The 144,179-nt window shown below is 38.2% G+C and overlaps 7 protein-coding genes and 1 long non-coding RNA gene across 8 annotated transcripts in view; 6 read left to right on the forward strand and 2 right to left on the reverse strand.

Annotated features, from left to right (window-relative positions):
- The window catches only part of LOC122847051 (NLR family CARD domain-containing protein 3-like), a 52,111-nt gene extending 26,314 nt beyond the window's left edge, over positions 1 to 25,797 (forward strand). The window contains exons 5-13 of the mRNA XM_044144411.1: positions 169 to 282; positions 1,406 to 1,484; positions 1,643 to 1,868; positions 2,010 to 3,801; positions 4,219 to 4,392; positions 14,889 to 15,062; positions 22,200 to 22,373; positions 24,663 to 24,718; positions 24,868 to 25,797. Coding sequence (XP_044000346.1) covers positions 169 to 282; positions 1,406 to 1,484; positions 1,643 to 1,868; positions 2,010 to 3,801; positions 4,219 to 4,392; positions 14,889 to 15,062; positions 22,200 to 22,373; positions 24,663 to 24,718; positions 24,868 to 25,391 — 3,313 coding nt within the window. The 3' untranslated portion in view covers positions 25,392 to 25,797. The remainder of the gene's footprint in view (positions 1 to 168; positions 283 to 1,405; positions 1,485 to 1,642; positions 1,869 to 2,009; positions 3,802 to 4,218; positions 4,393 to 14,888; positions 15,063 to 22,199; positions 22,374 to 24,662; positions 24,719 to 24,867) is intronic.
- A 24,596-nt stretch (positions 25,798 to 50,393) lies between these two features.
- LOC122819519 (NLR family CARD domain-containing protein 3-like) lies at positions 50,394 to 52,199 on the forward strand. The gene is made up of 3 exons (XM_044096299.1): positions 50,394 to 50,430; positions 51,146 to 51,365; positions 51,441 to 52,199. The coding sequence occupies exons 1-3, from the start codon at positions 50,394 to 50,396 to the stop codon at positions 52,174 to 52,176; spliced, it is 993 nt and encodes a 330-aa protein (XP_043952234.1). The 3' UTR covers positions 52,177 to 52,199.
- Positions 52,200 to 57,304: 5,105 nt separating this feature from the next.
- Positions 57,305 to 61,180, forward strand: LOC122819520 (stonustoxin subunit beta-like). The gene is made up of 4 exons (XM_044096300.1): positions 57,305 to 57,309; positions 57,556 to 57,723; positions 59,374 to 59,429; positions 59,634 to 61,180. The coding sequence occupies exons 1-4, from the start codon at positions 57,305 to 57,307 to the stop codon at positions 60,152 to 60,154; spliced, it is 750 nt and encodes a 249-aa protein (XP_043952235.1). The 3' UTR covers positions 60,155 to 61,180.
- Positions 61,181 to 61,679: 499 nt separating this feature from the next.
- On the forward strand, positions 61,680 to 63,087 carry LOC122847063. Its single transcript, XR_006373312.1, has 2 exons — positions 61,680 to 61,812; positions 62,183 to 63,087. It is a non-coding gene; the product is annotated as an uncharacterized LOC122847063 (long non-coding RNA).
- A 2,382-nt stretch (positions 63,088 to 65,469) lies between these two features.
- On the forward strand, positions 65,470 to 96,730 carry LOC122847053 (NLR family CARD domain-containing protein 3-like). The gene is made up of 10 exons (XM_044144412.1): positions 65,470 to 65,871; positions 66,006 to 66,137; positions 74,751 to 74,829; positions 74,988 to 75,216; positions 75,375 to 77,166; positions 77,629 to 77,802; positions 85,882 to 86,055; positions 87,405 to 87,578; positions 87,964 to 88,010; positions 95,585 to 96,730. The coding sequence occupies exons 1-10, from the start codon at positions 65,783 to 65,785 to the stop codon at positions 96,115 to 96,117; spliced, it is 3,423 nt and encodes a 1,140-aa protein (XP_044000347.1). The 5' UTR covers positions 65,470 to 65,782; the 3' UTR covers positions 96,118 to 96,730.
- A 20,911-nt stretch (positions 96,731 to 117,641) lies between these two features.
- On the forward strand, positions 117,642 to 123,116 carry spp1 (secreted phosphoprotein 1). Its single transcript, XM_044144369.1, has 8 exons — positions 117,642 to 117,719; positions 120,311 to 120,374; positions 120,459 to 120,506; positions 120,587 to 120,661; positions 121,131 to 121,193; positions 121,277 to 121,405; positions 121,514 to 121,834; positions 121,963 to 123,116. The coding sequence occupies exons 2-8, from the start codon at positions 120,321 to 120,323 to the stop codon at positions 122,365 to 122,367; spliced, it is 1,095 nt and encodes a 364-aa protein (XP_044000304.1). The 5' UTR covers positions 117,642 to 117,719; positions 120,311 to 120,320; the 3' UTR covers positions 122,368 to 123,116.
- Positions 123,117 to 127,722: 4,606 nt separating this feature from the next.
- On the reverse strand, positions 127,723 to 132,384 carry LOC122847037 (splicing factor, arginine/serine-rich 19-like). Its single transcript, XM_044144390.1, has 4 exons — positions 132,274 to 132,384; positions 130,513 to 130,691; positions 129,987 to 130,066; positions 127,723 to 129,101 (listed from the first exon to the last, which is right to left on the reverse strand). Exons 1-4 carry the CDS (start codon positions 132,339 to 132,341, stop codon positions 128,721 to 128,723), a joined length of 708 nt encoding a protein of 235 aa, XP_044000325.1. The 5' UTR covers positions 132,342 to 132,384; the 3' UTR covers positions 127,723 to 128,720.
- A 6,150-nt stretch (positions 132,385 to 138,534) lies between these two features.
- Positions 138,535 to 144,179, reverse strand: part of LOC122847028 (integumentary mucin C.1-like) — a 5,771-nt gene continuing 126 nt past the window's right edge. Inside the window, exons 1-4 of the mRNA XM_044144378.1 lie at positions 144,177 to 144,179; positions 142,459 to 143,127; positions 140,012 to 140,090; positions 138,535 to 139,920 (exon numbers count right to left, since the gene is read on the reverse strand). The exon at positions 144,177 to 144,179 is cut by the window's right edge and continues 126 nt beyond it. Of these exons, the coding sequence (XP_044000313.1) occupies positions 139,839 to 139,920; positions 140,012 to 140,090; positions 142,459 to 143,127; positions 144,177 to 144,179 (833 nt within the window). The 3' untranslated portion in view covers positions 138,535 to 139,838. The remainder of the gene's footprint in view (positions 139,921 to 140,011; positions 140,091 to 142,458; positions 143,128 to 144,176) is intronic.

Raw genomic sequence — 144,179 nt, forward strand, 5'->3', positions numbered from 1 at the left:
AACATGTTGGAGGATTGGACCGGTCCTGATGGGAATCATTTAGAACATCAGGCTGCTGATATTTCTGGTTCTGTTCTTGTTTTACAGCTCTTTATTTTACAGTCACATAAAAAAATATTCTGAAAGCAAAACACGACAGAAAGTTTCTAATGAGAATTTTTCTATCAGGATCCATCAGAGACTCACACCAGAACCAGAACCCAGCTGTGTGTCCTTCAGGAGCAACAGGTCAAAGGATGATCCCATCGACTTTAAATCTCCTGGATCTCCACCATCATGGAGGTGAGCTGTTTCTAACTGTTGTTACTGTTCTGTTTATATCTGTCATTGTGACCATGTGATGATACCAAGTTCTATTGGGTTCTGTTGTCATTCGAACATTAGACTGAATTTTATGTCATCTTCTTTTCATATGTCTTACATAATTGACATTTAAGTCTCCATGGTAACATGTTCCAATAAGGAACATGCTAACATGGACTTCATTGGACTACAATGACTGCAATGAAGTTGGGCTTCTTTGGAGACCAACTGGATTGTTGGTACCACAAAAATTAATGAAAGATCTTCCCTGAATAATATATGCCAGGTTAGAATCACAGTCTCTAACCAGAGCTTCTCCACATCCTTCTTATCAGAAGTCTGAAAAACTAATCTCATTTTTGCCTGAGATCCATTTAACCATCATTTATGTTGTGATACTGCCCCCTACTGGTCGGTTATTCACACCATAAGTAACAAATGGCTGCTAATGTATAACAGGAAACTAAATATTTAACCAGAATCAACTCACTTTTCTGCTGTCACCTCTAATATTTAAAACATAAAGAACAAAGAAAATCAACAATCAGGACTCCTAAATTATTTTGTTGACATGACCTTTGAACCACAAACATTTAACTGCAAGTCGTGATTTGCATTAACTTAGGTTTTCCAAATGAAAACCTATGTTTTATGAAAATATTATGAAAATGTTATAAATCAAACTCGATGTTTGGTTCTGCTTCTCCAGGATCAAACATGGAGAATCATCATTCAGCTTTTATGCATCACTAATCTGGAACAAACTTCCTTATAACTGCAAAACAGCTGAAACACTGAGCTTCTTTAAATCTATACTAAAAACCCACCTGTTTAGAATTGATTTTGAAACCTTATCTCAAAACTTTAATCAATAATCTGATGTGCCAAATGTAATGTTGACTGTGTGTTCTATGACTTTATAATTTTGTGTTTTTATGATGTAAATCACTTTGAAATGCCTTGTAGATGAAAGGTGCTATACAAATAAAATTTGTTTTGATTTGATTTAACGATTTAAACGTAGAACTCCTGGTGATTCCATTTGTGTTTACTGCTGGATGAATATTTCCTGACTTCCTAATGGTTCCTGGTTCCTCCACAGAGTGGACAAGCAGAGTTCAGAGGTTCATAGAGATCTGTCTACCCAGCAGCATCAAACACAGCTGGACTCCATATTTATGGTCTGTATATGAACCACTAGTTTTCTATGGGTTTTGTTCACAGTCATCTTCATGTTGCACTTTGTAGACCAGAGGACTGTCAGTCTGTCCAACATCCATCTGGTGTTTGGCTCCATGATTTCAGTCTGATGTTTCCTTCATTTATTATTCTGTTCCAGCTGCTGGAGGACAACATTGTCAGTTTTGTGAAGAACGAGCTGAAGAAGATCCAGAAGGTTCTGAGTCCAGATTACACAGAATGCTCAGAGAGTCAGAAAGATGATGAGGTGTTGGAAGGTGAGGAAGAAGAACAGAGGAGGAGCAGCAGAGAGGCAGTGATGAAGATCACACTGAACTTCCTGAGGAGGATGAAGCATGAAAAGCTGGCTGACCGACTGACGAACAGTAAGAGGATTTGTACAAATATTTGAGCTAATGGAAATCACACATTTATTGATGTCTGAAGAGATGGAATCATATTTATTCAAGTCATCCTTAAAAGATGATTTTGTTTATTTCCTGATTTTACTTTTTGTTTTAATTTAGAACATCTTGCTACAGTTTGTCAACATCAACTTAAATCTGGTCTGAAGAAGAAGTTCCAGTCTGTGTTTGAGGGGATTGCTAAAGCAGGAAGTCCAACCCTTCTGAACCAGATCTACACAGAGCTCTACATCACAGAGGGAGGGACTGGAGAGGTCAATGATGAACATGAAGTCAGACAGATTGAAACAGCATCCAGGAAATCAAACAGACCAGAAACAACAATCAGACAAGAAGACATATTTAAAGTCCCACCTGGAAGAGATCAACCAATCAGAACAGTGATGACAAAGGGAGTGGCTGGCATTGGGAAAACAGTCTTAACACAGAAGTTCACTCTGGACTGGGCTGAAGACAAAGCCCACCAGAACATCCAGTTCATATTTCCATTCACCTTCAGAGAGCTGAATGTGCTGAAAGAGAAAAAGTTCAGTTTGGTGGAACTTGTTCATCACTTCTTTAGTGAAACCAAAGAAATCTGCAGCTTTGAACACTTCCAGGTTCTGTTCATCTTTGATGGCTTGGATGAGAGTCGACTTCCTCTGGACTTCCACAACAAGGAGATCCTGACTGATGCTACAGAGTCCACCTCAGTGGATGTTCTGCTGACAAACCTCATCAGGGGGAAACTGCTTCCCTCTGCTCTCCTCTGGATAACCACACGACCTGCAGCAGCCAATCAGATCCCTCCTCAGTGTGTTGGCATGGTAACAGAGGTCAGAGGGTTCAATGACCCACAGAAGGAGGAGTACTTCAGGAAGAGATTCAGAGATGAGGAGCAGGCCAGCAGGATCATCTCCCACATGAAGACATCACGAAGCCTCCACATCATGTGCCACATCCCAGTCTTCTGTTGGATCACTGCTACAGTTCTGGAGGATGTGTTGGAGACCAGAGAGGGAGGAGAGCTGCCCAGAACCCTGACTGAGATGTACATCCACTTCCTGGTGGTTCAGACCAAAGTGAAGAAGGTCAAGTATGATGGAGGAGCTGAAACAGATCCACACTGGAGTCCAGAGAGCAGGAAGATGATCAAGTCTCTGGGAAAACTGGCTTTTGATCAGCTGCAGAAAGGAAACCTGATCTTCTATGAATCAGACCTGACAGAGTGTGGCATCGATATCAGAGCAGCCTCAGTGTACTCAGGAGTGTTCACACAGATCTTTAAAGAGGAGAGAGGTCTGTACCAGGACAAGGTGTTCTGCTTCGTCCATCTGAGTGTTCAGGAGTTTCTGGCTGCTCTTCATGTTCATCGGACCTTCATTAACTGTAGGGTCAACCTGATGAATAAAACACAAACGTCTAAGAAATTTTTATCAATTAATAAACCTAAAGTAAAAGTTCTCCATCAGAGAGCTGTTGACCAGGCCTTACAGAGTCCAAATGGACACCTGGACTTGTTCCTCCGCTTCCTCCTGGGACTTTCACTGCAGACCAATCAGAGACTCCTACAAGGTCTGCTGACACAGACAGAAAGTAGCTCACAGACCAATCAGGAAACAGTTCAGTACATCAAGAAGAAGATCAGTGAGAATGTGTCTGCAGAGAAAAGCATCAATCTGTTCCACTGTCTGAATGAACTGAATGATCGTTCTCTAGTGGAGGAGATCCAACAGTCTCTGAGTTCAGGAAGTCTCTCCACAGATAAACTGTCTCCTGCTCAGTGGTCAGCTCTGGGTTTCATCTTAGTGTCATCAGGAAAAGATCTGGATGTGTTTGACCTGAAGAAATACTCTGCTTCAGAGGAGGTTCTTCTGAGGCTTCTGCCAGTGGTTAAAGCCTCCAACAAAGCTCTGTAAGGACACAGATTGTTACTGCATTTATTTTATCAGTTTGTTTACTCATGCATTGTCTCTTCAATGTTGGCCGCTAGCAGATGATGAGCAAAAGAGAGACCAGCTCTCAAAGGTCACTATTCATAATGTTACATGTTTAAGCAGAAATTATTTTTTCTGTTGAATCTGACACTGGATTAATGGAGTTCATTGTAGAAATTAATGTTTCTCTTGCCAGCCTCCTTACTGGCTGATGTATTGTAGTTTTTTAAGGCTGCAGACCCATCTACAGAATAAACTAGTTCACAATACATGTAGCAAAGATGTGGAAAATATATATTTTTTAAATTTTTCAAAAAGACTATCGCTTAATGGGAGAAAAAAGAATACATTTTGAAGAATTGTTTAATAACAGATTTTTCTCTCTGTCTCCTCAGACTGAGTGGCTGTAACCTCTCAGAGAGAAGCTGTGAAGTTCTGTCCTCAGTTCTCAGCTCCCAGTCCTCCAGTCTCAGAGAACTGGACCTGAGTAACAACAACCTGCAGGATTCAGGAGTGAAGCTTCTCTCTGCTGGACTGAAGAGTCCAAACTGCAACCTGGAAACTCTCAGGTAAAATGTTCTCAATCCTGGGGAAACCAAATTTATGTCCATTACATTCTATCTGTTAGTACTATTGATCTTTATGTATTATTGATGAATCGGAACCATGTGATCAAAAGTGCAGAAAATCAGCCGACACAAATAATCAGACTTTACTTATTTTATTCTTTTTAGCGCTAAAAAGAAAGAGACGCTTACCCTCACAGGCTAATTTGTTGTGACGTGAATTCACCGGGATTAAACAGCATCTGATCAAAAATGGAAGATCCATTCTTTATATCTGACACGCCTTACTGTTCTTCTGATGAACTACGTCACCTAAGGAATGTCTGCCTAGAAGTCACCTGATATTATGGCATCAGTGTAAGTTTCAATATTACAGAAAGCCTTTTGTTTGAAAGTGAAACATGCAAGGTCATGTTTCATTCCTCCAAAAGCTCTCTGTGCATAAATGAAACATACTATGTGTGAAATACAGCTGTATGTGCATGAGTACACGTGCGACCCTGGATAAGCGTCTCAACAACTCCCCCTTTTGGTCTCTAAGAGACCACAAATAGAACATCAAACAGCTTGGGGAGCATCACACATCCTGAGGAAACACTGCCCACTGTTCGGAAAACTCCCCGGGCCCATTACGATGTTTGTTGTTGTCATTTCATTTCATTCTTATGGGGTAAAAATCTAACAGAGCGCCCCCTGGCCCTGGGCGGCGGGAAGAAACCACAGTGTTCCTCTTACAGGCTAACAAAGAACATTCAACAAAAAAAATAAAAAAAATAAAAAATAAATAAATATTATTAAAAAATGTATGGATAAATGGTAACTGAAATGTAAAATGAATAAAATGTTATTTAATACCTGAAAAGAAATGCAAAATGAAGAAAAGAATAAAACATTAGATTTATTAAACCAAAAGTCAAGAAAATAAACCTTACAGTGAATAATTGTTAGATGATTCTTAAAATTTTAAACGTAAACAAGGAAATTTTCAGATCCCTTTTTTTTAGATGAAAACCATGTGTAATCAACAGAATAAGAAACAAGCACCCTCAAAAATATGCAAATCAGTGTTATTGGCAAAAATTCAGTAGAAGTACAATGTAATTATTCTAGAAGATTCATTAGAATTCAGTAGTATTGAGTTGTAATGCGATCTACAAAGTTTAATCAAGGCAATGTCTTCTAGCAAACCCTATCAATGTTGAACCGGTTTAAATTGCACAATAAAGTGAAATTAATGAGTTAATGAGTAAATTCAAAAATAAACTTGAACAAACAATAAAATGTAAATAGAATACAATGTGAGGTTAACCCTATGAATGCCGGTAAACTATAAATTGAATAATGCAAGATGAATGAAATGTTAGTCAATATGAAAGCTTGGATGAGCCAAAATTTAATGAGAATAAAATAAATGATTAAATGTTAGATATAATTCTGACAAGTAAAATCCTAAATAAAGTATTGTTAAGATCCCTTTTTGTACTTGAGAGGTGAAATCTTTAAGTCCAAAATATGAAAGTAGTTAGTGGTCATAAAGGGATGCAAACTTACCAACTGAAAAATATGTTTAGTGAGCAAAATGAAAACACATTTTAAACTTGGCAATCAGTGTTTTAGATAAAAATTCAGTCTTAACACAATGTAATGATACTGGCCAAATCTTAAGAAGTCAACAGGATTAATTTGTTTTAATGAGATCTGCAAACTTAACTCAAAATTGTGTCGTCTAGTATCTGTTGATGTCAACCAGTTTCTACGTGTGTCCAGATGCCTCATTTTCATCCAGGCACACCCAGAAAGGATTGGACTTTTTACATTTAAAATCTGGAAAGTTGCAGCTCCACAGTTGCGCTGCTCTTGACCTGTGAAAAAATGCTATGATTCAGAGGTTGTTGTTCACCTACCATGATGACAGGGGCTCTAAGTCTCACCATAGCACAGACACCTGTCACACCTGTCTATATTCTCTCAATTAGTTTATTACCCCTGCATAGATAAAATATCCCATCTCTAGCCTATTAAGTGATGTGGGAATTAGATGTTACACCAACTGTCAGGGATCCGGCCCACACTGCGGTTACCTGTTGTAAAATTGAAACAGACATAGTTATCTTTGACTGGAATAGCGGCCCCATCCGGGCTCTGCTGTTGATTACTGGAAATAAAGCTGTTAAAGTGTCACATCCAGAGGGCTGTTTAATCTTAGTCATATTAAGCATGCAGTTAAAACCCCAAATGTCAGATGGAATCAAAGAAGCAGGTTCAGTATAGATTCTGGGTCGTCCAGCTGTGCAGGCCACACAGTTAGACATTTGATATTATCGTGCTGTTGCAGTTAATCAGTCTAACCACAAGTTGGTTTCTGTGTAATGTATTGACCCAATTTAATTTTGTTTGTGCACAAACCTTAGCCAATTTTATTTTAAATTTTGATTCATTCATTCTGCTGTGCCTTGGGAGGTAATGATTGCTTAGACATTTTATGATGATTTTACTATCTTCTGTCGTTGCTGGCCAGGCTTCAGGCCATCCTGTGGAAGCATCAACACAAATCAGCAGATATCTTTTGTCTTGCAACATGTTTATTATGTCAGTAGAATTTAACACAATCTCTTTTCCTGGACATGGGATTGGAGGAAACTGTCCCTGATGTGGATTCAAAGTTTTATTAGGATTAAACTGTCCACACACCGAACAATTTTTCATAAAATGTTTCACCCTGTGGATCATTTGAGGTGCCACCACTCTTTAAGATTGTGCATCATCTGTTTCGTCCCAACATGTCCAACCCCGTGAGCTTCTTGAAGCAGCTCTTGCATTTTCCCAGGAGGCAGAATTAACCTGCCATCTGGGCCCCTCCAGCACCCATTTGTTTCATGTTTTTCTCTTCAGGCGACGCCCCCTTTTGGCATCTCACCACCTCTTCCAGGCTCTTAACCCTTGTGTGTCGTTTCTGAAACAACAACCATCTGTAAAGAATTGTCTCACCTCTGGTCCCAGCAGAGGAGCTGCTGAAGATCTGGTGTTACCTTGTCTGTCTTTGCCACCAGGTCTGCACACACGTGTGGTTCTCCTTCTGAAAAACAGTCTGCCATATTTATGTCTTAGTGTGTATATGAAATGTTTGGAGCTTTCAAGACTTTGGAAAGTGTTTGTTGTCTCGACGCTGTCATGGTGAAACTCAATGATTGTCCCATGACTATGTGTGCAGTTTTTGTACCAGGTATCCCCGCTGCCTGTTGCGTACAAGGGTGATGCCTTCTCCTTTTTCTGAAACAAAACACCTTTAACAGCCAGTTTTGTTACAGAAACATCCAAAAAGAACTGTAGTGTAGTCAGCCGAAGCCATGTGTTGTTTGAGACAAAAGCTTGTTCCAGGGGGACATGCCAGTCGTTCCTGCTGAAATTATTCTACCCAGAAACATGTTTCTGTTTTCGAGCAATCTGCAATTAGTTTTTACTGACCTTAAAACCTGTTTGACGCAGGCGCTGCAAAACCAGAGAGGTGGCTTTAACGCAGGTCTCCGTAGTTGGTGCAGCAAGCAAAAGGTCTAGTGGGCAGTCCTGCAAAATATCTTGCAAAACCAGATTAAACTAAACTCGATTCTATTATGAGGGAACAGTCAATTTTAAAAATATTTATATGGATTGCATATTAGATGTGAATTTATTTTAACTAAAGTCTTTATGTCTAGTAATGATAATAATTTTATGCTCACAGTTAATGGAAATATGACAGATTAAATTGGAATATCTTACCAAACAATAGAAAGAAACTATTTAATTAAGAAATCACGAATTTATGGAAATTTGCAGTACATTTTACTTTAAGATTGATTATGTGATGAGATCCTGAATGACTGATCTTATATTTTTCAAGAGAGCGGGAGAAAAACAAACCTAGTGCTGATGTGGCAATCGAATCTGTGGCTGCCAGGGAACGTTTCATCATCACGCCCAATTCTTTCACTTGGTGCTCAGGGTGCAAACAGAGAGAAATGTGAGACATTTAATACCATTCTGATTGTTTTTGCGAAAGAGACAACAGCAGCTACACCAACAGGAGCTACATAAATGTCCGAGACTTTTACCTGCCAGGTTGTTTCCTCCAAAGTGGAAAGGAAAGGTTCCTGGTACCATTCAGATACGTCTCTGTCGCAGAACAGGGCCGCGCATGGTGGACCCGGAGGAAGGACACAGAAGCGCAGACACAGGAGCCAGGGCTTCCAGGCCATGAACGTTGACATTAGGCTGCTGTAGGGTAAATTTGTTAAAAGTCCCCAATAGATGTCAGCAAACTCAGACACCACTGGCTGGATCAGATACTGTCCTTCTGTTTGGAAATTTCCACAAAGAAGGGAGGTGCCATCAGGAAAAGCAACAATTATTCCATCAGCCGAGCACATGATTGTTGCTCCCATCTTTATGAGCAAGTGTCGCCCAAGAAAATTCATGGGAGTCGTAGGAGAACTTACAAAAGAATGTTTCATATTCTGATTAACCAAGATGAAGGTCAGAGGCATCGTGAACAGCAGACTCTGTTCAGTCCCTGAGAACCCTGTTAAAGACACAGTTCTTGATGTCGGAGAAAAAGGAGGAGCAGAGTTCAGAGTGGAATGTGTGGCTCCGGTGTCAACCAGGAAGTCTGTGTGTTTTCCTTCCACTGTTGCAGACAACATGTGGTCTGCTGTACCCACATTGTCTCCGGGGTCCTCAGCAGTGTTTCAGTAGATGTTCTGTGTGGCCTCAGTATTCCCCTGAAAGCAATGTCCAGGAATCACATAAGGATTGTTGGGGATCATACCTGGCAGTCTTTGGTATGTTCACACAGTGTTTGGCCCAGTGTCCAACATGTCCGCACTGGTGGCACGTCAAGTTCCTTTGGTCCTTGGCCTCGTGCTCCGTGACCTTGCCCCATGGCTCCCCATCCACGTCCAGCCAAACGCCATCCCCGTCCACGAGGAAACGCTCTGTATCTGTTTGAGGATATAAAAAAGAAAAAGCAGGAGGAGGAACCAGTCCCCCCCCCCCCCCCCCCAGTATGATTAGAGTTTTGCCAGTAATTTGGAATTTTACCTTGTATAGATTTATTTTGAGAAGATGCTGCTTCAACCATCACATGTTCTTGTTTTTTTTAATTTTTTTTATTTAATTAATTAATGTAATTTTGTTTTGCGTCCTGCAATTTGAGTTTCAGCGTCGGAGTGTCTAAGCCCTCAAGACTGTTTTTTATTTTTATTCGTCCTGCGCCTTTAAGAGGTGATGAAGCAGGTGTCTTTCCCATCTCACATGTTCACACCCTGCGAGATCTTGATTGTGTTTTATAGACTACATAACATATTCAGGGACGCCTTTTAAAACTGCTTCTTTAAACATTTCAATTAAGTTTGTGTATGGACCTTTAAGATTAACTGTAGTTTTTCTGAGCCAGGTTTCTAGATATAATGTCATTTAGCTGGGACCAAACATGGGATTTGGGGAGGATGGGGTTTGATCTAATACAGTCCAAGTCGGGGTTCTATTCCCAGTGTGGACTCCTGAAGTTTTGTGGGGTAGCAGTTCCCCCTTGACTGTCAAAGTTCCTTCTGTGATATTAATTACGGGATATATCCCCTTAGAGCACGTGTCAAACTGAAGGCCCGTGGGCCAAATCCAGCCCGCGGTGGGTTTGTGCGGCCCTCCAGATTCTAAACTAAACACTAAGTGTGCTTAAATATTATGTTATCAATCAAATTAATGCAGTTCTATCCGTTTACTGCCAAATTATATCAATCAGTCGCTCCAGTTTCTTTTAGAATTATCAGGGAAATTCACCAAAATCAACAAATCTCTGCACTTTTTTGAGCAAATAATTGGGAGTTTTTGCAGATTTTAATCAAAACCTGTAAAACTTTCTTACTTGAACTAAACAGCTGCCTCAAACCTAATTGATGTCACATTATATGACCTGTACAGCGAGTAATAAAAGTCAAATTTACCGTCATAAATAAGTGCAAATATTTCCAAATTACTACCACAAACACTTTCTCTTGCAAAAAATCACGGAAATTCAATGATATTTAAGAAATGCTTGATATTTTAACACAGGGGTGTCAAAGTCAAATGGACGGAGGGCCAAATAAAAAATTTAGCTACAAGCCGAGGGCCGGACTGATCGAATGTTCATTGAGATTTTTTTAAATGACGCATTTGGTCTAGTGCAGCGGACCGCCCAAGCCTTAAATTTCTGCGGACCGGGGGTGCAGCAGAGGATCGGACGGAGGGGGGGGCGCTGCCAGAGGATCGAACGGTGGGGGGGTGGATCTCGATTTTTTCAGACGGGGTGCCGGCTTGCTGCGGGCCGGTTCTAATAATAAATCAAGATCATCCCAGGGGCCGTAGAAAATCTTCTCGCGGGCCGGATGTGGCCCGCGGGCCTTGACTCTGACATATGTGTTTTAACAGTTTGTGAATGGCTTTTATCAATACATTCTGGTACAACTGGCCCTTTAAGAGCATTCATGTTCTTGATTTGGCCCAAAACGAAAATAGTCAAGTCTGTATTTTTATGCTAGTGTGTTCAGAGCTGGTGGCAATGACCCTTTTTTTAATTTTCTTTTTATGTTATTGTCCCTGTCAGGAACCCAATAGTTTTCATTTTGCCTGAGTTCTGTCTCTGCAGTCTGCCTGTTTTGTCTTCAGCCTCTTTTAGTAAAAAGTCCTGCCTCTTTCTGTTTTTATTTGTTAATTGAAAAATGTTATTATCATTCCGTGTTGCCCCTTTAATTATTCTCATTTGTGATCTTGCTATTGGAGCATTTGCCTGCATGTCAGCTAGAACAATTTTATCTATTGTTTGCTCTTTTTTTTTTATCTTAATTTAAGAGGATTCCAGTTCTATGTTGTCTTGTTGCTGCTTTTGTTATTTAACATTTGATCAGCTGACCTATGTCCCTTATAGAGCCTCATCCTGTCCTGTGGTGTGCACGGCACGCTTACAAATTATTAGTTTTACCTGGCAGTTATATTGTTTGTAGGAGACTTGTTAGCAAAAAAGCAATTAATTAGAAATCTTACATGCAGACGTTGTCAAATTCATCAAGGTGGAACACTTCTGTCTTATTCTTGACAGATGACACAACCTAGAATTGGCTCTTCTGTTTTTTCTTTGTTTTATTTGTTTTTACACTTTTAAACAAAAATTACCTTCCTAAAATTAAACCAAATCTAAAATCCTCTAATTCAATATTTCTTTATGAATTTACTAATCATCAATCAATCAAACCTAGTTTAAACTTTAGTCTAGAAAATGTTATTCTTATTCACAATTTTCAGTTTGAGGTAACTGGTTACTTAAATCAAAGTTTCCTTTAATCTTGCATTTGAAAGCAGTAGACATTTATTAATATTATTTATTAATTATTAATAAATTACTTCATCAGTTACTCAGTGCTTGAGTACAGTTTGTTTGTTCTCATAATCACACTTATTTTCATCAACCAAAAGCGGCACAAACAGAAACATAAATATTTATCTGATTTTCAGTTAGTCACAAATTTTCAGTCTGCTTTTCTTGTTTTTCTGTGCTCAAATTATTATTAAATTTATTGAAGCTTCTAGAACTTTCCAATGTTTGTTAACATTTTAATATGTTAATATTTATTTTTTAGTTGTCAGGATCCTGTTTTTGGTAACATGCACATTTATTTATTTTGAACTATTTATTTATGTATTTGTTTATTTTTATTAAAACTATCTCAGACATATGTTAGAATCCAGCAGTAACTGAACTACCTGCTGCTAGAGCACTTCACCCATTGTAATAAAATGTAAATTCATTTATAGAATTAAATTCTAAATTAACTGTTCAATTTAAATGCAACAATTACTTTATGGTATATGAATACTTCAGTATCAAGTATTTTCAGCCCTTAAAGCTGTTCGACTTAATTTCAAACAAGCATAATTTCAAACTACCAGGATTTTTTTGCTTAGACTCTGATAATTTTAAGTTGGTGAAATTTAGTAGCATAAGTTTTGTTAGATCTTTTGCTGAACTTGTAGTGTTTGCAGATTTTCTTCTAGTTATGCTAGTTATTCCGTCTATTTGCTCACCAAGCATAGACAAAGGTCCTATACCCCATTTTAAATCAAATTTCTCCCTGTCGACCTCGTCTGCCATGCCTGGAGCCAGAATCACCTCTTCTCTCCTCCCTGCCTTTTTTTTTATTTATTTCTTTTTCTTTTCAAGTGTGCACGGCGGCACTTGCTCGTACGGCGAAGAGACGACACACCGCAGACAAAGTTAAACCCTTTTTACTGTCCGCACGGCGGCGGGACGGCACATCGCTGATAAAATTAGAACCTTTTTCCCCAAATTAAAGTTCACAAACGCCAACCATGGTTTCAAAACATATTACAACATTAAACAAGCAAAGAAGCAACACATGAGAGCAAAAACGTCTGCAGCTCCCACAGCTGACACACACACTCCGCTCGGCGGCAGAGCTAACAAACAAACAGAAGAGCACATAAAAGGATCCCCGCTTTTCAGCTCCTATTTTAGCCCTGGACGTTCTCTTTTATTCTAACTCTTTTAGGTTCTTTCCACACAAAAGAACTCTTATCGTCTTCCCACACAGAAGAAATCTCTTATTCTCTTTTCATTTATTCTCTTATTCTCTTTTCACTTATATTTCGTCCCAGGAACAGATCGCGATCAACTTTAAACCTTTATTTTCTTACTCTTTTTCTTTTCCTATGATGGCCAGATATCACCACTTTTTGTGTTTCTTTAACGGGCACAGATTGGCTACGCGTTCTTTTTTAGAGCTTAGTCACTTCTCAGGGATTTAAAAACCGACAAAAACCCAGCCAAACCCTTGGTCGCGTCCGACGCACCCGCACACCTGCCAAGTGTGTGTGAGTGTCACAAGGGGGAGACGGCCACCTCTCACTAATAAGCCAATCACCAAACTTTTTTTGTTATATTTTATTATTTTTATATTTTTATTTGATTTTGTTTTTAATTAACTTCCTATGAATATGAGAGACTTTGACTAACAAACGGAAGCACAACAAACGCCAGTACGAACGCACACACACACCGACAAATCAGCTTACTCCGTTAACCCCACAGAAACTACTAAGTCTGATATTTAAGTTTAGGCAGCCCCACAACAGACAATGCAAATGCGTTCAAGGGAAAAGTTTCCTTACTAGATTTTTTGGGCCCAACGCTGTTACACTGTCCGGCCGGGCCGCAGCAGCCCAAACGGCTGACCAAATCTGCACAACTCTGCACGTGTGTCAACATGCAACCATCCTCTGCTACCAAGTTGTTGATCTAAATATACTATCGATGAATCGGAACCATGTGATCACACGTGCAGAAAATCAGCCGACACAAATAATCAGACTTTACTTATTTTATTCTTTTTAGCGCTAAAAAGAAAGAGACGCTTACCCTCACAGGCTAATTTGTTGTGACGTGAATTCACCGGGATTAAACAGCATCTGATTAAAAACGGACGATCCATTCTTTATATCTAAGACACGCCTTACTGGTCTTCTGATGAACTACGTCACCTAAGGAATGTCTGCCTAGAAGTCACCTGATATTATGGCGTCAGTGTAAGTTTAAATTTTACAGAAAGCCTTTTGTTTGAAAGTGAAACATGCAAGGTCATGTTTCATTCCTCCAAAAGCTCTCTGTGCATAAATGAAACCTACTATGTGTGAAATACAGCTGTATGTGCATGAATATATGTGCAACCTTGGATAAGCATCTCAACAGTACGCAAATGTTTTTTCAATAATAGAGTAAAATAATAATAGATGTGTTACTGTGAGATGGTAACTATGCTAAGTCTCCTCATACAATTTTTTATATGGAGAGAAATCTGGTAATGTTTGATCCAGGTTGTTTCAATTTATTCAGTGTTGATTTGTCTTCCCAATACTACCCAATAGCTGTCCACAAGTAGGAAAGAGACCAGCTTCTTTCAGTAGATATCCATGATGTCACATATTCAAGTAGCAGATCTTAAAAACTGAAACTAGGTTATGTCATTTTATGGTGCATTACAAAATTTGTTGTGACAGTCTTCTTATTGCCTGTAGATCAGTCCTTTAAGCTTGGAAAACCTACTACAGCTGGTGTCAAACTCCAGTCCTCAAGGACCACTGTCCTGAAGTTTTGAGATTTGCCACAGGTACTGAAATGGCTTAAAACCTCCTTCTTGTGTAGTCAATTCCGCAAAGCCTTGCTAATGACCTATTTATTCTATTGAGGTATGGTGCAGCAGAAGCACATCTAAAGGTTGCAGGGGAATGGCCCTCCAGGACTGGAGTTGGACATCTGTGAACTATAGAATAAACCAGTTCACAATAAAGAGGAACATAAACACATTTACATTTAGAGAGGCCCTTCAATCTGTCCTCAAAGAGCATTGACTGGAAAGAAAAACGTGAATTTGTATACATTTTTTAATAACAGATTTTCCTCCCTACTTCCTCAGACTGAGTGACTGTAACATCTCAGAGAGAAGCTGTGAAGTTCTGTCCTCAGTTCTCAGCTCCCAGTCCTCCAGTCTCAGAGAACTGGACCTGAGTAACAACAACCTGCAGGATTCAGGAGTGAAGCTTCTCTCTGCTGGACTGAAGAGTCCAAACTGCAACCTGGAAACTCTCAGGTAAAATGTTCTCAATCCTGGTGAAACCAGATTTCTGTCCATTACATTCCATCTGTTAGTACGCAAATGTTTTTTCAATAATAGAGTAAAATAATAATAGATGTGTTACTGTGAGATGGGTAACCATGTTAAGTCTCCTCATACAAACATGGCTGGTTTTCCTTTACTGCAGCCTGAATGAACCAATAAGAGATATTTAGAAAAGTGGAGATCAGGCTAATTCAATCTGGATTGACTCACACAGAGAAAATTAGCAGTTAGAAGGTTTAATGATACAATTCTTTGGCGCTCAAACCCGGCAGAAGACTAGTGAGCTGAGGATCACCAAGGGCAGGTGATCGGTTCCGGCGAAGCTCAGGATAGTCTTCCCCCCAAATGAGGTTGCTGTTAGGCGTTTGTTTGTTTTCAGGTGCGTTTCATATGTAACTTTGAAAGAATCCCCTCTACTGGTCATGAAAAGCTTAAAGAAAATGGTGCTGCGATTAAGAGACCAGCAGCAGCTGGGGCTGAAGAGCTGAATGTGCTGAGATACAAACTGGGACTTGTGACAGAATTTGAAGCGATCTAAGCAACAGAGGGAAGAGATGGCTACGGTGGCCTGAGCAGGGAAATAACAGAATGAGTTTGACAAAGAGCGTCCTCCATTAGAAAGGAGGTCCAGTGAGACTGAGATATGTTTTAAAACCCTGCTCTGCTAACTAATTGAGCTAATCGAGACCCTGAAGATGCCAACTGACCGGAGGCGAGAAAAACTCGAGTTAAAGGTACTGGTGCACTGACACTGACATGATGCGTATGAAAATGAACAAGTCGGGAGCGGGTACGTCTTACCTAGACAATGCCCAATGGGCACAAACGAAGTTCCCGGTTGATGAGGCTGAAGAGCCGGCTGCAAGCCGAGATACTCAGAGGTGAGCGTAGCGGACTGATGGCGGAGTTCTCCTGGAGGTGGACTGGGAAATACAATCAAGCAACGGATCGAGTCCATGATTGGAATAGCAGGAAGAGCCGACGTGCAATGATGGAGTCACAGCGGATCGTGGAGACAACCAGCGCTTGGCTGCAGCGGACAGCGCCAGTGAGTCGTAGCAGCTAGTGAGCCGGAGCGGGGAACCAGGCGGATGGCAGAGGACACCTGCATTATCAGTGAGGGAAAGACAAAAAAAATTCCAGCTTTCCGCCACCGATGGAGGCCGAAGGAAGGCGTGATGGGGTGATTAGATTGGTGAGGAATAAGTGGGAGTCAACAGGAGTGCAGCCGGCAGGTGAGGGACACTCCCTGGATCTGGTTCTGAAAGAGGGGGAAGCTGATTGGAAGGTGCTTCTGTGAACTAGATTAGGGACGGAAGGACCGGGATTGCTGGTGGATGGGAGGAAGCTGAAACTAGCTGGCTGAATTTGGGAGAGGTTGGAGAAGCGCATACGTACCGGTAGACTCAAAGCGTGGCTGAAGAGCAGGAAGATCTTCTTCTTCTTCTTTGTGGTTTTTATTGGCAGGTGACATCTAACATTAAGATGTATTATCGCCATCTACTGTGCTGGAGTGTGGACCAGAGCATCTCCCCCCAATCTAAATTCTTACATATAATCCTGTTACCTTCAAAAATGCTATAACTGCTTTATTTATTTTATGTTTAATTAAAATCTTATTAAGCTTTAATGTTTCTATATCATATTTCCTAATTTCTTGTTTTAGCTTCTCTCTACTTACTGTATATTTTTCACAATGAATAATTACATGTTCTACTGTTTCCATATCCATACCACACTCACAACTACCTGTTGGATGTTTACCTATCAAATATAAAGTTTTATTTAATCCAGTATGTCCAAGGCGCAATCTTGTCATTACTACTTGCTCTCTTCGATTTTCTCCTATTATTTCCATATTTCCTACTTTCTTTTGTATATGAAATAAATGACGACCTTTAGTACCTTCTTCCCACAATTGTTGCCATTCAGATTTAATTTTGGTCTTAATAATTGATTTTATTTCAGATTTACAATACGTTATTTCCATAATTCTACTTTGTTTCAAAGACACCTTAGCTAAATAATCTGCCATTTCATTCCCTTCTATATTTTTATGGGCTGGAATCCACATAAACCTAATCTCTACTTGAGTTTGTGTCATTCTAAATATAACTTCATAAATTTCATATACTAACTCCATACGACTTTTAGATGAAATATTTAAAATAAACATTAGTGCTGATAATGAATCTGAACATAAAAGAACTTTTCTTATTTTATTTTGCTCTACCCACTGTAAGGCCATCAGTATCGCTAACATTTCCACTGTATAAACAGCTAAATGGTCAGATGTTCTTTGATTCATAAATATATCTAGTTCAGGAATAGCATAAGCAAATCCTGTTTTATTTGAAATTAAATCTTTTGAACCATCTGTATATATGATTATGAAGGATTTATACATATTCTTAATTCTGTCATTTACTAAACTTACCCAGTTATTATCTTTATTAACCTGCATTTTGTTATAAACTTCTAAATCAACATTCACATATGGAAACAACCAAAAAGGAGTAGTTGGATAAGGCACCGCAGCACAATATCTCTTTCCCTGTATCCCCATTTCTCTAGCGGATTTATCTGCTGCCCATGCAAAACAATCTATTTTAGCTTTTCCACTCTCCCAGCAAGGTCTCAAGATTCTTACTGCTGGATTATTCTCCTCCTTATGTCCCTGCAAACTCACCCAATAATTTAGCATAATTTGCTTATATCTTAAATATAAAGGAATCTCTCCCATTTCCACCTGCACTGCCAAAGATGGAGATGTCTTCAAAGCTCCACAGCATAATCTCAATGCTTGATTTTGAATTACTTCTAATTTACTAATGACTGATTTCGCAGCCTGCCTGTAAACTACACATCCATAATCCAACACTGATCTAATCAAAGCAATATATATATTTTTTTTAAATTAATTTTATTTGCGCCCCAATCTAACCCTGTTAAACACCTCATTATATTCATAACTTTTTTACATTTCCCTTCAATGTACTTTACATGATCACCCCATAAAAGCTTGGAATCAAACATGATTCCTAAAAAACGAAATTTATTTACTTTTTCTATTTTCCCTCCATACATTTTTAAATCAATTTCTTCAATTTTCTTTCTACTGAATACAACAGTCTTTGTTTTACTTACTGAGAATTTAACTCCCCAGTTATAACCCCAATTTTCAACAGATTTAATAGCATTCTGTATTTTCTCATACACTATTCTTACATTTTTCCCTTTTCTCCACAAAGCTCCGTCGTCAGCAAATAATGATTGCATGACATCCTGATCTACTTCTGTAAAAACATCATTAATCATGATTGAAAACAATAAAGGACTGATAATACTTCCCTGTGGAGTTCCATTATCAATTTTATATTTATTAGATCTTGTTACTCCCATCTGTACCTGTATAACTCTATTCAACAAAAAATCCTTAATCCAATTATAAGCCCTTCCTGTAATCCCCATTTTATATAATTTTATAAGCAGCCCATCCTTCCATACCATGTCATATGCTTTCTCAATATCAAAAAATACTGCTACTACTACTTCCCTATTAATTTGAGCTTTTCTAATATCTGACTCCAAACACACAACTGGATCCATTGTACTTCTTCCTCTTCTGAATCCACTTTGACATGAAGACAAAAGTCCTTTACTTTCTACATAATACGTAATCATTTCCGTTATCATTCTTTCCATAATCTTTCCTAAACATGAGGTAAGTGCAATTGGTCTATAACTAGAAGGGTTTGTTGGATCCTTTCCTGGTTTAATAATTGGTACAATAATTGCTTCCTTCCAATTAGAATGTAATCTTCCTTCTTTCCAGATCTTATTATATAAATCTAAAAGTTTTCCTTCAGCTTGATTTCCTAAGTGTTTTAACATAATATAGCATATCTGATCTTTTCCTGGTGCTGTTAATCCTGTTCTAGATATTGCTCTCTTCATTTCTTGCATAGAAAAAGAAACATCCATGACATTTCCTGGAGTTGTTCCACCTTCTAAAATAAAATCATTTGCCTCTTCTGTTAAATTATCTGAACTATGGATCTTTGAAAATGTTTTTGCCATTACTTCAACTTTCTCTTCATTTGTTACTGCTGTTTCTTCTTCATGTTTCAGAATTGGTTTTGTTCTCTCCTGTATATTTCCCCTCATTTTCTTAATCATTCCCCAAACATTAGCTATAGGAGTTGTTCTGCCTATTGAATCACAAAATTCTCTCCATTTTGTCTTCTTTGCTTTCTTAATAACTTTCTTTGCTTCTGCTTGATCTTTTTTATATTCAATTAAATTTTTTAAATTATGTGTTCTTTTCAATATTCTAAAAGCTCGATTTCTTTTCCTTATTGCTTCACTGCACTCTTGTGTCCACCAAGGGACCTCTTTCTTTCTGCTCTTACCTTTACTTACAGGGATTGTTATTTTTGCTGCTTTCAATATAACTTCCCTAATCTTTCCCTCTATACTTTCTATATCTAAATTTAAATTTACTTCATCCATGAATTTCTCACATATATATTTAAATATATTCCATTTTGCCTTTTTAAATATCCATCTTTCCTGTCTTCCTACCACCCTTTTCTCTTTAGAAATAAGAATTTTACAAAAAATTGGAAAATGATCGCTACCCATTGTTGTTTCTTCCTCTATTTCCCACTCACATAATCCAGCTATATCTCTTGACACCAGAGTTAAATCTATAGATGAACACTTTCCTGTATGCACATCTATTCTTGTTCCCCTCCCATCATTCATACACACTAATTGATTATCTTCCAACAGCTGTTCTACAATCTCTCCATTTATATCAGTTCCCTGCCCTCCCCATAAATTGCTATGGGCATTAAAATCTGCACACCAAATAACTTTATTTCTGTTTTGTCCCTGAATTTCTTTTAATTTATCTAACTCTAATCTTTTACATGGATTGTAATAATTTATTATAATAAATGAATCTGTATTTATCCAAATCTCTACAATTGCAAACTCATCTTCTTTCCCTTTCTTAACCACTCTATACGAAATCCCCTCCCTAATAAAAATGGCACATCCCCCACCATTACCTTCAATCTGATCAAATCTAATGACAGAATAATTTAAGATTTTAAATTCTAATTGGGGTTTTAACCATGTTTCTTGAATACAAATAACCTCTGGAGCTTCTTCTAATTTATTAATAATATGCTTTAATTCCTGTCCATTTGCAATTAAACTTCTTGCATTCCATTGAAGAATCAAGACCATAGTGTTACTATCCTATCCATGCTGCCTCCTGACTGGCCTGAGCACTAAGATCATCCCTCACTTCCTCCCATGTTAATTCATTAATATTAAGATGATTTGCTGCTGCTTTCACAATTACTTGAATTCTTTCGGTTTTTGATTTAATTTCCATAGTTGCATTTATTACCCCTGCAATAAATATCACTAGCTTTTTTAAATCCACATACACTTTATTTTCTTTTGTTTGATTTACCTCTGTATTCATCCTGTTTTCCACCCCAACATCTGTTCTTTGCTTTACCGTTTTAACAGCCTCTGCATAGGATATCTTGTTGCGTACTCTAATTTGTTGAACCTGCACTTCCCTCTTCATCACCTCACAGCCCCCATATGCCACACTGTGGTTGCCACCACAATTACAACATTTTGGCTGCCTGCTCTTATTGCACTGTTCATATTCATGATCCTCCCCACATCGTGCACATCTTCTTTTTCCTTTACACGTATGTGCTGTATGGCCAAATTTTTGACATTTAAAGCATCTAATTGGTCGTGGAATATACTCTCTTACATTGTAGGTCAAATATCCTAAATAGACTCTCTCTGGAAGTCTTTCTTCATCAAATTCTATCAGAACACTTTCACTATTCATTTTCTCTCCGTTTTTAAAGGTCTGAAGCCTTCTTACATCTTTGACTCTTCCTCCTCTGAGATTTGATTTTATTTCGTCACTTGAAACCTCAATCGGGATCCCCCAAATCACTCCCTTCCTCCATTTACTTCCTTCTTGTATCACACTCACGCTTGTCACTTTGTATTTTCCTACTTCTTTCATCCTACATGCTCTGTCTTTTTGTTCTTCCGTACTACAAATTATCATTAAGTTTCCATCTCTTAGCACTTTCGCATTTGTAATATCCCCCACTTGATTCTTCAGAATCGTAGTTAGTTTGACTGGACTGATCCTTTGCAATCCCTTCTCCTCGTTAACTCTAACAATTACTTTAAACTCCCTTATTTCTCCCTCCATTTCTTCTTCAGACTCATCCCAGTTTTTCACCACTCTTCCCCTCTTTCCCATACCTGCCTTCACTGAAGAACTTCCTCTTTTTGGACTCATCCTTTCACTACTCGATGTTTCACTGCCCCTGTCACTCTCGTTATCTACACTATTTTCCCACTCTGATCCATTCACAACACAGCTGTGTCTACCCGCCGTAGTCTTTGTCCAAAGTTCTTTTACCAATCCACGGCTTTTCCCAACTGCATCTTGAACATTTCCTCGTCGCCGATTTCCTTTAGTCCGAGATCATCTTATTTCTTTATCCTCATCCTCCTCTCTTTCAGTTCTTAATTTTAATTTTTTAACCATCAATCTTTCCGCTGCTCTCTCCGAGAGCCCCTGTTGTGGGCGAGCAGGAAGATCCAAGGTAGCTTGTCCTTTTGAAGGGATGCGTGGATGACGATTGGCTAGAGCAGTGCGGCGCACCCATCCTGATTGGCTGTGGTGGGGGCGTGGTGATTGGATGATGTGGATCAGCTGTGTGTTGTCTCCCAGACTAAATTTTCGCCGAAGCTCCATTACTGATAGTGTAGCTCTGGATATTTGACAGATTGCTGCATCCTGGTGCACACAAGGAGCATTATTCCAGATCCTTCCTCCCAGCAGTTGTAAGTTTTTCTCAACCATCGTGTGTGAAATGTTGATTTTTATACCTACAAAAGGAAATACAATTTTATTAATATTTTATATTACTAGATTAAGCACCAGTTTCTTGTGTGTTTTCCTCTCGTGAAAATGATCAGTTCAGACTTTGGTTTCTACCTCAATGTTCTCATTTTCTCATCATGTGATGAATTGTGTGTCTGCAGCTTATCAGGCTGTTTGGTCTCAGAGGAAGGCTGTGCTTCTCTGGCCTCAGCTCTGACCTCCAACCCCTCCCATCTGAAAGAGTTGGACCTGAGCTACAATCATCCAGGAGACTCAGGAGTGAAGCTGCTGTGGGCTGGACTGAAGGATCCACACTGGAGACTGGAAGCTCTCAGGTATGGAGGAACCTGCTGCAGGAGCAGAGAAGGTCTGATAGAGGAGGAAGAGGGAGAAATGTCTTTAGTCAGTCTGCTGGGAAACATTTAGTTTGAAGATAAATATTTAGTTTGATAATTAAATATCTAGTTTACAAATATTGCATTTATAAATTAATGGATAAAATTCTGAATCGTATTTTGTCTCTTATGACGGTTTAATAACTCAAGTTATTTCTGTTAATTTTGGTTGTGTAAGTTTTCAAACAGCAGCCCATTTAAACTGTCAGAGTCTTTCACATGGTACTGAATGAACCTGGGAAACCGACCCATCTACTGGAACCACAATGACATGGTAGTCAGAGCAGCAGGGGGCCAAATATAGCTCCATGTGGAACCAAGAGGTTGGAGAGAGAAAATCAGTTTGAAACTGTTTCCTATCAGAGTTCAGTTTGTCTCTCTGTCTTCACAAACCAGGAGCATCATGGGCTGGGCGGGGCTTCCACTGATGGATCTACTGAGAAAATACAAGAAGCTGATTGGCTGATGGACAGGAAGTTAAAAATATGAAGATAAATGACATCATAAAGCAGATATTATTGGTACTGAAGCAAATGTAGATTTTAGAATAAGTAGAAATGTTTCAGTGAGAGGAAGATGAGCAACATCTAGAAAAGATTATCTATGTTCAGAGAAACAAGTAGAGGAACTGATCTAGAATATGTAGCAATAGAGACAATAATAAATTAGATGAAATTAACAATTATGAAAGTTAGATTAGAATCAGTTAATCCAGATTAAAGATGTAGATAATCAGTAATATGTGGTGATTATAATCCACATGGAATATTATGGGATGGAAACCAAACAGTAAATGGAGAAACAGCAAAAGAATATTTAGAGGGTAAGAACTGATTGGAATATTCTCCTGACTAAGAACGGCTCACAAGGAAAATTAAAGAGTGGAGGATCTTTAATGGAGATAAATAGGAACTCTGAATATATTATTGAAAATATTCAGATTCATCTTCAAACTGTCACATCACTCATCAGAGTCAGAGGAATTCAGCAGTTAGATTTCCATGATGATCTACGGAGGATAGAAAGAACTTTAAAACAATGTTGGATGGAGCTCCTGACCAATCAGCCCCAAGAAGCAAAGATGAGAAGAAAAGGATCTTCATAATGGTCAGATGGATGTTTAAAAGTTCACAGATAGAGAAATAAATAACTTTGGATTTTAGAGCAAAACTCAAATTTGATAAAGTTGAGTTAAAATATTTTACACATGAAGCAACATCTAGAAAAAAACATTCATAAGGAAAAAATAGAAATTTAATAGTTTAGTAGTTTTATCTATTTGTTATTTTGATCTCCACCAGGAGGCGACATCTGGAAAATAATCAAACATATAAATGGAATCAGGAAAGAAAGTAAATCTCTTGTTTTCCAGAAGGAGGGAAGAAATCCAGTGAATGATGAGGAAAAAGTAGAAATGAGAGCAGAAACTTGTTCAGATCCAAAGTTCTGATAAATTTACTGAGAAAGATAAAAAAGACAAGATCAGCTGATCCAGAACTTCTGCAGTGGAGGGAGGATTAATTTTACAAGCCATTACTGCAGCTGCTGGATTCAGGAAGCTGCTTCTTCTTCTTGGTCTCATTGTAAATGTGTGCAGCGCCACCTGGTGGTGTTGGTTGGTAGAGGAAGTGCTGAAAGGTTGGAGGTGTTTGTCAGAGGTGTGTGATGATGGAAGCCTCTCCCTGGTTTGTGAGTCTGAGCTCAGAGATCAAATCTTTGATTCTTGTTGAACTCTTTGTTGAATGTGATGCAGCTTCTCCTTTTTAATGTTTGTATTTCTGGATATTCCAGTGAGGCCACAGCAGGTTTTCAGCAGCAGGGCTGTTTAGTGTTTCATTCCTTCATCTGTGTGTGGGAGTGTGGATGGAACAGGTATCCAGGTGTTGTGTCAGAGTTTAGATTGATTGTATTTTAATGCTGATTATTAAATCAGGTTGAGCTTCCAGAAATGTTTCCTTAGTTTCCTGATGTCCTTTTAGGCTTCAGTGAGTTTCTTCAGGTTGTTACTGAGGGATTTCCTTTCTCCTCTCTGTTGGAGCTTTTCCTGTGTTTGGAGAAATGAGTTGTGCTGCAGCAGCACCAACTGTCCTTCCTACATCCACTGCAGTTTGCAATCCAAATGTTGGACTGTTCCTGTCTCAGTGGAGGACAATGTGTGTCTGAGAGACATGTAATGTCCATGTTTGCTGCTGAAAGAGACTGATGGTCTGACCCCCCTCCTCCTTTCAGGGTGGAGCCTGCTGGAGTCCGATTCCTGACACCAGGTCCATGGAGACTGAAGAGATGTAAGTGTGTTTTTCATCTGATTCATGACAACAAAGCAGCTCACATTCAACCATCTTCAAACTGTCACATCACTCATTCAGGAGTCATCATCAAAGTGTCAATAAATGATCAATAACTGCAGCTGGATTGTGTTTGTTCTCTCCATCAGATTCCTGTCAACTCACCATCGACACAAACACAGTGAACAGAAAACTCAAACTGTCTGAAGACAACAGGAAGGTGACATGTGTGAAGGAGCTTCAGTCATATCCTGATCATCCAGACAGATTTGATAACTGGAATCAGCTGCTGTGTAGAACTGGTCTGACTGGTCGCTGTTACTGGGAGGTCGAGTGGAGAGGAGATGTTGATATATCAGTGAGTTACAGAAGAATCAGGAGGAAAGGAAACAGTAGAGACTGTTTGTTTGGATATAATGATCATTCCTGGAGTCTGATCTGCTCTAATGATGGTTTCTCTGTCTGTCACAATAACAGAGAAACTCGTCTCTCCTCCTCCTCTGTCTCTAACAGAGTATCAGTGTATGTGGACTGTCCTGCTGGCATTCTGTCCTTCTACAGAGTTTCCTCTGACTCACTGATCCTCCTCCACACCTTCAACACCAAATTCACTGAACCTCTGATTCCTGGATTTGGGTTCTGTTTTTATGGTTCCTCAGTGTTTCTGTGCTGATTTGAGTCTAAAGAGTCTAAATATTTTCTTCCTGTCAGAGAAACTCTCTCACTGTTGAACAGATAGTTCAGTCTCTAAATGTGTTTTTATGAATCCAAACTGTTTCTTGGTGAAACTCTGACACATGATTCCTTAGAAATTGATTCTTCTTCCAGTCATGTAAAGATGGAAGCTTGGATTATTTCAGGATTATAACAGGATCCATATGGCATTTTTTCTGTTTCCAGTCAAAGATTATTTAAATTTACTGACGTTTTTGTCAATCACTGGACATTTTCTGTTTCTTTCAGCTCCTATTTTCTTAAATCCATCTTGGATTCAAATGTTAAATGATTCTTTTGTTTATTTGCTGCAGTTATTCTTCATGTATTTAGTGAACAATAAACACATTTTCTTCTGTATTTGATTCATTTGCTGTTCATTCTGTTCCTGTTTAAATGATAAAGAGATTTTTTTAAATCTGAACTCTGACTTTCATAAATACCTTATTTACAGGAAAACAGTAAAAGGTCTGATCGCTGCATCTCTGCTATATTTTACATTTAAATCTGATAACAAAACTGAATCTAATTTTATCTGCTGCTGACTGCAGGCTGCAGCTGAGCAGCTAATGCAGGTTCTACTATTAATTAAGTCTCTGGTCAAAACGGAGTCCAGTTTGGGATGAGAGACTTTTTGTGGTTCTGGTTCAACATATAAAAACTGGATAAGATGGTTGATGGAGCAGCATCAACGTCTGAACCAGAAATGGCAGATAAAAAAGGTGAGGATGTGACGATGACAGAAGAATGGAGGCAAAACAGAAAAATAAGAACCATTTATTTTGAATGCTGCCGACGTTTAATAACATGAAAAAACTACAAGTTTTATATATTTTTATTTTTTTTAATTAATATTTTTATTAGAAGGGAAAGAGACATTACAGGCAATATCTTTACTCTTAACAAAGTATGCCGTGATACACACCTTCTTTATGGCATCGATAGAAACGAACAGGTTACAGAAATAGAAGAGGTAGAAAGTACCTAACTGACAAAAGGCATACAATTTACCTCCTATGAGTATTTTTCTTTTTCATAAGTGAACAAGACACAAGAACAAACCTAGTAAAAAAATAAATAAATAATAAAAATAAATAAATAAAAAATAAATAAAACAAAATAAAAATATTAAAAAAAGAAAAAAAGAAAAAAGGAAAAGGGGTGGGATGGGGTGTAGCACTCAATCCGGGGGAAGAGACTGAAGAGAGTGAAAGAATGTCATGAAAGGGCGCCATAAGTTATAAAATTTGGCTGAGTTGCCTTTCACTGAATATCTAATTCTCTCCAGTTTTAGAAAAGACATGGTGTCTTTTAGCCACTGATTGCTAGAGGGTGGTTTAGTTAATTTCCAGTGGAAAAGAAGACGGCGTCTTGCCAATAAGGAAGTAAATGCTAAGACGTCCAATTGATTGGAAGTGAACTGTTTGTAGTTAACTGGAAGCCCAAATATGGCAACATGGGGAGAAGGTTTAATATCCACTGAAAGTATCTTTGACATAGTAACAAAGTAGGTCTGCCAAAAACTATGAAGTGATGAACAGGAATAAAACATGTGAGTTAGATTACAGGTAGGCGCACAACATTTCTCACAAATGTCAGAAACTGAGAAAAATTGTGACAATCGATTTTTAGAGAGATGAACCCTGAAGAGAACTTTAAACTGAATAAGAGAAAGTCGAGCACAGATTGAGCTTGAATGAATTTTTTTAAGAGCATTATTCCACCAATCCTCTCCCAAATTTAGACCTAGTTCGAGTTCCCAAGCAGCCTTAATCTTAGTAATGGGTGAAGAATTAAAAGACAGAATTTTATTATAAACTTTAGAGATATATGACCTTTGAAGAGGATCCCAACTCAGGAACAACTCCCAGTACAGGTTTGGTGGCCTAGAGGGAAAACCGGGAAACAGAGCCCTGGCGCAGTGTCTGATTTGAAAGTACCGGAATAGATGGGAAGGGGGGAGATTAAATTCTGATGCAAGGTCTGTAAAGCTGCGAAAAATACCTTCTTTGTAAAAATCCTTGAAACACGACAGCCCTTTATTATCCCATGACAAAAAGGCGGGATCTGTGAGTGCTGGTTGAAACAAGTGGTTCCTCATTAAAGGAGCAAGTGTAGATGCTGAGTTAAGTTTGAAATGCCTCCTAAACTGGCACCAAATTTTTAAGACAGAGCGAACTACTGGATTGTTCGTAAAGCCAGAGGGGTTGGATGTAATGGGAGAAGTGAGAAGGGCAATTAGTGAGGATTGAGAGCATGATTGTGCTTCCAACTTGCACCATGGGAAGTTCAGGGATCCAAACCAAAATGAAATTTTGTGGATATGGGCCGCCCAATAATACAGCAGGAAGTTTGGAAGTGACAAACCACCGTTGAATTTGCATCTATGAAGAGTGGATTTGCGGATTCTGGGTGATTTACCACACCATAGGAAGCCAGATATAATTTGATCCAACATTTTAAAGAAATGTTTCGGCAGAAACAGTGGAAGATTATTGAACAAAAATAAAAATTTAGGTAAAACATTCATTTTAATTGCATTGATTCTACCTATAAGTGAAAGAGGTAAACTATTCCATCTTCGGAGGTCCAATTTAATTTTAGCAATTAAAGGCAAAAAGTTAGCAGCAAAAAGAGAGCTTAATGACCTGGTTATACTGACGCCCAGGTACTTAAAACCAGAGCAGCTCAACTTGAACGGAATGTCGGAGTGTAAAAGCTTTAATGCAGCCGCGTTGATAGGGTAGCATTCACTTTTAGCGATATTTACTCTGTAACCAGAAAAAGATCCAAACCTTTGAAAAGTAGATAAAATTGACGGGATGGAAAGACTAGGGTTTGAGACGTACAGCAATAAATCGTCAGCATAAAGAGATAGTTTGAATTCTGTACCTAATCGGGAAATTCCGGTGAAAGTGTTAGAGGACCTTAAAAAGATTGAGAGAGGCTCTATAGCCAAAGCAAACAACAAAGGGGATAACGGGCATCCCTGTCTAGTGCCGCGGAAAAGTCTGAAAAAACTGGATTGAACACCATTGGAGGAGACACTAGCATGAGGGGAAACATAAAAGAGACGTATACAAGAAATGAATGCATCACCAGTCCAAATCTCTTTAAAACTGCAAATAAGTAATCCCATTCAACTCTGTCGAACGCTTTCTCAGCGTCGACCGAGATCACAACTTCAGGTATTTCAGTGGAGGATTTAGAGTAAATAATGTTCAGGAGTGTACGGACATTAAAGAAGAGTTGCCTCCCCTTAACAAATCCAGTTTGCTCATGTGAGACTATAGTTGGAACTATACTTTCCAGACGACAAGCCAAAGCCTTGGCAAGGATCTTAGCGTCTACATTTATTAAAGAGAGAGGTCTGTATGAGCTACAAATATTGGGATCTTTATCCTTTTTTAAGAGGAGACAAATAGAGGCTTGTGTTAAAGTATGAGGGAGACTGCCCTTTTGTAGTGACTCTTTGTATACCGCGTGGAGTATTGGGGATAGCTTGTCTTGGAACCTTTTAAAAAATTCAACAGGGAATCCATCCAGACCGGGAGCTTTGTTACTTTGCATGCTTTTCATGGCAGCAACAATCTCCTCTATGGTTAAAGGCAAGTCAAGTTCCTTAGCAACATTTGGGTTTATCACAGGGAAGTTAAGGCTGTCAAGGAATTGATTCATTTCAGTAGGATTAGCTGGAAATTCAGATTCAAATAACACAGAATAAAATGACTGAAAAACCGAATTAATAGTAGTGGGATCCTGATGCAAAGTACCTGACGAGTCCATTATCTGGGGAATCATATGCGAAGCTGCCCGACGACGAAGCTGATGAGCGAGAAGTCGACTAGACTTATCACCATGTTCATAATAAATGGAGCGAGATCGTAGAAGAAGTCGCTCTGCATCGTTGGTGGTGATAAGATCAAATTCAGTCTGTAAATCTACCCGCTGTTTAAGTAAGCCTGGAGAGGGGGAAATAGCAATTTGTTGATCCAGATTAGTAATATCAGTACTAAGTTCTAGCAATTTCGCTTTGCGCACCTTATTCAAATGGGCAGAGTATGAGATAATTTGTCCTCGTAAGAATGCTTTTAATGATTCCCAAAGTAGAGAATATGAAATTGGATCGCTGTCATTCTGATTTATTGCAACAAAATCATCAATTTGGGCTGCGATAAATGTGTTAAACTTTTCATCTGAAAGAAGTAGAGGATTAAATCTCCAAGGTGTGATATAGCGATGTTGACGAGCAAACTTAATATCTAATGTAAGAGGGGCATGATCAGAAATGACAATAGGGTGATAATTAACAGATAGAACATTTGGAATTAGCTTGGTGTCGAGAAAAAAGTAGTCTATACGAGAGAAAGATTGATGCAAGTGGGAAAAGAAGGAAAATTTCTTGTCTTGGGGATTGTAAAATCTCCAGGGATCAGTGCAACCATTTTTTGACATGAAGTCAGAGAGTGATCTAGACATTAATGAGGGGACCAAACTGCGCGGGTCAGAGCGATCCAACTTGGGATCGATGACACAATTCATATCTCCGCCTACTATAAGGAGATTATTATCTAAAGAGGGAAGACATTCAAATAGCTTATTCATAAAATTTGGATCATCAAAGTTAGGGGCATAAATATTCACTAGGAGAATTGGGACATGAAATAATTTACCAATAACAATCAAGTATCTACCATTTTTATCCGAAATAATTTTAGAGGCTGAAAACTGAATTGATTTGCTAACTAAAATAGCAACCCCCCTGGCTTTAGAGTTAAAATTTGAATGAAATACATCAGAAGCCCAGGGACATTTTAGTCTGACCTGATCTCTGATGCGCATATGGGTTTCCTGTAAAAACACTAGATCAGCTTTAAGATGTTTCAAATGGGCAAAAATCCTTGATCTCTTAAGTGGGCTCCCCATACCTTTGATGTTCCAGCTCAAAAATCTCACAGAAGACCCCGTTTGTGGGATGTTCACATTGTTATCTTTAGTAGACATGTTTCAAGACGATTGTAAATGTAGAGACAGGAAAATTGAGTATGGTGTACCGACCCCCGAAACCACAAAAAAAAAAAAAAAAAGAAGAAGAAGAAAATGGAACCCTAACAAATAGAACAACAAAAACTTCCCCCCCACACCACCCCCGCAGCACTTACAACGACCCCATCCCCAAACAATGGGGAACCCAGTGCAGACCCCAAAAGGAGTCAGATCCCTAAAATGGATGCTCACGGTTTTTAGCAACGTAGTAGCAGAAAAGCTGCAGTCTTAGCTCCCGCAAGCTCAACAACATTCGACGTTATGGCACATCCAGTTGAGACCAAAATATAACAAATTACAAAATGTTAATTACAAAAAGAGAACATAAGCTCTGTAAGGCAAAGAGAATAATAATAATAATAGCCAGAAAATGTGACACGAAGCTGCTTAATCAAAGCCGTGTACCTTTGCAAAGTCTCTTATACTTTGAGGGACTTGATGAAGACGCTGGCCTCATCTGGTGAATTAAACTCCTTCTCCATACCATTGTGTGTGACCCGGAGTCGCGCCGGATAAAGCAGACCGAAACGGATCCCGGGGATCTCGCGGAGCTGACGGCGTACATCATTAAAAGCAGCACGGGCTCGGGCGGTCCTCTGCATGTGGTCAGGGAAAACAGAGATGCGCGTGCCTCCAACCGTGATCCGCTGCTGGGTCCTAGCTCGACGCAAAATGTCCACACAGTCTGAATGATAGTGCATACAAACAACTATAGGACGAGGTCGCTCTCCAGGTTTCGGCCTCGGTTGGAGAGTACGATGGGCACGGTCGACCAAGGGCTCTTTCTCCAGCTGAAAAGCCTCCTTAAGCAAAGTGGAAATGGCTGTAGATGTGGTGGAAAAATCCTCTGAGATGCCTATCAGTCGCAAATTGTTGCGACGAGATCTGGCCTCCAGGTCATCATTTATTGTCCAATTTTTTCAAATCCGTGGACATCTGCTGCACCTTAGCCTGTAGAGTAGTGATATCGTCAGCGCACGTAGAGCATGATGTCTCCAACTCGCCCACGGTGTCCTTCAGGGCACGCACATCCAGCTGAACAGTTGTAATGTTGCTAGTCAATTCCGACTTCACTGCTAGGAGCTCAGCCTTTATACTCGACAAATTTTCAGTGAGAGCTGCTTGGAGTTCAGTCTTGAAGATAAGTGCCATTTCAACCCGAAGAGCCGATAGCAGCTCAGACTTAAAGGCCGAGGAAGGAGAAATGTCAGCGAGTTCATCCGTGTAGGTAGGAGAGTCACCACGAGGCGAGGATGTAGCATGAGAAGCAGGCCTCTGTTGCTGTGCGGACGGTTTGACTTTTGGAGGCATTTTAATTAAGAGAAAAAAGCCAAGACTTGAGACGAGTGAACAAAAAAAACAAAAAACACACCGAGAAGGAGTTAATAGCTAGCAAAAATGTGCCTAAAATAACAATTATATCTAATAGTTGCGGGAGCTCAGCTACACGCGTCCTACCCCGCCATTCGCTCCACCGGAAGTCCTACAAGTTTTATATTAATTCAAACTGTATTTAATACATTTTACACAAAATAAATGTAAAAATTTAATGTTTTTTTTCTAAATTCAACATATGAAATATTTAGCCCTTCATTTTATGAAAAGATGTGTCAAGAAAATCCGAGATCATCCCACTTCCCCATGCTGGAGATTTTAGTTTAACAGTAACAATAAATAAAGTTATCTTTAAAATTAATCACTCAAGTGAAATCTAGACCCAACATTAGACTTAAATGTCAATAAAATCAATTTGGTTGTGTGTGTTGTTTCTGTCTCCTGCAAACTTTGCTTTAATTCTACTTTTTTCTATCTAATCATAAGAAATCATAGTCAAGACAGAGAGAGTCATGAAACAGGAAAAGCAGTTTCCTGGAAAAAGAGGAAGTAAGTTTCCAGCCTGCAGATTTATAAAAATAGTTCAGACTATTACTTAGCATGAAAGTTTTAAAGAAAGAAATCTAAATATTGTGAGTAATTGGATAAGATTCAAAGTAAAATACTTATATTAATATTGGTTTACTTGTAATAATACTTACACTTACACTTACATTAGTGGGAACTCTTACAAGTAAAACAAGTAACTGTAACTTTGATATCAAATAATAAGAATCATGGATTATTCTTGGTTTCTTTACAGAAAACATTTGTAAAAACTCACATTAAGATTATAATAAGAGTAACTGATAAATTATGGTTATCATAACATTATAAAAGAATGATAAATCAGAGAAGTAAAAGAAGTTATAAATGTGATTTTTACTCTGAACTTGAAATGTTATAAATGTGATTTTTACTCTGAACTTGAAATGGTGTCAAAGGTGTAACTGCAATTAAAGATCACTGATGTGTTGGAGGTAGATTGTAAGTGAAAGGTTAAGGGAGAAAGAGGAACTAACAGGAGAGCAGAGATGGCCAACGCCTTATTTGGAAACAGGTTGTTGAGCAAAAGTGGGGTGTGGGGGCGACTTTAGCAACTCTCGGTGCGAAGATGTGAGTTTGGAGGATGCAGTTGCTCCTTTTCTCGGAAAAGGAGTCGTGTCCCTACGTGCCTGGGTCAAAGTGACCCAGGTCACAAGTGTCACAGGCATTATTTCGCAACCTTCAACAGTAACCAGGGCGAAGGCCTGAGCTAAGAGTTGGGGCCTGGTTGCGCAGTCATGAGGATGTGCTTACAGATGTTCTTTTTCTATAAAAATGCCTAGGAGACTGCTACAGCTTTGTGTGTTGATTAATAGTGATTGCTTAATGTGTAATCTCTGTATTTTAGTATGTTTTCTGTAACGATGAACCAAAATCAAATAATCTAATATAATGAATTGATGTTTTATATAAAACAAACTTTATTGATTAAAGTTAATTATATGGATAAGAGTATAGAATCAAAGAAAGAGAAGGAAGGCTGAGGTGGGTGCAAACTGCAAATGTCAGAACATGAGAGTGGGTTTAGTTGTGCAACTGCCAGGTCACAAGTATGCCTGCCACTTGAGAAAGTTTCCAATAGTCGCAGGTGTCAAAAGCACGTTATCTCGCAACAGGGTCAATATGACCCAAGTCACGAATGTCACCAGAGTGGTGTGCAATCTCCCACAACGGTTGGGGCCTGAGTGTAGAGGCGGGCAAGCATAAGCAGCACCCTGCTCTCTCTCTCTATCTGGGGTACATGCCCACAAGTGCAGAAAAGTATAAAAACATGAGACCGAGGTGATACGTTGTTCTTCGTCGCCGGCGCTGAGACTCTACACAAGTGTGGTAAGAAGACCAGCAGAGGACTACGCCCTGGAACCAAGAAAAGCGCCTCACAAGGAGGACAACGGAGCTCCTCACGCCGGACCAAAGGGCGAGATCCACCGACCCACTGCCTTGGTTCCTCATTGGATTTCCACACTCTGCACTCAACTCCACGATCTCAAACTACATCGCAACGGACTTGGGGAACTGAACAAAAGTCACAGGATCGACTAAGGGCTGTTCGGCTGGATGAAGCAGACAGTTCATTTTGTTTCGGTTCCAAAGAGGATTTATGATTCAAAGTCAAAGACTCTGACCAAGGACTACAAGGACTCCTGTTGCCAAGATCCGATACCATCGATGGGTATGAGTTGTGCCACACCCCAAAGCCTTATTTGATAGATAGATGACAGTGTAGGGAGGTTGTTAGGTAAAGGTTGAATTGATCTAAACTATATTGATTTTCTTTGTATGGTAATCACAAGTAAATTCTGTATGCCTGTCATTTTCCCTGCTAAAGCTTGCTTAATAAATACATATATCTTAAAAATTCTGATTAGGTTGTGGACATTAAAATTAATTGAGTCATTTGAATTAAAGTGCTTCTATTTATAGTAAAATCAGTATTCATGATTCTAGTAATGTGGTGGCTTCAGACTTTCCTTTGGTGAGAGAAAAATAATGACCCTGTGATTATCTTAGTCTTAGTCACTAAAAATTATCTAGGTTACCAAGTGCACGTTACAATTTTAGAAAGGGAACTACCGTTAACAGAAGTGGTTATTGGAACTATGCGGCTGTGAGGGCTACTCGGTTGATTGTTCCTTAACTGGGAAGGGTCATAACTTCTGGATAAGGAGGTAGTCAGAGCTAGACGAATCCCTTTCGCCACCAGTTTAAATAGATTATCTCTTATAGATCTTGTTCAGGGTAAGACCCAGGTCTTAGAGATTCTCGGACCTGTTAGACAGAGAACTGGTTCAGTAGTCAGCCCGAGGAGTTGTGAGGAGAGGCGGGGCTGGCTATTGCGCAGTAACAAACATGGCGTCCCTGGGTGGGCCCAAGTCCAACGGAGTAGGAGGGCCCCAGGTACTAAGTCAGTAAAAACAGATGTGTGATTCTGAATAGCTCACTTAGTGGCTAGCTCTTAGGGAGAGGAGCTAGTGGTGACTGGCAGGGCCGTCAGTCACAACCCTTGCAGTAACTGTATAGCATACAGGTGAGGGAAAGCTTCTACTGAGGATACCTGACCAGATCCAGACAGTGAAGCCAGTAGCCAACCCGGTCTAGACCCATCCCTGCTCGATAACGTTAAGAGAGGCTTTGGGGGATAGACAACTCGAAGACAAAGAACAAGAATGGATACTAAAAAAGAAGATGGATACGCGAGAGCTGAATCGAAGCAAGGAATTCCACAAGAAAGTGGCTCCGGCCACGAAGAAGAGGAACAAAGTGGAGGAGGGGAGCAGTCTAAGCTCTCCAGGTCCCAACTACAGAGAACTCCAATGAAGTTGCTGCTGCTCGGTGATGGATTCGGCACCAGGACAGAGCCAAATCAGCGCATGTTCTTCAATCATCACTACTTCTACAAGAAGGAGAAGAAGGAGCGGGAACCAGCATCAGCCCCAGCTGCGAGAGAGGAGGATTCTGACGTCGCTGAGGCTCCATCCCGTTTCCCGAGCAGGACAGGGACCCCCGGCGGAGAGCTGGGATCGGCGGACATGGACCTCATCGACTTGACTGCGGATGAGGACGAACGACCATCTCGACCGGATCCGTCATCGGCCCAAGGAAGTCCTCGACCGACACGTCTGGAGGAAGCGGGTGCAGCACTCCAGCAGATGGTTGAGGAGGGAGAGCTGGAAAAGGCTGCGATCGACTGGTCGTTGCGGAGAGCCCAGCGGTCCGAGTTTCGCCCGACGCTTCACAGCACAGAGAGGAAACCATCAGCGCCGACACGACATCAGGATGAGAGCAGCTCAGACGACGCAGGGGACAACACGGACGAGGAGCATCAACGAGCGCACACGCATGAGGGAGCTCATTGGCGTGGGAATGAAGAAGTGGGACAGAACTCCCAAAGGTCGGGAGGTCCCAGAAGAGTGGACTGTTATGTCCACCAGCGGAAGATTGTCTTTGTCGATACCGAGAAGTGGGACAGTACTCCCAAAGGTTGGGAGGTCCCAGAAGAGTACGTGGACGAGGTTGTGCGCAGTGTGCATGAGGCCCTAGGACATGCAGGCGTGCGATCTACCCGTAGGGAGCTGGAGGAGCAAGAGCTTTGGATCCCAGAGAAAAAGGTCCAACGCGTGCTGAGGGATCATGCGTGTGGTCAATACAACGCAGGTCGCCGAGGGCAGCGGTTGGAGGGATTGACCATCAAGAGCACAGTCCCCTGGGGCTCAGTCTGCATGGATGTTGCGGGCCCCATGGGGAAAACAGGAAAAAGAGGTGAGAAATACCTCTTGGTTCTGATGGACTCAGTAACAGTGACAGCTGCTAGAAGAGCAGGTCTTCCCCTGCAGAGGAACTCCGTTCACGCCACAGAAAGCAGGAGGCGAAGACACTTCTCCTTTTGCCCAGAGAAGGAAAAGGGAAGTTGCAGCTCAAAGTGTCATTGGAAACAGGGCAGAGAGTCAAGATCGGCCTACAGCCACGGTGATGAAGCTGAGGTTCAACGCCCAAGATTTTGTAAAGTAAGTACTGAACTGCAACACAGTACTACAGATGAAGAAAGGGATCCAAGGAGTCGAGCAGCTCACTCCAGTTCCTAACTAAAGAGAAACAGAAGCCGGTGAAATGGCCAGTGAATCATGTAATACTCCACCCTATCTCGGACTGGCCACCGTGGGGGGGGTGGTTGTAATTAGAAGAACAACTTCAAGGCTTTGGACTGGGAGGGCCGTGAAGAAATTGGACTATGCTAAAGAAGAACTCCTGTCACAAACTGATGGATTAAACTGGAAAAGGGGCTGAAGTCGTGAGGAAGAAGTGGCGTCATAGAAAATCACTAAGATCAACCCTGTAACAAAGCATTGAAGTCAGACCCAACACCTGGAAGGATCTGGCAACTGTTTCATCCTGATAGCCAGAGCACCTGTCCTGGATATTCAGCACTGTAAGTTTTGCAGTTTTGTTTTTGTTTTGTTTTTTTTAATTGGAAAATTCCTGATGCCTCCGACAACTCCAGTACCCCTTAAAGACCACAGCTACGGAAAAGGATCACGATTACGAGGAAAGCGTCATGCTGCTTATTTTTTTTGCTTTGCTCTGCTGAATGTTCGAGATTTTTTTTTTTTTTTGAGGCCTTCTTCCTTCCCACATCCTGAAGAAACGACAGTTCATCCAGCGAAGGTTCCTGTGGAAGAATCAGAGCGATCAAAGTTCTCTTCGACATTCATCACCTAATGGGGGAAATTAAAACTCCAAGGAGGGGGTGTCAAAAGAGGTGGAGTTTTGATGACTACACTGAGCCCTTTGTGACAACCGAGGATGAAGAATCTGCAACTTCACATCCCAGAAGAACCTCTTCTCTTTCCAGACGATGACGACGCAGAACTGCAGGAGGGTGATGGATTCCCAGCATGGGAAAGGTCTGACCTCGTGGAGGGGGTGTCAAGAAAATCCGAGATCATCCCACTTCCCCATGCTGGAGATTTTAGTTTAACAGTAACAATAAATAAAGTTATCTTTAAAATTAATCACTCAAGTGAAATCTAGACCCAACATTAGACTTAAATGTCAATAAAATCAATTTGGTTGTGTGTGTTGTTTCTGTCTCCTGCAAACTTTGCTTTAATTCTACTTTTTTCTATCTAATCATAAGAAATCATAGTCAAGACAGAGAGAGTCATGAAACAGGAAAAGCAGTTTCCTGGAAAAGAGGAAGTAAGTTTCAGCCTGCAGATTTATAAAAATAGTTCAGACTATTACTTAGCATGAAAGTTTTAAAGAAAGAAATCTAAATATTGTGAGTAATTGGATAAGATTCAAAGTAAAATACTTATATTAATATTGGTTTACTTGTAATAATACTTACACTTACACTTACATTAGTGGGAACTCTTACAAGTAAAACAAGTAACTGTAACTTTGATATCAAATAATAAGAATCATGGATTATTCTTGGTTTCTTTACAGAAAACATTTGTAAAAACTCACATTAAGATTATAATAAGAGTAACTGATAAATTATGGTTATCATAACATTATAAAAGAATGATAAATCAGAGAAGTAAAAGAAGTTATAAATGTGATTTTTACTCTGAACTTGAAATGTTATAAATGTGATTTTTACTCTGAACTTGAAATGGTGTCAAAGGTGTAACTGCAATTAAAGATCACTGATGTGTTGGAGGTAGATTGTAAGTGAAAGGTTAAGGGAGAAAGAGGAACTAACAGGAGAGCAGAGATGGCCAACGCCTTATTTGGAAACAGGTTGTTGAGCAAAAGTGGGGTGTGGGGGCGACTTTAGCAACTCTCGGTGCGAAGATGTGAGTTTGGAGGATGCAGTTGCTCCTTTTCTCGGAAAAGGAGTCGTGTCCTACGTGCCTGGGTCAAAGTGACCCAGGTCACAAGTGTCACAGGTGCATTATTTCGCAACCTTCAACAGTAACCAGGGCGAAGGCCTGAGCTAAGAGTTGGGGCCTGGTTGCGCAGTCATGAGGATGTGCTTACAGATGTTCTTTTTCTATAAAAATGCCTAGGAGACTGCTACAGCTTTGTGTGTTGATTAATAGTGATTGCTTAATGTGTAATCTCTGTATTTTAGTATGTTTTCTGTAACGATGAACCAAAATCAAATAATCTAATATAATGAATTGATGTTTTATATAAAACAAACTTTATTGATTAAAGTTAATTATATGGATAAGAGTATAGAATCAAAGAAAGAGAAGGAAGGCTGAGGTGGGTGCAAACTGCAAATGTCAGAACATGAGAGTGGGTTTAGTTGTGCAACTGCCAGGTCACAAGTATGCCTGCCACTTGAGAAAGTTTCCAATAGTCGCAGGTGTCAAAAGCACGTTATCTCGCAACAGGGTCAATATGACCCAAGTCACGAATGTCACCAGAGTGGTGTGCAATCTCCCACAACGGTTGGGGCCTGAGTGTAGAGGCGGGCAAACGCAAGCAGCACCCTGCTCTCTCTCTCTCTATCTGGGGTACATGCCCACAAGTGCAGAAAAGTATAAAACATGAGACCGAGGTGATACGTTGTTCTTCTGCGCTGAGACTCTACACAAGTGTGGTAAGAAGACCAGCAGAGGACTACGCCCTGGAACCAAGAAAAGCGCCTCACAAGGAGGACAACGGAGCTCCTCACGCCGGACCAAAGGGCGAGATCCACCGACCCACTGCCTTGGTTCCTCATTGGATTTCCACACTCTGCACTCAACTCCACGATCTCAAACTACATAGCGGACTTGGGGAACTGAACAAAAGTCACAGGATCGACTAAGGGCTGTTCGGCTGGATGAAGCAGACAGTTCATTTTGTTTCGGTTCCAAAGAGGATTTATGATTTAAAGTCAAAGACTCTGACCAAGGACTACAAGGACTCCTGTTGCCAAGATCCGATACCATCGATGGGTATGAGTTGTGCCACACCCCAAAGCCTTATTTGATAGATAGATGACAGTGTAGGGAGGTTGTTAGGTAAAGGTTGAATTGATCTAAACTATATTGATTTTCTTTGTATGGTAATCACAAGTAAATTCTGTATGCCTGTCATTTTCCCTGCTAAAGCTTGCTTAATAAATACATATATCTTAAAAATTCTGATTAGGTTGTGGACATTGAAATTAATTGAGTCATTTGAATTAAAGTGCTTCTATTTATAGTAAAATCAGTATTCATGATTCTAGTAATGTGGTGGCTTCAGACTTTCCTTTGGTGAGAGAAAAATAATGACCCTGTGATTATCTTAGTCTTAGTCACTAAAAATTATCTAGCCGTTACCAAGTGCACGTTACAATTTTAGAAAGGGAACTACCGTTAACAGAAGTGGTTATTGGAACTATGCGGCTGTGAGGGCTACTCGGTTGATTGTTCCTTAACTGGGAAGGGTCATAACTTCTGGATAAGGAGGTAGTCAGAGCTAGACGAATCCCTTTCGCCACCAGTTTAAATAGATTATCTCTTATAGATCTTGTTCAGGGTAAGACCCAGGTCTTAGAGATTCTCCGGACCTGTTAGACAGAGAACTGGTTCAGTAGTCAGCCCGAGGAGTTGTGAGGAGAGGGCGGGGCTGGCTATTGCGCAGTAACAAACAGATGTTTAGCTCTCTTTATACAAGAGAAAACTATTTTTAATAAAGTTGCTGCTTATCAGTTAAAAGTTATTGATTCCTAAAACTAATCATCTTTAGATTAATTTAAACTTGTGTCCCAGTTTTATGTACTATAAAAATGTTAAATAAATTAATGGTTTTCACTAGCTAATAATCATCCTAATAAATATAACAAATTCTAAAAATATCAGACTCTTATTGTGTAATTCCTCTAAAAATAAGAGTTTTGTGTGTTAAATTAGCAAATTAAATTCAGTTTTTTGGTAGATTTTATAAGGATATTCTGTAAAAATGGAACAGTTTCAAATTTCACAATTAAATGATCAAATGAATCCTACATTATTAATTTTCCATTTCCATTAAACAATTAATTATTTCATCTCCAAAAATCTAATGTTTAGTTTATTCCTTTACATTTTTTATCGTCCCCCAATAATTGCATAAAACTTATTGACAAAGATGCAAAAGTTACAAACCAGAATCTACTTTTACTAGTAATCAGAAATAAAAGGGATAATAATAAATCTAATTTAATTAATCTATAAGATGATAGATGTTACCATGGGTTAGCCTTTTTGAAAAAAAAAGATCCAAGATTGTGGCCATTTTTCAAGAGTATCAACAAAAAATATTTAATTTTGTACCAAATTTGTCAATATTTATTACATATAATTCTTTTGGTGTAAAATCATAGATAATTGGACTTATAGAAATTGTATTTACTGATAGTTATAATTTATTTGTGCGCTAAAATCGCTAAAAGATGAAAATGTTTGGTGTCAAATTCCTGCCAACAGAACTTGAAACATAAAAATCATAAATATTTCCTTGATCTTGTGTTTTCTTTTTCTGGTGTACGTTTTTCAAAATGGCCGTCATGATTGTAATGGAGAATTTATGTTTGTAATAAAATTGTCAGTAGGTATTACCAATGGTAGCGACAGCTAAACAAAATGTTGGGTTCACTAACCGCTAATTTGAAAACAAGAACCTTAGTTGATCTAATGCCAAACTGTTAAACACATAAAGTGCTAAAGTGATAAAATATTGACGGACATTATCGCTAAGCCACAAAACACATAAAAATATTGTGGAAGGAAATGATAAATGGCTAAACATGAAGAAAATAAGAGGAGGATGATGCTAAACCACCAAATACTTTAAATACGTATTTTCATTTTTTTTTTAAATGTAAGCATTTTGATGGACGCGACCAAACACAGAAAATATTTTTATCCTTTGTTTTGAAATGATGACTGTAGCAAATTAATTCAGTTTAATTATTAATCAACAAGCTGAACTTCATGTAATCACATATAGAGCAGATGAATAAATGTAACTGACTCTTTACTTATGAACATGAATTGTTCACCAGATCTTATCTAAGCTTTTCTTCCATTTCCATCAAACTTTTCTAATGTGATATTTAAAAACTGAGCTTAACAAACCTTGATTGAAACAAGGCTACTGAAAACTAAAACAATCATTAATTTTTCTGTTTTTCCTGAAGGGAGCACAGATCCTTTCTGCTGCTAAAGAACTGGGACACCTTTCCAAACTGAAGGTATCAGGTTGCCTTTGAGTTTCTCTTCTCCTGTGAATTGGTCTAGTCAAAGTCTTGGTCTGGGTTGTTTAGGATCACATGGCAGGAGACGCTAAAAGCCTGACGCCCAGGCAGTGTGCCGTCATGGACGTGGCTCTGGATACCATCAAGGTGAGACCAAAACGTTGACCTCTGCTCCATAAGGACGACGGTCAAAGACCTTTATAATCAGCTCAGATGAATATTCATGTGCAGCAACGTAGAAAGTTAGAAAGTGAAGTAATAACCAGACTAAAGTCTCATTATGTAACAATGATTTTACCTGTACTTGGGTTGCTAGGTGACGGCTGGTACTCTGCTGGGAAACAGGCAGATTATTTCACTAGCAATAAACTCCTATGTCTTGTCAAAACTTTACTTTTAAGTTATTTTTTTTTCTTATTTTACAAACCAGGAAAAATCCTTGGTGGGATTTTGTTCAGTTTATCGATTCTGATCAAACAGAAAAGTACAATTCCTTCACATTTTAAGATCAATTTCACTTGTTTTTATTGAGTCTTTTAGTTGATTTATCTCCACTTTAAGTCTGTTTAATCATTCAGGTTCTAGAATGCTGATTCCTCTGCTCGTCTGGTTTTGTTTTCTACGCAGCAATACTTTCATGCAGGTGGGAACGGCTTGAAGAAGACTTTCCTGGAGAAGAGCGCTGAGCTTGACGCCTGTCTCTCTCTACACCCAGACCACCGACACGCTCATCAAAACCTTTGTGACCACGCAGCATTCACAAGGTAGATCCAAAACGCCTTGAAGGAGCTTAAATACGGGAGAGTTTCAGATTCCTCGCTGCTTTTATCTCCTGGATTTGGTTGTTTAAGTTGCTGTCCTGTTTTTATCTCCTGCTGCCTCTGTGCCAGTGCACAATGGGAAGGGTATTAGGTTAACTCCTAATGAGAAAATCCAGCCCAGCAGGGGTAGGTCTCCATGAAATCATCATCAGCCCACCTTCCCTTCATCGTTTTCTCTCTTTTGTTTTGTGAAACCTGTTTCTGCTGCTTGACTCTATAAAAAGTGTTTTTATTTGCCTACATTGGACCAAATGTTGTTGTTTCTGTTAAACCAGGTTCAGGTGTGGACAAACCCATCGGAGAGGTTTCCCTGCAGATTGAGCTGTACACTCATCCGAAGAGCGGAGAGCGGAAAGTTACACTCAAAGGTCCGTTTGGGATCATTTTTAACCAATAAAATCAAATTTAGAGCATTTTAGTGTAAATTTAGTTTAAATATTTGTGTCCACACATTAATGCAGTGATTGGAGCCAGTGACTTGAAGTGGCAGACGTCTGGGATGTTCAGACCCTTCGTGGAAGTCACTCTGATCGGGCCGCACCTCAGCGACAAAAAGCGCAGATTTCAGACCAAATCCAAGAACAACAGCTGGTCTCCCAAATACAACGAGACCTTTCACTTGTAAGTTAGTATTAAGAAAGAGATATTTTAAGTTAGCTTAATATGGAAATGTTTGGCTCTCTCTCTCTTCCTTCCCGGGTCCCTGAGCGAATGACTTCACGGCTGGAAGGTAACAGTGAGGCGTGCTGACGTCACAGTGTTACAGAGTTTAATCCAATAGGAAAACACCGTATGAATTAACAAGGAAACTGCAGAGTTACAGAGATATACATTCTTTACCTGAGTCAGAGAAAAGATAGAGAAAGAAAAGACAGAAAGAAGGACAAAGACGCGTCTTTGGAGAGAGCTGATGCAGGAAAAGCAGAATAGGGCAGCTATCTGAATTCTTATTATTGAGCATTCACTTTTCTAGTGAAGGCATTTCTTTTTGTTAATATATGCGAATAGGGCGTTCCCTGTTTTGACCAACCAAAAGCTACCTTGGAAAGACTTAGACCTTCCAGTAAGTTTATGGCAGAAATCAAAAGTTGTTTACTACTTGTTAAAATTATAAGTTATTTTCATCAAACTTAGTTTTTTGCTTTTCTGTTTTCAGCATCTCCAAACAACTTAAATCTTTGTCTTGTTACAAAACGAAATGAGGTAGAATTCCTTTTCTAATTCAAACAATTTTCCTTTGATTCTGAAATTGTCACTGATACTACATTTTCAAATACATTCATCATCTACTAGATTAATACTTCTTACTTGGGTAATATACTTTAATCGAACACACGCTATTAATATTTAAGAATGTATTAAAAAATCAGAAGTTCCTAAAATTCCAGGCTGTGATCAACTCCAGATGCAGCTCTCCTCTCAGAGAAAGATTGACCTCTGAGCCAGAGAAATATGGTTTGGCCTACCTGATTTAAAGCCTTCAAGAGAATAGTGTTTTTGTAATCCAAGAGAATATTTATCTCCTGTCTCCTGGCTTACATCTGTTTAGCATTTGTCCAAATAAGAATGTTCATTCTACCTAAATGTACATGGCTTGAGATTAACTATATTAAGCACTCAAAAATAGTCATATTTCCTTAACATTAGAAAAGAAACATTGTGACACATTTAGGAATTAATTTTAACCTCTTTTAATTCTGACTTTATGAACTGTTGGTTATATAAAACAAAGTCCTTGTAAAATTACTGGACAGTGTCAGCTAATGCGCTAGTAGCGGAGCTAATTTTTCATTTAGTGTTTCTGCTAAACCTTTAGTGGACTTAGTTTCCTCACATTTAATTATTCAGAATAAAATCCAGAGTTATTCTAAGAAATTAATTCAGGGAACACTAATTGTGTCAATAGTTTTAAAAGTTGTCAAAAAAGCTAAAATGGCAGACAAAACATTAGCTCCACTATTAGCACATTAGCATCTTAACAGACTTGTGCCTTCTACTGCAGATGTCAAACTTTATTGAACTGAAAGTCTATAAAACAGCAAAAGTACATCAGTGCTTTAGAATTTAACTTGAAAACTAATTCAGGGGAATCTAAGTGCACTGCACAAAAAATTAGCTTTGCTATTAGCACATTAGCGGATTAGCACTGCAGATGTGGACCTCGAATCAAATGAAAATTTATGACTTCCAAAGTAAAATGGCGCTTTTGATTTAAAATGGAAAATTAGATCAGCAAAAGCTAGGTGTGCTAATGTTTTTAAAGTTTCAACAAAAGCACAAAATCAGGAATTAGCTCTGCAGTTAGCGCATTAGCACATGTGCTCCCACCTCTTGTTCTGCTGTCGCTCTGCAGCGTTCTGGGTGTCCAGGACGGGTTCGAGTGCTACGAGGTTCAAGCCTGCGTCAAGGACTACTGCTTCGGCCGCGCCGACCGGGTGGTGGGCCTGGCCGTGGTGCAGCTGAGGGACATCATGGAGAGGGGCAACTGCGCCTGCTGGTGCCCCCTGGGGCAGCGCATCTCCATGGACGACACGGGCCTGACCGCCATGCGGATCCTCTCCCAGCGCTCCAACGACGACGTCGCCAAGGAGTTCGTCCGGCTCAAGTCCGAGACCCGATCAGCGGAGGAGGGAAGATGAGGGTCTGCTTATTCCAGTGGGACTGCTTTGACCTCTGACCTCTCTTGGCTGCTGTGGAAAACCTCACCAGCTTCCAGTGTTCTTCAACTTCACATTTTTAACCTTTTTAACTCTCGTCCGCCTCCACTGAGGAGACAGAACCCATCCAGAACCTGTCAAAGGGCCGAATAAGAACCCACCCACCCCAAGTGTTCTTGTGCAATAAATCCAACCCACCCCTCCCAAACTGTGGCCAAGTGGTTCAAGCCTTACACTCTGCAAGCTGTGAATGTGTGTTCATGTAAAAGGAAAGAAATCCCTGTTTTTAATGACCAGAATCAAATATTTCACTTCACTTAGCAAAGAAAAACTACAAATCACAATTTATGTTCTGTTTTCTAACAGTTTGAGCAGATTAATGCAGAAATGATTTTAATCCTCATTTCCAAATGAAAAATGTTTGAATTTAACTCATAGATTCATTTCATCCTCTATTTGGTGGACATTTTATTTCTCTCTGTGTTTCCTGTACGCTGTGGCCATTTTATTTATTTTTATGTTTATTTATTTCCCTTTTAAAGACGGGATTTGATGCGTTTTCTGCTCCATTTATTGACATTTTTGTTGAGTTTTTTGGGGTTTTGTTACAAACTGAGTTGCACAGCAGGACTTGAGTTGGATAATTACAAGTTTACATTTCTCTCCTTTTTTGTCTTTTATTCTGCTCTTCATATGAGTGGCCTTAATTATAAAACTGATTTTTTATTTTTTGTTGTTTATTTTTAATCTCTTTACCTTGTAATTGTTATGATTTGCATCTTATTTCCCCAGATTGATGTCAAACTGGTGAATTTCCTCAACATTTTCTATTTTTCATTTCAGTAATTTTATGTAATCTGGATTTTTGTGGGCATCTTTCATGCTGAGTATCAAATCCAATGTTTTTTTATTTGTTTCCATTTCTTTATATTTTCTGTAGACAGTGATTTATTTTGAACTCTTTTTGTTTCTGCAGCTTTTTAATGGATAAAATCTCTTAGACTCTACAGATTCAGCCTCTTTCTGACCTTCCCTGAATAATTCAATGTTTTTGTTGATGGGAGAAAATATTTCTTTGTGCAACACACTTTCCTCGTGCCAAGTTAAGTTTTCACTTTAGGTTTTTTTAATTATTGTATTTTTGTACCTTTCAAACCATAAAATCTCTGCATTTATCTGGAGTTTTCATTGGACTGTCACTTCTCTTTAAATCTGTCTCACTGTGTTTGTTTTCCACTTAAAGTTTTCTATAAAGTATTTAAGACTTAAATGTAAATGTCTGTTTCTTTCTTCCACCTCAGATTAAAAAAGTCATTTTCACAGTGAATTCAGTGTATTTAAAATTTACAATAGATATTATCTTATTGCACTTTATGAGGAAAAATATGAACAATTAATGTTCAGATGAAATCAGCCCAGATTTTTCCATTGTGAACGAACCATAAAAGTGCATCTTAATATGTTAGAATATCATTGTTTCAGAAATGTGAATTTCATATGTGCATCATTTTTTTCACCAGTTTTTCTTTCCACCACTTTTTATTAAAAAGTAAAACTGTCCTCTGGGAGCAGCCATCTTGTTTAAGAATGACTTTTTGTGGCAGATATTCACCATGATTGGTTACTCCATAATGTGGCAATAATTAACTTTTTATTGGTTTTGTGTAAACATGCAAACAATTTATTGTCTTACAGAATAAAATTAGTTCAATTAACTAACTGTAAAGTCAGTTTAGACCTTCTTTTATTGCTGTAGTTTGGCTGCCATCCAGCAGAGTTTTCCTCTGGTCATTCTGAGTTGTAACCTTTGATACAAGATTGTGTTGGTATCTCAGAAGAGGAATGAGGAACAGTCAAAACCATAAATATGGCCCAGTTTGGGGTCTCCATTTGTGGATTGTTTGGAAAATTGAGTTGATCAATTTACTGGATTGAACTGGAGATTAATAAAACCAGGAGTGGAGTTTTCTAATTTGCATTTTTGTGCCATAAAGGGATTTGAAACCAAATCTACAAAGAGTTTGACTGGAAAGTAAAAACCAGATTTAATAGATCTCCATTAAAAACTTTCATTTCCAGGATTCCAACCACAGATTGATGTTGGAGGAATTTGTGGAATGGTCGGTCATCACACACGTCTGTGACTGACAACAAATAAAACCTTCTGGGAGGAAATGAAGGAGATTGAGGACATTCTGAGGACAGATCTCCATGGAGCCTCTTCTATTTCTGCTGGAACTAAACACCAAGGATTTTCTCAATAAAGATCAATGTTATATTGTTGCACATTCTGCTACTAGTAGAGAGAAAGACACACTAAACTGGATTAAACTCTGTTCACCAACTGAATGGAGAAAAAACTGAAACATGACAACATGATGGAGCGTCTGACTGAACAACTAGACATGAAAATACATAATTAAATATGAAGTTTAGAAAATATATAATGGGTTTGAAAATTAAATGTTTAGTTTGGAAAATAAATTTTTTGTTTTTCAAAATAAATACTTAGTTTGAAGCTAAATATTTAGCTAAATTATTTCCAAAAATTTTCTTTTCAAAATAAGTATTCAGCTTGTGAATTAAATATTTAGTTTTGAATGAACGTATGAATAACATGGTGAAAATATTACTTTGAAAAATGCATTTTCACATTTTTTTCTCTATGACATGATGAATAAACTAAAATAAGTTCTTTAATTTGTTACTATCAATCAGACAGTCATGATCAAAAGTAAGTACATCATTTTTTCAGATTTCTTTCCTCATGAAGATTTTATCAATGTCTGATTTCATCAGAGTTCAACTTCCTGGTTCTGTTGCTCTGAACTACAAACCAGGTGAGCTGTGACTCATCAGTTTTCAATGTCATTTACTATTTGAATTTACCTGTTCATGTGGCTCCAGAGTGTTTCTCAGTCTGTTGTTTAATTTTTTTTTCTTAACTTATGATCGTTGAACAAACTGTAAGTTTGTTTATTTATTTCTTGAACTTTTTCATCACTAACTTTTTCTGATTGTTTCTAATTTGATGTTTGTAAAAGTATTCTGATTTCAGCTCAAAATAATATCTGTTGAAGTAATCACAGGTTATTAGATTACTGATGAACTGGAATCAAACAACATGATGAACAGCTGAAGTTTCACTGTTTTCTTCTCTGAACTGATTCATGTTTTTTATTTTCTGGTACCGAACTCTAGTCTCCACCATTAATGTCAGGAACAGTTTCCTGTTGCTTCCTTTCAAAATAAGATATTACTAAAATGGGTTTGATTCAGTCAGATGATTAAATAGTTAACGTAAGATGATTTATTTTTTCTTTGGAATTAATGTGGTAACATACAACATCAGTTACTTACTACTGTTGATCCATAGCTAAATTATCTTCCTTTAAAAGTTGTTTCTTCCTTTTTCAGACTTTTCTTGTTAAAATTATTAAAGTCTGGATAGCTAGCTATTTCTTGTTCTGTTTTTAAGATTTATTTTATGGTTACACCGATTTAACTCGCATTGTAGTGTTATATTAATCTTTAATGGAGCAAATAATCCAATTTATATTTGTGAACTATAAGACTTGTTCAGGTTGAATCAGTGAATGTAAATGTTGCTCCATGTCTCCATCTAGTGGACTGATAGTAGAAGTGCAGCAGCTGATGGCAGCTTCCTCTGCCTCTCTGCTGTCTGACTGCATTCACCTGACACTGATATGCCAATCAGAGGAGGAGCAGCTGATCTTTTTCCAGCTCTAATGATGTAAAGGATGATCAGAGTTGATGTGCAGATGAATGATGTGTGTTTCCTCTGCAGGTGAAGGTAGAAAGTGTGTGTGAGCTGATGTGAATTCAGCAGCATGGATCAGTGTGAGGACAGAGAGGAGGGAGTCCCTCCCTCTAAAACCACTCTGTGTGGGGAAGATGAGAGCCAGAGCAAAGGTCAGAGGTGAGGTCACCATCTCTAACTGTCCACAGCCCTTTTCACACAGCGTTCACTATATCAGGCCAGAACAGACGTGGTGATGAAGCTGCTGCTGCTCCTCTTTGCTGATTAAGTTTTAATCATCATGTTTCTGTCAGGATCCATCAGAGACTCAAACCAGAACCAGAACCCAGCTGTGTGTCCTTTAAGAGTGACAGGTCAAAGGAAGATTTCATTGACTTTAAATCTCCTGGAGCTCCACCATCAGAGAGGTGAGCGTTTCTAACTGCTGTAAGTGTGGAAACTGAACCAGTATCAATTCAGATGTTCCCAGTTTTATCTATCTATCTATCTATCTATCTATCTATCTATCTATCTATCTATCTATCTATCTATCTATCTATCTATCTATCTATCTATCTATCTATCTATCTATCTATCTATCTATCTATCTATCTATCTATCTATCTAAGTTAGACCCAAAATAGGGCGTTCCCTAGTATGTCATTTTCTTTAACCTTAGCTTTGCATGTGTGTACTCTGTGTGTGCATTTATGTATATACAAGCATGCAAATAGCTTTCCATCAATCAATTTTATTTATAAAACATCTATTGCTGCTCAAATCGTCATCCTCATTTTACATATCTCAGATCTAGAATGATGGATGTCACATGTCCAAACACTATCCCCTCTCCCAAGCTCCACAGACACAATCTATATCAGATCTGCTGACATGGACTTTTACATCTTCATATTACATCTCAATGATTCTTGTTGTCTCAAGGAGTGAATGTCAATTACCTCCTTGTGTAAATCAATCTCTGAGCCTTCTAATGGCCTAATTATTCTGTGTTGAGCAACATCAATTTACAGGACATCTACTGAATGATTCTGGTGTTACTGTAGTTCATCTTCCTCTTTCTAACTCCTTTGTATTGTGTTTATGTGATGCTCTGTTTTTCTGCTTCAAGTATTTTTAGTGTGAAACTTGATGATTTCCTCTGTTAATACTCCTGGATGAATATTTCCTGTCTTTCTAATTGTTCCTGGTTCCTCCACAGAGTGGACCAGCAGAGCTCAGAGGTTCCCAGTGGTCCATCTGTCCAGCAGCATCAAACACAGCTGGACTCCATATTTATGGTCTGTAAATGAACAACTACTTTTCTATGGGTTCTGTTCACATTATGGTGGACTTTGGAATGTCAATCAGTTTCCATCTGGTGTTTTCCCATGATTTCAGTCTTCATCTTCTATTCTGTTTCAGGTGCTGGAGGACAACATTGTCACTTTTGTGAAGAAAGAGCTAAAGAAGATCCAGAAATTCTGATTCTGATGAAGAATGAGAAAGTCAAAGAGTAAGAGGTGTTGGAAGGTGAGGATGAAGAGCAGAGGAAGAGCAAGAGGCAGTGACGATCACCCTGAACTTCCTGAGGATGATGAAGCAGGAGCAGCTGGCTGAACGTCTGCAGAGCAGTAAGAGGATTTCTACAAAGATTTGAGCTAATGGAAATCAAACATTACTCAATCATCATAAAGATGATTTTTTATTTCCTGATTTTACTTTTGTTTATTTAGAACATCTTGCTGCAGTTTGTCAACATAAACTTAAATCTGGTCTGAAGAAGTTCCAGTCTGTGTTTGAGGATTGCTAAAGCAGGAAGTCCAACGAACCAGATCTACACAGAGCTCTACATCACAGAGGGAGGGACTGGAGAGGTCAATGATGAACATGAGGTCAGACAGATTGAAACAGCATCCAGGAAACCAGACCAGAAACAACAATCAGACAAGAAGACATCTTTAAAGTCCCACCTGGAAGAGATCAACCAATCAGAACAGTGATGACAAAGGGAGTGGCTGGCATTGGGGAAAGTTCACTCTGGACTGGGCTGGAACAGATATTTCCATTCACTTCCTTCCTGAAACCATCAGCTTTGAACATTTCCAGGTTTTGTTCATCTTTGATGGCTTGGATGAGAGTCGACTTCCTCTGGACTTCCACAACAAGGAGATCCTGACTGATGCTACAGAGTCCACCTCAGTGGATGTTCTGCTGACAAACCTCATCAGGGGGAAACTGCTTCCCTCTGCTCTCCTCTGGATCACCACACGACCTGCAGCAGCCAATCAGATCCCTCCTCAGTGTGTTGGCATGGTAACAGAGGTCAGAGGGTTCAATGACCCACAGAAGAGTACTTCAGGAAGAGATTCAGAGATGAGGAGCAGGCCAGCAGGATCATCTCCCACATGAAACAAGCCTCCACATCATGTGCCACATCCCAGTCTTCTGCTGGATCACTGCTACAGTTCTGGAGGATGGAGACCAGAGAGGGGGGAGAGCTGCCCAGAACCCTGACTGAGATGTACATCCACTTCCTGGGGATCCAGACCAAAGTGATGAAAATCAAGTATGATGAAGGAGCTGAAACAGATCCACATTGGAGTCCAGAGAGCAGGAAGATGATTGAGTCTCTGGAAAAAAATCAGCTGCAGAAAGGAAACCTGATCTTCTATGAATCAGACCTGACAGAGTGTGGCATCGATATCAGAGCAGCCTCAGTGTACTCAGGAGTGTTCACACAGATCTTTAAAGAGGAGAGAGGTCTGTACCAGGACAAGGTGTTCTGCTTTGTCCATCTGAGTGTTCAGGAGTTTCTGGCTGCTCTTCATGTTCATCTGACCTTCATCAACTCTGGAGTCAACTTGATCGAACAAGATACACCATCATTTTCCTCATTTTTTAACAGGTCAAATATAAATGATCTCCATCAGAGAGCTGTTGACCAGGCCTTACAGAGTCCAAATGGACACCTGGACTTGTTCCTCCGCTTCCTCCTGGGACTTTCACTGCAGACCAATCAGAGACTCCTACAAGGTCTGCTGACACAGACAGGAAGTAGCTCACAGACCAATCAGGAAACAGTTCAGTACATCAAGGAGATGATCAGTGAAAATGTGTCTGCAGAGAAAAGCATCAACCTGTTCCACTGTCTGAATGAACTGAATGATCGTTCTCTAGTGGAGGAGATCCAACAGTCTCTGAGTTCAGGAAGTCTCTCCACAGATAAACTGTCTCCTGCTCAGTGGTCAGCTCTGGGTTTCATCTTAGTGTCATCAGGAAAAGATCTGGATGTGTTTGACCTGAAGAAATACTCTGCTTCAGAGGAGGTTCTTCTGAGGCTGCTGCCAGTGGTTAAAGCCTCCAACAAAGCTCTGTAAGGACACAGATTGTTAATGCATTTATTTTTAATTTAAAAAAAACTTTTGATGAGTTAAATATTGAGTCATGCTTTATCAGTTTGTTTACTCCTGTATTGACTCCTCAATGTTGGCCACTAGCAGATGATGAGTAAAACAGAGACCGGCTCTCATTGGTGACTATTCATAATGCTAGATGTTCAAGCAGCAGAAATATTTTTTTTTTCTGTTAAAGCTGACACTGGATTAGTTCATTATAGAAATTGTTTTTCTTTACTGTCTGCTTTATTGCAGTCTTTTAAGTTTGGAGGACCAACTATAGAATAAATCAGTTCACAATATATGTATCATAAAGATGTGGAAAATATATTTTTTCAGTCTGTGCAAAAAGAATATAATTGATTAGAACACATAGCATACATTTTGAAGAATTATTTAATATTTTTCTCTCTGTCTCCTCAGACTGAGAGTCTGTAACCTCTCAGAGAGAAGCTGGGAAGCTCTGTCCTCAGTTCTCAGCTCCCAGTCCTCCAGTCACAGAGAACTGGACCTGAGTAACAACAACCTGGAGGATTCAGGAGTGAAGCTTCTCTCTGCTGGACTGAAGAGTCCAAACTGCAACCTGGAAACTCTCAGGTAAAATGTTCTCAATCCTGGTGAAACCAGATTTCTGTCCTTTACCTGCTGCTATAGATGATATAAATGTTAATTCATATTGTATAAAATAAAACTGTGTTTTTGATGTGGTAATCAGGCTATCTTGATATAACTCAGCTGGTTTTATTTACTCCAGGCTGAAGAACCAAGATTCTATGATCATTTTACATATTTGATACAGATTGCTGCATCCTGTTAAAAAGAAACATTATTGCATTTTCCTCCAGTTGTTAGACTGTCTTTTTCTACAAATGATAAATGTTGATTTTAATACAGAATGAAGTAAATTTATTACCATTTTATTACTATCATAATTAATATCATTTCAGTGTTTCTCTGTGAAAAACAGTTCAGACTTTGGTTTCTCAATGTTCTCATTTTCTGTCATTAAATTTTGTGTCTCTGCAGCTTATCAGGCTGTTTGGTCTCAGAGGAAGGCTGTGCTTCTCTGGCCTCAGCTGACCTCCAATCCATCTGAAAGAGTTGGACCTGAGTCAATCATCCAGGAGACTCAGGAGTGAAGCTGCTAGCTGACTGAGATCACTGGAACTGGAAGCTCTCAGGTAAATGCTGCATCTCTTTACAAAAAAATCAGATATTTAGATCTTCTACTGAAGAATAAATATTTTTTTACATTTTCATTACAGTTGAATAAAACTGTCCTTTCTCAAAATGTTCATACTGAATGACTGCTCTAGATGATTCAACCTGAATATTTTACAGACATTCTTGGTCTGTAACATTGATGAAATAACCAAAAAGTCAAACACTCTGCAAATTGAACATTGACATCTCAATGTAATTGAATCTTTAAATCTATAATTTTTCAGTATTTTATCATGTGTAAAATTTCTATAATTCAGACTGCAGTTTTCAATTGAAATAATCAACATAAAACCAATTTTTTTTCACTAACATCCAAAATAAAATTTATTAATGTTGTGGAAAAAATACTATTTCAAGCACTGACTGGTAAAATCTTCAGTCAGGTTTATTCATATTGCACAATAGAAAAAGACTCAGTAATGAAGCATGATGAAAAACTTCAATCTCACAGAGACAACACATGAGTTTTATACCAACATAAAATTAAAACAAAGGAACATTTGGTTCTGATGCAATATAAACAACTTAATTCCATGAAAAAATTGTTCTGTAATTCATAAACTTTTCATGTAATTGAGATTGTAATTTTCCATGACATTTGATAATATGAAAATCAATATTAATCAACACATTTTCCTCAGTCATAACACACACTATCCAAGATAACAAAGGAACATAAAAGATCTGAAAAATCAAATAACTTATATCCAACAATATGAGACTGTGTTTAGAAAAACTTATCTTCTGAACATATGTTCTAAAAGTGAATTGCAATGATTGAAGACATAAAAATCCAAGAAACAACAAAATACTAAAACTGTGAGATGATCATTTATAAAAACAAACAAAAACATATTAAATTATGTAACAATGAATTGAATCCTTGTTTTTCTTCTTTCTCTCTGAACTTTTCTAAATATTTTTCAGTTTCACTACTTCAGTTTCAGTGGACCCTAGTTCTGTGGTTTGACCTTTCTAGCAATAATATTGATTTCTTTCCATCTTTTCCATATTCAAAGTTTCTTTCTCTTGAATTTGTGTCATTACTGTTCTTCAATCTGTTGTTATTTCAAATTTAGAGTTTATGTAATCATTTAACATTTATTATTCTCACTGGTTGATGAAGTGCAAAGACTGATTTTTCAAAATTTATAAATAAATTTTATTAAGTTAACTTTAAAATTTCATAAATGATCTTTAATGTGACTGATTTTCATGTAATCTGTTATGAATAATAGTTTTTAATTTCTCACTGGATGTTAAAATGAAATTTTTCATGGTCCAATTTTTCATTTTCACCTTTGCAGACCATCATCATCTTCCTGTGCCTTTCTCAGCTAGTGAACTCATTTTATGTCATCCAGTACATCTCAATCTATTTCTGGTTGACATCTCAAACTGATGTTGTCAAATTCTCATACCTGTTCCAGAACTCTGAGAGATCTGTACTTTTCATCTTTCTGGTGATCTTCTTGACAAACTTTCCTATAAATGTTGTTTCATAGTAAACAAGTGATTTCTCAATTCAGCACCTTTGATCAGTCAGGTGTCTATGTCAGAAACTTCTATGGACTGTTTGAGAAAAAAGTTCAAGATCATGTCTCTTAGTGAGCTAAGACAGAACTCATCAGTTTGTGAAAAGTCTGAAAACATATAATATATGGCTGGCTTAGAACATTCATAAAGAAATCACATTTTTCTTAGATAGGTGAATCCTTTTCCTTGTCAAGTTCCATTAGATTTTGTATTTGTCAATGAAATTTGCTGTCAGAAATTTGTCTGGATCTATTGATAAACATCTTAATGCATTTGAAATGCATCTTCAGTCTAACATCTCTGATTTGAATGGCTCAGAGCTTAGGCATGTAACAACAGTCCATATCTCTGGACTCCTTTCTACCTTGTTTATTGAAAAACCGTCAATGCCTGTATTGAGAAAGGAGGAATACAATGATCAACAGGCAGGTCAGCATAAACATTCTTCAACAGTTTACATTGAACTCCTGATGTGTTGACAATTTATGCAATAATCCAGTAGCCTTCTGAATCTTCAGTTTCCCTGGCCTTGGTGCTGTGTTCAGGCAAGATCAGTATCAGTGCTTATGATGCCTTCAGAGATTCATGTTTGAATACACTGATGAACTTCTTAACATAACTCCAAATATATAAAAAATCAGTTCATTTTGTGAGTTCTCCTGGGTTTTTGATTGAGCAATGCTCTTCTCCATTTCCTGTGCAACTTGATCAGATCCTGTTCTGACTTTCCATAAAAATTCAATTCTTCTAAAGATATCAGAAAGCACTGTTCAGGTTTTACAGTCAGTTTATTCATATATTGTGCACAATACAGAGAGATTGTAGGACAATCAGTATGAGTCTGATGACAAATAAAGATGAGTTACCATAAAATTAATAACAAAGGAGAGATAGTCTGTTCTATTTCTGAAACAAAATTCTCCAAGCAAATTGTTCTTTTGGTGAGAAAAACATATTAGCAGATGATCTTATTTAATTTTGGACATTCTGTCTCTGATCAGGTTTATTGATTCAAGATCAAATGAGACTCTGTGACTTCAAATTGTTTTTTGTATGTTATAAATGATACAAAAGATGTGGAAAATTTAACAACAGTTCAATTTGCTCAAAACAATCCTAAATTACTGAATCCAAACTTCCTGAGATTGTCTATCTGATTAATGCTGGTTCTGATTGGCAGGTTGATTAATGCTGGTTCTTTTTTAGTTATTCAGAACTTAAAGAAGATCATTCTTATTAATTTTTTCATAAATTATCATATTTGGGCATAGCAAAGTTTCAAAGACATTTTGTTCTTGTTTATCATGAAAAACCTGCTGCAGCTTTAATCAGTGAGATTCATTGAAGGAAGAGCAAATTTTCTTCCAGTAGTGAATAATGGTTCAACAAGAGAACCAACGCTTTCATCAGCTGGAAGACTTGAATTATTTTTCTGGTTATTTGTTTAGTTTTCTAACCGTGATGCTAATCTGGGTGAGTGTTGGTAGTTGAGCTGCTTCACCTGATTTACCTGCCGTTCTGGATGTCATTTTGTTCCTGCATTGAGCCTCAATGTCAAACTATAACTGCATTTTTTTCAGACATTTATTTCAAGTGTATTGATAGAGCTGTTGCCTTCATCAAGAATCCTGTTTGATTCTATTTTCTGCTGTTTATGTTCTCCTGTGCAGTGTTCTCTGGGTTCTCAAACTTTACAGTTGTCTTTAATTGGCTCTCTAAATTCTCTTTTTGTGTGTGAATTTGTGTGTGTTGAATGGTTCTGTATTCTCTCTGTAGCTCTGTGACAGACTGGTGACCTTCCATGACATCACCCAGAATGCTGGAGAGGAACCAACTTTCTGCAAAAAAAGTGAACAGAAAATGAATGAATTTTCCTGTTTGCTCAGCTGAGTAAAAGAACCAGCTCTCCTCATTGATGTTGATTTTATTTCTCTAGTTATCATATTCTTAAATTTTTCTTTTGAAACTGTCCTTTAATTTGTTCATTGTAAATTTTTTTCCATTTGTTGCTGTATTCAGTTCTTCAATGCTCAGTCCCAGAATAAACCAGTTCAAATATGTATAAAGTTTTGAAAATATGATTCTTAATCAGTCAAAATGGAAATACATGAAGATTATAACAGATTTTTTTCTCTCCTCAGACTGAGTGGTAACCTCTCAGAAGCTGTGAAGCTCTGTCCTCAGTTCTCAGCTCCCAGTCCTCCAGTCTCAGAGAACTGGACCTGAGTAACACCTGCAGGATTCAGGAGTGAAGCTTCTCTGGACTGAAGAGTCCAAACTGCAACCTGGAAACTCTCAGGTAAAATGTTCTCAATCCTGGTGAAACCAAATTTCTGTTTACCTTTCAAAGATGATGTAATAATTATTTGTTATAATAATAGATGTCTGACTGTGACATAGTTAACATGCTAAATCTACACATAATAATTAATCTTATTTACTGAAGAACCAAAGAGTTATTAATAAAATAATCAGGCTATTATTGTTTCTGTTGTATTAAAATTAAATTTGTGTTTTCTGTAAAAATTAACAGTTCTTTGGTTTCTACCTCAATGTTCTCATTTTCTCATCATGTGATGAATTGTGTGTCTGCAGCTTATCAGGCTGTTTGGTCTCAGAGGAAGGCTGTGCTTCTCTGGCCTCAGCTCTGACCTCCAACCCCTCCCATCTGAAAGAGTTGGACCTGAGCTACAATCATCCAGGAGACTCAGGAGTGAAGCTGCTGTGGGCTGGACTGAAGGATCCACACTGGAGACTGGAAGCTCTCAGGTATGGAGGAACCTGCTGCAGGAGCAGAGAAGGTCTGATAGAGGAGGAAGAGGGAGAAATGTCTTTAGTCAGTCTGCTGGGAAACATTTAGTATGAAGATAAATATTTAGTTTGATAATTAAATATCTAGTTCACAACCATGACATTTATAAATTAATGGATAACATTTTTTACAGTAAATGGAGAAAAAGGAGAAGAATATTTAGAGGGTAAGAACTGATGATGTTTAGATGGTTTAAGAGAGACAAGAACAGATGTTGATCCAGGAAATGGATCAGTCCTTGAGAGTGTCAGATTTCAGCTGATTGTAGAATTATTAGACAAATTATCTGGAGAGATCATTCGTTTTCAGAATATTCTCACAGAGAAAATTAACAATAAGGATCTTTAATGGAGATAAATAGGAACTGAATATATTAATGAAAATATTCAGATTCATCTTCAAACATCACTCATCAGAGAGTCAGAAGTTCAGCAGTTAGATTTCCATGATGATCTACAGGATAGAAAGAACTTTAAAACAATGTTGGATGGAGCTCTGACCAATCAGCCCCAAGAAGCAAAGATGAGAAGAAAATGATCTTCATAATGGTCAGATGGATGTTTAAAAGTTCACAGAAATAAATAACTTTGATTTGAAGCAAAATTAAAGTTGATAAATTTTAATATATTCACATCAACATCATAAGGAAAAATAAATTTAGTAGTTTATCTATTTGTTATTTGATCTCCACCAGGAGGCGACATCTGGAAAAAAATCAAACATATAAATGGAATCAGAAAGTAAATCTCTTTTTTCCAGAAGGAGGAAGAAATCCAGTGAATGATGAGGAAGTAGAAATGAGAAACTTGTTCAGATCCAAAGTTCTGATAAATTTACTGAGAAAGATAAAAAAGACAAGATCAGCTGATCCAGAACTTCTGCAGTGGAGGGAGGATTAATTTTACAATCCATTACTGCAGCTGCTGGATTCAGGAAGCTGCTTCTTCTTCTTGGTCTCATTGTAAATGTGTGCAGCGCCACCTGGTGGTGTTGGTTGGTAGAGGAAGTGCTGAAAGGTTGGAGGTGTTTGTCAGAGGTGTGTGATGATGGAAGCCTCTCCCTGGTTTGTGAGTCTGAGCTCAGAGATCAAATCTTTGATTCTTGTTGAACTCTTTGTTGAATGTGATGCAGCTTCTCCTTTTTAATGTTTGTATTTCTGGATATTCCAGTGAGGCCACAGCAGGTTTTCAGCAGCAGGGCTGTTTAGTGTTTCATTCCTTCATCTGTGTGTGGGAGTGTGGATGGAACAGGTATCCAGGTGTTGTGTCAGAGTTTAGATTGATTGTATTTTAATGCTGATTATTAAATCAGGTTGAGCTTCCAGAAATGTTTCCTTAGTTTCCTGATGTCCTTTTAGGCTTCAGTGAGTTTCTTCAGGTTGTTACTGAGGGATTTCCTTTCTCCTCTCTGTTGGAGCTTTTCCTGTGTTTGGAGAAATGAGTTGTGCTGCAGCAGCACCAACTGTCCTTCCTACATCCACTGCAGTTTGCAATCCAAATGTTGGACTGTTCCTGTCTCAGTGGAGGACAATGTGTGTCTGAGAGACATGTAATGTCCATGTTTGCTGCTGAAAGAGACTGATGGTCTGACCCCCCTCCTCCTTTCAGGGTGGAGCCTGCTGGAGTCCGATTCCTGACACCAGGTCCATGGAGACTGAAGAGATGTAAGTGTGTTTTTCATCTGATTCATGACAACAAAGCATGAATCATATGCTTTGTTGTCGGAGACATCACATTCTGATGTCAAGTTCTGATGTCTCCACATTCAACCATCTTCAAACTGTCACATCACTCATTCAGGAGTCATCATCAAAGTGTCAATAAATGATCAATAACTGCAGCTGGATTGTGTTTGTTCTCTCCATCAGATTCCTGTCAACTCACCATCGACACAAACACAGTGAACAGAAAACTGAATCTGTCTGAAGACAACAGGAAGGTGACATTTGAGGAGTTTCAGTCATATCCTGATCATCCAGACAGATTTGATAAATGGTATCAGCTGCTGTGTAGAACTGGTCTGACTGGTCGCTGTTACTGGGAGGTCGAGTGGAGTGGATATGTTGATATATCAGTGAGTAACAGAAGAATCAAGAGGAAAGGATACAGTACAGACTGTTTGTTTGGATATAATGATCATTCCTGGAGTCTGATCTGCTCTGATGTTGAAGGTTACTATGTCAGTCACAATAACAGACAAACTCGTCTCTCCTCCTCCTCTGTCTCTAACAGAGTATCAGTGTATGTGGACTGTCCTGCTGGCATTCTGTCCTTCTACAGAGTTTCCTCTGACTCACTGATCCTCCTCCACACCTTCAACACCAAATTCACTGAACCTCTGATTCCTGGATTTTGGCTCAGTTCTGGTTCCTCAGTGTTTCTGTGCTGATTTGAGTCTAAAGAGTCTAAATATTTTCTTCCTGTCAGAGAAACTCTCTCACTGTTGAACAGATAGTTCAGTCTCTAAATGTGTTTTCATGAATCCAAACTGTTTCTTGGTGAAACTCTGACACATGATTCCTTAGAAATTGCTTCTTCTTCCAGTCCTTTAAAGGTGGAAGCTAGGATTATTCCAGGATCCACATGTTGTTTTTCTGTTTCCAGTCAAAGATTATTTTAATTTACTGCAGTTTTTCTCAATCACTGGACATTTTCTGTTTCTTTCAGCTCCTATTTTCTTAAATCCATCTTGGATTCAAATGTTAAATGATCCTTTTGTTTATTTGCTGCAGTTATTCTTCATGTATTTAGTGAACAATAAACATATTTTCTTCTGCATTTGATTCATTTGCTGTTCATTCTGTTCCTGTTTAAATGTCAATAAGAGATTTTTTTAAATCTCAACTCTGACTTTCATAAATACCTTATTTACAGTAAAACATTCCCATCTTGAAACCAGTTGATGAAAGTCTAATGATGATGCTTTGAATAATAAAATGGATAAAATCTTAATATTTTCTGTTTCATTCAGAACTTCTACCTGAAACTCAGAACCTGCAGAACATTTTTCTCTTTGGATAAAAATCCCAGGAACTGGAAGATCAGAGCAGAATGAAAACTGGAGATCAGTGTTGGACAGAAAAGGTCTGATCGCTGCATCTCTGCTATATTTTACATTTAAATCTGATAACAAAACTGAATCTAATTTTATCTGCTGCTGACTGCAGGCTGCAGCTGAGCAGCTAATGCAGGTTCTACTATTAATTAAGTCTCTGGTCAAAACGGAGTCCAGTTTGGGATGAGAGACTTTTTGTGGTTCTGGTTCAACATATAAAAACTGGATAAGATGGTTGATGGAGCAGCATCAACGTCTGAACCAGAAATGGCTGATAAAAAAGGTGAGGATGTGACGATGACAGAAGAATGGAGGCATAACAGAAAAATAAGAACCGTTGATTTTGAATGCTGCCGACGTTTAATAACGTGAAAAAACTACAAGTTTTATATTAATTCAAAATGTATTTAATACTTTTTACACAAAATGAAAGTACAAATTTAATGTGTTTCTTTTTCTAAATTCAACATATGAAATATTTAGCCCTTCATTTTATGAAAAGATGTTTAGCTCTCTTTATACAAGAGAAAACTATTTTTAATAAAGTTGCTGCTTATCAGTTAAAAGTTATTGATTCCTAAAACCAATCATCTTTAGATTAATTTAAACTTGTGTCCCAGTTTTATATTTATAAAAATGTTAAATAAATTAATGATATTCACTAGTTATACCCAATAAGCATCCTAATAAATATAACAAATACCTTAGTGTAATTCCTCTAAAATAAGAATTTTGTTTCTTAAATTATAAAATTAAATTCAGTTTTTTGTTGATTTTCTGAGGAGAAAAAACAGCAGCTTTACAAAATATCTAAAACTCAGTCAGACTGAATGGAAATCATCTATAAATATTTATTTTCAAGTCTGGAAACAGAACAACTGCTGAACAGAAACATGAACTTCGACATCCCAGTCTACCTGAAAACCACAGAAGAAAACCACAACATCGACATCACCCGCCACGGCGCCAACGTGGGCCACACCTACCCAGCGGTGAGTCGACCAAACCTGAAAACTCCTGTAGATTCAATAGTTCCTCATTTCCTCCTCCAGGTATATTTTACTTAATTAAATAATAATAAAAAACTTGTTTTCTGCTTTCAAACCCCCTTGTATGAATCTTCATATATATATATATATATATTTTTTTTTTCTAACAAACAAAAGTTATCTGAATATTTTTTCAACCTAATGTGCTCTTTAAAATTTCTTACCTGATGCAACAAATTGTAATTTTAGTAAGACTAAAATTGTGTAAATCTCTGAAATCATAAATTTTAAAAAGTCAATATTTTGAGGTGAATGAAAATGCTGCCATTTCTTCTTGCAAAGTGTTAAATAAAATCTCTTTTCTTTTCCACAGATTTCAATAGTGAGCACAGACGATGATTTATCCTGATCGTTCAGGATTTAGTTTGTTCTTTGTGGAAACCTCCTCCATGTTGCCATGCCAACGGTTCGCCGTAACGGCGGCTCTTACAGTTCAACCACATGCCTTCAGAAGTGCATTAAGTCCTGATCTGTGGTGAAGAGGAAATGTTATTTATTATGTGAATACTTCCATGAGTTTTCCATGTTCACTCCAAAGTGTTAATGAATTTTTCTTTTTGCTTTTCCAACATTGTCTTTGCCCGTCTGTTCAGAGAACAGTTTTCTCTTTGAGTCTCTTTCTGTGTTCAGCCTGGACTGAACATCTGAAGAACTGGGCGTCTTCATCAAACTGTTTCCTGGTTCTGATTTAAACCGGGTCAAAGTTCTCAGGTCTTAACGGGGAACAAGTCTGGAGACTAAAAGACTAGTATTTAATTATGAAACAGGATGTTAATATTTCTGATCATGCTTTGCTGGATAATATTAGGGTTTCTTCTGTTTATTGCATTAATATTATTGCTGCTGAGATCACCATGGTTACAGCGTTTGTAAACAGTGTAAATATATTTCCTCCCTCAGAGATGTGACTGTAAATCAGGACTCTCCTCAATGCACTTTGATCAATGTTCTCTGTAAATAAGATTGTATACACTGACTTGAATCTTTTTTTTGTTTTTTTTTTTGCTATGGCTGGTTTCCTCACCAGAGTTCAGATGTATTTAAGGAGAGCAGAGGAGGAAAAACAAATGAATTTGGTAAAAATGACTATTTTGTATGTTTGTGCTGTTGCTGTGAACTTTTTATATCCTTGTACAGTGAAGGAGAATGAAATGATCTGTATCTGAAGGAACTGATTCACAAAGAAATTTTGAATTAAAACATCAGTGTTCAAAAATCCCTTTGAATCTTTTTTGTTTTTTTATTTCTGAGTGTGCCCTGCGACAGACTGGCGACCTGTCCAGGGTGAACCCCGCCTCTCGCCCGGGACGCTGCTGGAGATAGGCACCAGCAACCCTCCCGACCCCATTAGGGAAGAGGGTGTACAGATAATGGATGGATGGATTTCTGAGTGAAATGGGTCAAATATCAAAGTAGCCATCACAAGAAAAGCAAAAGGACTTTCTAGTTTACTTCTTTACCAAATGTAATTATGGTTCTTAAAATACTAAAAAGATGCAGAACTTAGATTTCCAGGTCTACAATAGTGGTGGAAAACTATGCATAAAATAAAATTATTTTAACGTTTTCTCTGCTCCATGTTTTGAAAGAAAATTCCTGTCCCATACAGCCCCCAGTTGGAGTTTATTTCTAATCTGCAAAGCAATTCATACCATTTCTAATAGTACAAATTGTTTTTTTTTCTGCATTTGTTCTCTTGGCCACTTGTACCATCCTGTCAATGAAATCTATGCATTAAAGGTTATCACATAATTCAGGTTTCTTACTGTGGAAAGATTAAATCTAATATCACTTTGCAGTTCTAAAATATTTAGAATTTAATGGAAGATCTGTGAGGACTAAAGGATGCCAAGCAAGCAGAGGTGATATCTGTCATCACTGCTTCATGTGGACAATAAGCCATATTTCTTGTGTTTGCAGGAAAATTGGAAGGAGTTGCTGGAGCAGCAGTAACCAGTTACCTTCTTCACCCAGAATCTCCCACTTTAACATTGTATCAGTGCAGAACAACCCTGAATGCTCATGAGTCAAACACACAATTTTTCCCACAGTGTGTTACTTTCTGTCACAGCTAAAACAAACTGAACTGACTGAACTGTTCAGTCCCATCTTGATGTGCCAGTGGAAGCTTTATGGAACTCAGGCAAGTTTAACAAATGACTGGATAAAGAAACACCTCATTCACAGAAACCTCAGGATTGTCAGATTTATTTTTCCTGAAGTCCTGCCAATAAAGTTCACTGAGAGATGTCACTCTTTGGACAGCAATATAAGAAGCTAATATTTAGCATGATGTTTATTCTTCTAGCCTCAGTGTTCTGTTCTTCATGTGACTCCACTGAATCCAACTCTGATGTCGTTCACTTCAGAAGTGATGAAGATCCATTTTTCTTCCTGCTGATTTCTTTCCAAAGCTCCCACTTTTTCCAGGAGGATCTTCAATGTTCTCCAGCTCTCTGGATGATGAAGGAACTCAGACTGACTCCACCCGGCTGGTGCTCCAGGTGAGCAGAAACAAACAAACCATAAAGTCATTCATGTCCTGACAAATGAAACCTAAGAACTGGTTCTGGTTCTGGTTCTGATCACGTTTTACTGTTGCGGTCATGCAGCTCTGGAAAAAAAGTGAAGAAATCACTGAGAACCTCATTGAAAACCTGATGGTTATTCCCCCAAATAATTTCTGAACTTCTGAATTAAAATATCAGTAATGTTGTTTCTATATGAACTTGATTTCCTTTAATTATTTGTGGTCTAAAAGCACTGCAACTTTTTCATTAATTTCACCATTACTCATTTTCTGCAAATACTCAATGTTTGCTTGGAATTTCAGAGCCATGTGTCAGTAGTTCATAGAAGAAAATGTTCATTTTACTCAAATATATAACTATAAATAAATAAAATCACAAAAACTGATCATTTTAAGTGGTCTCTCAATTTTTCCCAGAGCTGTATCTGGATCATTTAAAAGGCACTAAATGTGTTTTTAATAACCAGACGTCATGTAGGTAAGAGTTTCACCACCAGAGGGCGACAAATCCCCACTAATGAAGAGTTCAGTTGGTTCCAAGTTAAAAAAGGTTCTGGTTCAAGTCGTGTTGTACAGAACCTGGATCAACAGAATAACAGCGGATCCAGATTTATGAGAAGTGATTCTGTCTTCAGATGTAAACAGAACATTTTATTCTGACTCCCACAAACTGACCAGTCAGACCAGTCTGTCCTCTTTTCTCCTCGTGACACTTTCAGTTTCAACTCACCTGCACAGGTGTGGCACCAGTCTGGATCTACCGTGGTTCTGTTGGGTCTCAGTTTGTTGTTCAGATATTCTTCATCAACTCTTTGGATACTTTGAACAAACTGTAAGTTTGTTTTTTTTCCAACTTGAACTTTATCATCAGGAACGTTTTTGCTTGTTTCTGCTCTCTGATGTTTGGAGAAAATGTTCACTTCTGATTTCTGGTTTCCACCATTAATGTCAGAAAAAAGAATTTCCTGCTCCATTGGAAATAAAATGATGTTGTTTGATATGTTTAATAACGTAAGATTATGAAATAGTTAATCTTTGAAGGAGCAGATAATCCACTTTTAGAGATTAGTTATTCACTAAAATACTTCCTGTTGTTCAGGTTGAATCAGTGAATGTAAATGTTGCTCCATGTCTCCATCTAGTGGACTGATAGTAGAAGTGCAGCAGCTGATGGCAGCTTCCTCTGCCTCTCTGCTGTCTGACTGCATTCACCTGACACTGATATGAAGCAGAGAAGAAGAGCCAATCAGAGGAGGAGCAGCTGATCTTTTTCCAGCTCTAATGATGTAAAGGATGATCAGAGTTGATGTGCAGATGAATGATGTGTGTTTCCTCTGCAGGTGAAGGTAGAAAGTGTGTGTGAGCTGATGTGAATTCAGCAGCATGGATCAGTGTGAGGACAGAGAGGAGGGAGTCCCTCCCTCTAAAACCACTCTGTGTGGGGAAGATGAGAGCCAGAGCAAAGGTCAGAGGTGAGGTCACCATCTCTAACTGTCCACAGCCCTTTTCACACAGCGTTCACTATATCAGGCCAGAACAGACGTGGTGATGAAGCTGCTGCTGCTCCTCTTTGCTGATTAAGTTTTAATCATCATGTTTCTGTCAGGATCCATCAGAGACTCAAACCAGAACCAGAACCAGAACCAGAACCAGAACCCAGCTGTGTGTCCTTTAAGAGTGACAGGTCAAAGGGTTTTCTCATTGACTTTAAATCTCCTGGATCTCCACCATCAGAGAGGTGAGATGTTTCTAACTGCTGTAACTGTTCTGTTTATATCTGTCATTGTGACCATGTGACAATAATAATTTAACACTCAACTCACAAAATTTTCTAGATTGATATTTGGATTGTTCTCTAAATCTAAATTTAATTTATTTTCCAGAGTAATGCTGAAAGAAAAAGGTTTTTATGAATTAATTTTATGATTCCAATTTCATCTCTGTGGTTCAAACATAGTGAATTATTAACCATTTCTACAGTTAAACTAGAAAAATATCTCATGTGGATATCTTTCGAACCAGACGGTCTTTAGGTGACCATCTGGTTCTGATCAGATCCTCCTTGGATGGTCAGAGTGGAAATTATCCCTGGTTCTTCTCCATGTCTGAATTCAACACTAACATCATCAAACTTTTCTAAGTCTTTTCAAATCAACATGTTTGTCTCAGAAACAGATTTTACTTCTCTTTAAAAAGGCTGGAGGGGGCGTGCTGTGGGACAGCGCGACCCACATTTGGAGGCTTTGAGTCCTCGACGCGGCCATCACGGGTTCAATTCCCGGACCAGGCCGATATTTGCCGCATGTCTTCAACATGTCATGTACTATTTTTACTTGTCAAATTATAATCATGTTAACATCCGTTATTCAGCCACATGGTTTAGTTAATATTCACCTAGTTTAACCATAAATCCAGATCCCATCACACATAAAGGAGATGAACTTCTAATTTTTTCTCTGCAGTGAGAAAAACCACTGACTGTGGCCTCAATATCTTATAATAAATTAAATCAAACAACTCCACTGAAAATATCAGCACTTCAGCTGCTGGGGTCTGAAAGTACAGCTTCACAATTTGCAGAGAAATCTGCACAAGTTCATCAGTCATTTGGATCTGTCTGCAGGGGCGCTGCCAGGAATCTTGGGCCCCATGACAAAAATTTTTATTGGGCCCCCCCACACAGCTGCTGTTAACATTTTTTGAGTCTATTTGATCCATAAAAAGCATCACAATATTAAATATTACTGCCTTGCTTTCTTTGGTTCAATACTGATACTAGCACAATAATTACTGCTCATAAATTTTACATGCAACAGTCTGCATATAGTATGCAAGTAGGTTGCTTAAATTGTTTATATTAGTGTTACGTTACTGAAATGTCTCTAACCACCAGCAACAGTCACAGACAACATGCAAAATATACATAAAACAATCCAGAATTCTTAAAAACTGTTGTGTAGTTGCATAGCTGCAGTATATAATTTTGATAAAAAATATGTTTTCTCCATATTTGTTAAAGCTGTCATCATGTTGTGACAGTTTGTTATGAAACAGATAATCTGTGAAAACAATCAATCGCCTCCACCTCCTCCCTGAACTACTATTGCTAGCTAAAGTAATGCACCATTCTGACCAAAAACAACCAATCAGAACCAGGAGGAGGGTCTTAGCGCTGTCAATCATCCTCATTCGTTCATTGCCAAATGTGCTAATGGTGGAGAAACAACTTATCATTACAGGAAAAATGTTTATCTGCTGTCCTTGGTAGCTATGCTAACTAGACTGAGCATTCACAACAGGCTTTGCTAGCTGCAGCATAGCACAGAGCCAGAGGAGGGAGGATGAGCAGCACCATGTGAGATTGTGATTGACAGCGATAAAACTCATCTGCCACAGATTGGTTGTTTCTAGATAGCACTGGGAAAAGACAGAGGAAATTTATTTTTCTCAGATTATCTCTCATACCATAATAGTCATAACAAAATGACAGTTTTGACAAATATGTAAAAAATACAATTAGCAGCTTTAATTTCACTTAGAAGAGGGCAGGTCAGGAGGAACGTGGGTTAGAGCTGCTGCTGCTGACTGACTCATCTGTTAAGTGTGATAAAAGGTAATAGTACCAGTTAAATATAGAAATATTTTTGAAATTTTTTTCCTTAATTCATTAAATGCTAGTGAAATGGAAGCAAACAGTCTGTAGGTAAGCCAACTATGCTAAATTGTTGATAGTCTCTCAGTCTACCCACCTCTGGGAGAAAAACTGGGTTACAAATTGACACACTTACCTTTTTCCCTCTCCCTCTCTGAATTTTTGAAAACCTGATTTTATTATTTTTATTGGCAGCACATTAACCACCACAGTCGTTCAGGGGGATTCAGGGCAAATATGGATGTGTGTTTTTATGTCTGGGAGTGGTAACAGGTAATTTTTCTGCTAAAAACAATGTTAGAAAACACAATATGATTAATTTTGTAGTTGACAGGGCCCAATTTTTTAAATTTCTATGAACGACAACAAAAGAAAAAAATTGTTGGGGGGGGCCCCCCATTGGTTAGGGGCCCTTGGAATTGTCTTCCCTTTCCCCCCCGGTTTATGTAAAAATAATCTTTGTTTTAGCCACAAAATGATTTTGCTCAGCAGCAAACAACATATCCCCAACTACAGCATAGAGCAGCTCATCGTTGTAGCAGCTATGAAGTCTGACTTAAAAACATTTTGCTAGACTGTCAAACATTGAGAAGCTTTAATTATCGTTATCATTTGTTATCAAACACAGCGTTTTGAAGCCAAAAATGCCTCAGAAATATCCAGAGCCAACCATGAGAATCAACTCATTTAAAGTTTGAAATCTGTTTCACACAGAAACAAAGACCCTAGCATAAATGTTTGGCTGTTGAACTGGACCGTTTAAGCTAATTTTCTATTAGCAGTTTTACAATCTTTTACATTACATTACATTACCAAGGCTCATTAAAACAAAAGTTGTATAAATATATAATTAAATCCCTTCTCACCCACCGCGGGTGGTCTTCTCTCTTTCTTCCTCTGAGCTCGGGTCCTCTACCAGAGGCCTGGAACTTGAGGGTTCTGTACAGTATCTTGGCTGATGCATATTTCTGGACTGAGATGTCTGATATTGTTCCTAGGATCTGTTGTAGCCACTCCCCCAGTTTGGGGGTGACTGCCCCGAGGGCCCCGATGACCACAGGCACCACTATAGTCTTAACCTTCCAGGCCCTCTCCAGTTCCTCCCTTATTTGTCCAGTTTCTCATGCTCCTTTTTCCTGATGTTCCAGTCATTTGGTATTGCTACATCCACCACAATGGCTTTCCTTTGTTGTTTATCCACTACAACAATGTCCAGTTGGTTCGCCCTCACCATTTTGTCTGTCTGGATTTGGAAGTCCCACAGGATCTTAGCTCAGGCATTCTCCACCGCCTTTGGGGGTGTTTCCCACTTTGACCTCAGGGGTTCCAGTTCATATTCTGCAGATATATATGTATATAAATACCAACATGGTGGATTATCAACCATTTCTACAGTCAATCTAAATAATATTTCATGTGGATCTCATTCAGAGCCAGATGGTTTATAATTTACCATCTGTTTCTGAATGAAGCTCCATCAGATCCTCCTCTCTCAGTCATTTCTAACCATCATGTTTGTTTCAGAAACAGATCTTTCTGCTCTTTAAACGAGGCTGGACATTATTCAGGGGGATCAATGATCAGGAACATGTTGGAGGATTGGACCAGTTCTGATGGGAATCATTTAAAACATCTGGTTGATGATCTGTTTGTGGAATAGATTAAAAAATAATGGTTACTAGATTAAAAAATAATCTACTCCACAGAAGATTCTTAATAAGGGTTTTTCTATCAGGATCCATCAGAGACTCAAACCAGAACCAGAGCCCAGCTGTGTGTCTTTTAATAGCAACAAGTCAAAGGACGAGATTATTACCTTTAAATCTGCTGAACCTCCATCATCAGAGAGATGAGCTGGTTCTAACTGCTGTAACTGAATGAACTGTTCAGTCTAAAAGGTTTTTATTTCAAATGTGTTTGTTGTGAGCTCAGCTCATTTCCCAGCATTTCTACATTCATATGTGAAATCAGGGATGCAACAACATACTTTCTGAGGTGTTGGGGTGGAAAAAGAAAGAAAATCGGGCCTATGTCCATTTACGGTCTGGACCAAATGTTCACCCATACTTTTCCCAGAGCAGATCATTTTTGCTCAGGTCGAAAAAATAATTGCATTCATTTTTTTTCCTCTTTGTTTTTCAAAAGCCAATCAGCCATCAGTAGTTATAAATATTGATGGCTACTGATGGCTTCTGTACACACTGTGTGTACCTTGAGATTTTCCTTTAAGTAAAACAGAAAAGAATAATTTTTGATTTTTTTATTATCTAACCCTCTTTTCTTTTAACATTTAGGAGAAAAAAAAGATCGATTGTGTCAAAAAATCTCGTACGTAGTGAGCAGTGATGTCAGTAACGCGTTAATTTGTAACGCGTTACTGACGTCGGACCACTTTTTTCAGTAACGAGTAATCTAACGCGTTGCTATTTCAAATCCAGTAGTCAGACTACAGTTACTTATCAAAATCACTGTGCGTTATCTTCTTTTTGTAATTTAATCAGATTTTCTACTGCCTTGTCGAGTGACTGACGTCTCTGTGCGACAGAAATGTAAACAATGGAGGAAGATGCGCATTTTGTTGGTGGAAAAACTGGAACTATTTTCAGTTTCTGTCGACAAGTCCGATTATTATAAACGGCTTTGGGCTTCTTTTTTTTTAAGTCGCTTGCAAATTTAATGAGCGGCGGGTTGCGCCTTTTTGGGCTCGTTTTTGAACGTGAAGTTGCTCATTTGGGCTTGGAAATAAGCAGAGACTCACAATAAATCCCAGAATTTGTCCGTCATTAAGGTAGTTTTAGTCAGTCTCTCCCTGTCCATCATTTCCCCGATGATCCGTCCCGCTGTGTCTTTGTTAATGTCAAGTTAATGTATTACCTCTGAATGACGTTGAGCTTCGCGTTGCGCCCCAGAAAACGTCAAACAACGAGACCAATATGAACAGCGCAAAAAACGTGAAAACAGCCACGAATAAACGTGTCCGTAGTTGGCAATAATTATAATGGCAACTTAACGCCATTATAATTATTAATATTAAGATAAGTGTCACAAATCTGTGCAGCCATCTGAGCTGTGGAGCAGCAGGAGGAGATCTGGGCGCTGAGCTTTGAGACCAAACGCAGGGCCGTAACGCAGAATCTGGAGGCTGGGGGATTTAGGGGGGGGGCTTTAAAATCCTTCTTAGAGTTTTCCAGACAACAGTGGACCACACAAATAACCTTATCAGTGGAGACACATTGTTGATGTTACCATTATAAAATAGCTTACAATTAAGAATTGGCAAACCTCAATGTGATTTTCACAGGAGGCAGAGCGTTGTTGTTAGCAGCTGCTGAAAGTAACTAAAAAGTTACTTTTAATGTAACTTAGTTACTTTCCAAATCAAGTAGTCAGTAATCTAACTAAGTTACTTTTTCAAGGAGTAATCAGTAGTCCGATTAAAGTTACTTTTTCAAAGTAACTATGCCAACACTGGTAGTGAGTCTGTGTGAGTCCATGGAGGTCTGCACAAAGCCTAAATGTTATTGTTCAGTTTAGTTTTGTAAATTTGGCGGATTGGCCCTTTTTTGTAAGCTAACAATGAATGGGTGGAGTTTGAATCCTCCCGTAGTTCTAATAGTGGTCGTTTGTATCCTTGCAGAGCTTTTTACTGTGTGCTCAGTTCTGGCGGTTTGCTTGTTTATAAACTTTTCGTCTGCGTGTACGTGCGTGTGTGTGTGTGGTTTGGCAAACTGAACAGCTGACGGGTCACCCAGTTAGACAACTGTTTCACCTGCTGCTGGTGCGTTCACACCAATGATGTAATGATGCCAAAACCTTCATACAAATTCTGTGTTTTAATACAGTTGATCTCTGTGTTCAGCTGTTCTTAGGTCGGCTGCAGGCATTTATCCTCTTTTACATTTTTCCAGACTCCAGTTTGGAAAATGGAGTAAAGTCCATTCCGCCATCTAAATGCTCTGTGTAAAGCTGCCTTCAGCTTGTTCCCCACAGACAACTTAAAAAATTTTTCTGATTACTTTCCACCAATTCACTATGACCGTAGCACATTTAATAGCAAACAATCATCAAATCTAGATTTTGTCTTCCAGTTTAGTGAATATTCAAACAACAATGAAAAGAATGTGCATTTCTGTCATTGGAGTAAAGAGCTGGAACAAACTCACTAAAGAGCTGAAGCAAAGACCAAGCATGAGGTATTTTAAGACAAGACTCTAAATGGTTACTATTCAAAAGTATAAGGATGAACTAGGGTGATGAATTTGGCTGGGAATTAAAGCACGGTGGATGACTTGGGCAATTGGGTGCAGGATTGTGTATGTGTGTGTAAATATATGTTGGTGTGTAAATAGGTAAATATTATGTATATCTGAAGGATGGAAAGGATGCTAGAAACAGGAACTATGTTATGAATTAATGAATGGAAAAGGGGTATGATTATATAAGTTAAACATCATCATACTCCTTTTCAGACTTACAGTCCCAGAATAAGTGGTGTATTTACATGTATTTGAGTATGTGAATTTGGCAGTAAGGTATTGCATTTACACTTAGAAACATGAAAGTCTTTATTATTACTATGTTTTGTTGGTGAAATGTCTGTCTGAAATAAATTATTATCATCATCACCTTGGTTATTTGTGGGGGTCACAGGGCCCAGTAGCCCTGGCGCATGGCAGCCTTGCTTCTTTCAGACTGCCTCCAGGGCAGCAGTGGCTACTATCCAGTAGCTATTTCACATGGAACCAGTTTGATATTCTTTCATTGTTTCTAAGTTGTTCTGTCGTCTTATCTGAAAGTCTTCCTCAGTTCTAGTGATGAAGAGTTTCAGTTATCCTCAGCTCTAGTTGAAACAATAACATGTACTTAACCAGTGACTTGGGGTTATTTCAATACATGAATTTAAAGGTGTGACATTTCCTTCTTAAATATATCATTGGATTCAAAACAACTCATTTGAGCTTCAGACAACATTGCAGAACTGAACAAACTGATGACAAGTTTAGAAACTCTGACATGAATGCTTCACTTCCCCTACACTTTGTGCACAATTATTAGGCAAGTTTTAGTTTTGATCATGTCATTTTTATGTACATTTTTCAACTCCTATCAGTATACATAAAATGATTATTGAATATCAGTTGATGTGTATTTGTTTAATGAGGAAGGATGGGGCATAAGGAGATCAACACCCTGCATCGGTGTTTCTCAATTCTGGTCCTAAGGCCCCCCTGCCTTGCATGTTTTGTCGTTTTCCCTTCTGCCATACACCTGGATTGAATCTGTGGGTGATAAACAAACTTCTGTGGTATTTGTTGGCTGCAGAAGAGCCCATGCAATCATCTGAATCAGCTGTTCTGAAGTAGAACTGCTGATTCAGATTATACCAAAACATGAAGAGCAGGTGGGGCTGAGGACTGGAATTGAGAAGCACTGCCCTATATCAAGGTGTGCATAACTGTAGTGATGGCCAAATGAAGCCTCATGAAGCAATGAAGCTTCCCGGCCCTTTGCTTTGCCCAAAAGTTCATCACTCGATGCTTCATTCATTTCTCACTAGTGCTCATCATTGGCTCATCACACTTTTATTTTGAAAACAGATACACAAAATGAAGCAGTCAAGTGATCCATGCAATGCGAGGTCTCGTTTGTTGCCAGTCACGTGGTTTTCAACAAGACGACACAAGCCTCGAAGCGGGGCTTCATCGGACACGCCCCCTTATTACTCGGTACAAGCCTCAAAGCCTGGCTTCAGATAGCCCATCACTAAACATGTTGAGAAAAAGATATGTAAATTAAATGCCAAAAAAATTGAGAAGAATCAAATGTGAAGCTACCAGGAAGCCATTGTCTTCCAGTGCTATCATATTCCAGAACTCCAACCTTGAGCACCCAGAAGTACAAGATTTTCAGAACTGAGACATAGCCAAGGTTGAAACCCAACCACTACTGAACTTAACACATAAGTTGAAACATCAAGACGGGGCCACAACATATTTGAAGTCAGATTTTTCAAAGGTTATATGAACTGATGAGATGAGAGTGACTTTTGACGGTCCAGATGGATAGATGGGCCTGTTGATGGATCAGAAATGACCACAGAGCTCCACTTCACATCAGACCAGCAAGGTACTAGTCTGGGCTGGTATTATTAAACATGAGCTAGTTGGACAAATTTAGGTTGAAGATAGACTCAAAATCAACTCCCAAAACTACTGCCAGTTTTTAGAAGACATTTTCTTCTTGCAGCAGTGTAGGAAAAAAATTGCATCCAGGAGAGGATCCTACATGGACACACGCCCACATATCTCAGACCTCCTTCATGTCCACGTCACATCATATTTAGTCATCAGAACTTGATGGATGTGCTACACTATCCTGAAAATGTGTATGGACACAGCCTTCACTTCTACTGTCCTCAAGCTCTGGGACACTGTCTCCACCAGCATCAGATCTGCTGACGGTGTGGAATGAAGTCAAAGTTCAGCACCAACTTTTTACAATGTCTACTGGGTGATTCTGGAATGACTGGTCTTCTTCCTTGTAGTTCATCTTCCTCTTTCTAACTTCTTTGTAATGTGTTCATGTGATGCTCTGTTTTTATGCTGTAAGTACTCTTATTGTGAAACTCTGTTATTTCCTCTGTAAATACTGCTGGATGAATACTTCCTGACTTCCTAATTGTTCCTGGTTCCTCCACAGAGTGGACCAGCAGAGCTCAGAGGATCCCAGTGGTCAGTCTGTCCAGCAGGATCAAACACAGCTGGACTCCATATTTATGGTCTGTACATGTATAACAACTACTTTTCCATGGGTCTTGTTCACAGTCATCTCCATGCTGCACTTTGTAGAACAAATGACTGTCACTCTCTCCAACATCCCTTTGGTGTTTGGCCCCTTGATTTCAGTCTATTTCCTTCATCTATTATTCTGTTCCAGCTGTTGGAGGACAACATTGTCACTTTTGTGAAGAAAGAACTGAAGAAGATCCAGAAGGTTCTGAATCCAGATAACCCAGAATACTCAGAGAGTCAGACAGATGATGATGAGGTGCTGCCAGGTGAAAATGAAGAACAGAGGAGGAGCAGCAGAGAGGCAGTAATGAAGATCACACTGAACTTCCTGAGGAGAATGAAGCAGGAGGAGCTGGCTGACCGTCTGCAGAGAAGTAAGAGGATTTCTAAAAAGATTTAACCTAATTGATAAATCAAATCAAGTAAATTGATAAATTTACTGATGTCTCAAGAGATGGAATCACATTTATTCATATCACCTTCAGAAGATGATTTTATTTAGTTCCTAATTTTACTTTTTGCTTTAATTTAGAACATTTTGCTGCATTTTGTCAACATCAACTTAAATCTGGCCTGGAGAAGAAGTTCCATTCTGTGTTTGAGGGGATTGCTAAAGCAGGAAGTCCAACACTTCTGAACCAGATCTACACAGAGCTCTACATCACAGAGAGAGGGACTGGAGAGGTCAATGATGAACATGAGGTCAGACAGATTGAAACAGCATCCAGGAAAACAAACAGACCAGAAACAACAATCAGACAAGAAGACATCTTTAAAGTCCCACCTGGAAAAGATCAACCAATCAAAACAGTGATGACAAAGGGAGTGGCTGGTATTGGAAAAACAGTCTTAACACAGAAGTTCACTCTGGACTGGGCTGAAGACAAAGCCCACAAGAACATCCAGTTCATATTTCCATTCACTTTCAGAGAGTTGAATGTGCTGAAAGAGAAAAAGTTCAGCTTGGTGGAATTTGTTCATCACTTCTTTCCTGAAACCAAAGAAATCTGCAGCTTTGAACACTTCCAGGTTCTGTTCATCTTTGATGGCTTGGATGAGAGTCGACTTCCTCTGGACTTCCACAACAAGGAGATCCTGACTGATGCTACAGAGTCCACCTCAGTGGATGTTCTGCTGACAAACCTCATCAGGGGGAAACTGCTTCCCTCTGCTCTCCTCTGGATAACCACACGACCTGCAGCAGCCAGTCAGATCCCTCCTCATTGTGTTGGCATGGTAACAGAGGTCAGAGGGTTCAGTGACCCACAGAAAGAGGAGTACTTCAGGAAGAGATTCAGAGATGAGGAGAAGGCCAGCAGGATCATCTCCTACATGAAGACATCACGAAGCCTCCACATCATGTGCCACATTCCAGTCTTCTGCTGGATCACTGCTACAGTTCTGGAGGATGTGTTGGAGACCAGAGAGGGAGGAGAGCTGCCCAGAACCCTGACTGAGATGTACATCTACTTCCTGGTGGTTCAGACCAAAGTGAAGAAAGTCAAGTATGATGGAGGAGCTGAAACAGATCCACACTGGAGTCCAGAGAGCAGGAAGACAATTGAGTCTCTGGGAAAACTGGCTTTTGATCAGCTGCAGAAAGGAAACCTGATCTTCTATGAATCAGACCTGACAGAGTGTGGCATCGATATCAGAGCAGCCTCAGTGTACTCAGGAGTGTTCACACAGATCTTTAAAGAGGAGAGAAGTCTGTACCAGGACAAGGTGTTCTGCTTTGTCCATCTGAGTGTTCAGGAGTTTCTGGCTGCTCTTCATGTTCATCTGACCTTCATCAACTCTGGAATCAACCTGATGGAAGAAACACAAACATCTAGGAATACTGCATTATTTAATAAACCTAAAATAATTTCTCTCCATCAGAGAGCTGTCAATCAGGCCTTACAGAGTCCAAATGGACACCTGGACTTGTTCCTCCGCTTCCTCCTGGGACTTTCACTGCAGACCAATCAGAGACTCCTACAAGGTCTGCTGACACAGACAGGAAGTAGCTCACAGACCAATCAGGAAACAGTTCAATACATCAAGAAGAAGATCAGTGAGAATGTGTCTGCAGAGAAAAGCATCAATCTGTTCCACTGTCTGAATGAACTGAATGATCGTTCTCTAGTGGAGGAGATCCAACAGTCTCTGAGTTCAGGAAGTCTCTCCACAGATAAACTGTCTCCTGCTCAGTGGTCAGCTCTGGGTTTCATCTTAGTGTCATCAGGAAAAGATCTGGATGTGTTTGACCTGAAGAAATACTCTGCTTCAGAGGAGGTTCTTCTGAGGCTGCTGCCAGTGGTTAAAGCCTCCAACAAAGCTCTGTAAGGACACAGATTGTTACTGCATTTATTTTTGATAAAAATCTGTTAATGATGAGATAAATATTGAGTCATGCTTTATCAGTTTGTTTACTCGTGCATTGACTCCTCAATGTTGGCTGCTAGCAGATGATGAGTAAAAGAGAGACCGGCTCTCATTGGTGACTATTCATAATGTTACATGTTCAAGCAGAAGAAATTATTTTTTTCTATTGAAGCTGACACTGGATTAATGCAGTTCATTAAAGGAATTGTTTCTCTTGACAGCCTGCTTGCTGGCTGCTGTATTGCAGTCTTTTAATGCTGGAGGCCCAACTATAGAATAAATCAGTTCACAATACATGTCTGATAAAGATGTGGAAAATATAATATTTTTTTCAATCCGTGCGAAAAGAATATAGTTGACTGGAACACAAACCATACATTTTGAAGAATTATTTAATATTTTCCTCTCTGTCTCCTCAGACTGAGTGACTGTAACCTCTCAGAGAGAAGCTGTGAAGCTCTGTCCTCAGTTCTCAGCTCCCAGTCCTCCAGTCTCAGAGAACTGGACCTGAGTAACAACAACCTGCAGGATTCAGGAGTGAAGCTTCTCTCTGCTGGACTGAAGAGTCCAAACTGCAACCTGGAAACTCTCAGGTAAAATGTTCTCAATCCTGGATTATTTCTATTATAATAATAGATGTCTGACTGTGACATGGTTAACATGCTAAATCTCAACACATAATAATGCACTGTAAAATGTAATAAGTTCACTTTACTTAAAAAAAGTTAGGAAACCGATTGCCTCAAAATCTTCAAGTAAAGTAGCTAATTCATTTTAAGGTGTTATTGCTAAAAATAACTATGTTTAGACCACTCAGATAAAGGCAATAAACCTGAGTGCCGTTAACTCAAAATCATTAATTGGGTTAACTGTAAAATATTCATTCAGACAACTCATGCAATGGCAGTAAACTTGAGTGCCGTTAACTCAAAATCATTAGTAAAGTTGACTATAAAATGTCAATTATGACTACTTCAAATTGTGAGTTATGCCAATTAAGCAGTACTCATAAAAATAAGTTATGCTTACACGTTTAAGAGTTCACATTACTTGCAAAATATCAGGAAACCAATTACCTTGATATGTTCAAGTAAGATGAACCAAAAGTGTTAAGTTATTGGAACGAAGAGCCAACAGACAACAGTTTGAATGGAAAAAAATGTTTAATAATTAAACAAGTTTACCTTAAATACAAGTTTCTTAAGTGTGGTTACATACACACTAACCTGGAAACAAAGTTTTCCAAAGACTTTTTTAGGGGGAAAAAAGTGACAACTTTTTTTCTAGGGTAGCCTTCAATCTAATATTGAATCCTTCAAATGGCCCTCAGTCTTTAAAACTTTGAGAATCCCTGCTTAAATGTCTTAGTTGACTGGTGTGAAACAAAAACTCAATTCTCAATACTAGAGCCCAACATTTATCATAACATTGATAAAGTAAATAGTGAAGTAGTGAAGTGAAGTAATGTTTCTCCTCATTAACATAAAACCATTTAGTAGTCTGCAAATGCAATGATGCTCTCTCCAACAAAAAAAGAATCAAACAAGAAATAAAAATCACTTTTCCAATAAGAGTAAAGGTATCAACGTTGATCCATAATGTCACATCACATTCACTCATTGCATCAGAAGATTTTTGAGTGATTGTATTTTTGGTTTTAGGGATTTATGTCCAAGTGACAGAAGCACCCTTTGGATGAAGTCAAAGGTGTACTTCAGTTGTTGAGGGTACTCCAAATTCAGAGAATAAATAAGTCCAAAGAGCAAACACATGGCATGTGGAAGATTCCCAAGATCATTCATGACAAGACTTCCTTCCAAAATGATGGCAGTACTTGAAGACTGGAAGTGCAGTGAGTCAGTGGAGGCCTGCCTGTCCTCAGGAATGATGGTCAGGATCCCAATGGGGGTGTGAGACACGTCTGGGTCTTCACAGTCCTAACAACAATAGAAGCAACACCACAATTACATATCACCTACTTCTTTAGGGTGACCAGACGTCCTCTTTTTCCCGGACATGTCCTAGTTTTCAGACCTAAATAAATGTCCGGGGGGAATTTAAAAATCGTTAGGGATTTCAGTCAACTGCCTCAAAACACATTACATAGCTTACAGTGCATTGTGATTACATTGCCACTCCGTTCCACTACTCCATTCCAGGTTTCTTTGTATGTCAAAGAAATCACACACATGTGCTACCGATTTCTTGTGCTACCTATCTGGTTCTACCCCCCCACCCCCCTGTCTCCTCCATCTCCACCCCCCGTTGGCGCATGTGCGTCCGCCGATTCTACCCCCCCGCCAACAAAAAAAGAAGTGTCCTCCTTTTCAGAAACCCAAATCTGGTGACCCTACACTTCTTCATCACGGCTGCTTCTCCTACAGTTTACAGCTGTCCCACCTATGGCAGTCTACTCATCATAAGCCTTCTATAACAGTATAGCGGCTTTTTTAACCCGTCAACATCTTTATCCTTATCCCTTTTCCTTTTTTTTGTTTTGCGCCGGACAGCTTTTTTTGCACTGCCGCTCCATCTTGTTGCCACTAAATAAACATGATATTTTCGACTAACGTTAGTCCCAGGCATCGCTAAATCATTACACATAAAGTTAACCTCAAAACCTGGACTTACGGATGAATTATACGGCCGAGATAACGAATATAAGTTTGCTAAAAAACAGTGGGACTTACCGTGACAAAACTTAGCTGCAGCAACCGCCGTATTGTTGACAGTTTGGCGCTTCTTTCAAACACGTCGTCACTCGTCAGTGTCCAATGCGCATGTGCGTTCAACGAGAGCTGCCGAATGATGCCGAGTTTTTTGCTGGTTATGCAGATGCGTTTTGCTCACTCATAACTCCAAGTTCGGGTTACTTGCTGCTGATGAGTTTGATTACTTGCCTCAGTAGAAAGTTGTCTTTGCTAAGTTTAAGTTAGTATAGTCAACAGAGTAAACTGGAATGAGTTCAGGTCACTTTTCTTTAAGAGTACACTTTACTTTTACATTTTACAGTGTGGCTAATTTTTATTTACTCCAGGCTGAAAGAACCAAAAAGAGAGTTATTAAGAAAAGTGGAGGTCAGGCTTTGACTGATAGTGTAACTCTACATATTTGACAGATTGCTGCATCCTAGTTGAACAAAGGATCATTATTGCAGATCTTTCCAACCAGCAGTTGTCAAACTTTCTCAACCATCATGTGGGAAATGTTGATTTTCTTTACCTGTGAAAGGAAATACAGTTTTATTAATATTTCATATTATTAACAGGTTAAGCACCAGTTTCTTGTGTGTTTTCCTCTTGTGAAAATGATCAGTTCAGACTTTGGTTTCTACCTCAATGTTCTCATTTTCTCATCATGTGATGAATTGTGTGTCTGCAGCTTATCAGGCTGTTTGGTCTCAGAGGAAGGCTGTGCTTCTCTGGCCTCAGCTCTGACCTCCAACCCCTCCCATCTGAAAGAGTTGGACCTGAGCTACAATCATCCAGGAGACTCAGGAGTGAAGCTGCTGTGGGCTGGACTGAAGGATCCACACTGGAGACTGGAAGCTCTCAGGTATGGAGGAACCTGCTGCAGGAGCAGAGAAGGTCTGATAGAGGAGGAAGAGGGAGAAATGTCTTTAGTCAGTCTGCTGGGAAACATTTAGTATGAAGATAAATATTTAGTTTCCAATTGAAATATTTGGTCTGAAACTGTATTATTGATAAATGAATGAATAACATGGTGAAAATTTAACTTGACATTCTGAAACCGCTTCTTTCTTTTATGACAGTTAAATAAATCAAATTATTTCTGTGGTTTAATCCCACCGGCAAAAAATGTTGCCAGACATTTTTTTGAACTTCGAGAAGCTTTAAATAAATTGTTTTGACTTTTGGCAGCTGCTTAAAGTTTAAAATAAAATAATAATGTGTCTGCTGTAAGAGATATCAATTTCTTGTTTCCAGTGTGAAAGCTCAAACACATTTATTAATTCTAACATTTTCACCTGACCTTGCCCCATTGATGAAATGACCAAATTAGGTCAAAGGTCACTTGGCAAATTGAGTGAATGACATCTGCAGGATGTTGCATTGTATCTGTAGTTGCAACAGTTCGCCAAACCAAACCTCCAATAAGTCCCGTCAAGCCACTACTAAGGCACTGGGATCAAGTTTCTGTATGCAGGCAAAAGAAGGTTCAATGTCCAAACTTGTTGATTGTTCTGGATGATTTATTTTCCCATTTCAGCCAGCAACTACAGAGTTCAAACTTTTCTTTGTTCTTTCTGCTACCTCTTTTACTCTGGTAAAACCCATAGGCCCCAAACCCAAATGCCTGTTGGTACCAGGCCCCTACGCTTATAGAAAGTGGACTGACCCATATTACTTCCTGTCTTACTGAGAAAAAAATCAAGAAAAATAATAAAATAAAGAATAAACAGAATCAACAATTATTAACTGCAAATAATAAAATCTATAAATTTAAGAATAAACTATCAAAATTAAAATGGATAAAGAAATAAAGAATAAATAGTGCCAACAGAATCTTTATGTATCTAAAATATTTCTGAACACTCTTCTAACCATTGTTTGTGATAATAGGTTGTGAATGTCATAATTTTTCATACTTTTTATATGTATAAAAAGGCCATATTTGTATAATTCAGATAATGCAATTTTCCATTGGCAATAATTGTTGCTCAGCATAAAACCAACATTTTCACTAACATAACCAAAATAAAATTTATTAATTCTACGGATTCTCCGATCAGGTTTATTGCTGCAGATTCTGATACCGATTACCCATGAGGTCGATCTCTGCCGATCACCGGAATTGGTTGTTTATTTTTTGCATTAGTTATAAATGATACTATGTGATGTGGCAAAATTAAAAAATTATCTGGTTATAAATTCACCTAATTAACGTAAACATGCAACATACTTGCAGGCCCAATACAGCAGCTACTCTGTCAAAAGAACAAGAGAAAAACCTGCAACCAGTTAAACAACATTTAACAGTAAATTTCTCTGTACCATAAATTATACATGAGTCAAATAAATCTAACACTTATTATATCAAATAATGTCTGGTTGCATCAAAATAAACAATCCTATGTTACTGAATCAATACTTCCTGAGAGTGGCTAGCTGGTTAATGCTGGTTCTGATTGAGGAGATCAATAATTACTTATTTATTCATAAATTATCTCTCATGTTTGGGCATAGCGAAAGTTTTAATATGTGAATCATTTGTTGTTGTTGTCATTGTTGTTTCCGTTACCTGCTGCAGCTTTAATCAGTGTGAGATTCACTGCAGGTGAAGGTTGAGCGGCGCTACGTCTGTGAAATATTACTACCAGTAGTGAATAGCGGCGGTTCAACAGGGAGAGCAGAACCAACGTCTTTCACATTCAGCTCAAAGACTTGAATTATTTTTCTGGTTATTTGTTTAGCAAATAAAGCTGGAGCATTGTTAATGTTTTTGTTTATGACATCTGCAAAGAAAGCCTGTCTTGCATGTTTGAGTGTTAGATGAAAATAAGGTAGTTTTCTTTATAGATGTCATAATGAAGGTGAAGTTGAGTTTTACACCATTTTCATTCTGCCCTACGGCAGAGTTGTCTTGCAGATCTAACTGTTTGTGCATTTCTCCATGGAGATTTCTTCTTACCAGACACAACCTTCATTTTAATTGTTGCAATGGAATCAATGATATCTGAAACTTTAGTCTGAAAATCATTTATCAACTTATCTACGTCATTACAGCTTAAGGGTGAGGAAGAAGAGTAGATTGGATTAAATGTTTCTGCTGTGCTTTCAGTGAGAGAACGTTTTGTGATAGTAGCCGTTTGTCCAAGTGGGTTAAAACAGTGGTCTCCAACCACCGGGCAGCGGAACGGTACTGGTCTGTGGACCAATTGGTACCGGGCCACGCAAGAAATAATTAAATATGTCTGTTTGATGTATTAAGTCTGGAGGGACTTTTATTTTGAAAATACTAAACCGGAAGCTGTCGGTTACATTTTGCGCGCCAACATGCAGCAGAATGAGTAATAAACAACGGCATCGATCTCGATCCTTACGCCGCATGCACCTTCTCCCCCTCCCAGTCTGCAGAAAATTAACGCAGGGTTGACCGGTCTGCTATATTTAAAAGGTTGGGGACCACTGGGTTAAAGGATAAAGAGCTTTCAAAGATAACAGGAAGTGATCCGACAGGGCGACATCAGTTACAGAGACATTGGAAATATTCACACCCTTACTGATAACCAGGTCCAGTGTGTGTCCTTGAGTGTGTGTTGCTTGTTTGACATGTTGTGTTAGACCAAAAGTCTCTAAGATATTAGAGAGCTTTTTAGCCCCTCTCTCTTGGGGTTTGTCAACATGAACGTTGAAATCACCAACAATTATTAAACAATCATAATTAATACATAAGAGAGATAGAAGTTCATTCAACTCAGTAAAGAGATTTTCCACATATGTTGGAGTTTTGTATAAAGTTAGTGTCAAAGTTATTTGTGGCCTTTAACCTCAATTCTAAGATACTCAAAAGACGTGAAGTGACCCAAAAAGATTTTACTACTATTTACGGTATTCTTAAATATTGAAGCCACGCCTCCTCCTTTTTTATGTTTTCTATTCTCACTTAAGAAATTGTAGTTAGGAGGCGCAGATTCAATTAGTGTCATGTCGGACGCTAACCGTCTAACCCACATGCAGAACACAAACAGGAAGTGGAGAAATCAGATCAATAAAGTTTATTGATGAACAGATCAACAGTAGAGAATTGTGAGCTGCTTCTAGACCCACTGGATCCGGTACGCCAGCGATCTGAGGGCTGGGGAGATGACAGGTAAGCAGGTTATAAGATTTATGGAGAGGGAGTAACGGAACGGGCTTACTGAGAGAGATGAGGCAAGTCTGCCACACTGTAAAATGTAATAAGTTCACTTTACTTAAAAAAAGTTAGGAAACCGATTGCCTCAAAATCTCCAAGTAAAGTAGCTAATTCATTTTAAGGTGTTATTGCTAAAAATAACTATGTTTAGACCACTCAGATAAAGGCAGTAAACTTGAGTGCCGTTTGTCCTTTGGATGTGTTGGTCTTGCCTCATTGTTGATGTTTGATGGTGAGGTTTCACTCAGAGGTTCAGGCTGGAGTGCAGAAAATCTGTTTTTCAGTGGGATTCCCACAGGGCCAGAATGTTTTTCGGTGGAGCTGTTTTGGTTGCAGCTGCTTGTTTGTTTTTCTTCGGTGGAGCAGGTGTTGAAGTAGAGGGTGGGTTTCGGCTCAGAGCCAGCCACGCCGATTTGTCCAGGTGAGGGGTTCTCCCTGTCAGTCGTCTCATCGGATCCGCAGTGTGAGACTTTTGCTTCGGCTTGGCGCCCAGAGCATTCCAGGGTGGGCTGCTTGATGCGAGGCGTACGACCTCTCCGTCGTTTTGAGGAAGAGTTGTCTCGTTTCCACAGTTAGCGTTGATTTCAAAGTTCACCTCCAGCAGTTTGATCTTCATTTCTATAGACTGAAGTCGTTGTATAATACTGCTGAGGTCTCTGGGGTCGGCCGGAGGCATTTTGTCCTGGTTCAACTTGGAGATGAAGAAAAGTAAGGTAAAAATAAAACCAAGAAAATCCCCCATTCCCTAGGTTTGTAGTAATCCTGTTATGATCACCGATCATACACTTTTTCACAGAAATCATCCGATTATGATCAGTGGCCGATCAATCGGCACATCTTTAATTAATTCTTAAATATCAGTGTTGGGTAGATTTAAGGAGGGAAATGCATGTACTATTTGGCAGAAAAAAACTCTGGGATTAAATGGACTGTACAAGTTTGTAAACAGCAGCCCATTAAAACAGTACGATTCTTTCACATGGTGCTTAATGTACCTTGGAAACCGATCCATCTACTGGTATTTACTAATTATTTATCAGTATATTGTTTCCTAGTCTGCTGCCAGCGGGTGATGAGTAAAAGAGAGACCAGCTCTCCTCAGTGATTATTCATGATGTTACATGTTGAAGCCTTTAGAAATTCTCTTCTTTCTATTGAAACTGTCACTGAATTAATGCAGTTCATGTCATGAGGTGGTGTGGTGGTGGCGGTGAGGTAAAACGCAGCAGACCCAGGTGTGCGGTGATGAGGAGTTTTAATTATAAATATGCAGAAAACAGTCCACAAACCTGGCAGCACTGCTGAGCGGAAGGCTAATGCTCACAACAGGTAGCAACAGGTGAATACGGACGAACACAGACGTACATTGACGTAGATTGACGTAACCAGACGTGACAAGACGTAGGACCCGACGAAGACAGACACACACAGGTGACACTAAATACACAAGAGGAAATCAGGGAACGAGATACACCTGGGGACTAATCACGGGGAGACAGGACAACACAGAGACTCAGACACACAGGAAACTAGAAATAAACATACAGAAAAACACAGAACACAACAGTTCATTGTAGATTTTAATAGTTCTCTTGCCAGCCTCCTTGTTGCCTGTAGTTCAGTTCTTCAATGCTCGAGTCCCAACTATAGAATAAACCAGTTCAAAATAAAGATGTTATAAAGTTTTGAAAAATATGAGCTATTCTTCAATCAGTCCAAGAATATTGTTGACTGGAAAGTAACAGAGAAACATTTGATGGATTAATAACAGATTTTTCTCTCTGTCTCCTCAGACTGAGTGGCTGTAACCTCTCAGAGAGAAGCTGTGAAGCTCTGTCCTCAGTTCTCAGCTCCCAGTCCTCCAGTCTCAGAGAACTGGACCTGAGTAACAACAACCTGCAGGATTCAGGAGTGAAGCTTCTCTCTGCTGGACTGAAGAGTCCAAACTGCAACCTGGAAACTCTCAGGTAAAATGTTCTCAATCCTGGTGAAACCAGATTTCTGTTGTTTACCTGCTTTCAAAGATGATGTAATAATTATTTGTTATAATAATAGATGTCTGACTGTGACATGGTTAACATGCTAAATCTAAACACATAATAATGGCTAATTTTCATTTACTCCAGGCTGAAAGAACCAAAAAGAGAGTTATTAAGAAAAGTGGAGGTCAGGCTTCGACTGATAGTGTAACTCTACATATTTGACAGATTTCTGCATCCTAGTTGAATCAAAAATCAAATCAAATTTTATTAGTATAACACATTTCAGCATCAAGGCATTTCAAAGTGCTTTACATCAAATCAAACACAAAAAATACAGAGCAACATAGAATCAACAATAAAAACAATAAATTTGCAATTGATTACATTTCGAATACAACTCTAATCAAGTGGGTTTTTATTTGAGATTTAAAGGAAGTCAGTGTTTCAGCTGTTTTACAGTTTTCTGGAAGTTTCTTCCAGATTTGAGGTGCATAGATGCTGAATGCTGCTTCTCCTCATTTGGTTCTGGTTCTGGGGATGCAGAGCAGAACCAGAACCAGAAGACCTGAGAGTTCTGGAAGGTTTATACAACAGCAGCAGATCTTTAATGTATTGTGGTGCTAAACCATTCAGTGATTTATAAACTAACAACAGTATTTTAAAGTCTATTCTTTGAGCTACAGGGAGCCAGTGGAGAGACTTTAAAACTGGTGTTATGTGCTCTATCTTCCTGGTTTTAGTGAGAACGCGAGCAGCAGCATTCTGGATCAGCTGCAGCTGTTTGATTGATTTGTTGGACAGACCTGTGAAGAGGCTGTTGCAATAATCAATACAACTGAAGATAAACGCCTGGATGAGTTTCTCTAGATTTGGCTGAGACATTAGTCCTTTAATCCTGGAAATGTTCTTCAGGTTATAGAAGGCCGTCTTTGTGACTGTCTTTACGTGGCTCAGAATTTTCAGGTCAGAGTCCATCACTACTCCCAGGTTTCTGGCCTGATCGCTGGTTTTTAGTTGTAATAACTGAAGCTGTGCACTGACTCTAGATCTATAACTCTAGATCTATAGCTCTAGATCCTTCCTCTTTAGGTCCAAAAATAATAACTTCAGTTTGAACAAAGGATCATTATTGCAAATCTTTCCAACCATCATGTGGGAAATGTTGATTTTCTTTACATACAAAAGGAAATACAGTTGTATTAATATTTCAAATTATTAACAGGTTAAGCACCAGTTTTTGTGTGTTTTCCTCTTGTGAAAATGTCCAGTTCAGACTTTGGTTTCTACCTCAATGTTCTCATTTTCTCATCATGTGATGAATTGTGTGTCTGCAGCTTATCAGGCTGTTTGGTCTCAGAGGAAGGCTGTGCTTCTCTGGCCTCAGCTCTGACCTCCAACCCCTCCCATCTGAAAGAGTTGGACCTGAGCTACAATCATCCAGGAGACTCAGGAGTGAAGCTGCTGTGGGCTGGACTGAAGGATCCACACTGGAGACTGGAAGCTCTCAGGTATGGAGGAACCTGCTGCAGGAGCAGAGAAGGTCTGATAGAGGAGGAAGAGGGAGAAATGTCTTTAGTCAGTCTGCTGGGAAACATTTAGTTTGAAGATAAATATTTAGTCTGATAATTAAATATCTAGTTTACAACCATAACATTTATAAATGAATGAATAAAATTCTGAATCTGATTTTGTCTCTTATGACGGTTTAATAACTCTAATTATCTCTAGTAATATTGACTGTGTAACTTTTTAAGCAGCAGCCCATTACTGCAGCTGCTGGATTCAGGATGCTGCTTCTTCTGCCTGGTCTCATTGTAAATGTGTGCAGCGCCACCTGGTGGTGTTGGTTGGTAGAGGAAGAGACTGATGGTCTGACCCCCCTCCTCCTTTCAGGGTGGAGCCTGCTGGAGTCCGATTCCTGACACCAGGTCTGAGGAAGTGTAAGTGTGTTTTTCATGTGATTCATGACAACAAAGCAGCTCACATTCAACCATCTTCAAACTGTCACATCACTCATTCAGGAGTATAGGCGACTATCAAATAAAATGTCTGAATAAATCTTGTGAGCTGATCAACACTCAAGGCAGGATGCAGTTAAAATTTTTATTTTATCACATCCAAAAACAGAAAAAGTGTCCAAGGCTAAAATAAACGGATCCGACAGTAATCAGGACAAAACACCATAATAGCTTAAGGAACATCAGCAAAAGTAAAATTCAATCATTTACAGGTCAGGTGATCTATAATTTCTAATAACAGATCCCAGTGTGTCCACAACATTGGTAATTATTACATCATTCAGTAATAATTACATGTATAACACCATAACACAAGATATACACACATTAAACACACATTGAGACAACACATTCAAAAGTCCATGAAAGTGTTTTCAAATAGTCAAACAGTCATTTCTCCTTTTCCTCAAAATTGTCAAATCCAATAGTCAGTCAGTTTAGGCCAGAGGTTACCAGCACTTCCTAAACATAGTCAGTCTACATGTACATCTAGTTGTAGTAAAGTCAAGTCAAAAGGTTAAGTCAAAAGTTGATTTAAGTCAAATGTGTTGTTTTCATTTTTTTCTCTTGAAGAAGGCATATCTTTGTAATTCTACATAATCTGGTTTCTTAATCTTGAATTCAACATGTCCATTTTTGTCTGGCACAGTTTCTGTGATTCTGATGATCCAGGAACCATGCAGAGTCATCCATTATAAGGACCACATCTCCAGGAACGAGTTAGGCTAATCTTCATCCACTTTTGGCTGTTGAAGTTGAGGCAGATATTCTTTAATCCATCTCTTCAGAACAGATCAGATATATATTGGACCTGTTTCCATCGTTTCCTGTAAACATCATCCTTCTGAAATAAGCCTGGTGGTAAGCTTGGGTTGACTTGAATAGGAGAAGATGGTTTGGTGTTAGAGCTTCCAGATCATTTGGATCTGGATTCCAATGTAATAGGTCTGCTGTTGAGGATTGACTCCACTTCACAACAGTTTGAAATCCTTCCTCATCCAAATGCTGTGTCTGCATGAAAACCTTTCTGATGGAACGAATCAATCTCTCCCATGCTCCACCATGGTGCGACCCAGCTGGAGGATTGAAGATCCACTTCACTCTTTGTCGCTCAGAGATCTTTCCTGATTCCAATCTTGATAGCCCGTCTCAGTTCGCTCTGCACAAAGTTTACCATTATCAGACCGCAGCTCTAGTAACCTCTCCTGAATGAAACGCCGTGCGTTGATGAAAGTCTGTATCAAGAGATGAGGCAACCTGATTGTACTGCTCTGATGCCAAACATGTGAAGATAACTCCGTTTCTTCACAAGACTTCTGTTTCAAATGGACCAAAATAGTCCACTCAAAAAACTAAAAGATTTTGTTACTCTGCTTTCAGGCAGGTCAGCCATTTGTTGCTGGCCTGCAGCTCCATCAAGTCTGCAGATAACACACCTTGATGAGTTTTTCTAATCAATGTACCAGCACCAGGAATCAGTATTTCTGATGCTTTGAAAGTATGTGATTCCTTCCACCATGACCCACCTCCTTATGGATATATTGAAGAATGAGAAAAGCTGTGAAGATCTTTAACAATGATAGGGTGTTTAGAATTTTGACATCACAGTGACGTCCTCAACAAGTCACATCATCCACCAGAACAGGATTTAACCTGTATATGTGACTGCTTGTTTAATGTTCTCTTTTGGAGACAAGATTTTCAGAATATCTTTTCATTCTGACAGAACTTGATTATCTGCATCTCAGCTTTAATCTCTAATGACAGAAACCAGTGTAGCTCAATCCTATGAGCACCTTCAGACTGAGTTGCTTCAGATGCAGACTGAAAATGTGTTTTATTTCTTTTGTAATACAAGAGCAATGTTTTGAATCTCAAAATCCAACCCATCACTCTGAAGACAGTCAAGATGAAAACGATGAATCAAAACGTCAAAGGATGATCATCATCTTGTGCAGGAAAACACCAATAAAAGCAGACACTTTGACTTCAGGGTCTTCATGTGAATTTCCTGTATGTTTTCTGGGTTTACAGGCCAATCTGTCTCTGCCTGTGTAAAAATGACCAGATAACCATTTAGTATTATGAAGAAATTTCCTTCATACCCTGGAGGCAATGTCTGCATTTTGTTGTATTCAAATCACTGGAGACAGCCCTGACAATCTCTGACACTGATGTCACAAAAACACGGAACCTGGAAGTCTTGTTATTGAGGTATTTCAATACAGAAGTGCTGTCTGTCCAAAACACTGAATCTAGGAGGGGTAGCCTTAGTTCTCTTCTCCACAGTATGTCCATGCGAACTGCGTCAACTCCATACGGGGAATTGTGACTGGTTTTAAAGGTGCCACCCTGGACTTCCCCATTATGAAGGAACTGTGCATTTGGGAAAAACTGTTCTGCAGCAGGAGGTAGGTAACAACACCATACCCCTTCTCACTCGCATCCGCAAAATGGTGTAACTGAGCGGTGATTGCTTTCCCAAAATCAGTAGATTTCAAACATCTTTTGATGCTGAGTTTGTCCAACAGCTGCAATTCTTCCAGCCAACTTTTCCACTCTTGAGCAACTGCTTCTGGAATAGCATCATCCCATCCTATTCCCTTCTGACACAGGTCTTGAAGGATTCTTTTAGCTATGAAAATGACAGGAGCTAAGAAACCCAAGGGGTCATAGAAGGTGCTAACAGTGGCAAGGATCCCTCTTCGGGTCAAGGGTCTGTTTGGGATGGATATGCAGAACTTGAACGCATCTGACTGTAGACACCACCATACTCCCAATACTCGTTCAACAGGCAAGATGTCACTATCAAGATCTAGGCTTTTAACCTCTTTGGCTCTTTCTTCCTCAGATATTGCTGCTGAGTTTGTCCAACAGCTGCAATTCTTCCAGCCAACTTTTCCACTCTTGAGCAACTGCTTCTGGAATAGCATCATCCCATCCTATTCCCTTCTGACACAGGTCTTGAAGGATTCTTTTAGCTATGAAAATGACAGGAGCTAAGAAACCCAAGGGGTCATAGAAGGTGCTAACAGTGGCAAGGATCCCTCTTCGGGTCAAGGGTCTGTTTGGGATGGATATGCAGAACTTGAACGCATCTGACTGTAGACACCACCATACTCCCAATACTCGTTCAACAGGCAAGATGTCACTATCAAGATCTAGGCTTTTAACCTCTTTGGCTCTTTCTTCCTCAGATATTGCTGCCAAGACGCTGCGACTATTACTTATCCACTTTGTTAAGTGGAAGCCACCTTTGGCGCAAATGAGTCTGAGGTCTGAGTAAAGAGATATAGCTTCCTCTTCAGTGTCTATTGAGACAAGACAGTCATCCACATAGAAACTATACAAAATGGTATCAATCACCTGCTGGCTGAAATCTGCTTTGTTGTCTTCTGCACATTTCCGCAGAGCGTAGTTAGCACAACTTGGAGATGATGTTGCTCCAAATAAATGAACACCCATGCGGTACTCCTGCATGCTCTGATTGAAGTCACCACCAGGCCACCACAGAAACCTCAATAGGTCCGCATCTTCCTTTGGCACATGCACCTGATGGAACATGGCTTCAATGTCAGACATCAAAACAACAGGCTCTTTTCTGAACCTAGTCAGCACGCCAACCAGGCTATTTGTTAAATCGGGGCCACTCAGGAGCTGTGCATTGAGAGAAATGCCTTGGAATGACGCAGCACAATCAAAGACGAATCTTTCCCTTGGTAGGATGGTACACCCCATGGTGAGGGATATACCAAACCTTTCCATCACTGCGCTCCAAGTCTGTGATTGGCACTCTTTTTGCATAACCTTTGGATAGAAGATCTTCCATGAAGGCAATGTAGTCTTTGTGGAAGTCTTTATCTCTGATTAACCTTTTCTTTAAGCTTAAAGCACGTTGTTCAGCAATTATGCGGTTATCAGGCATTCTAAAGTCTCGGTCTCTCAAAGGCAATGCAATGTTGTAATGTCCGTCAAGTAAGGTTACTGTCTTACTTGTCAACTCCAAAAACTTGGAGTCTTCCTTCGACAGCCCCATCTGCTCCTCATGGCTGTTCTCAGGAAAATCCATCTTGAATTGTTGTTTCCATAGGTTATCCAGTGTAACAGCAGAAATTCTGTTCATGGTGACAGTTGACAGACCATCCGTTCTTTCCCAAAATTCTCGGTCAATCGGCCCATTCACTGTCCAGCCGAGCACAGTTTTAGTGGCAAAAGGTCCATCACCTTCGCTCCTAATGACCTCCAAAGGTTCTAGAGCTCTGGGCATGTTCATGCCAATCAAAAGCTCCACCTGTGCTTTGATCTCTGGCAAATGAACATGCTTCATGTGTGGCCAGATATCCAGATCTTGTTGCTTTGGGATGTTACTCAGGTCTACAGGCATTTTGTGCTGAGTAAAGAGGTCAGGCATGTCATAATACATGTCGCTGTCCAATCCAGCGATTTCAAGTTCAGATACAATGAAGCTGTCCACAACTTTCTCTTGTCCCATGGTGCGCAAGAGAATCTTTGTTTTTCTCCCAATGAGATTCAGCTTATCCAAAAGACCCACTGTACAGAAGGATGCTGAACTTCCTTGATCTAAAAAGGCATATGTTTCCAATATTCGTTGACCTTTCTTTGATTTCACCTTGACTGGCACGATGGCAAGCTTGCAGTCCTGTTCACCGGCCCCAGTAAGACCACTAGTCTGAACTGTTTCAAGAGATTTGACTGCTTCAGCATCAAATTGAACTTCATTCTTCTTCTTGTTATAAATATGGAGAATGCTTGCATGTCTGAAACCACAGATTTTACATGAAAGGCGTTGTCTGCATTCTTTGCTGATGTGCCCTGTACACAGGCAACCAAAACAGACGCCATTTCTCCTAAGAAATGAAATCTTCTCATTATGAGGTTTCTTTTCAAGCAGAGAGCATAATTCCAGTTTGTGTTCACCTCTGCAAAACAAACAAATCTTCACATCAGTCTGATGGTCTTGAGACTCTGACGGATTATTTCTCTCAACAGCAGAGGTAGTGATGCCAAAGCTATTTCCTGTAATTCTTGGACGAGAAAAACGTTTCCTCCATCTATGCTCTTGGCTGATGAATTTATTGATGGAGCATCACTTAAGTTTCCAAAGACAGGATCTGTAATAATTTTGACTTGACGCTCAATAAAGAAAACAATGTCAATAAATGTTGCTCTTCGATGCTGCTTCTCGAGGATGTCACATGCTACTGTTCGCCATTTATCTCTTAATTTATATGGCAATCTTTTAATCACAGCAAGCATATTAGCAGGTGTGTTTAATTCAGAAAGATCATGAATGTCCTCCATTGCATTACAACACCCACGTAAGAACAAATAGTATGCCTGAAGAGCTTTTCCGTCTTCTGATTTAATCAATGGCCACGAATGAACTTTATTCAAATAAGCAGATGCAATAACATGTCCATTTCCAAAATGCTCATACAGCATAGTCTTTGCTTTTACATATCCACCACCATCTGACATATGTTGACAGCTTTTGACAAGTTCATTAGGCTGCCCCCTGGTGTACTGTGCGAGGTAATGCAGGCAATCGTCAGGATCACCAGTCTTTGATTCAATGACCTGTTCAAATGAGCGCATAAAAGCCTGAAAATAAAGGGGATTGCCATCAAAAGGTTGAATATCTCTTTTGGGTAGTAAAGAGAGACTTTGTTGATGAACCAACATGCAAGTTAATTCATTTTGTTTCTCCATAATGGATAACAGATTTTCATTGGTTGCTGACTGAGCAGCTTGCTGCAGAGGCATATTTGATATTGTTCTGTTTACAGGATGAGAAGATCCAAGAAGAGGTGCAAACCTTTTCTTTGTCACATTTTGTTGCACTGGTTTTATTTGAAGCTCTGCATTTTCATTAATTGCATTTCTCTTTGTCTGTGGAACAAAGGTATTAGCATTAAGAGTTTTAACAGTATTGTCCTTTGTTTTAAAATAGGATTCCATACCATTGGATTTTCTTGAAGTTGAGCTTTGCACTGCAGATCCAGTTTTCAGCACATTTACTTTTGCAGCGGTTGCAGCTATTTCCGCTTCAAGTTGAAGCTGTTCTTTCCTTTTCCTAAGTTGCTCCTCTTGCTCTTCAATAGCATGTTTTTCTTTGAGCATATTTTGACGTGTGAGCAAGGCAGCCATTTCAGCTTCTGCCCTGAGACGTGCAGATGATGATGATGATATTTTAGAGCTTGACTTGCTTCCTTGATTTGAAACGCTGTCAGATGGCAACACATCATCTTGAACGTCAGGCTGGAGATTAGCAGGTAACTGAGGCTCCATTTGTTCTTGAACCTCCACTTCTTCTCCTGATGGAGTTTCCTGTGTCCTTAACATGTCAGAGGATGATCTGCTTGAGCATTTATTTGTTTCAGAAAGCCATATTTCAACATCCTCAATAAATTCTTTGTTGTATTTAGTGATACTTGAAAACCATGTATTTTGTTTATCTTGCTCATCAAGCGGAATTAAAGGCAGCAAAGATTCATGCAATATAATGGCCTCTTTAAACAGGTTTGTTAACTCATCCAGTAATGATTTTACTTGTGAATAATTTTTATCATCTTTCATTAGCTCTTTAAGAGATGATATTACACCTTTCGTTTTCTTTACACACTTTTTCCGCTCTGTTTGGATCGTTTCAATTTTATTTGCGAGAGCTTTTTCAGTGAGAACGATCGCTCTTTTATCCCTTTCAGGTTTCTCAACAGCTGATACAGCAGACGATCTACTCATTTTAATCCAAAAGAAAAGAAGCTTGTAGGCAACAGCGACTCCTTAAACTTTATTGAACATACGCAGAGCCACAGCACACACTCGCACACCAAAATGTCGCAGCCTCAGAGCAAAACATAGCGGGGGGCGTGTCACAACAACAGCTTCTCGTGGCAGAACCAAACTGCGTTAAAAGAGCAATACGCAGCACCAAACATTCAGGTTACATACCACTGTCGTCTTCTACTTCTCTGTCAACGATCCTCTTTCGTAGTTATAGTGGCGGTGGTGTGTGGGCTCGCTTTAACGTCCAGCTGTGCGACTCCATTGTCGTTAGTTTCTTTTTGCTGACAATATAGGCGACTATCAAATAAAGTCGCTGAGCGGCTGAATGGGGAAATCTTGTTGACGCGCCAGCTGATCAACACGCCAAGGCAGGATGCAGTTAAAAAGGGTTTTATTTTATCAACATCCAAAAACAGAAAAGTGTCCAAAAGGCTAAAAATAAACGGATCCGACAGTAATCAAGGACAAAAACACCATAATAGCTTAAGGTGGCGGCGCGGCGGCGGTCAGCAAAAGTAAAACCTCCCCCATCACCCACTCATTTCCCACCAGGTGCACAACAGGTGATCTATAATTTCTAATAACCCCACGTGATCCCACGCTCCGCCTGTCCACAACAAGGAGTCATCATCAAAGTGTCAATAAATGATCAATAACTGCAGCTGGATTGTGTTTGTTCTCTCCATCAGATTCCTGTCAACTCACCATCGACACAAACACAGTGAACAGAAACTTCAAACTGTCTGAAGACAACAGGAAGGTGACACTTGTGAAGGAGTTTCAGTCATATCCTGATCATCCAGACAGATTTGATAAATGGTATCAGCTGCTGTGTAGAACTGGTCTGACTGGTCGCTGTTACTGGGAGGTCGAGTGGAGAGGAGAAGTTTATATATCAGTGAGTTACAGAAGAATCAGGAGGAAAGGAAACAGTAGAGACTGTTTGTTTGGATGGAATGATCATTCCTGGAGTCTGAGATGCTCTGATGATGTTGGTTACTCTGTCTGGCACAATAACATAGAAACTCGTCTCTCCTCCTCCTCTGTCTCTAACAGAGTATCAGTGTATGTGGACTGTCCTGCTGGCATTCTGTCCTTCTACAGAGTTTCCTCTGACTCACTGATCCTCCTCCACACCTTCAACACCAAATTCACTGAACCTCTGATTCCTGGATTTGGGGTCTGGTGGTCCAGTTCTGGTTCCTCAGTGTTTCTGTGCTGATTTGAGTCTAAAGAGTCTAAATATTTTCTTCCTGTCAGAGAAACTCTCTCACTGTTGAACAGATAGTTCAGTCTCTAAATGTGTTTTCATGAATCCAAACTGTTTCTTGGTGAAACTCTGACACATGATTCCTTAGAAATTGCTTCTCCCAGTCCTTAAAGATGGAAGCTGGGATTATTCCAGGATTATTCCAGGATCCATATGTTGTTTTCTGTTTCCAGTCAAATATTCTGTTAATTTACTGCAGTTTTTCTCACTCACTGGACATTTTCTGTTACTTTCAGACTGAAATAAAGGACTAAAATGTTTCAGTTCTAGTTTTAGAAAATGCTTCCTGTTTATCAAAGTTTAATAAATGAATCAAAAGCATTTTGATTCAGAAAATTTATTTTGAGTAAAAATCACAGGTTGGATCTGAAGTTGCTTTTTTCTTTTGTAAGATTATAAATTGTCTGATCATTTTGCTTTATCTGCATCAACTGTGTGAAGGGAGACATTACAAATATAAAGCATTTTGTTATCATCTAACAATCATTATTCCCTTCAGCTTTTATTGCAAAACTGCAGAAATATTATCTGAGAAACATCAAATCATCCGGGACTTTTTGGCACAAAAATAATATTTTTCTTCTGAGAATTGAATAATAAAACAATTAAATCAAGCTACAGCCTCAGTTTCCGTGTTAAAATGCTTCATCTCCTCGTGTTTTAAATCTCTCTGTTATTTTTCCACATTTTTTCCTGCTATCTGGTTTTTATGACTTTTACAAAACGTTTCAGGAAGCGGAACCGAGCAGAAAGCTGATTGAAGTAGAAGCATCGTGGAGCCGGCGCGGTGGCGAATAAAAAGAAAAACCCAATAAAAGCCACCAAGAAAAGCGCGTTTCCTCTAATGAAACTTTAACGGTTTATTTACAGCCTGGCTTCTGTCTGAAGTCAGAGGCAGCGCAGCGAAACAGCAGATTAACTGTTAAATCCACAAACATTTTCGTTTTATTTCATTCTGTCCTCTGCAAAGTAGAAATATTTCCATGTAAATGGAAATTTATATGTTTGTTTTCTGATGTAATAAACCAGGCTGGCTTTATTTCCTTCAGTTTGTTTCACCACTGCCATGTACTTAACGCTGCTACTATCGAGAAAGAAATAACGTAATGTGACGTCATCATGTAGAAATCCTTTTACTCCAACAAAATAATTTTCATGTTTGAGAAACTCTACTCTCATATTTTTAACAGAATACATATTTATTACGGTTTCTTGTAACAAAAAAGTTCATCCTGTGTTTAGTGGACAACAGCGCAAGGTATTCTGGGTAAATTAAACCAAAACAAACACCAAACTCTACCGCTAGCAGGAGGATTGTACGGCAGCCTATTAGAGCCGAAAACAACTCAGATATTCTGACAAAGACATTTCTGAGCTTGGAAAGTCAAAAATTTGCTTGAAAAAACAAAAAATATTGGGATGAATTACAGAAATTTTCTAGAAAAACCTATTTTTTGTGTGTCAAAAGTCCAAAAGTTTTTTTCTAAAAACATTTTACTGAAACTGAGCTCAATATTCCTGAATTTATTCAATCAAATTGTCAACTTTTGAAAATCAGATGTGTTTTTGTTTTTTAAAGGAGGAGTGAATTGGTAGAAACCTATTCCTTTTTATTCTTGTTTTGTTTTTGGTTTTGTTTTGTTTTTGTTTTGTTTTTTCTTGCCAAAGACTAAAGAGAAATCACACAACCAAAGAAAATCTAACACCTCTCCATGTTGTTTAGATTTATGCTCAGTGTCTTCGTCTGAGGTTTCCATATCGTTTCCTTCAGTGGTACTTGCTGCAGCGCCCCCACAGGCGGGGAGGGGAACATGTTGCTCAAACGGTTTGATTGGTTTGACTCAGAGCAGAGAGAAAATGTAACAAATGTTCCAGTTTTGGTGAGAAGCAGCGAATTTATTTGTTAATGTGCTAAAGTGGAGATGAAAACGACATTTGCTGAATAATATAATTAGCCTGCTCTACTTCCTGTTTACTTCAGCGACTCATAGCATCAACATCCAGTTAAATCACAATTCACATAATATGGTTGATTCACTCCAAATGACTGAAACACATCTACTACACTTGATCTTTTTTTGATATATTTAAAGTTTAGCAAAAATTGAAATGAAAATTTCAATTTTGAATCATGTTTCAATAAACCTTTTTTCTCATTTTGAATTATGGCATTAGAAATGATTGATGGAAATATAAAAATCTGAAATAACGTTTTCAACTTTCTCAAGTTTTTTATGGTTACTAGAAGCAGTTTTGGCTTTTCTGAAAAAAGAGCTAATGCACATAAATTAACAAATAAAGATTAACACATAACCAGAAGAAGTAAATACATAGAAATACATTTTCTTTGTTTGTGGCTCCTGGATGAAAACATCATGTTGCACCAGAAACATAAAGGGGTAAAAAAAAATGTCTGTTTTTGATCAATTAGCAATATTGTTACCAAAGTTTCACAAGACAAGAGTTAAAAAAGTTTTTGAAAAGGAATAAACTGATCAAGCTGACAAGTTTAGAGTTTAAATTTGACTCAGTTTTGGATAAAAATGCACATTCCAGTGGATGTTTTGCATTTTTCCTCTAAAGAATCACACAAACGCCTCAGTCTGGACTGAAAGCTACAGACTGAACTTGGACTTGGTTTTAAGGTTTGGAGCAATGAAAGGAGTTGCAGCAACTTGTTGCAGGTCTGCATTAGAGGGCGGATGATCAGCATCATTGCCACATTAACAAGATTTCTTCAGTTCCAGATGACTTGGCAGCGCTTCCCTCTTCCTCCTGTCAGCTGCCGTGTTTTTCTGTCCCACAGGCAGAAAAACACGGAGCCGCCTCACAGCGGGGTTACTACAGGTCAGGCCCATATAAGGTCACTTCCTGCCGGTCCTGCATCGTTTGGGTCGTCTTCTCTGTAATTACTGCAGCTGGCCTGAAGAAGTTCTGCTTCTGGTCCAGAACAGAAACACGGTCAAAATTAGAGCAAAACACACATATTTCAGAGTGTAATGACACGTTACCACGGCGACCAGAGGACCATGTTTAGACTGCGGGATCCAGTCCAGGACAGATGTTCACTAAACGGACCAACGATGGATGGATGGATGGATGGATGGATGGATGGATGGATGGATGGATGGATGGATGGATGGATGGATGAGAAGATGGATGGATGGATGTTTGGTTTCTTTGGTTGTGTCCTCAGCAGCTGGTTGATGATGTCATCAGGAAGTGGGCGGAGCCTCCCAGTGGTTCCTATCGGACCAGAGTCGGTCCAGAACCAGCAGGCCTGGCGCTGACTTGGCGTCTCTGTGGTTCTGCTGGACTTTCCCCAGAGGCTCAGTTTACACGGCAACATGCAGCAAGTTTACACGGCAACAGAAGTTGCATTGCTGTTGTCTTTGGCAACCTCTACTTCCTGTTGCTCACAGCCAATCAAAACGTTTCGTATAACCTCGTTCAAAAAACGATGAAAACACAAATAATTCACTTTTTCTTTTATTCATGGCATTTTATTTATAAGGAAAAGACAAGACAAAATTACACATTTCTTCATGAAAATGTTGGGAAAAGAAAAACAAAATATGTAAATTTTATTTTTAATTACGTCAGCTTTGGTCCTCCATAGAAAAGCTCCCCAGTTGTTTTGTTTTGCAGTCGGTAGGTCAGTGTCAAAAGCTGCAAAAAGCAGAAGTTTGTCCAAACTAAAATAGTCGGGCATCTGGGTGTTGAGGTCAATAAATGTCTGAAAGTTTCTCTGAACTGTTGACTTGTAAAGGCAGCAGCACAAACAGACGCTCACACGGCCTGACGTGTGAAGACGGGTGAAAAAGCAGATTTAAAAACAAGTTGGATGATCGTTTTAATACGTCTGACTGAGAGTTTGAGCTTTAATATGCCGTACATTCGTGAACTTTTCTGCATTTATCTTCCTCTGGTTGTTGCATAAGCGTCGCCCCCGACGACGCCGTCCTTCTGCCGCCATGTTTTACTGTCTTTATTTATACATCACAACGTTTTTTATGACTAATTTGACATTTATGTTACTTTATGTTTTTCAAAACAGCAACATGAATCCAACAGTGATGAAAATATATTTCAGTCTGAAATGTATTTTTGTCTTTTAGGAAAAATATGTTACTTATGTTAAAAGTTCTTCTCTTTTTGCAAAATCATATAGTTTGTTCATGACATCACTTTTCATTTCACTTTTATAAAAGCTTATATTTAAATTAAAGGATGTTTTATGTAATACTCTGTTATTCCTCCATTGGTTTTGGGGTTTTAGACTGAAAAACATTGAAAACCTTCAGATTAGATGCGTAAAAACTGTAATTAGTTTAAAAATGACTAGTCCATATAATAATAAATCAATTATATAACAAAGATTTTCTAATTTGAGTCAATCATGGTTGATTGTAGTTCTATAAAACATTTGGAAAAGTCTTTTTTCTGGTCATTCATACGGTGAATGTAGCTCAATGAAGTTGAAGTTTTACTCATATAAATACTTTAAATGTTACTCAATAGTCCAGATTTATTAAAAAAGAGTGGCCTAGCCCTTTAATTCATGACTCACATCTGAAGTTGAGTCATATGTTCTTATCCTGCTCACATTGAACACAATAAAACTCTGTTAGCTGACAAGATGCAACAAGATATTTTGTTTTGTTTGTTTTTTTAATGATGAAATTATCCCAACTGTTAGAGCTGCAGATTAAATATTTATGCCACTTTTTTCCATTTTGTAACTTTTACATGTCACATGCAGTCATGTAGTTTCTCCCTCTGCAAAAATCTTTATAAAACAGTCATGGACTGTCAGGCAGCTCATTTCCGATTTTGGTTTTTGTGAACATCGGCACAAAGTTCAAGTTTCTGGATTTTATTTTCTGACACTTTAACCTCCCAGAAGTCAAAATGTTGCTGATTTTATACAGAATTGTAACCAAACCGACAGTTAATTTGTCTGTAACACTAGAAAATATGTCAATCAAAACAAAACAAACTCAAAACAACAAACAGGAATACAGTTATTAATCTGATTTACAAACATTTAATACAATTCAAAAGGGAATGGACAATCCACTCTCAGATTATCTATATTTATTGTTTTGATGATTTGAAACATTTGAATGAGGCAAAAAAGCAGAAGTCTTTTTTCTCAGCTGCAGTCTCAGACCTCTAAAGGAAACGCTGCAGCATTACAAACTGAGCAACATGCAAAAACAAAAGCATCTTCACAACAACGTGATAATTGTTGTTTCCATGCCATGAGTTGTTCCAGAGGAATCAGAGCAAGAAATAAACTCTTCATAAAGAAACCCAAAGAAAAACAAATCAAATGTGTCTGTTATTATTATACAGCAATGTTATTAAAGCTCTTTAACGGGCTGTTGCATAAAAATATACAGGCTCAAAATTAAAACTGAGCCCAAACTGTAAAGTTGTGGGTTGGAAAACAGAGAGCCGATGGTGCAGTCGATGCTCTGACACCCCATGCGGCGCGTTTCTCTCCAGGCGTAAACAGGCGGCTGAGTCTTCTGACACGACGCCAAACAGAAAGATGGAAAATGTGGAAACAGCTGCAGGCCGACCCTCAGAACCCAGAGCGTCTCCACGTTACGTCTCCAACAGGAAGATGACGGCTGCTTCTTCAGGAAATGCTTTGTGTTCAGGTGCAGGAGGTGATGAGGATGAAGAAGGTGATGAGGATGCATCAAATACAAAACATGTTCAAATACAAAATCATTCTTAGGTAATGAGATTTTAACTGTTTTAGTTTTTCTGTGACTTTATATCCAACTCAAGGTTTACACCTGTTCATGAAAGTAGCTGCAATCATAGGCGCAGTTATACAACTGTACAGCTTTGAAAAGCAGAAGTGGAGCCTACTGTACGACTAGAAAGAACAGCAAGTGGTTTCTGGGTGAGACTCAATCAAGTTTATTTTCACAGAACATTCCAGCAGCTAAAGCTTCACATAACAAAAACACAAACTAATAAAGAAGACTCCACACAGTCAACAACTGGAGAAACATTATATTTCATCACTGCCATCACCAGAATCATACACATCGAATATGTTGGTCAAATTTTAATTTAATATTATTTTATTGATCCCAAAGGGAAGTTAAGTAATGTTTCATTTACTATGACTCAAAATCAATTCTAAATGGTTTTTAGCCTTGATTTAAAAACCGGCTGACCAAACATGCTGGAGCTCAGGTTAGGTTGCTAGGTAACGGTCTGGGCTTCACTGTGGTTGCCAGGTGATGGGCAGTGCCTGCTGATTTGTAACATTACATATTTGATTTTAGTGCCGTGAACCAGCTGGGTGTTTTTTAAACACTTTTTGGTTTTGGAAGCCGTAGAAATCTAAGCAGAAGAACAAAGATGACAATAGATCCTCTTTAAACAACTTTTTGGACAAACAAAATAAGTTTCTCCAACCACATCTAGACCTGATTACTCCCAGTCCAAAAGACTCAATAATTAGGAACAAAATGTTCCTAATTATTATGCAAATTGGATTTCAGTGTCATAAAGATTAAATTCTTTGTTGTGCTATTAAATTTCTAGATGGTATTGTGTCTCAGGGCTCTTTAAATCACTGCAACTAATTTCAGAGAGCTGGTTGATTAGTTTGTCTGGTGAGTTCAATTGTACAGATAAAAACATAATGAGGAAAATTTCTGTTAGACAAATTCATGGGGTTTAGAGAGCAGCTGTTAAAATGTCCTAACAAATCAGCAAACAGTTATTAGAAGCTGCTGGAGCCTCAAGATGGAGGATCATCCAGAGGATTGTGGAGCATGAAGCTCCTATTGGGCCACCACTAACCAGAGCTCAAAGCAGAACCGGTCCCAGTGGGTCCAGTTGGACATGAAGATTCATTTTCAAACAGACTTATTCACTGATGACTGGATGGTCCAGATGGATCCAGTAGTGGATCGGTGGTGGACGGCCACCATGTCCGAACACAGCTGTGACATCAGCAAGGAGGTGGGGGAGTCATGCTGTGGGCGGACATCATGGAGAGAGAGAGAGAGAGAGAGAGAGAGAGAGAGAGAGAGAGAGAGAGAGAGGTCGGCCCCTTCAGAGTCCCTGAAGGGGTGAAAATGACCTCAGCAAGTATTTGGACTTTCTGACTGATCATTTTCTGTCATGGTTCAGAAAGAGCCGAACCTTCAGCAGTAAAATCATCTTCATCATGACGATGAACCACCTGATGCTGCTAGGAAAACCTAGCAGCAGCCAATTCTTCAATAAATGAACAATTGGCTGCTGTGGGCAGAAAAGGGCAGAAACTCATGCTGAGGTCACATCCTCCTCTGACCTCTGACCCCAACCCTATCGAGAACCTCTGGAGTTTCCTCCAGCAGTTCAGATCAACCAGCAGCTCTGGAAGGTTTTCTGACGTCCTGCAGAGAAATTCAACAGAAACTTTCAGAAAATCACAAGTTCAATAAATGAAGAATTGTTCTGTGATACCAGAGGAGGTTCTGTTAACATGGACCTGGTTCTGTTCAGATGTTTCTGATTGAAATACCTTCTGATTTTAATACATGTGATGCTGCACATTGACAGAATGACAGTTTGCAGTTCTTTATAATCCATAAAATGTTTAGAAAATCTGCTGTGTGTAATAATTTGAAACATTTTTCATTTTGAGTTTTTTATTATTGGAACAAATCCTGTCCTCATGGGGAGTTTTGTTCAGTAAATTTGATTTATACTTTAATAGTTCATGACCTGAAAATTAGACTGACCATCATTTGCATTGAACATTTAATAAAATCTGAGAAAATATCACTTAATAATAATTTGTAACACGATGTGAACAGAACCTGACAGGCAGCATGAAGTTAAAGATCAGAACTTAACTCGATGTTGGAGGCTACGTTCACACACGTCTTGATGCTCAGGTCTGATATTCTTTTTGTTTCTAAAATCTGACTTTATTTTATTTTCCATCCTGCTGAGTAAACCATAATCATCTTCTGTGTGAACGGTTTACTGACCAAGAGGCTCAGAAGACAAAACACATTGTTTATGGAAATAGGAGTGACCAGCAGTATTTATATTTCATTAAATAGATTCATAATTTGAGATAAAAGCGACTTCAGATCAGTGACGAGGTAAAGAAATCAGCCTGACTGCAGAATGAATCTATGATCTCATCATATTAGCTGAGCTGCTGTTGGCACTGGAGTCTCCTGCTCTGCATTCACCCCAGTAAAAAGCACATCTAAAACCTCACAGAGGCCAGTTTTTAGTGCAGATATTACATATAAACCCGCTTTATGACATATTAATGAATTAGAGGAGTGGGGGATTCCCTTGTAAATAAATTTAGGAGGAAAACTGACTAGAAGTTAAAGATGTGCGAGACGCTTTTACAAGAGCTGAGTTCATGATGCAAGAGTTCATAAATAAGTTTTAAAAGACGGGGAAAAATCTCCAATTGTTTATCTTTCTGTGGTTCAGTGTGTCACCAACCCGGCGGGTCGAGGAAAAGTTTTCCGTCATTTCTGCCCGGAGCGTGGGGAATCCCTGACTCCGACCCAAAACACGAGCTAAACATGTTTACTGAGCACAAGGATGGAAAACAAAATCTGCTCACCTGTTTTCATTTCATTAGGAAGTGAGAATAATAACACGATGGATCCATGAAGAGTTTGAACGGAGTCTCTGGTTCCTCGGCTGTAAACGTGTGAATGAGGCACCGGATCTTCTCTCTGAGGGTTTTGGGTCTGGAAAAATCAGCAGGATGTTTTCAGAAATGTATCAGAAAAACGAGGCAGAAATATGAAGAACTGAGAAAAACAGAAACACTGAGGAAGGTGATTACTCACTGAAGACAGGAAATTTAAAGCTACAGTTCAGATTTTTACATTCACTCATCATGAATATGAATGTAAGGATTTAATTTTATATGTTGTTTATAAAGTTACAGTCAAAATTAGCAATAATTATTAACGTGTCAGGTTTAATTTTTCAATCTTATTTGTCACATTTTAAACTGATTGTTTACTTATCTAGCTAAATATTTAACTCCAAACTAAATATTTAGTTAACCAGCTAGCTCAGAGCTAACATGTCATTTCTCTTGCTGATAATGAGAAGTGGACTATCAAAATAAAAGCTTGGTATTGTGAACCGTTTTAAAGCCAAACCAAATATTTAGTCAAGGATGAAATAATGAAAACAGAAAGAAAAAGAAACTGAATGTTCAAAGTATCGTAACACATACAAACCTGGGAGCTTTTCACTGCAATGCTACCAACAATGCTAACAAGTCATTGACGTTGTTAATCCTTATAATAATTAATGTGCAATAAAATAAGATTTATGCTAACAGATAAAATGAAAGAAGCAGTTTGAGCTCTGATGAGCTCCGGTCGTCTTGCACAGGCCGGCTGTTCCTGAACAAACATTAACACAGCGGCAATAAAACACGACGCCGACTTCTGGAAATGGAGCCAAGTTGCGTTGACCGCAGACAGAAACTAACTGGAGCATCAGCTGAACCGCAAGATACACACAGACAACTGGCTAGTCAAATCACGGCCTCTATTGTCTTCACCCCACAGTTTGTTCATAACCTCCAAACCTGCTGATTGTACAAAGGGGATTTTTCCCGACAGTAGGGAATACAGTTTATGCTGCGGGTCGGAGGACAATGGATGGGAACCCGAGGCTAACGTAGCATATCCCACAATGAGACGGTGTAGCTCACCACAGTGAAACTGTGTCTGTTCTGCCAGGTTAATTTAAGCCACAGAGACGATCGTATGCAGCCGAAGCAGAGAGGCTTGTTGAAATAATGTTTACCATGTGAGGTTTTATACTGCATACATGGTTTTACTGTAAGTAAAGCCTGAGTTTGGTTTTGTTGGACCTTCAGAGGATCAAAGAAGTTCTTAAAAAGAAGTTTTCATGAGGAAAAAGTTGTTTCTCATGTTTAGATGAAGTTTGAAGGTCCATTTAAGGTAAAAGTGCCTTTTCATTTCCTTCCTCATCTTTACACCTTCCTACCTCATCTCTGACGACAAAACTGTCTGGTCTGATCAGAGTGTGACCACAACACGACCACAGGCACGGACAGAAATAGCCCACATGGCTCCACCCTCGACAAATATAGTTTAAAACACCCACAGGAAAGAAGGCAGGGAGGACGAGGTCGTTTCCTCAATCTACTGCAACTCTACAGACAGACAGAAAGAAAGAACAAAACAAAAGAAAGAAAGAACATTCGGGGAAACCAGATGAAAAATCAGCAGCAGTAGAGACTTTGTCTTATAGAGCAGGACTTCTGGGGGATGAGGAGCTGCAAGTCCTCCACAAATGTACACAAAACTTTAAAAATGTCAAAAAGACACTAATTTGCACTTGTGGTAAGTTTGTACTAGATAAGAAACACACATGAGAATCTGTTAAAAAACAAACCATCATCCAACCACCTCCTGTTGTTTTCTTTGTCGTCTCCACCAGTAGTAAGTTGTTGATTTGTGAGTTATGCAATATACAAACATTTTGATACTGTTGGAAAATCTCCTCATCTTAGCACAAAAACAGTTTTTAAAATTGTTGTGTTTTATTAAGCAAATTAGATTTTTTTTATAACTCCAATTTGTGCATTTATACGGTCAATGAAAACACAGCTTCAGTCACTGTCACATTTGTTCATCCAGCATCACAAGTTAAATACAAATGAGTAAAAATATATTTCTGAAGAGTGAGTTCAAAATATCCAGAGTCTGACTCAGACGACAGGAAATAATCTGTCGCCTCTGGATTTAAGTTTAGATCTCAGAAAGTTCAACAACAGTTTTAAACTGAACCACACAGTTCTACATAAAAAACTAATAATAGGTAGGATGACCTAACCAGTCTGGTAAACTGGTCAAGAATCTCGCCAACATTTTGTTTGTCATATTTACTTGTAAAAAATAAATTTCTTCACTTCACAGCAGTTTTGAAAAAGGTTAGCTACTTTGTATTGATGAGCAGAAACCAAAGTAAAGTAGGAAACGTAACCTGAGTGCTGACCGGATGAAGTGATGATGTATCAACTCCTGACTGATTCGTCATCGACTCCTGACTGCGCAGGAGGAAGAATGACGGAAACGGTTCTGAACTGCCCACCACAGAGATCTGAGCTCAATTCAAACCAAGCAACCGCAAAACCAACCATCCAGCAGAGACGGCCTGAATAAACCCAGAGGGTCGAATCGTTTCCCATCAGGGTCGTTTCAAAGTCATTTACAGGGAACTTTTCATGCTAAATTCACATTGTTTGTGTTTCCATTTGGGTCTCAACTGTTTCTAAAAACAGCCCAAATGCTTACTTGTTCTGTCCATAAGTTATTTACTTTTTAGTGTCTGGAAGATTAGCAGCTTCAAAAACATCCAGAATGCAACGTCACAAATCAGCAGGCACTGTGCCGTTACCTAGCAACCCCAGCCAAGCCCAGTGCAAAAACAAAAACTAAAAAACTGAAGGTTATTTTTTAAATTAGCTCATTTCCATTGAGCAAATTTATTTTTGCATCTCCAATTTGTGTAATTATTTGGTCGATGGAAACAGATCTACTGTCTCTTTGAGGAGAGAAGATAGTTCTAAGTTACCTACTCGTTACCTAGCAACCCCAACAGAGTTCCAGCACATTTGATCAGCTGGTTTTACCACTGTTTACTCTGTACAATGGCTGTTGGAAAAGACAAATGTTGTTTTTTGTTGATTTAATATCCATAAACCACTCTCTGCATTCTTGTTTGTGCTTTTCTAAGATGTTCAGTTGTATAATTATGCATCTGTTTGGAGTCATTTTCACATGTGAGTGTAAACATTGAGTTGGGGGCGTGGTCATCTGCACCGTTTTTGGATTTAAAGCTACAGGACCTCCTAAAACAGCCCATTCTGAACTGAGCAGACTGAAATCTCATTGTCTAAGATTTTGTGCAAAATAATGTAAAAATCTACTGAAGTCCTTTGTGCTTTCTGACCAAACTAAAGCTAAATTAGCCACAGTTAGCAAAATTCAATAGCTATAAATCTAAAACCACAGGTGAAGGGTTTGTTCCAAAGAATCACTTCCTGAACCTGCACAGGTAGGTGTGTAATTAGCAAGTGTTTTTATAACATAGAACAATAAAAAAAACACATGAACTCCATGTATTTTGTCTTTCTGCAGAGATCTGCATCATTCCTGCAGAACTGTCCGGTTCTGACGACCCGGTCAGAATTACAGGTCTGAAATCTGCTGCACGAGGAGCTTCCTGTCTGTCAAACACTGGGGCGGTTCCCTAACAAACATTTTCAGACATTCCTCTTCTAATTAAGCCGGAGTAGAACATGAGTCTGTCGGACGGGTGCTAACGGTAAAAACATTAAACATGTGAAGCTTCACGTTTCAGGCTGCAGTCACTGCACCCCATAACTGAGCTGTTTGGGTTGGCTCGCATTTCAGACGAGGAATTATGTATTTTGTTGATGTTTTAGTCTGAGGGTGTAATTTCAGTATTTTTGGGTACAACTGGGGTGGAACTGGATTTGGGTTGACATTAACTTCCCACATAGTCAGATGGGTGGTATTGTACAACTTGTAGTGCAGCAGCTGGTGAATTCTGCACTGATTTTAAGACTTAGCTCAACTATAAACACTAAACTGTATTGCAATTGAACAATGCACCTCACTCATGCTTAAATGGAGCCTCCTGGTGTATTTGTGTTAAATAAATCCAACCTTTAATATCCTACATAAAGAAATAATGTTTCTATTTTTATAGACTCACTTCATTTGTTACATTTTCAGCTGCTGTGATTCTCCTTCACTCTGCACTGTTGTTACATTTTCATTATAAATGTACGCAAAACTGTTGATATTCAGCTAATGTCGGAAAAACTGAATTTTGTGATTGCGTTGTTTCCATAAAATACAAATCACACATGGATCAGTTTGTTCACGTGATAAGTTGTTAAAAATCAAGGTGTGCTTCCAAAACTCACTTCATCACTCTATTTCACTAAGCAAATTCATTTTCATAATTACAATTTGTGCAGTTTTATGGTCAATAAAAACACGACTACCGTCTTAACAAACCAAACGTTTAAAGAAACTGTTCCCCTCCTGTCCTGTGGGGGCGCTGCACCAATAACTACTACAGGAAACGACACAAACTGTAAACGAATGGAGAGGCATCAGATTTTAGTGGAGGATTTTCTTTTGTCTTTCAATAAACACCAGGACCCATTTCTCCCTCTAGTGCTAAAGTGTTTGTTTTGGTTTTATTTACCCAGAATGCCCTGCATTGTAGTCCACTTCCTGCTTGTGGAGCGGATCCCATTCAAATATGGATTCAAACTGCCCCGGAGTTCACTTCAACCGAAACCAGAACTCTTCAGTTTGGTCGATCCAGAGTTTGATTAGCATCCATGCCCCAAAAACAAACTGGACCTTCTAGACAAATGGACTGGAGTCGGATTAAAGTGGATTAAACATGGCTGATGTGAACACACTCTTAACTCATTTCTGCATTTATACATTTTTTCAGTCATTCTTTAATTTTCTTTGTTTTCCTTCACGCATTCATTCATTCATTGTTGTTTAGTTTTGATTAATTCATTCAATTATTTATGTATTAATTTACTTTTAATAATTTACTGGCTTGTCTCATCCAGTAAACCGTACCGGTCCAGGCTGCAACAAACAGTTAGAAACCTCTACCAACTCTGCAGACCCCACACATTCTGGACACTTTTCCCCTCCAGGTGGAACCACAGAGCCAGTTTTCCCTCCATGCTGAGTGTCTGATGAACTCCTTAGAGTCGTCAGCGACTCAGCTGGGAGACTAAATTAGAAGCGGTGCAGAAATCCCACATGAAGTTCATGAATGTGTAACTCTGGTTGGTTCTGCCACATCACTGAGAGTCGAACCCATCAACTCCAGAGAGGATATTGCGAATCCTCAATATGTGGAAAGCAGAAGCTGGAGTCGCTTTAAGACGATGAAGAAGTCTGGAGAAGTCGTAAACACTGACAGTACACCAACACATCCTGGCTGTAGATTTAATAAACCGGGTTTCCAGCTCTCCATTCCTTTACATTTAGCTAACTGGAAGCTTTTTGTTTGGACCTGGGGTCAGTCTGGGTGAACAGGGAGCAGAACCAGGACCAGGCGCTAAATGGTCCGTACAACTGTTTATGTTTTAAAGAAGGTTAGAAAATAGGCCTGTGGTATTTTTAATGTTGTGGAAATGTTTAAATCTTATCAAGTCATCAAAAGCGTTTTTATTCTCTCTTGCTGTTATCACTAAAAACTCTTTCCATTCTCAAATCTCTTTATTTTTCCTTGTTAGCGACAATAAAACCAGCGAGCGGTTTCTGCGGCTGCCGGTTTTCAGACGCGTTTCACCAATTAACAAACCAGATTTATTATTATTTTTAATACATTTTAGTCATAAAAATGGTCGTTCAGTCATTATAGAGGACTGCAGACATTTTTCTGATTCTTAACACATTGTGGATGAATTTCCAGCATGTTTTCAGTGTTTGACTAAGATATGAGGTCGACCAGATGCTGCTGTGCAGAAAAGAAACCGCAAAACAGGGAGAGGACGATCATTTCTGTCCTGTTTGCATCATAGAACAACTTTTAATTGTGCAATTGACTGTTTATGTAATAATTAGGGTATATTTGGTTTGTTTTATTGGTCATTTCTGCCTCTTTAAGGAAGCTGTAACTTGTGACTTCCAGTCCAGTGATGAGCTCTGAAACCTGAAGCACTTTTTTACTGTTTAAATCTCACACACTTGATTAATAAACATTTTCTCAAGGATTTCAGATAAATCACATCTACGGTACCTAAATTAGATTAATCATATTTAAAACAGAAGAAGTGATTAAAGCGAATATTTCTTTAAATAATTTGGTTGGGATAAAGTTAGTAAGGAAGTTGAACTTAATGAAAATAATGCATTTTTAAACAAAAGGTCCAATATGTCCTTCCAACCCACATCGTCTCAAACATCCATTGGGAGTCGATTGGGAGAAAACAAAAATCTCTTTACATTCACTTTAAAAAACATACAATAATTTAATTCTATCATTAGGTTCTCTGAAAAATGTCTCAAATTTTTACTTTAAAGAAACATTTTTGGCCGTTTTGCAGTCGGTGTGACTTTTAACTGTCTGGGTTTTTTCCAGCACTGCGGATCTGGTCCAGGAATTCCCCAACTGAGGAAAGTAAATAGATCGCTGGTTGATGACTTAAGGTCCACCAAACCCAACGAGTCGTTATGTGGAGCTTCTCTCTTCCCTAAAGTTCAAAAGGTTCCTTCAAAAATTTAACGGGAACATATTCTGCAATGTTCCCATTCGACAAGCCCAAACGATTAAAAAAAAACCCAACTGGTTTCTGTTAATAAATCAATGTTTATTGGTGTCTGGAAAATTAGCTGTTTCAAAAACCTCTGGAATGCAGCGTCACAAACCGGCAGGCACGCCCTGTTACCTAGCAACCCCGGCAGAATTCCACCCGTCACCTAGCAACCCCGGCAGAATTCCACTCGTCACCTAGCAACTCAACTGGAGCTCCTTTGGATTTAAAGTGACAAGAGGCCCTAAAACGTTTTATTGTGAAAGGAACTGAGCCACTAAAATCTCATCATCTCAGAATGATTTTCTAATGAACATGTTTTCATTGTTTTCATGTTTTTCATCTTTCCTAAGCTGTTAAATGAAGCAAAACGTGTCACCTTCAACACAAAAAGATTGAACTTACAATAAAGACAGTCATGCCATCCCTTGTGAGCACGCTGATGTTTCCAGGAAGTGACACACCTCCACCAACGCCAGTTCAGGAAGTGCATGTCTGTCCTGTCATAGCAGAGGCTATAAATACTGCCAGCATGTCGTGACGCCTTGTTTGTGGCCCCGCATCTTTCATGAAGACGTTCCATCAGGAAATAGTAAAAACTGAGTAATAAACAGTTTTATTTTTCTGTTTTTAAAAACATGTTTGACTCTGTTTTTGTTTTCATTGGTCACTTTATATTCGGTTTGGAACATGAAAACAATGTCCTTTGATCAGCACCAACAGAAATAAAAGAATGTTTTTGTTACGACTTTTTTGGCTGTTTTTCTCTGACTTTGGCTCGGTGTTGGAGCCTCAGGTCAAAGTCTGGTGTTATTTAGGTGTCCAGCTGATTAACTATATTATTGTCAGTGAGAACCAGCAGCTTGTTGTTCTGGACGGTTCTCAGGCCACATGAGGCTCAAACTGTTACAGCGTTTTCATTCCTCTGCCTCGACAACCGCAAATGATCCAAACTCTGTTTATCAAATATTTAAACATGCAAAATTCAGCCAGAAAAGCTCCAAGCTGTGGTGAGTTTCATCATCCTGTCAGGTAAAACAATAACAGAAAACGTTTACAGCAGCTGATGCTGTTTTGATGAGCTGAGGGAAGGAAATGTGCTGATTTGACTTGCTGTGCTGAAAATCACATTTGGCTACAACTGATTTAAAAACTGATAGGTTGGTTATAAACTATTTATGGTATTATTATTATGGTATTAACTATTCATGTCACTATTAGGTAGGAAATAAAAAATAAGGCACTGAAACTAAACGTTCACCTGTGGTCCAAACTGGATTAACAAACATAGCAGAATGTTTAGCATAGCATCGTATATTATAGCATATAATATACTATAGTATGATCTATTATACCATAGCATACTGTAGTATAGTATGGCATAGTGCAGTTTAGCATAGTGTAGTATGCAATAGCATAGCATTGTATGCACAGTATAGCTTTGTGTAGCATAGCATAACAAAGCATAGCATTGTATTGTGTAGGATAGCATAATGTAGCATAATGTAGCATAATGTAGCATAATGTAGCATAATGTACCACAATGTAGCATAATGTAGCATAATGTAGCATAATGTACCACAATGTAGCATAATGTAGCATAATGTACCACAATGTAGCATAATGTAGCATAATGTACCACAATGTAGCATAATGTAGCATAATGTAGCATAATGTAGCATAATGTAGCATAATGTAGCAGACCATAATGTACAGTACAAAAGCCAATACAAAAGTTCCTGATGGTGATTTTTGTATGTTTAGAAAAAGTTAAAAACATTCACATTTTTATAATCAATTAATCAAAATTAATGTTTCAAAATCTCAGCCCTGGTTAAAATAACCACAAATTAATCTGTAGTGGGTTTCACTTAGTGGTTACCAAACAGATGAATAATATTAGCTATATCTACATAATATAACATATTATAATATTATAATATGTTATACATATATAACATATTATGTTATATATATTTGTATTCAAACATGAAAAGCCTTTTATGCTAATTTGAATAATAAACTGAATTTGAATCATTGCTTGATTATTAGGATTAACTAATGAATGCCTTTTGTTTGTAATTGGCACTTTGTAAATAAACAGAATTGAATTAAGTGACATAAAATATTATTTACAGGGGATAATTCATGTGGTGTGAAACAGTAAGAAAATAATTGCTTTGGAAGATTTTATATGTGTCGGTTCTGGTGAGGGGAAAGTTGCCTTTGTGGAAATCCATAAATACGTTAATGCACAACAGAAAGACACATGCGAGTCTGGAAAAGGCCTAATGAATGTGGTTTTCTCACTTTACCCTTTTTATGTCATATTCCACTGTCTGCCAGTCGCTGTTCCAACACATTTATAGCCTGGAAAGAGTGTGTGTTTTCACACGAGTGCCGCGTGTTTCTGTGACGTCCAGCCCACGTTTCCACGTCCCCGGCGACGCGGCGCAGCGCGGACGGGCTTTTAAAATCACCAAACTTCATCAACCGGCGTTCCAGTAAAACCCAGCGGCTTTTATGAAGACGCAAATATCCAGAGGTTTCTCTTAAAATGTGCAGCTCCACGACACAACGCGACATGCGGAAAATAACACCAGGGTTTCTGATTAGTGTTGGGTCAGGGGGGTCCAAAATGCGGCCCGGGGACCATCTGTGGCCCACGGATTCATTTTGTGCGGCCCCGGAATGGCACATATTTAGTTCTCCAACACTTTTAACAATTTCTTTTGGGAGGATATTTTCTGATCCAAGTTTATATCAACTTAAATGGAGAATATGAAGTAGACTGTACGGAAAAAATGTCTCTAATTTATATCTAAATATGGATTGTTCCTTTATTACATGGATTTTATCATATATTGATGTATTTTCTGTAAATTAGAGAGTTTTTTTAACAGTGAACAACATAAAGAGGTTTTCTGCAGTTAGTCTTTTATTATGTATTTATAATTTCATTTTCATTTATAGCACGATTTTATTCAAAAACAGGCTTTGACACACCCAACCATTCTTATTAAAAACATTTTATAGGCTTATAATATGGAAAACAATAAGTACCAAAAGTTAGACGGCTGTAAGCATTAAGGTAAAAGTAAAATATAATTTTGTTTTAATATTTTGTAGGTAACAAAGAAAAAATTCACAATAATATTTTTGCGTTGTTAATTTAGGGAAAAAAGAAAAGAAACTTTTGGCCCCTGAATATTTTCATCTTGGGTTTCTGGTTTAGACTCGCCTGCATTATGTCTTTTAACATATCGTAAAATTAATCGCTGCAGTGTTCCTGTAAAACTCTCTATCAATCAAGGTTAAACTGACAAATCTAAACCACCATAAAGCTTGTTTATTTATTAGCTTTTCTTAATCACTGTGGTGATAAATTTCATCGTCAGACACAGAAAAAGCAACACCAGCAGTTTATCGTTTGCACGACGTTAAATGAAAATATTTTCTTAGGTTTGTCTCAGATTGAATCATCCAAACTGAAAATGACTCGAGTCTCTGACGGGGGTTTTGTTGTTGTGACTTTCCTGCTGTAGGTAAGATACTGATTGCTCACAACAGCTCTGCTTTTCAAAATAAAGACCCACAGGTAGGAGCAGCAGGCCACTTCCTGGACATGTCTTCAGTCCATCGACGAGACAAACAGCCCCAAAATGTTTACTGTGAATTTACAGAAACTAACAGTTCAAAGTCACATTTTAACACAAAATACTTTTTTATCTCTTTATTGCTGCACACAGTGAAGATGCATTCACATCTCTGACATCATGCACTAATAAACTGAAGATATATGAAGACTGTATGGTTGAGTCCAGACAGATGAGCATTCTTTGCATTCTCTTCTAATTTTTACTTTACGTTCAGTGAGGCGACAGGATCATTAAATATGATTTGTGAAACTTTCAAACCTGTTATTACAATAAAACGTCTGAGTCTCTGCAGAGTTAAAGGCAGACATGACAGTTCAGGTGCATCTATACATTATGTAGGATTGCATAACGTCGATTTCAATGCCAATAAAATATACATCGGGTTGGTGAACCAACATTGGACCATTCTGAAGGCACCACGACAGAATTGGTTGTCATGGAGATGTGTTTTAACTCAACACCAAGATGGAAAGATGACAGAAGTTACTTATAAATTGATTTCTAAACATTTCGTAGCAGAGAAGAAGTTTATTCCCAGGAAACAACGCAGACAGATTCATAAAATCTCTTCAGATCCAACCTGAGTTCAGCGTAAACAAATATGGCCGACGGGGAAGAAGCAACACCGAGAGTTTGTGGACTTTTTTCACCACAGATAAAATAAAACAACGACGTCTCCAGTGTCCACTGGACCTTATGGTTGAATATCATGGTTGTGTTTTATTTACAGATTGAATAAAAAGTTTACTTTTCTGCAAGATGGTAAAAGTATCTGGACTAACTCAGCTCTATTGCAAAGTTTATATCACTTAAACACAATAAAATCAAAAATAAATATGATTTTTTTCATCTTTGATTCTCTGCTTTGCTTTTAGAAACATAAAAATATAATTGTTTTGCAACTTCCATATCTAGATGAGGCCTAGATCCAGAATCATATTGTTTCTGAAGCCATAAATATCAATTTATGAATTTATTAAATAGAAATGAACACTATGAAACTATATTTCTTCATCAAGGTAACTTCTGGTTTCCAGCATCACTATGTGCCTAGCTACTCAACTCCATAAGTAGTTTTCCATTTTTGAAAAATATCTGTCTACACTGTAAAACTACCATTAAAAATGCTCCCATATCTCTGCCATGCCAGCAGGGGGCGACACCTTCAGCACTAACAACATCAAATTTCAAAAGAAGATGATTGTGAGCCTGGCTAAAGCAGAGTCGGGCTGAAGTTCATATTTAGCATTTTCTCCCAGTAATTAATTTCCTCTTTAAAAAGATTTTTAAAAATATAACACTTTGTCTCACCAAAAACCAACAAACCAACGCAGCGGAGAGAATCAGCTGCTTTAAAATCATTTAGCACACTTAGCTTCCGTTAAATTAATTTCTTTGTATAAGTGCTAATTTACCTGACTGATTTGTAAACTTTCAGTTGAATAAAATTTTACCAGAAAAAAATGATAATTTGAGTTGAAGACCTGATTGGTTACGCAGGAAACCGAAGCGTCGCTATTGGCTGATTGGGTGTCATGTGACGAGACGCGATTGGTCAACTCAGTGGTTGGTGGGAAGCTAAACACGGCGATACATAACTCTGTGTTTCAGCTTTGGTGCTTTAGCATTAGCTTATGCTAAATACCATGTTGTTTTAACAAATTAGCATTAGTGGAACTAATGTTTATAATTAGTGCGTTAGCTTTAGCATAGCTAACTTTCTGTTACTGGTTGTTGTAAATATTCATGTTAGTGTAGACAAACCTACGCTGGTCCACCTCTTTCTAGACTTTATCGCCATGGAAACCCATAATGACAGCCTCCCCTGCAGATAATAAATAGACACTAAATTTAGACCACAGTTTGTGTCCTGGTTTTGTTTTTTCTAATAAAGAGCTGGTTATTCTATAAAAACTTTATTAATTACTAACTTATGCAACAGAGAGATTGCTTACCACTGGAAAAGATCATAACAGCACTAAAAAAAAATAAAAAAGTAATGTTTATAATTGAGACAAATTAGTCTGGTTTCGTAGACAAATTCCTAATTTAGTAGAAAGACCTCAGACAGATGTTGTTCTTCTGTCTGTCAGGAAGCAGAATCACTGTCATGCCACCTACATGTTCACGCTGCTGGTTTTCCCCTCCGCTTGTCCGAACATGAGCCTAAATTAACTCCACACACCATCAGCATGAGAGCGCAGAACTCAGCAGCACAAACAGCAGCACAAACAGCAGCGCGTTCACATGTTGGAGCTTTTTCATGAGCATGTATGTATGTGTGCGTCTGGCAGCACAACACCAACCACAGGAAGAGTGGGAGAAGAGAAGAGAGGTGGACCGAGGAGCGGTTAACCTCATGACATCACAAACTCCGCTCTGATTGGCTGCTCCTGCGAGGTTCAGGGGTTTAAAAGCCAACCAGGAGCCTCGGTTCCAGCAGTAGCACGAGAAAAGACCAGGAGGTAAAGTAAAGGCTGAGCTCACCTGCTGATATTCTTCTGTTGACTGCAACCAAGGTCAGATTCATTTTCATCATTATTTTTCTCAAAAGATGCTTTTACTTATTGTGTGGAAAATAACTAAACTTACTAAGAAAGCTGAACTGGTGGAAATGTGAGGTTTGTTTAAAGTGCAGATATTAAAATGTAGTTTTCTTTCAGGGTTAAATGAAGAACAATTCAATCTATTCTCAGCTTTACTTTTACTTCTTTTAGATATTAGAATAGGAAACAATTTCAGATTTCAAGTTAAAAACTTTGACAACTTCAAACCAAAACGATGTCATAACAAGAATGTTTTTTTGTTTTTGTCTTAAAGATTTGGTCTTGTAACCAACTTTAAAAATTATATTAAAAATTTTAATGAACTGCAAACCAGTAAATGTAAAACAAATAAAATCAATCAGTTTTCTCTGAGTGTGAAGGAAACTTTATCTAGAATAAATTAATACTCAAAAAGATTTGTAATTATTCCCAGATATATTGCAACTCAGATTTACATTACCAAGCAATTAAAACCATAACATCTAATTTTGCACATTATCATCAATGCTTTATTTCCAAATAACATTTCAGATGTTTAGAACCAACATTAAAGGAGCTATTTAATATTTTTAGTTTTGATTGATTAACCTTTTTTTTACAGTTTTAGGAAATTAACTGGCATCACATTCATGTTAAGATGAACAGAAGTTGTCTTTGATATCATTAAAAGATTGTTTGATACAAGAGTTTGGGAAAATATTTTCTAAATTTTTATTGTATTATATTTTCTAAATTATCCAGTTTTTTATTGAACTTATTCTATAAAGTAAAAATACTTCTTAAGTTTTATCTTTCCAATTTTTCTTTGAAGGTTTTATTTTAACTATATAATAAATCAAAAGATGAATCAAAAAAAGGACAAAAAAATTGTTTAGCTGGTAACTTTAAAGTTAGCATCGTTTTTTCTTTTAGGTTTTATTTTAGCTCAATAATCTTCATAGTTAAACATATGATAGAAATCACAACTAAAATATGTTTCCCTCAACTTCTCCTTTTAACATGAAGCTATTTCCAGCCATTAGCATTGAAATGTGTCTGTTAGCTTCCAAGATAAGAATGTTTTCTAACAGAGGTTTTATGACAGGACTTTTTATGTCATAACTAGATAAACAGCTTAGGAATCACCACTAAAAGTTAAATATGTTTTCTGCAACTTGTTTTTTAACTAATTAGCATCAAAAACATCTTTGTCACTTGCTAATTTCCAAGACAGAAATGTTTTCAGACCTTATCGGTTTAATTACAGCTCAATTTTCTTCATAGCTTAGACATCATTAACAAAATATAAAGTATGTTTCACTCAACTTCTCCTTTAAAGTTAACTCATAGCCGTTAGCGTTAGCATTGAAAAGTATTTTACCTGCTAGCTTCCAGGTTTGAAATTTTTTTTTATTTTTTTCTAGGTTGTGTTACAGCACAACTAGCTTCATAACTATCTAACTTAGAAAATTTTATGTTGATTTTTTCCATTTCATTCACAGCTATGCTAAACTATGCTAATCAGCTAGCTTTAACATCAGCTAGCTGATTAGCAGAAGACCTTCCAAATTTGGCTGGTTTTGTTTTTAATAATCATTGTATCACATTTTTCTCATCTAACACAAAATATAAACTTGTTTTTGTTACTAAAATGTTAAAGATGGACCAGAAATGAACTTTGTCCTCAGAACAACAATTAGCTTCCTGTCACCCACAGAAAATAACAAGACTTCATTTTCAATCAATTCAACTCCAAACGTCCTCATCCTCAAGGTCATGCACTGGGGACAAAGATAGACATTTAAAAATACCTACGCATGTAGTCCAATGGGCGTCTATGGAGCTCCGGCTGCACTGCGGCTTTCCAGTTATAACCCAGTAAATACACACTACATGAGGAGTCCATCATTAAAACATAGAAGCAGGCATTCAGACTGATCCTCCCACAAGGAAACTAGTTGGAGTGATTGAATGTCAAAGTCTTTAGCCGGAGTCCAACAGATTGACCACTCGCTCTGGGTCAGATGTAACGACGACCTTTGGCTAAAAATTGATTTATTCTCTATTCTTTATCCTTAAACCTACTGCATGTTTATTGTTAAGAGATTGAGTTAAAGAAAACAGTTCAGAGTTTGACTAGTTCTCAGTGTTTTGACCCCTGTAATCTGCTTTACAACTGGACTATTTCCAGACATTCTTGTTTCTGATTTTCTCCATCTTTAGGGTCTGAGTCAGCCAAAAAAAATCTCGTGTCTCATAGTTTATGAAACCACGCTCCAGAGCGATGTGATTTTCTGGCTCTGATGACAGAGAAAATGCTCAACTGTTTTAATTCAGGGACTCATAACTTCTCCTTTTAGTCTCTAATTAAGACTTTAATGACTTCCTGTGACATACCAGGACTAGTTAACGGTCATGTGACCCGGCAGCCTCCAATTTTAGGAAGGATTCTCCAGTGAGCCGATGTTAAGTTTGACATCTCATTGTGTTTCCTGTGAAGTTATGGCTGTCAGACGTGTATTTTGGTGTCATGGTTATGTTTTATAGTTTTATTTTGTTTGACTTCAACCTGTTCTGGTTCCCAGTTCTGGCACGATGAAGGTGGCCATTGTTTTCGTCCTGCTCTTCGCCACAGTTCTCTGCCGACCGGTGAGTTTTATTCAGTTTACAGGAATTAAATTCATGAAGTACTTTTGTGATTACATTCAGTTGATATTTATTTTTCTTATATAGGCGAGAAAACTCTCTAACAGCGAAAGCTCTGACAGCTCTGAGGAGGTGGTGAGTATCCAGAGAGAGTTATGCAGAAATTAGTTTGTGATTTATGCATAAAATAATAATTATGTCTGTGATGTGAACAGGTGAGAAGACCAGCGCGACCGGCCATCAGAAAACAGCAACTGGCTCTTCCTAAGTCACGATCGGCTCCAGTTAAGGTAAAATCTGTTTTAAATCCAGGGATTGCATTAAGATAAAACTGTAATATAAAGTATTTCTGTCAGTTAAGGAACATTTATTTGCCTTTTTTTAATTTCAAAGCAGCTGACATTTCTTTAAAAGTTGTCTTAAACAAAAGTTTTCTTATTGTTTTGAGAGAACTGGTTTATTTATGCACTAAACGTTTGAATATTGAAAGATGTCTGTAACTAAATGTATAATCAGTAATGTGTTGACACTTAATAGTCAACTGGTTTTCTGGTTGTTCCATTTTGTGCATATTTGCTTCCATTCCTTCCTTCCTATTGTTGTTTTGCACATTGAAATCCTGCTTGGGTTTGGTAATCTGCCTAATTTCAGCATCATGTCCAGCTTAACAGTGTTTGGCTCCAGTTATATTCTTTTTTTCCAAAAACTATTAGAGATAAACAAAGGAAATTAATGAAATTTTCTGCTCTGTCTGCGCAGAATGTTGTAGCTCCAGCTAAGTCTGCATCAGATGAGAGTGAAGATGCTTCAGATGAAACTGAGGTGAGAATCTGGGGATCAGAAGGGAAGTGAGTCTCAAACTTTCCATCAGATCTTTCAGTTTTGCATGTTTTCGGTTCGTACAGGAGGCGGCGGCTGGGCTTCCAGTACAGGTCAAATCTGGTGTTGCAGGTTCACCTGCAGATACCAGTTCAGTCACCAGTGAGGATAGCGATGACAGCGATGATGACCATGACGACGACAAAGATGAGAGTGTGAGTAAAATGCTATATTTGTTTCTTCTCCGTAATCCTTGCCAGTGACGTTTGAAATCGTCCTCTGGCTCAGAGGTCATTTTAACATTTCCATATTTACAATCACAGGACACAGATGAGGAGGACTCAGACTCACAGTCTGGAGAGTCGTCCACTCCTGTACCCGTCACCGTCACCCCAACACCCGGCGTCGTCGAGTCGGAGACGACTCAAGAACCCATCGAGCCGACTGTTGTCACCGACCCCGACGCTGGCCGCGGGGACAGTTTGACAGGACTCACTGAGGACTACAAGACCACCGTCTTTGTGGATAAGAAATCCTACCAGAAGGGTCCCGACCCATACAAATCCTACGAGATTGTTGGCAAGAAGGTGGCCTATGACATGACTAAAGGCAACGAGGTGGAGAAGTACCCAAAGGTTTATAAGGTACAGGCTAGTCTTCCTTTTGAGGAATTGATATCAATGGTTTCTCATTTGATATGTTGTTTTTTGAGACCTTTTAGTTTTCCTTAGATTTTCAGACTGGTTCTGATTGAATGATTTCTGACTTTCAGGCTTTCCAGATCCACTCTGACATTGTGGAAGAAGACACCAGCACCCCAGAGGTGGAGACCCAGGGCCTGGACGCCTCTTCTGGACTCTCTCAGGACCAGGACGTCAAAGTCCGGCAGGCCGCCGTTCCCGCTGAGGACGACAGCGCCAGCAGCGGGGCATCCACCACCAACGACAGCGAAAGCAGCAGCACTCCAGAGGAAGAGGAGGAAGAGGAAGGCGCCAGCTCCCCTAGTGACAGCGCCAGCGCCGAATCCGAGGACGCCCAGAGCAGCGAGGAGGCCACCGCCACGCCCGGCGCCGCCGACAGCGACTCGGACGAAGACGACAGCGTGGAAGGCGACTCGGACGAGGACGGGGCGGGACCTAACCCCACCGACATGCCGGTAGTCGTCACCGCCAAGTAAGGCGTCCAGGAAGCGGGGTGGACGGTGGCGTGATCGTCACAAAAAGAGCTGCATCCTGGAGAACAGACGTCCCCTCTCCTCTCCTGAGGCCACTAAAACTGCAGGGTCAAACAGGGAAAACCACAGCTTCTTTACTAGTAGCTCTAATCTTCTTCAGCATGGTTTATCTGATTATTTCTGAACGTCTGGATGAAAACACAAACGTTCCTGCTGTGGGTTTATTTAAACAAGGCAATACCTCCTGCTTTCTGTGGTGTGTAGGTTAAAACACAGAGGATGTTCACAATGACGACGCTACAGGAAGTCTTCTGCCCCCATTCACCCTCTAACTGCAAGTCAAAACTGCTAAATTAAATCCTCTTGTTTATTCCAACAAACAAGGGAATCCACATTTATTAACTGCTATTTGCAAACTGATTTCTGTGCTTTAGAATTAGAGGCAAACAAAACATTTTTTTAAACAATTACTTGTAATATTTTGAGTGTAATTGGAAATTTGCAGCCAGTGTGGCTAATGCTTCATTGCTAACTGGTACAGATGTTTTCTGGTGCACACAAAATAATGCAGACGGATCAAATTGCATTGCAATGCAGACTTCAGTCAGGAAATAAAAGAGTATTCATACATGCAACACAGTCTTGTTCATTTGCACAGATCCTACCTGCTTTATGTGTTTTCGGTGTTGTTTACTGTAATGTATCATATTGTACCATTTCTAAAGTGATAATAAAATTCTTTTTCATATAAACTTTTGTTTTTGTCTGTATGTTGACATTTTGATTTAATTTGCATAAGGGGGGGACAGAAAATTAAAACATTTAATAAAGATTTGACTGTTATTTTAAATTATTTGTTTTCGGTTCAAATTAAAACACTGCATCAGCAAAAATAGCTTGTAATTTATTTCAAAATAATAGTATGTAATTTCATCTGAAGTGTTCATTATAAACAAGAAAATAAATTTTTGTTGCTCTTTAAGCAGCATCAACTACTGAACAAAGATCCCACATAGTAAACTTATTTTAACCACAACTCTTATTTTGTGTAAAGAAATTAGCCAAAAAGAACACATTGAAGCTCTTTCAAAAATATTATGGTTCTATCATCTACAATTTATTAAAACTCCATTCTTTTCAAAGTAGCTCAATTCTGTTAAATCTAAAATTAGCCGTTCATTAGCGTGCTAAAATTATTTTACTGATGCTGCTGATTTTATTGTAATTAAGGGGAAAATAAAATATGAACATATTGTGACCTTTTTAGTCGCTAAAATACACACAAAGCTCCATAGAAACAAACATTTTCTTAATAAAAATGATGCTAGTTGATCGGGTCATGCTAGCACATGTTAGCTAGGCTGCTCACTGTATCGCGATATGCTAAAAAGAACGCTTCTAATCAAAAACTATCCAAAAATTATACAAATAAAATGTAAAATGGGATTATAAAAGTTTGTATTATCGCATTATTTTTGCCTCTTTTGCTTGTTTTATGTTTTTATTTTGTTGTTTATATTTTAGCGAGCTAACGGAGATTAGCTAAAAGTAGCATGTTAAACTCAAATATGCTTGCAGACTTTTAAAAAAATTCCAAATTTACACAAATTTGTTCTTTTTTGTTATTTTATAGCTGTGTTAGCTTATTGTTTTTTATTTTATGATGCTAAATGATTGGGTTTTATGTGAAAATGTGTTCCTCGTAAAATTTTACTTCTTAGGCTATAAGAGTTGAGAGCAATTTAGAGATCAAATTAAAAGCAGAGTCGTGTTTTTTGGACTGTGGGAGGAAAACGAGGTGCTGAGAGAAATCTGTGTATCGTTCATTATTTTGTTCTTATGAAGCATAACAGGATATAACTGCGTCAAAGCATATTTTTAAACATCAAAATAATTCTTCTCTGGTCTGTTCTGAACTGTTTTCTTTCATATAAACTGTGCTATGATGTAATATATAAAATGAGTTATAAAATATTTATTGTTCTAACAAGGAATATTTCTAGAAAGATATAAAAAAAACTGGAGTATGAGAAACCAAAAGAAAACCTAAAAAACACAGACAGCTCAGACATGTTTGTGTGGCAGCAAAGAATCCTGTACTGTATAATTTTAATCCCTATTATTGTCATAAATTTGTCAAAATCATGTCATTTTAAAACTTATAATATGCTGCCACAGGACAGAATGAAACAGCGGCCTTTGTCTTGACTTTATCTCCTGGTCTTTTTATGTTCTTTTCTTCTCTTCAACATATCGCAGACACATAAAAACGTCAAACTGATTACAGGCTTCATTTTTCTGGATGCCTTCAGTCTGCGACCGTAAAGCCCCTGAGGAGGAGAGACGAGACAGACAAAAATGTCTCAAGAAACATGGAGATCAAGAGCAGAAGATCTACGAGCGAGCTCAAATCAAGAAAGAAAACGTATTTTATTCAAGTTGTTTTGGTTCATGAGCAAACAGGAACATGGAAGAAACATGACTGAGTCATAAACACAACAGTCAGTGACGGGAAGTTTACTGGTGATTCAGTAAATTCCTGAGGTCGTGTAAAAACTGTCCAAGAACAATTTTATTAATCTTAACTGAACCTGTTGGCACAGATATCAAGTGCACAATAAAATACTGTTATATAACAAACACAGACATGATTTTAACTTTCTGTGAAAATTTACAACTACATGTTCAAAAGGTTTTCAAGTTGAATTATTTTTTATAAGTGTGTAAAATGTTAAGATGTGGGAAAAAGTTATTAATAATTTTTTTAAATGTGTGTTTATTTACTGGAATTTAGGATTATAATTTTTTTTTTCCCCCAAATACATACCAAATCATTTTTGTATAATTTCCAGTTGAATCAAAAGCTTTCTTCCAGGAAACAGGCTGCAATGCCTTCTGTTCCCCTCTAGATGGCAGTAAATCACTGAAGATTCTTCAGAAGAGCCTTGAATTCACAACTCATAACCAACAGAGAAATTACTAAACGTCTGTTTGGGTCTCATATACTGATATTTTTTAACTAAACACGTGAAGAGAGACGAAAATTAGAGTGACGGCAATGAGGCCTTCCAACCTGGAGACCTGGAGTTGATCACCAAATATATAATAATACCAGAGAAGAAGAGTTATCTTGGTGTAATTTACATGGGATGTTCAATTAATTGTTTAAAAAAGAGGTTTCTTTATATTTTTCTGTCAGAAACAATTTATTTACATTTGTGTTTATTTTAGACAACAAAAGTAAACATCCTAATGAAGAGCTAGAAGTTCATGAAACTGTTTTGCATTTGTTGCTTTTAACTAACTAAAGCTAGTTAGTAATATAATCCAGTAAAAATTATATACCAGCTGTTTCAGTTTAAATTTAAAGTCACAAATTAAGCACAAATAGTTCATTTTAGAATCAGTATTAAGAGTAACAAACATTACATTAAATATATTAATCATTGTTTCAGTTGTATTTAACTGAATGCAGGTTAAAATGGTTCTGGTTCTGAGTCCAAACTCTGAGCTACAGCCGTGACTTAATCTGGATCCTGTTGGGACAAGATCTAGAAATGTTTCTCTGACTTTATGTGACTTTGAATGTTCAGGTGAGAATCCATCAGATTTTATGCTTCTAATGCAACAGAACAAAAACCTTTTAATGAGAAAACATTTTCCAGACTTCACTTCCATCTGGTGAAGTCTGAACTAAATAACTGAGACAATTAAACCCCCACAGGACATGTTGTTGTTTGTTTCTATTATGTAACAAATGCCTGCTGGTTAGAGGTTTACGTGCCAAAGCAACATTATCATCAGCCAAAGTTTCTCTGCAGAATATTCTGTTCAAAGATATGATTGATGTTATTAAGTGAACCCATCAGTGGATGTTCATGCTGGGACTTGAGCATCATGGTTCCTCTGAGTAATGAGCTTCATAAAAACTAATTTTACGTAACTAGACATGGAGTAACATCATAGTTTCACTGCAGATTCAACGGCCAAATACTCTGGACTTTGGTCCAAAATGGAGACCATTGGCCTGTGAAGTGACAACCACAAACTTCACGTTATTTTATTGGGATATTTTGTGGTACCAACTGTGAAGTGGAAAGAAAATAAATAATAGTTTTTAAATCCCCCTTTAAGCCGGTATTAAACCTCCTGCCTGCCTGTGGTGGACTCACTTCCGCTAATCCGCTAATAGAGCATTAGCTAATCTGCTCTTGTACTATTTTTCAGTTAGCACTTTAGCCCTTTTGCTAACTTTTTTTTTTTTTTTTTATTAATTCCAAATCTCTAATTTATTTGTCCATTTTATAATTGTTTAGTTGGACAAAGTTCGATATTTTTGTTAAATTGTTAAGAATTCCTCAAGTAATTTGAAGCTTATGTTCATACTCTTATTTTGAAAGGGGTGAAAACTGTTTAAGCAGCAGTTCCTGTTTCCTGTCCTCACATTATCTATCTATATATGTAAATATACATTTAAACTATAAAGTAAATTAAATTGGTGTTTGATGGTTGTTGTCTTTCAAGAGAAATTATGATCTGAATGGAAGTTAGCATTTAGCATTACCTTCTGCAGAAGGCCATGTTGGTGTAGTGTTAGCTTCCATTAAATACTGTGTTGGAGTCGGATGTTAGCATTAGATTCTCCTAGCTACCATGCTAAAGTAGCACATTAGCATTAGCTTCCACCAAATTCTATTGGTATTTAGCAGACGTGTAGCACTAAAAACTGTGAAGCAGTTTAGCATTACGTTTGGCTAAATACCATGTTGTGTAGCCCTTTAGCATTAGTGTAACCAGTGTTTATGACCAGTGCTGTAGGGTTAGCAGAGCTAACTTTGTAGTTCGTGGTGCTCACATCTGCTAGTTGCCTTAAAAAAATTCATCTATTTCCCTTCTGGAGTGGGAAACGTCCTGGTGAGCAGCTGACCCAGTAAAACCAGTCACTGGAACTGGTGGATTTGGGCTAACTGGATCCTGATCTTCACCAGTTTGTCCTGTGAAATTCCTCGATGTTATATTTGATTTGATTTTACTGATTTGTCTATATTTAAGTAAAAATTTAGTGGGAGTGGATGTTATTTTTTTAATTTACAATTATAATTCATATGTAGGATATAAGATCTGGTATCCGTTCTGAGTAAATAAAGATGCTGCCATTGTTCTGGTCGTCCATGTTGTGTGTGATCTGTATAAAATGTAAGTTTATAACCCATAATCAACACTGCGGCAGGAACTGTACGTGTTAAAAACCTCGACACACCCGACAGCGTCTGTAATAAACATCCAGCTGCGGTTTACCACAAAACTTTGGGTTTTAGTCACATTTATATGTTTATGCATTAATCACAACTCAGCAAATCTTTAACAGAAACCTTTATTCACTTCCAACAGGGTTAAAAATTGCAATCCGACAAAGATTGACATGCAAACACAGATTTGTTTTTTGGTTTACATAAAAGTAATTAATAAAACAATTTTTAAAAAGTTGCTTGACGAAGAAACTTCGCAAGTCTAAAGGACACAACATTAAAAAGAGGATCAGTTACACATGTAAACATTATACATGTGTGTAAAAAATTATTTTATTCCACATAAAGAACATATTCAGTGTGACAGGAAAGGTTGGAACATAAAATATTAATCATTTTCAATAACTTGCATTATTTTATTGGGAGAAATCACATTTTACCTACTAAAATAAACTTTAAACAGACAGATTTGTTGTTGGTTTTCATGCAAAACCTAAAACGTTGTTCTGTAGGTTTGCCTTAATAAAAGCAATTTTACTAATTTTCTGTGTGAAGAAAGAAAGAAAAATAGAACACAATTTACTAAAAATTAGGATTTAAGTCACTTTATTTAGCAAGGTTTATTGAATTAATAAAACAGATTTGGGTAAAAGTCGAAATGCAAAAGGTGGGGTTATTTAACCACAAATATTGGTGTCTTAGCCAATATTTTCTGTTTTCTGGAAGTCAGAGATTTACGGCCATACTAAGAAAAAAAAAGAATATTTAAGTATGAGAACAAAATTATAAAATTACGAGAATGAAGTCATAATATTTCAAAAATAAAGTCAAAATAATACAAATAAATTTAAAATAAAATTACTTTATTCTCCTAAAACTACAACTTTAGGAGGCTTTATTTCTTTATTTTCTGTCTTTTTTTTCTTATTGTGGTCCCAATACTCTGTCATAGTCCGAATATTTTATTTTGTCCTAAATAAAAATAAAATTCAAACTTGTATTAATCTTGAACAAAAATCAGGGGCCCCACGCATTCATTGCAGGGGCCACAAATGGCCCCCGCTCCACACTTTGAACTCCCCTGACCTTTATAAACACAACGGACTTTCAGATATCTCCCCTCATTTCCGTAGCTCTTAGTGACGTCGGTACCACGTCCGCGGTGGTGACGTCAGCGGTCACGCCCGTCCCCGGTTCTGGCGTCGTCTCCTGGACCATGATCACCGGCCCGGCCGTGTTGGCCGTGACCGGCTCCGGCGTGCTGCCGTCTCCCGAGGTGAACGTCAGAGGATCCGTGGTCACGACCAGCAGGGGCGGGACGGTGGCGGCGTCCGTCACAACTCCCTCCTCCTCCTCTTCCTCCTCTTCCTCCTCCTCCTCTTCCTCGGAGGACTCCTCGGAGGATTCCTCGGACCCTTCGGAAAGCTCCGCCAGGTATCGCTGCGGCTGGTTCTTGTCGGGGATGTCGGCGTCGTGTCGGTGGCGGATCTGCGAAACGAAGCAGCAATAAACGGTTTATTCCTCAGATTTCTGACTTTATGCTTTTTAAACAAACCAGACGATATTTAGAGGGAAAGAAAGTCGATTTTAATTGAAGTCTTTTGAAGTGTTTCTAAAATTGGGGCCTGCGGACCCTTCGGGGGCCAGCAGGTGGCGCCAAAAGGGCCTCAGAAACCTGGAGGGAAAGTAAGAAAAAAAAAGCAAAACTAAAAATATTGCATCTAATTTATTTTTATCAGATACTTTTAATTATTTTAAATCATTATTTCAATCATTATTAGAAAATATGAGTTGAAATCACTTATTAAAATGTTATTTGCCACGATCATCTTTCTAATTAATCAAAGTAATTGGACTAAAATCAAACCTCTAAAGCAGCATTTATGCTAAACAAATGTAATAAAAGACATTCTAAAATCATTTTTTCTTTACATATTTTGTAGAATTATCTGTTTGTTTTCAAAGGAAGTTCCCATCTAGAAGTTAATGCTGTTTTGGGGAGTCAAAGCATGGAAAACCTTGGGCACCCCTGGTCTAGTCAAAGCCCATATGAAATGTTACAGAGGGGGAAAAAATAAGCAAAGCAACATTAGACAGAAGAGTTGGTAAAAAAAAAAATCCTCCAAAATAACATAAAATGCTGCTTTTTCAAACTAATCTTTGATTAATTAGGCAACAAAACTGAGGAACATATAGTGTTTAAATGGAGAGATAAATAAATAGAGATAGAATAAAAAACACACCCATAACTCAACCCAGTGCATAAAATATGAAGAAAATGATTCAGATTGTGGATTAAATCTGATTCTCAGTAATAATTAATAAAAAATAAATGAATAAATGATAGAAGTTGCTGGGTTTTTGTGTTCTTACTGGTTTAGCGTCCATCGTCGCCGTGAGGAGAACAACGAGGAGCAGAGCAACGTTCAGCAGCCCCATCTCTGATTGTTTCTCTAAGAAACATAAAAAATAAACAAAAATCACATTTAATCTGAAGAGATGAGAAAATACACTGCAAAAACATCAAATCCTACCAAGTGTTTTAGTCCAGTTTACAGTTTATAATGTATCAGAACATTTGAAATAAGACAAAACTTACAAGTAATATTTCTGCAAAATATTGGAGCTTAACTAAACTATTCCTTGATAAAAAGTAAAAACAGATTGTTTAATTTTTAACATGAAATATGTCATGTTAAAAGTAAAACAAACTGTCCTGCTTTCCTTAAGTAGTTTTGTTCCATTAAAGTGTGTTTTACGCTAAAAACTCCAAAATACTTGGTCAAATTTTGCAGTAAAATCTGATAACTTTCTCTAAACTTTGACAAAACTCCACAAATTTAAACAAAGCCTATTATTCTAGTTATCAAAGTAAATCAAAAGTCAGGCAGTTCCTCACCTGTTGAGTTAAATCCTGAGCCTGAATCAGACGGATTCAGAGTTTCGGTGCAGAAATGCCTCTGAGCTTCCTGCAGGCTGCTTCCTTTATCTGGGCCGGGCTCAGCAGGGGGTGGGGGTTCTGGTCGGGTCGGACCGTGATGGGCTGGCGGCGGTTGTGTAAGATCGGTCTTCTCTGGGCTGAGGTGCAGAGGAGGAGCAGAGTGGGAGGTTTACCACAAGGTCCAGAATAACCAGCAGACTCTTTGTGTTCAGACTTTTTCTGTGAAATCAAATCTACAAGAAATGCTGATGAACACGTTACGTCTTAAATTAAGACACAGCATTAAATCATGTTGGATTTATCCAAATGTTTTAAAATCTACATAAAATTTTAGATTTGTCTTTTTGAGACATTCACCAAACTTAACCAAGAACAAAGAAAAATTAAACAGGAAATGGAATATTTAAACTTTCTGAGTAAATTAAAGGTGACATATTGCGTTTCCTTGAACGTGTTAGGATAAGTCCATGGCCTATACAAAACATATTCATTACATTCTCTCTCTTTTTTTTGCACAAAATCATTCTTAGATAATGAGATTTTAGCTGTTTTATGGCGTCTTGTCACTTTAAATCCAAAATGGCTGCAAACAGATTCACAATCATACAACCACACATGTTTGAAAAGCAGATGTGGAGCCTCCTGCACAACCAACAAGAATGCACTAAGTCAGGGGTGTCAAACTCCAGTCCTCAAGGGCCGGTGCCCTGCAACTTTTAGATGTGTCTCTGTTGCACCACACCTGAACAGAATAATTAGGTCATTAAGGCTCTGGATAACTGATCTACACAAGGAGGAGGTAATGAAGCCATTTCATTCCAGTGTTTGTACCTGTGGCACATCTAAAAACTGCAGGACAGCGGCCCTCGAGGACTGGAGTTTGACACCTGTGCACTAAGTGGTTTGTGGGTCAATAATAAATCACTTGTCTCTTCCAGCAGTAATTGTATTGCACATACAACGGTAAAACCAACTGACCAAATGTGTTGGAGCTCTGGTGGGGTTGCTAAGTGACGGGTTGTTGTTTGCTGAGGTTGCTAGGTTAGGAGCAATGTGCTGATGTGTGACGTTATATTTGAAAGTTTGTTTTAAAAAAGCATTTAAAAACTATTTTTTTAAGTGCTTGGGTTGTTTTTAGAAACAGTAGAAACTTAATTTTAAGTATAAATTTGTGCAAAATGTTAATTCCGATTGTTGTAAGAGGAAAATTGGGTCAAAATCGGCATAATTATCTTGCAGTGTGACCTAGGTATTAAATAAACATGATGCAAACAAAAACATTAATTTCAACTGAACCTGACAAGCGGACCAGACTCGGTTCTGTTTATTTTTCTCACTTTTTGAGTTTAGCTAGCCTCGCCTTCAGGGAAGGAGTCGACAGGACTTCTGTTTATATCATTTATCAATATCTAAAGGTATATCTATTCATGATCTAACAGATATTCAGATACCTTTTTTAACATAATTCAAGGTTGCGTTGCATGAAATGTTATTTTGGCTAAAACTAAAACACCTACAAGAACTTTTTATGAAGTTAAAATGAATCGACTGCGTCCCAAACTTATCTGAATTTTTATATGATGACAGTGAAGTGATGTGACATTGTAGCCGTTAGCAGAAGCCGTTTTCTGGAGTTTTGTGCAGTCGGTGGAATGTAACATTTGAGACGGAGTGAAGCCACACTTTGATCCGACGTGTGACACCACCGTGTTACTTCACCATTTTGAATGTTTCCCCACTTCTCTTCCTCTCTGCTGCTGCTTGACAAATTCCAGCGCAGACCTCATCGTGAATCATGAACGAGTCGGAGGACGGTTTCATTTCAGGGCCCAAACCAGCAGGAAGAATGCAGAACCATTTTTAAAACCGACAGTAAACACAGCAGCCAGCGTGAACATGTACCACAAACACTGATTCCTACACACATATAGATACATTAAATAAAATTAACAACCCTCAGCAAAATAGATATTATTTTCTTAAAACAAAATCCTTTAGCTTGCTGAAATTTGAATGTTTTGACCATAGTGTGTGTCTGTATTTTTCTTCTTTCTTCCCTTTTTTGTGTGTTTTTACACAATAGCTAATGCTATCTATGCTAAGCTAACTAGCATTCCTTCAAAAAGCAGCGGGTCTTTTTAGCATTATGTAAACTCACCGGCTAGCTAGTTGGATAAATATGTTTCTGAATATTTTGCCTCCAATAAAAACACCTAAATTGGACTTTTTAATCCAGATAATTATCACGATGCTAACACACAGAACTGAAACACAATAACTCATTTCTGATCCGGAGACAGCAGCACTATTTCAACAAAGTATTTTAAAATGTTTTGATGAAACTACAGAAGCGTATATGCATGAAGAAATCAAACTTCCTCCTTGCATAAACGTTGCGTGCAGACGATTTGGATGGGACATATAGTAAACCAACTTCCTGATAATCCGGCCCTCGGTTGCACAGCGGGACTCTGAATAAACCGAGTCAGAATAACAAACGACGAGAAGCTGCTGCAGCCGCATTACTAAGAATCCACTGGTGGGAAAATCCCAGTTCAGTCCAGAGATGAACATCGTCACCGTGTCTGTGGTCATGTTCAGGAAACACTCAAATTATATTTAGGCAAGTAAACAGTGACTTGGAATGTGGCTAAAATTAAACATTTGTGCATGAGTAAAGTATTAAGGCCAATTCAGATAAAAAATAAGAAATAATCTGGTTAATCAGGAGGAAATTTATACCAAAAAACTCTGATGTTTTTACATTAATTATACATATTTACAATGAAAGGTTTAGCTGTTCTTTAATTTTGAAAATTTTTAAATTACCAATAATTTCTATTCTTATTTTCTATCCATTTCTGTCATCTTCTTCGTCTTTTCCACCAGTAAAAACATCCGATTGTGGATCGTGTGACTTTAGTTTTGAGACAAAAGTGTTTCCATTTCAGTTTCAACATTTAGCATTCAAGTTCCACTCCTTTCTCGTTACTTTAATATTCATGAGAACTGATCATAATGTTCTTTAAACAGAATTTTTGAGAAAAGTATTTTATATGCTGGGCTGCACAGTGGCGCAGTTGGTAGAGCTGTTGCCTTGCAGCAAGAAGGTCCTGGGTTCGATTCCCGGCCCGGGGTCTTTCTGCATGGAGTTTGCATGTTCTCCCTGTGCATGCTGGGTTCACTCCGGGTTCTCCTGCTTCCTCCCACAGTCCAAAAAGATGACTGTTGGGTTAATTGGTCTCTAAATTTGTTTCAGCTCCATTAAAGCCTCAGATTTTGGCTCCATTTCAGTTGTGGCAGAAACCATGAGAGGAGTTTGGAGTCTGATCTGTGCAGGAACCTGGTGGCTGCAAGGTTGGTTCTTTTCAAGTTTATGGTGACAATATTTGACTGGCCAATACATCGGTGGGTTATGATTGGTGTTTCAGTGGTCTGGATCTAAAGGATGTGGTTCCTCTGGACGTCATAGAAACAAACTTCTCGTAACAAACTTCTGCTTTTTCTGTGCCAATCTCTCAGAATGAAGGCGGTCATGGTGAGAAACAGCGTGGGTACCATAAGACTGAATGAATCACTGGGTGATCAATGTTTTCCAAAGGTTGCCAATGGTACTAATATAGAAATTATATTTTGCAGTGAGTTTCACAAATGAAATTCCTCTGAGGACTGCTGCTTTGCTCCAGTCACTGGATTCAGGTTGAAGGACACAAAAACAAAGTATGTACTTCCAGAGGCCATGAAGGACAAAACTGTAGGAGACCAACGACATGGAAAGGAGCTTCACTGTTCGCCTCAGTCAACTTTGCATTCTGGTGTCATAATATTGTGCAACTCTGGGTTTCTGATGCACTTATGACTGAGCTGCAGTTATGGGGTAAAATCACTTCATTGAGTGGATTGTCCATACTGATTGAAGTCATCCTGGTACTAGTTTCTCCTTTGCCTCACTCCATAGCCGGATGTCACCATTGTACAGTAATTCCTTGAAATCAAATTAAATCCCAAGTTCAAACCATGTAAAGTTTTGGACTTGAAACGCCGTGCGAGCGTAAGAACAGGTGGGGAGGTAAGCGGTGTTTTCCGGCCAAAATGGGAGAAGAGCTAGGGACACCGTGGAGCTCAAATAACGGATTTCGGTAAAGTTGTCCCACTTTCTTTACTACTTTGCTTTCATCATAAAAATAGATTCATGTCCCTTTATGATTATTTTTAAAGCTAGATGGATAATCACTTTATTCACCCTGAAGGGAAGCAATATCCAATTTATTACCGGGGGATTTCTATCGGATGCTAATGTTAGCATATCAGTTCGAAATCAGTTCTATGAAAATGTGAACTAATATATTGAAAACCATCATTTACTTGGTGATCTATAAGCTAAAAAGCAAACTGAATTTTGTCTGATATTTAGCTTTTTTAATTAACTGAAAAAATAGACTCTACTATTAGAATCTATTTTATCTTTCACAAATAATTATGAAAGCTTTTATTTGTTCTAAACATTTACCAGTTATTTTTATGGTAATGTTTGTCAAGATCCAGTTTTAAAACCAGCATTATATAAGAGCTTGTTTTAAGTATTAATACCTTAATATTGATGAAAAAAGTTCTAGTTTCATTGGCAGATTATTTCACCTAAAATATGGGAAAAATATCTTGTTAAAGTGAACTAATCTGCCAATGAAACTAGAACTTTTTCATAAATATGAAGACATTTCTGATTTAACACAACCTCAGATTTCTAGCTGAAAAGTTATTTGTAGGTTAATTTAGTCTTATTTTAAGTGTATTAAAATGTTTGTGCTACAAACTCGACCAAAACTACTTGGTAAGATTTTGTGGTTTTGCACAAAATATTGCAACATTTGTCAAATCTGCTGTTTTATGTTTTTAAACAAATGTACCTGCTGAACTCTTCTGTTGGGACTCGCAGGTTTAAAAAAATAAAAAAACATGCAATGTGGTTTATGGAGGAATGTTTTCATTAATTTTAATTTTACTCTAGTTACTTTAACTATGATAAACGGTTTCTCCAAACGAGGAGCAGGTTTCAGGTGTAAAGACTCAGAAACATCAGCACCTTCAGCAGAAATCATTTTCCGTGAAAGATAAAATCTTTGTGGGATACTGGAAGCTGCCTTGGAATGAGAAAGAAACCCACTGCGGATGATTTACTGAGTAAAACATGAACGTTCATGATTTAAAACCACAAACTGCTGCAGAAACGTTTGGCTCCAGATTTTATCTAATCCCACCAGCATTACAGTGATTAAAAGTTTTGGAAAATATCAGGATATTTTAATTGATCTGCTACGTTCAGCTGCCTGATTGAACTTGTTATCGTCACAGAAACCAATCAATTCTCATCTCTCTTCTCTCTCATTTCTGCCAAATTTAAAAAATCATATTTTTATTATACCTGTAAAATTATCTATTAACATTTTTATCTGAATAAAACACTTATAAATGCTTATATAAATTTCCAATGCAATGGAATATCATTAAGTGTGCTTACTGCATATATATTTAATACATCACATACTTTCACTATGTTAATTTATTTATAAATGTCCCAATTTCACACTAAATATATTGCTAAATGTTTATTTTTCTAGCTAAATAGTTTGTAGATAAATATTCAGATTGGAGGTGAATGTTTAGCTTTCTCCTGTATGTATATTTTCTTTATTAAATCAATAGTGTTGGGTCGTTTTTATGAGGAAAAAGGTAATTTATGTTTTTACTGTGACACAACTTGCACAGATTTAAATATCACTAAGCAAAATTAATAAGAAGAATGATTTTAACTTTTATTTAGCACAAATGAAAACAAATGTTATTTTAACTGCCGTAAACACATTCAAGTAAAAGTTAAATTTAATTTCATTTGGCTGGAATGTTTGGTGTTTACTGCCATCTAGTGGTGACACAAAGTACTACTCCACTTTCAGTTTGATCAGAACTGCTCCAAATTGGTATTTTTAAAGCATCTCTTTGCTTTTTTCCTACACGTATAAATGTTTATTATGTGATAATGTGATAAAGAAAACTAATCAGCCGAACTGGACCGGAACTGGACCCGATGATAGACGAACTCAGGACGGGTAATGATACCTTATCTATTCCTGCTTGATGCAAATGTTTTTATAAAACCTAGTGAAGTCAGCCGCAGAGTTTCAGATGGACAGAAAGTGAAACTTTTTAGGTTCTTTGTCTTGAAATGAAACTTTGGTTCAGACAACAGTTTCCGTTCTGTTTGCAAACCACACAGGAGTCAACATTTACCTGCTACACGCTAGCAGCTTTTAGCTTCCCTATGCGATGCTAACAGGTTGTGGTCTAATCAGAGTAGGAAAATTAGACTTTATTTTCTTTTTTGTTTGAAAATATAGTTTCCAAACTATGTCACATTTAAATGACCTTAATCTGTCTTGTTTGCTGCTGTTTGCATAAACGGTGATCTAATAATGTACTTAAACTAGAGTTCCCGTAAATAGGTATCATTTGTCAAGTTACAGTCAAAAATGAACACCTAAACATTTCATTAGCAAGCTAACTGCATATTTTGTTATTTAGCTTGCTAGCTAAATACGTAGCTTTAAGCTAAATATTTAGTTTAACTACATATGTTGTAGTTGACAAGAGGCTACATTTCCAGCTTGCTAACTAAATATTTAGCATGTAGATCTGAATGTCTGTGCATCTCTGATTGTCTCCAGTAATGACACGCCATGTTTCATTCCAGTGAGGATGATGTGGCCCCAACCATGATACTGCCTCCACCAAAAGTTGCTCAACGTTGACAGGATTGGGTAAGTTTCCCACAGTCCAACCAGAGAGAAATCCTTTGACTGTTATTACTGTAAATATAAAAGTCAGCTTGGTACCAAAATGAATTTTTAAATCTCAATCAGTATTTGAACAAAAAAATTGACAATATTTCTAACAATATGTTTCTGAGGGTAGATTCAAAATGAAATGAAAAACATCTGAACAAATCTTTCTGTCTGTATTAATTCACTTATTTAAATCCTTATGTATGAATGTAGCTGGTCCAGATGTTACTACAGTGCGTATTGGTCCGCCCTTCCTGCTGTGTAATTATAAAGAAACCCATATGGACACACACTGAATGGCCTATTCAGGGCCTGATAATGACAGCGTAGCAGGAGAATCTGCTCCCTCTGTAATTACTGCTGCCCAGTAATGGCGACATATTGAGTGGGTTGAATAAAAACGACTCTTTTCAAGATTCTTCCTTTGAGTCCCTGTGGAGGGTTTTGGGTGGCCCAAAAGGAGCAAATCTGACCTGGAAGCTTAGTGGAGCCTGTTGAACATATTCTACAGATAAATAACACATTTTAGGGGAAATATTATCTACAAAAAAATACTTTAGCTTTTTTTCTTCTTCTTCAAACCAAAAGTTTTAAGGATGCTATAAAAAATTTGCACACTACGCTGTCTTAGATCCTGGCTAACTAGCTAAACACTAACTACTTGAAAGCACAGCTAACCTGCTCTTTAGCCGCTAAGCTATCTTGATTGTTAGCATGAAGAAAAGCAGTTATTTATAAGTTACATTAACTGAAAGTATATTAACTAGCATTCTGGACAGATAGCTAGCTTATTTAGCCTTTTGGATAGTGAGCTAGCTACAATCTTACTAGCCGATTAATTTGCTGCCTAGCTTGTTTGTTGTTGTTTTCCTCTTGATGGTAACTTCTTGTCAATATGTTCTCTGCTTACTTCTTTATTTATTTTATAAATAATAGCCGATATTGGTGGTTGAATTTTAAAATAACTAAACAAAACTATTTTTTTCTTTCACAATATTGTGAAAAATATACAGATTTTCTCTGTTTTTACTATTTTTTTCACAGCTAAATGTTTTGGATCATCAAACAGCTTAAAATGAAAAGATAACCAGAGTAAATATGAAAATCTGTTATAAAATATCTTTATTAAGGGGATAAATGATCCGTATAATTAACTGGGCCCACCTGGGTGCCATCATGTGTTTGTTGTGTTAACGAACAATAAAAGAAGTTTTCACTTCATTTTCTCAGAACTGTTTCAGTTCAACCAAACTGGGGGATTTTCCAACATGAACAGCCTATTTAAGGTCAAACCAAAGCATTTTAATCAGGTTTAAATCGGGCTTTTACTAGACCACTGTAAAAGTTTATTGCTTTCTTGTTGAGGCATTGAAAGATAAACATGCTGGTGTGTTTGTGATCATTTTTGTGCGTTATCATCCGAGTGTCGTCAAGATGGCTGAAATGTTTTCTGCAGGAATATCTTTTAGAGAGAAATACTGAATCTGTCCAGTTAGCTAGCCGCATTGTTAGCAGGTAGCTAACTTAGCGATAGGCTATTTAGCTAGCTTGTTGTTAGCGTGGTACTTATTATTAAGTGGTTAACTCTGATTATGAAATATTTTGAGGTTAATTTTTAATCTGATATCTGAAAACAATAAAACTGTTTAGTTATTAATCTCCCCACTTTTCACTTTATGTTTTAATAACTTATTCAGCTAAATAGACTGTATTCTGATTATGAAACCATTTTAAATGAAAAAGAAAAACTTTTTCACATTATGGTTTTAATCACTATTTTTAGTTGAACAATTTAATTTCACACAATCAAAACAGAATTATTCTTTACACAAACCAGCAACATTAGTTAAAATTACAAAACAAACGGCTGTAAATATTCAAAACAGGAAAAACTAAACAGAAACAGAATTAGAATGAACTTAAACATGAATTAAGTTATTCGTCTATTTATTTGATTTTTAAAATTACAAAAATGCAAATAAGATATAAAACAGAAATTCTTAGTTTGATCTTAAAATAGTTACCATTACTAAACACAATTTATTGGAAAATAAATACTTTCACTAAAAATTAAATTAACTAATTCTTTTTTTAGTTCATTTGTTTTTTATCTCACAGTTTTCCTTAAAGTAATTCATGTAGTTAGACAATATTTATGTAAAAATAAAATAAGTTCCCAGCTAAAAATAATTAATTTATTGATTTTGATGCTGTTTTTTTTTGTTTTTTGTTTTTTTGACCTTTTTATGCAGCTTATGATTCCTACTTCAACTTTCAGTGCAAAAACTTAAAAAATGTTGTTCTTAACTTCAAAAAACAAAAAAAAAATGCCATTTAACCAGTGTTTCTATAGCAGAGACGTTCGTAATCCTCAAACGGCTCAGAGTGCAGGATTTGTGGGTTCATCCAGGGTCACCCGGGGTCATCGGGGGTCATCGGGGGTCATCAGGGGTCGTACATGGGGTTGGTGAAGTTTCCTAAAGAGCCGTGTTCATGCCTGTCCAGCAGGGGGCCGTACGACGCCCGTCTGCAAACAAAACAGAGATGATTAATGGAAATGAAGGTGATTTGGTGTTTTTAGTGTTTTTATTGTTTTTATTGTTATCATAAAGTCTCACCTGATCTTGTGGTGGTATAATCCGCCCAGCACCAGCAGAACCAGCAGCAGGAAAATGGCCACGATAACAGCGACGGTTCCTGCAGACAGTTTGAAACAAACCTTTAATGATTAACCCGGTTAGAGGAGGGCCAGTCAAAACCAGGATCCATGTTTGTTTTTTTCTTAAAGGATCATTTTCCAGCCAAGTTTCATTTTTTAAACATGTTTTTTTTTTTTCCTCAAAAGGATTTAAGACAGAAATTCAGAGTTTCTTCATAAAAGATCAGATAAATGATAAATTATGAACTCATTGGATCGTTCAGGCTGTCGGTGAACCATGAACTTCAGATACTTTCCTCTTCCGGCAAATCGGACAAAACTGACCTTTGAACTTTTAAATTAATAGGGAAGCAATAAAAGGAAGCAACAACAAAGGCTTCATCTGTTAAATGAAACGTTCACTTTTTATTTTTATGTAACAATATAGACAGAATGTTCTCTTTTTAATTTATTTGTATTGTTTATAATAAAATATTAATTAAATAAAACACTCTTTCATAATAAAATTTATTTTTTGTTTCAAAAGGTAAAGTTCTCTCTTAAAATTATTTTGTATTTTATTATTTTAAAATCTGAAAAAAATGAATCTACATGATTTTATTTTTTTTATTTTTCTTCTCTTAGAAAATAAGAACAAATGAAAAATACAGCGCTGTCTCTTTATATCTATTAAAATTATTTTTAAATATAAAAATATATTTAAATATAAAAAATAACTAATACAAAATAAAATATGTTGTCCATTCTCTTTAAAGATTTTTTTTTAAATGTATAATTTTTAAATGTAAGATGAAAAATTAAGAAAATTAATTATGCAGTTTTCTTTCTTTTTCTAATAAAAATCCCCAAACTTTTTTTATTTTAAAATGTTTTAAATATGAAAAAACTCAGAATATCTACATATTTTTTCTCTTTTTTCAAAGTGAGGATAAAACATATATTCAATTTTAAAAACATTTAAACTAAATAATATTCTCTATTCATTCTTGTTTTAAAGAGGAAACAATAAAATCTAAATTGTTCTGAATCCTTTTTTAACTCAAACATACCAGAAGACTTTAAACTACATGTAACATTATTACACCGTAACATAAATGTAGCTTCAGCATTTTTAATTTCACGTTTAATTCTGTTGAAAACCTTTCATTTATGTCCTGAATTTATCTGAAACGAAACCCAAAGTCGACTCGGTTTCTCCTTAAACCATAAAGTTCTGACTCAGATTTATCACCTCCACCAGTCGGCCATGATGGGAAGCTAATAAAGGCTACAGGTGAGGCCAACACCCGGCCAACAGCTGGCCAACAGCGGCTGGATGACAAACAGGTGACATTTTAGGCAGGAGAACCAAAACGTTTGCAGAGGAAGTGTTTTTATTTCTGTAAGAGGAAGAGCCGTCACAAACAAAAAACGGCTTCTTTTGTTTTTCAGTAGTTTGTTTGTGAAGCTCATAAAGAAGTTGCTGGAAGGTAAATAAGGAAGTGAGAGAAGAAATCGGCTCACATATTAACCACAGCAGGAACTTTTACACATTTTGAGGTCAGAGAAGTGGGACGGATGAAAATGTTGCACGACGACTGAAGCATCATGTTTCATGTGCAAAGATTTTCAATGTTGACATTTTTTTATCAATTTCTTTTCAATTTTGTCTCTAAAATTGAAATAAATAATATTTTTAAAAAGTGGCCCTTATTTCAATTATCGTCAACCTCTGAGTTCAACGACGAGAATTTTTATTTATTGGCGAGAATATTGTCAAAATATTAGCAGAATAAAGACACAATTTTACCAGAACGTCTTAAAATTACAAGAAAAAACAATATTTTAATAAATTAAATGAGTTATTTCCTATTAACACGTATTTGAAGTATATTTGTAGTTTTAAAAAATGTATGCTGGAGTCCTAATAAAATTATTCCAATAATAATTTCACTTAAACCCAACATAATATTTACTACTTCTACTCAGGGGTTTTAATGAAATATTTGACTGGATCTTTTTAAAACGGTGATGGAAAAATCTGAAGGCTTTTTGTCATTTTGACAGATTATAATCTCAAACAGAAATTCCCATCTGACTTTCACCTTTGACCTGAACTCTGTACGTCTGGCTGTCCGTTTTCCGACGCTGCCCCTCGTTTACAAAGTCTAACCAACTTGTGATCCCGTCAGTTTGGGAAACGTTCCCTGATTTCAAAGGTTTGCATCAGATCACAGATTTGGCCTCCAGATCAACTTCAAAACTCTGAACATTTTTTTATGCACAAGCAGCTGCACAATTCAGGTCAATTAACTATTTTTTTCTTCTCCATGTAGATTTTGGAATGAACTTAATGAGGAAAAAATATTTCAAAATCAGTGATTTTGATTCCAAAAGAATATAAAGTAAAATGGTGAACCTGCTTACCTGGGCTAAGTGTCTTTGACTTCTGTTCCTCCTTCTCCGGCGGCGGACTGCCGGTAGAGGCAGCATCAGGCCTGGTGGTTGGGGCGCCAGATGAGCCTGGTGGTTCTGAGGCCATTTTACTGGTTGTGGAACCAGTTGTGGTGGTAGAGAAGCTGGTGTTGTTGCTGGTGTTGGTGGTGTTGGTGGTGCTGGTTGTGGTGTTGGTGGTGCTGGTTGTGGTGTTGGTGGTGCTGGTTGTGGTGTTGGTGGTGCTGGTTGTGGTGTTGGTGGTGCTGGTTGTGGTGTTGGTGGTGCTGGTTGTGGTGTTGGTGGTGCTGGTTGTGGTGTCATTTGCTTGATCGGTTATGTGGGTGACGATTTTAGTTGTAGCATCTGAGGTCACTGTGGATGATGATGGTGGTGATGAAGATGCAGAAACGCCTGTAGTGCCGCTCTCAGTTTGAGATGATGAGGTTGACGAATGTCTAGACGTCATTGTTGTTGTTGGTGTTGTTGTTGTTGGTGTTGTTGTTGTTGGTGTTGTTGTTGGTGCTGTTGTTGCTACAGTTGTCTGTGTCATTGTTGTTGGTGTTGTTAGGGGTGGTGTTGTTGGTGGTGGTGGTGTTGTTGCTTCAATTGTTGGTGTTGTTGTCTCTGATGTCAGTATTGATGCTGATGATAACAACAGGCCTGTAATTCCACACAAACGACACTTCAGTGTTTTTCCACTCTGAATCTCACCTCTTATTGTTTACAGTGCAGCAGATTCTCTACAATATTCTATATTTTGAGACGTAAAACCATTTAAAAATCAAAACCTGTCAAGAAAACATCAATTCCCTTTGGTTAATTCTACATAATCTCCCATCTGTGCAGCACATTTCAGCAACTCAAAGTGCTTCACATCATGAAAACAAAAATGTAAAACTCGGCAACAGATGTTACATTTTGTATTTGTTGGTCAATGTTCATCTTATCATGCAGTTTGATGACAGAAACAGAAAAGGTCCAGAACAGCTGCCCTGTGGAACTCCAGATTGGACATTTTTTTATGGATGAGAAACTGTCTTTAAAAATATCACTTTGACTTTATTCTTTGAATATTATCACCTTTTTTTACATTTAAAAAATATATATTATTATGGTCTTAATTCATTGTCAAAGTTTTGTTTTCTTTGCAAAATGGTTGTCCAGTAAAATCTGTTATTATAACAGAATAAATAATCCACTCTTAGTTTAAAAATGTATTTTTAGGGAATTTCTTCATGCTTTGCTCCGGTGTGTGTAACTAAAACCACGCTGATGTTTTTCTTCCTGCATGCCGTCTTGGTGTGCAGGAAGTGGAAACTGAGATCCGGTTTCTCTCTCAGGCAGTTTGGTCTCAATTTTGTTTTTCAAACTGATAAAAACATTTTTTTTCGCCTCTGAATCTGTCTAAAAACACTTCCTGTCACAAAGCAGCCTTTTCCCTCAGCCTCCGCTGGTTTAGTTAAAGTATTCACTGTTAATCAATCAATCAATCATTGAGAAAACCTTTGAACTGTGGAGCTTCCCTGAAGGAAATCCAGGTTTTAATTCAAACTTTCTTTAACTTCAGACAATCTTTTTGACAACAGAGGAGATCAGGTTGTATGTTAACATTCAGCATCATTTAAACATTTAAACAAACTAATTAATCTGAATATTATCTAATATTATCCAGGTATTTGAGTGAACTGATAACAGAGCGGATGACTTACATG

This window comes from Gambusia affinis, linkage group LG17, assembly GCF_019740435.1.
Source record: "Gambusia affinis linkage group LG17, SWU_Gaff_1.0, whole genome shotgun sequence".
In the NCBI taxonomy this organism is placed as follows: Eukaryota; Metazoa; Chordata; class Actinopteri; order Cyprinodontiformes; family Poeciliidae; genus Gambusia; species Gambusia affinis.

What these genes read in the sequence shown, in the direction of transcription:
- LOC122819519 (XM_044096299.1), top strand. Translation starts at nt 50,394, where the DNA reads ATGAAGCAGGAGCAGCTGGCTGAACGTCTGCAGAGCA. An exon ending in GGCTGAACGTCTGCAGAGCA is followed by an intron (nt 50,431 to 51,145) that starts GTAAGAGGATTT and finishes AATGACCCACAG; the next exon opens with AAGAGTACTTCAGGAAGAGA. An exon ending in ACCAAAGTGATGAAAATCAA is followed by an intron (nt 51,366 to 51,440) that starts GTATGATGAAGG and finishes TCTGGAAAAAAA; the next exon opens with TCAGCTGCAGAAAGGAAACC.
- LOC122819520 (XM_044096300.1), top strand. An exon ending in TGGAGACTGGAAGCTCTCAG is followed by an intron (nt 57,724 to 59,373) that starts GTATGGAGGAAC and finishes TCCTCCTTTCAG; the next exon opens with GGTGGAGCCTGCTGGAGTCC. An exon ending in TCCATGGAGACTGAAGAGAT is followed by an intron (nt 59,430 to 59,633) that starts GTAAGTGTGTTT and finishes TCTCTCCATCAG; the next exon opens with ATTCCTGTCAACTCACCATC.
- LOC122847053 (XM_044144412.1), top strand. Translation starts at nt 65,783, where the DNA reads ATGGATCAGTGTGAGGACAGAGAGGAGGGAGTCCCTCCCTCTAAAACC. An exon ending in AGCCAGAGCAAAGGTCAGAG is followed by an intron (nt 65,872 to 66,005) that starts GTGAGGTCACCA and finishes TGTTTCTGTCAG; the next exon opens with GATCCATCAGAGACTCAAAC. An exon ending in GACACCAGGTCTGAGGAAGT is followed by an intron (nt 88,011 to 95,584) that starts GTAAGTGTGTTT and finishes TCTCTCCATCAG; the next exon opens with ATTCCTGTCAACTCACCATC.
- spp1 (XM_044144369.1), top strand. Translation starts at nt 120,321, where the DNA reads ATGAAGGTGGCCATTGTTTTCGTCCTGCTCTTCGCCACAGTTCTCTGC. An exon ending in ATGCTTCAGATGAAACTGAG is followed by an intron (nt 121,194 to 121,276) that starts GTGAGAATCTGG and finishes CGGTTCGTACAG; the next exon opens with GAGGCGGCGGCTGGGCTTCC. An exon ending in AGTACCCAAAGGTTTATAAG is followed by an intron (nt 121,835 to 121,962) that starts GTACAGGCTAGT and finishes TCTGACTTTCAG; the next exon opens with GCTTTCCAGATCCACTCTGA.
- LOC122847037 (XM_044144390.1), bottom strand. Translation starts at nt 132,341, where the DNA reads ATGAGGTCTGCGCTGGAATTTGTCAAGCAGCAGCAGAGAGGAAGAGAA. An exon ending in CTCAGGATTTAACTCAACAG is followed by an intron (nt 130,067 to 130,512) that starts GTGAGGAACTGC and finishes TATGTTTCTTAG; the next exon opens with AGAAACAATCAGAGATGGGG. An exon ending in CGACGATGGACGCTAAACCA is followed by an intron (nt 129,102 to 129,986) that starts GTAAGAACACAA and finishes TTCGTTTCGCAG; the next exon opens with ATCCGCCACCGACACGACGC.